This window comes from Heterocephalus glaber, unplaced genomic scaffold, assembly GCF_053883595.1.
Source record: "Heterocephalus glaber isolate CG9 unplaced genomic scaffold, H.glaber_assembly_v1.0 deba00001609, whole genome shotgun sequence".
Lineage (NCBI taxonomy): Eukaryota > Metazoa > Chordata > Mammalia > Rodentia > Bathyergidae > Heterocephalus > Heterocephalus glaber.
The window spans coordinates 1-107,945 of NW_028258380.1; the positions used below are offsets into that span (position 1 = coordinate 1).

At 36.9% G+C, this 107,945-nt stretch overlaps 2 protein-coding genes and 2 long non-coding RNA genes across 19 annotated transcripts; 3 read left to right on the forward strand and 1 right to left on the reverse strand.

Annotated features, from left to right (window-relative positions):
- Positions 1–12,945: 12,945 nt before the first annotated feature.
- Positions 12,946–79,760, forward strand: LOC101697390 (adenosine deaminase domain-containing protein 1-like). Of its 14 annotated transcripts, none has more exons than XM_087195716.1 (12): positions 12,946–13,098; positions 13,431–13,607; positions 14,344–14,532; positions 16,744–16,911; positions 24,751–24,819; positions 28,494–28,619; positions 33,059–33,182; positions 35,103–35,273; positions 36,332–36,561; positions 42,829–43,066; positions 45,692–45,824; positions 79,664–79,760. In XM_087195716.1, exons 1-12 carry the CDS (start codon positions 12,984–12,986, stop codon positions 79,721–79,723), a joined length of 1,800 nt encoding a protein of 599 aa, XP_087051842.1. In that variant the 5' UTR covers positions 12,946–12,983; the 3' UTR covers positions 79,724–79,760. The 14 variants fall into 14 exon arrangements, with proteins under 14 accessions (XP_087051842.1, XP_087051847.1, XP_087051843.1 ...); XM_087195719.1 differs by lacking the exon at positions 79,664–79,760 and adding an exon at positions 70,199–72,167 and having other exon boundaries at positions 12,947–13,098; XM_087195715.1 differs by lacking the exon at positions 79,664–79,760 and adding an exon at positions 55,516–55,786 and having other exon boundaries at positions 12,947–13,098.
- Positions 69,441–98,977, reverse strand: LOC147822724 (uncharacterized). Of its 3 annotated transcripts, XM_087195729.1 has the most exons (5): positions 98,670–98,855; positions 97,336–97,467; positions 96,774–97,250; positions 80,969–81,115; positions 69,441–79,024 (listed from the first exon to the last, which is right to left on the reverse strand). In XM_087195729.1, the coding sequence occupies exons 3-5, from the start codon at positions 97,242–97,244 to the stop codon at positions 78,914–78,916; spliced, it is 729 nt and encodes a 242-aa protein (XP_087051855.1). In that variant the 5' UTR covers positions 97,245–97,250; positions 97,336–97,467; positions 98,670–98,855; the 3' UTR covers positions 69,441–78,913. The 3 variants fall into 3 exon arrangements, with proteins under 3 accessions (XP_087051855.1, XP_087051856.1, XP_087051857.1); XM_087195730.1 differs by having other exon boundaries at positions 96,774–97,467; positions 98,845–98,977; XM_087195731.1 differs by lacking the exons at positions 69,441–79,024; positions 80,969–81,115 and adding an exon at positions 95,524–95,712 and having other exon boundaries at positions 96,774–97,467.
- On the forward strand, positions 82,961–88,337 carry LOC147822725 (uncharacterized). Its single transcript, XR_015445263.1, has 2 exons — positions 82,961–84,650; positions 88,007–88,337. It is a non-coding gene; the product is annotated as an uncharacterized LOC147822725 (long non-coding RNA).
- Positions 95,712–97,896, forward strand: LOC110347439 (uncharacterized). The gene is made up of 2 exons (XR_002392070.2): positions 95,712–96,028; positions 97,431–97,896. It is a non-coding gene; the product is annotated as an uncharacterized LOC110347439 (long non-coding RNA).
- Positions 98,978–107,945: the final 8,968 nt, after the last annotated feature.

A 107,945-nucleotide genomic window follows, 5' to 3' on the forward strand; every position in this document is an offset into this window, starting at 1 on the left:
TCAATAGTGTAAAACTGGAAATTATTTATTTTATTTATTTATTTATTTTAGTTCTTTTATTGGTACATTTTAGGTACACAATTCATTTACATTTATCATTGGGTGTTTGCACCTGTACATGAAGTATCTTGGTTCTTATTTTTTTCCCCATTACCTATGCGCCCTTCACCCTTCCGCCCTTCCCTATTTACATAGATTTCATTTCCATTTTTTTTCTTTTCTCAGGTTTTCCTTTCCCTCTTTTCCTTTCCCCTTCACCTCCCTTCACTCCTTCATCTTTGGACTTTTTTTCCTATTTCAAATTATCAATTAATCATTTTAATCATTTTAACCCTTGTTTACACTATCAGTTTCTCACACTAGAGAAACTGTTTGGTATTTATACACGTGTGTCCTATTTATTTCACTTAAGAGTATGGCCTCAATATGCATCCATTTAGCTATAAATGACTCTAGTTTTTTGTTCTTTATGGCTGAGTAGTACTCCATTTTTTTAAAAAAAACACATTTTCTTTATCCAGTTTCCAGTTGATGGACACTTGGGCTGCTTCCAAGCTTTAGCTATTACAAACTGTGCCGCTATGAACATGGATGCACATATATCACTGTGGTATGATTCTTTTAATTCTTTTGGGAAAATAACCAGCAGGGGAATAGCTGGGTCAAATGGGACCTCTAGTCCTAGTTCTTTGAGGTATCTCCATACTGACTTCCACAGTGGTTGCACCAGTCTGCACTCCCACCAACAATGGAGAAGGGTTCCTTTCTCCCCACAACCCTGCCAGCATTTGTTATTGGTTGATTTCTTGATAGCAGCCACTCTTTCTTGGGTGAGGTAAAATCTCAGTGTTGTTCTGATCTGCATCTCTCGAATGACAAGTGATGTTCAATATTTTTTCATATATTCGCTTGCTGCTTTTACTTCTTTGTCTGAGAAATGTCTGTTCATTTCAGATGCCCATTTTTGAATTGGTCTTTGAATCTGGGGAGGTCTGATTCTTTTCAATTCTTTATATATTCTAGATAGTAGTCCTTTGTCTGAAGTACAGCTGCTAAAAATTTTTTCCCATATTATAGGTTGTCTGTTAGCTCTGTTGGTGGTTTCTTTTGCAGTGCAGAAGCTTTTTAATAAGATGAGATCCCAGTTGTTGATTCTTTCTGCTAGTTCCCATGATGCTGAGGTTTTGTTCATGAAGTCTTTTCCTATGCCGATGTCTTCCAGAGTTCTACCTAACTTATCTTCCAGCAAGTTTAGTATTTCTGTCTTAATATTTATATCTTTAATCCACTTCGATCTTAGTTTAGTGGATGGTGATAGGTATGGGTCTAGTTTTAATCTTTGGCAGGTTGAAATCCAGTAAAACTGGAATTTAAACTGAAGTTTTCTTATTCCAAATTCTATGATTTAATCATTATGCACTCTACTGTAGACTTTAATACTATTAATACTTCTGCAAATACTATTATTACCATTTGGTAATAATAATAATACCAATATCAACAATAACAATAATTATTTGAATGACAGGTAGTGATCTTAGTGTCTTGTTTCATCTCACAAATCCTCCACTGTACAAATGAAAAAACATAGCTAGAGAGTCGTGCAGAACATGCTGAATCAGCCCGCTGCAGATAGGCAGGTGTGCGGATGCCTCACCAAAGTCGCCAGTGGAGCGGAACATGCCGAATCAGCCCGCACCCTGGCAGCAATCCACAGGATACCACCCCCTTTTAATATACATTGTAGTAAAATATTTTTTCAATGGGAACAGAGGTGGAATTACAATAAGAAAACGTTATTTGTGGGGATTTCAGTTATTTACAGTTATTTAAATAGCTATATTGTGTTATTACAAACTAGAAGGAGTTAATTTTAAGGCACAAATAAGATAAACATCCCTGAAAAAAATGCTTATCACCATGTAAGACTAAAGCGGCACAAAAATATTTCTGGAAAATCAAGATAAATTATAGCACTGTAACCACCACCGATAATAAAAGTACATCAACCATCTGTGTTCTTAAGTAGTGAGGTACTACAATTCATTCCTAAACTCATTCCTAATCAAGGTATAACTAGAGCTGCATAAGCATATCTTATTACCTAATACATTGTTTCATGTTCAATTTATGTCTTGAAAATTGTACTGTAAGAAATACTGGTATTTATTAAACAAGGTCATATAAATGCTACCTACGTCGCAGATTTGATTTTATACACAGATAGATTTGATAGACAGTTTAAGATTTGTCTTATAAAACATTTACTTGAGTATTGATTATAAATTACTTGAGCATTATGCAAAAAACTGCTCACATAAAAATCTCCTACGTGTGCCACTGTTCAAATACATATACACCCAGTTAACATGCAAAAGGTATTGAATTATATACTCTGCTGTTTTGTTGCTGTTGTTGAATTATATACTTTAAATCAATTGTGTGGCATGTGAGTAATATCTCAGTAAAGTTGTTAAGTCCTCCTCCCTGCAGCCATTCTTTTGGAAACCTACTACTATCAATTTCAGTGCCTATATCTACTATCAAATAAATCATCTCAGCATTCTTTTTTAATCTCAGCTTTCTTTACTATGAGTGTTGACATCATTTTTCTCCAAGAAATACTAACAACTGCCACTTATTTATCACTTATTTTTAAATATTACCTTTTAAGGATTGTAACTGAATGAAGCTTTGGCAAGGGCATAGATAAAATGAGAGATGGAGCCAGTTACTCTGTTCTTACGTGATTTTAAAAAATTTTATAAGATATATATTTATATAGTAATTTTTCATTGTTGTTATAGCCATTTTTCCACCACGAATTTTATCTACTCAACCAGGACAGAAAAGTCCAATTATTATACATGATGACAATTCTTCTGATAAAAACAGAGAAGATGGCATCACTTACACTACTGTGGACTGGAGAGATTTTATGTGCAACACATGGCATCTAGAACCCACTCTCAGGCAAGTTGAGTATACATATTTTACATATCCTAAGACAGTGATGGCAAACCTTTTAGAGCTTTTAATGATAACAAACAGATGTCTGCAGCACATGTGCCATAGGTTCACCACCATTGTCCTAAGGGAATATTATGAGCAAAGGGTTATGAATAACATAGGTTAAATATGATTACTAAAAAAATATATTTAAAAGGTAGTCATCTGTAACCCCTTCAGCTTCTGACTGCTATTTCTGCACCTGCTTCTTACTTTTGTAAGTTCACCTGGGAGAAGCAAAAGGGAGACAAACACTGAGAATAATAGTTCAGCATTGTCACATTCTCATCAGTTAACGTGAGGCTAACTCTCCTTTCACGATTGATATTATTTTTCTCACTTGTAACCAAGATGTTATTTTCAGGTGTTTCAGGTAGATTCACTGAAAAGATGCAGTACAAGTTAACAACAATGTCTTACTGGATCTACATTATAACAATGTAATAGAACATACAATGTCACAGTGCCCTTCTTTTTGTATAACCATGTAAAAAATGTTAATGCTGTCAGATACAGATACCTTTATTAAGTCATTTTCTACTACAGTCATGATCCCAAATATATCAGCTTACTTTCATGTCAAAATTTCAAGTCTTGAAGTGAGAGAGAGAGACAGAAAACCATTGACTCAGTTGTGATCATGTCATGTTTGGTGTCACATACTACTCATAATGCAAGCCATTGCTCATTTATCAAGTTAAAATTTATTAGAAATGTTTGCTCATCTTGCAAAAACTCACAGAACAAGTTACTCGAAATCCAAGGTTTTTATGTGTGTGTGTGTATTATATATATAATACCCTAGCACAGCATTCTGCACGATCATATAGATTTAGATAAAGTTATTCAGACATATTTATGCCACAATAATTCCAAGATAACAAAGTCTCCATTATACCATAGACTCTTACATGAGCAGAAAGTGGTGACTTTGTATCAAAACAACACTGAAATTCCACCTTATTCCAGTAACAATAGTTATCATCAAGGACTCAAAAAGCAACACATGCTGGTTGTGGGGAAAAAGGAACACTTTTGCATTGTTGCTGGGAATGTAAGCTAGTACAACCACTGTGGAAATCAGTATAGAGATTACCTCAAAAAAACTAAAATTAGACGTTCCATCTGACCCAGCTATACCTCTTCTGGGTATCTTCCTAAAAGAATTAAAGTCATCGTATTACAGTGATTTGTGCATACCTATGTTTATAGCACCACCACCCGTAATAGCTAAATCTTGAAAGCAGCCTGCATGTCCATCAGCAAATGAGTGCATAAAAAAATGTGGCATATACATACACAGTGGAATATTACTGCCATAAGGAAAGAGAAACGAGTCATTTGTGGGAAAATAGATGAATCTTGAGATCCTAATAGTATGGAAAGAAAATCAGACACAGAAGGGTAAACGTGATGTGATGTCTCTAATATGGAAGGCCCAAAATATCAGTAAAGAACAAAATAAAAGGGAGATGATAGGAGACAGCATGGTAGACTCTTTGGAGATGAGAAGTTCTGGGGAGGGGATGAGCAAGAGAGTACAAAGGACCAAGATGGGATACATGTATACTCACCGGTTCCCTGAGATGGATGCAGTTACTATATGTTGCAAACATACAATACTGACACAGTTTTCTAAAACAGTAAGTAATATGTACTCAAATTTATTGTAACCAATCAAGAGACCATTTGTCATTACCCAGGAACAATATTAAAATTTGTAGAGGTCCTAATGCAGAAAACTTTGGAAAATCTGTTTTGTATTTGTAAATCTAAATAATTATAATGGAACTGACTATGTATCTTTTACAGTATATTTAAGTTGCATACAAACTCAAATGAATAAAAAGTTACTATATTCATTTTTGGCAAACTAGTAACCAACTAAATAATATTATATAGTGGTAGAGAACATATTTAATAGCTCTAGTTCTAAGCTCAGGTTTCTTGCATACTAGTTGAAAATGATCTAGGCCAGAAGACCCAAACTCTCGCTGTGCATCATGTGAAACATTTTGAAAGTAGATTACCTACCTTGTGCTGGTTAAATGAGTTCATTAATGCAAAATGCTTACTACTACAGTTTGAATTTCAGGATATCAGTGCTTACTAACCCTCTACCTGATTTCCGGACCAATTGAGATAGAGGGGGAGAGGAAGCTGGAAATATAAAGCTCACTTACAGTGCTGGTGAAGCTGATAACAGAGAGTGTGGTTTGGATGTCTGGTAGCAATAGCTTTCTACTACACAGTCTGCATTTAGACTTAATCTGCAGGGCGTCAATGATGGAGAGCTCAAGGCAGTGATGGAGGGCTGAAGATGTACAATCAGCAGTGCTGTGACTCACCTAGCCACAGACCACACTGAATGCCTTGAAACCTGCATTTGAAAAACCTGTGGCATGAAGCAATAGACCAAGAGGAGTGGCTTCCAAGAGAAAGTGGGAAGACGGGAACTGAACTGTACTACTCAGTTAATCTGTTAACTTTGACAGTCATAGATCATCAGTACTAGAGCATAGGAAGACCAGGAGTGTTTCACTAGTACCTTCCCCTCCATATGGAAGGAAATAGCAAGAACGAGGAGAAAATATTCCCCTTGCAAACAAGTTTGGCGTGTAGAAGTCAGTAAATTTTAGCCCCCTCCCCCATAATGGCACATGCTTGTGAAATCTTTTCATCAGATATCCTTTTAAATGTTTAAGGTGACAGGCCTGAAAGTAGAATGGAATTGTATAAACACCATTGCTAAATACAAGCTGTCAAGGACACTTAACAATCATATAGATGAGTATATTGTTATTTTGAATATGATCATTATACCAGATCCAGGAATTAAAGCCTCAATTATTAAAAAGCCCCTGGTGAAATATTTTGTCGAGTATATTATGGAAGCTCAGTGATGTTTGTAGACCTACCTTCAAGACTGTGGAAGGGCATTAAACTCCTTAACAATTATCATTTATGATTTTAGATTAATTTCTTGGACTGGAAGAAAGATTGATCCAGTAGGTGTTGATTATATTCTTCAAAAATTGGGCTTTCACCATGCCAGGACTGCTATTCCTAAATGGCTTCAGAGAGGAGTGATGGACCCACTGGACAAGGTTCTGTCAGTTCTTATCAAAAAGCTTGGTACTGCACTACAGGACGAAAAGGAGAAGAAAGGAAAAGACAAAGAGGAACACTAAAAAAGTAACTTAACCTGTGAACAAATTACGATTGTGTCCATTAAGTTTTATTACACTGGAGTCTTTTTTAAGTACAATTTTAAATATGACTTTAAAATAATTCTAATTTCGTGGCCATTATATTAAAAGTTGGTGAGTTAACCTGTTTATTCTAGTTCCACCATTCTGTGTATAGTGAAGTATTGCACGATAATGTAAATGTTTGGAAAACTAGATTAAATATAACAATTTCATTAGGGTCTATAATTGTATTACATGCTGTATAATTCCTGCATCTTTAAAATATTTGTAGAATAACTGTGAATTTTTTGTTATGGGCCATAACTTTTAGAAAAAATATTGATAATGTGATGAGGGTTATTCCTCGCCTTTTCTTTTTTTAATGTAGCCTTGGAAAAAGACCCATCTGCGTATAGTTTGAGTAACTGTGATGCACCACTAAAATGTTGTTTGTAACTATTGTAATAAAGTCACGATAATGGTTTCAGTCCATAGTTGTTTTGGGCTCTTCTTATCCTTTGATAATTTGCTTTATAATTATCACATTAAACAGTTGTCACAGGTTCTCATAGATGATTATTATAAAATTTTAAACACATAAAAATGCTTGTAATACTTATGAAAACATAGCTCAGGAGTATATAATCAAGGAAAAGCATATCGGAGGCTTCGGAAATGTTCTAGTAGTAAATACACAGCTCTTTGTTTTTATTTCTACATTTTATTCTTTTGTGCATAGTCAGGTTATACATAATGTATAAATGTTATATGTTTGTTATATATATATATATATATATAATGTACATGTATACATATATTAAAAAGAATTTAAAGGAACAGGAAGATCTAAAATAATCATTAAATCCCTAGCACCAAAACAAATAAAATAATACTCATATATAGCTATAATGTTAATGGCAACTCAGTTGGAAACTTACACAAGTCAGTACACTTTAAAGAATGGGGAAACAGTAGAAATGAAGAATCTAGAGCTAGAAACACCTCAAGAAAGCTCTGGCACAAACCTTAGATCAATAAGGCACTGTTACCTCTGGCATATTAAACAACCAAAGCCCTCCAGAAAAGCCAAGATTCTTTGTCAAGGGGATAAGTCTAGTAAGTGTAAATAAGAGAAAGAAGATTTGCTGTTTTAATACCACATGGCTGTTTATTAACACAACTAAAACTCTAGATGGAGACCTAGTTTTGTTTTCTCCATCCCATAGTAATTTGTCATTTCCCTGAGCTCTGAATCCTCCCCTACTTATCCCTAAAATCAATTGGGTCATTTCCTGGGAAGATTGTTGCCGTGCCCAGAATACGTGTGCCTTCTGCACACTGAGAGCTACATCCCCTGAACCCATCTCCCTCCTGTCTGTTAGAGAGAACCTCTCTTGTTTTTACTTTTGGAACCTAATACATAGAGTATCCTTAGATAAAACTGATGGATGGCTACATCATCCTCAATTGGCCAATACTCAGTAAGGTTTTCTTGTACGTGTTTCATATGTTTTGCCTGTTTAGGTCAGAGTCTAGCAACTCAAGGGCAGAAAAGGCTTTCCACTCCAGTTCACAAAGCTGGCTCAGTGCCACGGCAGCAAACTAGTAGGAGAATTCTCACAAAAGCAGCCAATGCTAGAAAGCATTTTTGGTGCTGTTAAGAGCACTAAAATGAAAGTATTGTCAGTAGTAATTCCAGGTACACCCAGATTGTTAGATGTACCTCTGTGTCTACATTTGAGGAATGGCTTTACAAGTTACTCTAAGAATACATACAGATTGGCTGGTCAGATCGTCAGATCGCTCACCAAGGACAATGGTAAGCGTGATCAAAATGTACAGAGAATGCTCAAATTTTAAAAACGTACTTTTGCCAAAGAGGGGCCAAGGGACGGAGGCAGGAGTGGAAAGAAGGGAAAGGGGATCAATAGAAGAGTAAATATGCGTTCCGCGCATCTGCCAACCCGATGAGGAACGTAATGGTTAGGTCCGGCAGCACGTACCAAGAAGGATGCATCTCCAACTCGCTGCACTGAAAGACACCTTGCCACTAGTTCACCTCCAAACGCTCCTTGCTTCAAACACACCCCATCACTCTTGCCACCTTCTCAGGCAGTTCTAAAAGCCCTCTTTTGAATCTTTGCAAGGTGTGATAAAAAATGTGATGAATGCTGCTGTCCAGTCCCATCCAACAAGCTTGTAAAACATTCTGGATGCCCTCATTTGCCTTGTTCACCAGATCTGGCACTATGCGATTTCTGCCTCTTTGCCAAAGTCAAAACGACCATGAAAAGTAAAGGTACTAAGTCAATTCAGGACACTGAGGTAGCCATGACGGCGCAACTACAGACGCAAAAAAGAACTTCCAGAACTGCTTCAGAAAGTGACAAGGACGTTAGGATAAGTGTGTTCAAAGCAAGGGGGATTATTTTGAGGATTAACGGCAATGCTTTTTACTGAATTAATTTTAAAATTTAAACATTCACCATTTTCAATCCTGCCTTGTATTCTTTGTGTCCAATTCTGCAGTCTAGGACTCTCAGTATTCAGCCAGGGCTGTTTCCACCAGGGAAACAGTTGTCCCATTAAATTAGAATTTGAGCCTACCATACTCATTTGGGTTTGCAGATGTCAGCTGGTTACACTGTTAAAAAGTTGTTGGGTAGGCCAGGGATTTAGCTCAGTGGTTCTGCCGCCTGCCTCGCAAGCACCAGGTCCGGAGTTCGATCCCCGGTTCCAAAAAAAAAAAAAAAGTTGTTGGTTACAGTGACTGGTTCTATTCATTAGAGGGAAATAGGGTTGTGGCTTTACAGTGGAAGCAGGCAGAAGCATGGATGGCTCTCTCAGTCCCTCTAAATTAGCGGCAGAGTATGCAGATCAACAATATGCGTGCCCAATAATATTCATCTCTCTCAGAAACAAAGATTATGTTGGGGGATATTCTCCATGGGTCTAAATTTCTGCCAATCTTGCAAGCGAAACACTTAACTGCCCTTTTCTCAGGACTGTATTTTCAAGGATATTTGTATAGCTGACAATCTGAAAATACCATTGTATCTCCCCTCCAGAGGCAAATTTCCCTACTGGAACACACAGTGTCTCCCTCTATTGTAGAAGATCAGAGTTCCCTAACCTGTGTTCGGAAACACAATCCAGTGTGTGCACAGTATTCATGTGGAATCCGAGTGCTGCCTCCATGAGATTTGGGGGTATAAACATGCTGATGCTCATCTATGAATAAGAGATTCCTTTGTCTCTGACACAGAGATCTCATTCTTCTGCCAACATCCATGAATTTGGGGCGGGCTAACTTTAAAGCTTTCAAACAGACTAAAATCTCTTCACAGTTCTCCCCTTCACACTTCTTGATAGATTATCCCACTGAGGAAAAAGCCCCAATCATCTGAGACACTAAGAGAAAACTGATATGGAACGAGTGTCTCAAGAAGTACATCTTCTAGCAGCTTCCTTGTAATTACCTGCAGAAATGAAGATTCTACAACTATCCAAATTTTCTTCAACTTCTGTCATGGAAGTTTGTGATGTCAAATTCTGTGACAAACATTTAAAAGTTACTTTAACAACTTTAGTACCAGTGCTTATTTACATGTGAAAGAAAATAAGTTATCCAAGCATTTATTGAGTAAAATACTGTTTATACTACTGTTAGTACTACCGTTTATAACTGTCAATTAGTCTATTCCTCCCAGTGAACTATCAGCAGTGGATAACACGGTCACTTTGCTGATAAAGAAACTGAGACACTGAGGGCCAGGTAATTCAACTAAGTTTAGCTTTTTCCATGTCTTTAGCAGAAGCCTTCTCAGCTTTCAGAATCCTATCTGAAATATCAACCCTCTTAGCTATAAATATTATACATCCCCCCTTTTCTGCTGTTTTCTTTATAGCAGTTCTTCCTAAGGTACCACAAAATGTTACTTATTTTTTCATTGTCTATTTCTCACACTGCAATGTAAGTTCCGTGAAGGACAGGACTTTTTTTTTTTTTTTTTTTCCATGGTTGTAAATCCCTAAGGCCTAGAAGAGTGGCACATAATACTCAATAAATTATTGGGTGAATTAATGATTGGCTGAATAAATGCATAGCTGAGCCTGAATTAAAACACTACCCTAACCAAAAATCCAGGAAGATCTGTTACTGGACTATTGTACACAGAACTGTAATGGAAGTGACTTGGGAAAAGAGTGTTTTGACTCAATCTTATGACTAAAGACAAAAAACCATTAGTCAGTAAATCTTTTTCTTATATTGGTATAGATTAACAAATCTGCAGCTACTATATACTCTAACAAATAAATTTTTAGATATTGCCAGATTTCTCACTGTCAAAAAAACCACAAGCAGTTAAGAAAGCTAAATAAATGCTATGGCATTGGATTGCAATCAGAGGAATAAGTACAAACTGATTTTTATGTAGATAGGAAGATAAAGAGAAATAGAAATTAAACTGTATATATGAGTTAATATACACAAATAACATTTTCCTAGCTGTCCTTTGGACAGGGGTACCAAGAAGTAAAAACACCCAGTGTCCAGATCTTAGTATTTAAAACCTGTTCTTCAGTTAAGATAACCACAGCTTCTTGGCCAGTTTTAGGTCTAAGGAAGGGGAAATGCAAGTGTCTTATAGTATCAGAAAATAAAGAAATCCTTTTTTCAAAAAAGAAGAGAGCATTTCAAAAGGATAGAGCAGCTTCCTGATGGTGAAAGATCTCCCAGTGATGAAAGTTGGATATTTCAAACAGCAAAATGAATGATTGTATTGGATTATACCCCATAAAATAGGGTAGAAAAGTTTATTGACCGGTATCTCCTGAGAGACAGGAGGGGTTTCAGAAACGGGTTGCCACAGAGCCCCTTTATCAGGGGTAATTTATACAGCAAAGTCATAATGTGGGTACAATGTGGGTAAGAGTTCAGTGAGTCGAAAAATTTGAAAGCCTCAATAACAGATAAGATGAAGCAGAAGAATGAATATCTGAACCTGAAGACAGGTTTTTTGAAATAGCCAAAAAAAAAAAGGAATGAAGAGAGCCTTCAAGATCTTTGGGCCCCATCAGGCAGTACCAATGCCCATGCCACAGTTATTGTAGGCAGCTAAATTAGACAGACATTAATATATAGTCAGAGAGGGACTGGGCTCTCAAGGAAGTTAGCACAAAGAATAAAGACATCTGAAGTGCGGCTGGAAGCCCATCTGAAGAAGACCAGGCCTCAAGAGAAAGATGAATTACCAGGCCTACATTCCTCCTTGAGGGTTAAGCAATAACTTTAGATTATACTATAATTGGTATCAACAGGTCCAGGAAAGTCCAGCTAGGCATCAGTCACCCAGGTGGGTGGTGACCAGAGCATCTGTACCCATCCCTTTCCAAAATGCGTCTGTCTTTTCCATGTGTACCCTTGCTACCTTACCTACTTCCCTGTTGGATCAATATGACCCGGGGAGCTATGCTTGTGATCCCATAGGTCGATTATAGTTTGAAGCAAATTTTCCCTCACTCCTCTTAGTCCTTGAGCCTCTAGTTCCATTCGTTTTCTCCCTTTACATTTGATCCTAATGAAATTACATTTTGTACTCAAGTTTCACTCTTTATACACCTTCGCAACATTTAAATGTTTTAATTTCCTATAATCAAAAGGCTCTAAATGCTAAGAAAAAGATGTAGACTGAATTATCGTTACAATTATTAATGGGAACTTGATCGCAATGCAATCAACACATCTTGAAAATCACTAAAGAAAAATACTTATTAAAATGCGTTGCTTAATGAGAGGGATGGGTCTGTTTTTCTTGAAATTTCACGTATTTATGGATGGATTAACCTTTTGCCATTTTAACAATGAGCCATCAATTCTTGCCTGTTTCGTTCCTTCTTTTTTAAAAATAAGATTTAACTCTTAGGAAACTGTATCCATATAAAAAAGCAGATGGTCAATGAAATTTTGTTACAACATCACTCGATTCTCTGAATTCCTTCCTGGTTACACAGTAAAATTTGGCCAGTGATTTAGTATTTAAAATATTTTAAACAATCTTTTAAGTAACCTTTCGATTAGGTCGGTCCTCTTTCAATTTTCCTGAAAGCGAAGAATTAAAAACAGCCACATTGGATTTGTCACCCAGACATGAGGGTCATTTGCTCTCAGTGCCCAACTTGCGTTCTTGAATGATTCCTTTGGCTCCTGGAGCCAAGCTTCTGCAAATCTCTGGTGTTTTCACGGGAAGGTCACTGAGGACAGGTCCTGGCCGGGGGATTTTTCTCGGGTTGTAATGCGGGCATAAAGTGAAGGGGGTGCTTAGAACTGCTGTCACACAGGTACCTGAGGTAGCTCCAGACACCTGGGTAAGGATGCCCTACAGACAACTGTGGGGCAGGTAAGCGTCCTCGTGCTGCTCGTGAAGATGGCCCGAGGCCCGGGGAGCAGGGCAGAGGCCCAACTCGGTGCTTTCACCAGACTTCCGCAGCTAGCAAGACTGCCCATGTACGCAGAGCCGGGTGCGCAGCGAACGCCAATAATGTCACAGAGGCCGCGAATTTGCGTCCAATCGAGCGTCTCCGCCCTGGGCGGGGCACTGGGTGGGTGGTGACCACGCAGGCGCAGGCGCGGGGGGGGGGTGCGGGGGGGGGCGCGGGCCCTGGAGACGGTTGGTGATTGGACAGCGGGCGCCGGGGGCGGACCTCTCAGGGCCACCTTTAAAAGACGCGCCTGGGCCTCGGATTCCAGCCAGAGGAGAGCGGTTGGCGCCCGCGTGCGCGATGGCGGCGGCGGGCAGCGGCCGGCGAGCCCGGGGTCTGAGGCTGGGTCTGGCCCTGGCCGGCACCTACGCGCCCGCGGCGGCGTCCCCCGGACGCGGAGGCGAGGGGGTCCTCAGTGAGTGGGGCGGCGCTAGAATTGCAGAAGCCAACACGTGCTGCTGCCAAGTCTCCTTTTCCTTCCCCCCGCTGCTGTCTCCCGCAATCCCTGAGTGGATGCAAGGGTTTCCCCAGACTGCTGCCTTTTCTTGCCTCGTTGTAGTCGAGTTTGGGAGAGAAGAGTTCAATATTCATTAAAACTCATGCAGCAAGCATGAAATCAGAGGGATTTGGCCTCCAGTTATGTGTGTGTAAGAGCTATCGATGGGAAATCAGGGTTTAGGCTTCTTTTGTTTCTCCAGAGTGATCTTCGTATATGTTTTCATTTTCCACCCATCTTATGATTTGTAGGTGAGAAAACTGGCAGCAGTGATTGGTTTCAGAGGTCGAGGCTCCCCAGCTTTGCTCAGACGTTGAAAAAGAACTTGCCCACTCAGCCAGTGGTCCAGATGGAAACTCCACCTGCAAGACGTTCCTCTGAAAGTGGCAGCCTGTCAGCTATGGCATCCAAGGTCACACGAGTGACGGGTATGCTTGGGTATGCTTTCTGTGCACTGCAGTAGTGCCTTAGTGCTTCAAGGTTCTGGGAGGGGCAGTATGTCCTTTTGAGCCCCAGGTTTAAATGTTTTCCGGATGTACTGTGTATACGTTTCCCTGTGGCTACTTCACAGCTGGAGAGGATCTGACTTCCGACACTGGGGGGGCCTGTAGAACTCATGCTCACATAGTTTGTTACTACCTTCACTGCTGAAGGCTTCAAGTGTGTTTTGTCTTTTTGATGTGAGGCTTTAGAGAAAGGACTGGAGTTACGTGAATTTGTATTTCACACATCATTTAGCCTAGTATTAAGTACAGAGCAGGGACACATACTTGAAAATTCGATTGAACTTGAATCACACCAGTCGATTTGTGACCCCTGAGTATGATGGCAGTGTAAAATAGTGGATGAGAGCCGTAAACTAGATTTTAGTGCCAACAGTGTCTTTCTCAGTTCTAGACCTTAGTAACATCATCTGTAAAGACTTTGACATTGGTAAAATTCCATGGGTTTTTTTAATATCATTAATGATGTAATAATAGTATTGCTTCTTTGGAAAATAGCCTTAGTATGAGGAAAGACATACACAGTAATAGACTGTGCTTATCATGTGTGCCAAAATTATTCAATAGAAAAACACATATGACTAAGTTTATCTTCCATTTTCAAGGATTTAGTGCTTTTTGCTCAGTTTTGAAACTAAATTGACAATGTAAAAATTTTTAGGTAATTTTCCAGAACCATTGCTTTCCAAAAGTCTTTCACCCACTTCAAATCCTGCCCTTCCTCCAAAAGAAATATCCAAGAAATTTATAATGAAATACAAACGTGGAGAGATAAATCCTGTGTCGGCCTTACACCAATTTGCACAAATGCAGCGGGTTCAGCTTGACCTTAAGGAAACTGTTACAACAGGCAAGTACAAAGCTATGACAGTACTGGGAAATATTTTTCCTTTAGAAGCAGAACATTGAAGTGATGTTACCTTTGGTTATTGCATGGACTGGTAGGAATAGATAAATACCAGTTTGACACATGTATTTAAACTTTTATGTTTCTGCATTAGGCCTTCGGAGCCTCTGAAAATAAATATATAAAAGTTTTACTGTCATCAAATTGTAGCTTTTGTGTGTGGTTGGCCAAACTGAAGTCAGTCTCCTGGATTATTTGGGGGTATAAATACTTCTTGCACATAAAACATGCTTTTCTAGTGATATTAAGTATTTGGACTATGATGATCTTAAGAGGATTCTGTGATTATAATGCCTAAGGAAAAATACTGTTGAACATGGCCCTTGAAATTCAAGGGTTTGATGTGAAAAGAGCACCTGCGTAGTTGGTACTGTTTGTAGACTTGTCTGTTACGGTTTCTACCATTCTCCTTTCAACTTTGCAACCTTTTTCATGGACCTGTGGAAGCCTATTAAAATGTAGATCAGTAAAATGTCTGAAGCAGCTTCTGATCTCTTCGTGTTATGGCTGGTAATTAGGAAGAACTTTAGCCAAGTGGAATAAAAGAATGAGGGCTTTTAAGAGACATTGACAGGCTAAAGCTAGGGGTCAAAAAAGTCTTTAAAAAATCTTTGTGTGTATATGTACCTGCAAGTAGTTTGATTTCTTTAATTTTCCCAATAGTGTTTTGCCAGTATGGATCTTAAAGCTAGTATCTTGGCAGAGGAATTTAGACCGCTTGATTTTAGTAAAGATTGTCACAGTGATAGCAACTTTCAGTTTGTTGCTTTGAATAAAATACCAATAAATTTAACAGTTGACGAAAAATAGGGTCATTGTGTAAAAGGTGGCCTCTTTTTAATATAAAAGGTGGGCTTCATCTCTAAGTAATTTGTTAATTTTCCTGTATTAGTCTCAGAATGCCCCTGGAAAATGTAAGCTATTGGTCATTATAAGAAAGAAAAAAATTTACGAAAGAAAATTTTCACTACTCTGAGCAAAAACTACTCACAAATATGCCTCATTGATTATTAATGGCATTCATTTTAAATTCAAAGTGTGATTGTATAGGTAGGGTATTGAGCCTAGGATATGAATATTAACAAGTTCTGCATGTGATTTAGAATCATATTAATTCTTGAGAACCCTGATAAAAACTGATTGACACCGATACTTATCAAGAAATATGTGCAATATCTCCTACATAAGAATCAGCTGGGTCCTCTGTTAAGTATACAAAATGCCCTCTGGCTTAGTAAGTGTAGATTGGAACACAGATCATCACGAAGGAAGGAATCGAGGAAACTGATGTCTTAGATGATGGGAAGAAAGTAGTACCCAGATGCAGACAGGAATTTTTGATAAAACTTTGCTAAATGTTTTTAACCAAAGATTAGGTATGTGGAGAAATAAGATGGTAGGGTTTATGTGCCGTGACATTGTAGCTAGCTATCCATAACCAAAGTGTGGAGATTTAGACTGTTAAAGTCCACGTACCAACAAGCAAAACTGAAATGAGAATCTTTAACCCATAAATTGATGAGATTATCCTATTTCATTTTTTATCCAAAAAAATGTGAAAGTAATTTTGGAAGAATGGACTTTCAGTTTAATTCCTTTTCATTGTTGTTTATATTTTGGTTTTCTTTTTGGGTTCCCCCTCCACCTTCCCTAAGGTATAGTAGATTGTAGTTGTTTGCTGTGATTCCCTGATCAGTACATGGGTTTTTCAAAGGAATTTCTTACGTTTTGGAATTTGTAAGTGTTAGAGTCATCCAGAGATTGGAGGAATTCAACTTTATCCTAAAGTTTAAGGAAGAGAAATGTTACCAGAAGTCTCCTTATTTTATCTCTTTCTGGTTGTCCAGTAGATTGAGTGCCGAGCATTATATTAGAAACTCACTGTTACCCTATGTATGGCTTATGCAGTATTCTAAAGTTGTTTCTATTGCGCACCCTGAATCTGGAGCAAATGCAGCTATTTGAATCCTCAGAACTGGATCAGGGCCCCACCCAGCTTTGGTTTCAAACCCTGTTGGACCTACAGAAAAACTGGTGTTTTAGAGTAAATTGTTTTCCAGAATTTTTGTTCTGGAATGTTTTCCTATATACAGACATTGTTTTCAAGAATATACTGTGAATTATTGTCGCAGTCATTCTGAGTTCTTTTTCAAGGTAATGTGATGGGGCCATATTTTGCCTTCTGTGCTGTGGTGGATGGTATTCAATATAAGACTGGACTGGGACAAAATAAAAAGGAGTCTAGATCCAATGCAGCAAAATTAGCTCTTGATGAGCTTCTACAATTGGACGAACCTGAACCAAGAATTTTAGAACAATCAGGTAAATATTCTTGATTTAAAAGTATTGAAAAATGTATCGTTTTCCAAAAGGAATCATCTGATTTATATTAATGAAGTCACTTGGCAACTGTAAGATAGAAGTTACAGGAGCTGAATAATTTCCTTCAGTTTCTCTCTGTTGATGTATTTAGTAGAAGTTAGAATGCTCTTGCATATTACAGTATCAAAAGATGAAATCCTGTTGGTAAACTGCCTGATAATTTATCAGATTATTAACAAGTTCAAGTTTTGAAATGTGCTTTTTCGGGCATTTATTAAATTCTCATTAAGCACAGAACCCTATCCATTTAATACTAAGGATTAAATTTGTGGGCAATTTTGGTAAAATGTGCCTGTGTTAAATTCAGTAAATAGCAGTTACTTGAAAAAATGATGACCAAGGGTACCATAAAAATGTTAAGAATGTAAACCCCAGAATCCATTAGCTGTGGCTGAAATATTGACCCTGGCAGACACGGTATTTGTCCCTTCCACCTAAGTTTCACCTGTAAAGTGAGGACAGTGATAGTAACACCTGTGACCTCCGGCTGTCATTAGGATTAAATAAGTAATACATTCGAAGTTCTTCACCAAACCAAATGATGGCTGCTATTATTAAATATTAATTAATTCGAAGAATATGTCAACATATACATTACCAGTTTTGGCCATTATTCATTTCACGTTAGACCACATTTTGGTTTACCTGTAAATGAAGCAACTTTTTTTTAAACTGTACAATTCTTTTTCTTTTGTCTATGTTTGCAGTACATACAGTTTCCAATCATTGTGGGGAGGGGTACGTGTACATAATATAACCTGTTTTTTTGAATACCTTTCCCTCCCTGCTTCTGTCCTCATCCTTCAATTCCCATTTCCTTCCCCATTTTCATTCTTATAGAAATTAATCTTAGCATATATTTATGGCAAATAACGTTTACATTCTTTGAGGTTGTTAGGTCCCCAGACATGGTATATCTTTATTCTACTCATTTCCTTTTCCACTCCCACTCAGCACTTGTCCTTCATCTCTTGGACCCCTTCCCACTTGAAAGAGATCCACACACCCTTGTCTCCTTCCATTCATGTTTTATGTGGTTTGTTTGTTGCCTTGCTCAAATGAGGGATACCATATGGTATTTCAACTTGTGTGTCTAGTTTTTTTCACTCAATATTATATTTTCCAGGTACAGTGTCTCAAATCTGAGGCAGTCTTTTTTTAAAGGAAAATATTTAAATTTGATATTAAGCAGTGACTGTAAATTCATTCTTTTTAAGTACAGATCTTCACTTTATTCTACTCCTGAGTTGTTTGGTTTTTTTTAGTCCATTAACTTCATCTTTATTTTCATTTGTTTCCTAACACTTAAAGTCTGTATGTACTTTCTGTAGTTGAAATCATATTTCAAATATTTTTGTTTTGTTACTGTTTCAAGCAATTATTTAATAATCAAAAGTGACATTTTGCCACTACTCAAAATTTCTGAGATATAGTTTTTCTCATTGCTTTTCCAATGGTTTGTTGTATTTTGGATTTAATAGCTACTTAGTGTGTTTTACTAATTTTCATGTTATTTTCTACTCACTACTATTTTTACAGTATTATTAATATTTTAGGGCCAGGTATAATTTTGTCTCTTGGAAGTGTTGGGACTGTAATTTCCTTTTTATCTTTATCGTATTGTAATACTTTGATTTGTTGCTTCCATGGTATTTGACCTACAGAGAGTGTAGATGTGATAGGGAAAAGCTTTAGATAACTTAATAGATTGAATATTAAGGTAGTTGTAGAAGCAAAATAAGTAATGTGTTCTATTAAGATTTGCTTTTCCCCTAACTCCTTGTTTAAGGTGAGGGTTATCTGACTCTTTAACCAGTAACTTCTTTAACCTAACAAAGTTACCTGTGCCAGGGTGAATTTACAGTGTATATGTGCCTACCTTGTGTCTGTGACTTGTAAATAGGAACTGGAATTGTATTTACACATCAAAGACCACTAGGGATGAGATAATGGCTAAAAGGATATAACAAGGGAAACGCTGAACAAAGGAAAGGGGGCAGGGATAGGACCAGACTGGTTTCTGGCGTTCCCGCCCGCTCTCCAGAAGAAATTTTATTATTTTATCAGAATTCTGTGTCTCCGACTATTTCTTTCCGAGATTTCTGCAACAGATGGAGTGGTTTCACTCTGTTATAAAATATACCTTTTTAAATTCAATATAAAATTAGTTCTTTTCTCCTGTTTTACACATGTATATAAATAAATCTGTTGGTCTTTTTTTCTAATACTAATAGTGCTGTTTTAGGTCGTTTGTGTGTTTGTCCAATAACTCTAATTCTCTTGTTTTGATTAAAAATGTTTTCTATAAAGTATAATATTAGTTTATTTTATATAATCAAAGAATATTTTAATAGAGAAGTTTAACATTTGTATTTATTGCTTTAACGGTCTGATGTTACCTGGTTTCTTTGCTTTTTTCCTTTTTTATTATGTACACATTTTCTTTGACTTTTTTTTCTAAATATTTGAAGGCCCAGAAGCTCATCTTTCCAATAAAGTTAATTTTGAGTCCTAATTTTTATCATCTCATAATTTTGCTAACTCTGCTAACTTTTAGGTTTGTTCATGTTTTCAATTATTCATTTTTAGGGGCTGTATTATGCTCTGCGTGAACAGTTACTCCCCATGTGGAGCTTAATGACTAGTGACTTACTCAGATTTTTTATAGATATCTTTGCCTGTCTAGAGTATTTAACAAATTAATGTAAAATATGGAACATATGACAAATAATAATATTAAGACTTTCCTTCAGTTTGTTAATAGAAGTCTTTTCTGTATGATTATTTTATCAGCTATCAACTTACCTAGGTGTATTTTGTGCCCAGTGATATTTTCTTAGTTTCTATCCAGTCATAGAATTCAGTAGGATCAGTAAATCTGTCTTCTGGGAACTGTGATATGTACTGGATAACTAAAATTAAGTAAGGCCTGTCTTGTACCCTCTGTGAGCTAAAATACTTCGTTGAAATCAAGTTAAAATATACCTTGAACATGCATGCAATGTAATTATTAGAAGTGAATATTGGTGATTGGCTTTTTTAAAAAAAATGCTTTTCCTCTGAACGTTTTAAAAATGTTTGTCTATGTAGGGCTAGAAAATGTTTTCCCTGGAAAGCTACAAAATTTAATTTCTAAACATTTGTGTTTTCTCTTCTTTTTGAAAAGTAAGGTAGCATTTCTGTAGCTACCACTTTTATATTCCTTACTGTTTTCTCAAAAACTGCCAGTAGTACCTTAATTACAGTGACAAGTTTTTGACTAATGTGTTTTATTCTTGGTCTAGAGCCTGGAAATAAGATATCATCCTTTCCCCTGTAATGTGCAACAGTTTCTTCTATCTTTGTTCTAAACAGTTAAAGATGTATTATTCTTGAGAGGAGATACAGAAGGAAAATAAGAGTTGAGTATTTCTTCTCTTTGTTATCTGTTAGCCTTACATGGTTTGTTAGTCTCCTTATACTTCTTTACAGCATATTTAGAAAAATTTCCTTTAGTTTTTCCATACTTCACTTTCAAAATAGTTTAGATTAAGTATTTTTCATGTCTCTTCTTTCATATTTTGTATTTTAGGTATAATTTTTTATTAACTACATAAAATACTTTGCAAGGGTGATGTGATTTATAATGCTATGTTAAGTTGTGAAAATTTTTAACAAATGCTACAATGATGTAAGAATCTGGTTTTTAAGTTTATTTTACCTGACTGCCTCTTTTTTAATCATTTCAAAAATTTTCAATTGTGGTACAGTACACATAACAAAATTTACCATCTTAACCATTTTAAGTTACAAGTCAGTAATGTTAAGAACATTTACTTTGTTTTGCAGCTAATATCCACTGTTCATCTTACAAAACTAAAATTCTGTCATTAAATAATAACTGAGAAATGTTTGTACAACTTGTTTGCTCATTTTTCAATTGAGTTTGGTTGGGCTTTATTGTAAAGAATTCCTCTGTGTCCTGTCACACCCTTGTCAGATCCGTAGTTTGCAAATACTTTTCCCATTCTGTGAGGTGCCTTTTTATTCTGTTGTAGTGTCCTCTGATATACAGAGGTTTTCAATTTTTATGAAGTCCAATGTGTCTATTTTTCTTTTATTTCCCATGCCTTTTATTTAGTTTCTAAACATCTGTTTCCCCTTCTATGGCAAGAAATCATTGCCAAATCCAATGTCTTAGAGTTTTTCCTCTATGTTTTCTTCTAAGACTTTTATAGTTTTAATTCTTACTTTAGATCTTTATTCCATTTTGAGTTAATTTCTGTGTATGATGTTAGATAAGGGTCCAACTTCCTTCCGTAACACAGATATCCCAGCATTATTTATTGAAAAGAATTACCTCAGCACTCTTTTAAAAAATCATTTTACCATGTTTGTGAAGGTGTCTTTCTGGGCTGTCTGGGCTGTCTTTGTGCCAGTCATACTTTTTTTTTATTAGTATAGCTTTAGAATAAGTTTTGAAATCAGGATATGTGAACTCCCCAAAATTTTCTTCTTTTGAAGATTATTCTTGGCTATTTGTACATGGTGTTCTAAAATACAGACCACTTTGCACCGTATTTTTTTATTTTATTGAGATTATCTGTGCATAATATACAAGATTTAATATCGTTAATTTTCCTTCTACTTAAGTCATACTGACCTGAGTAAATGGAATTAAATTCATCTTTGTCTGAGTTTTTTCTCAATTCCAGGAAGTATGTATTTAACTATAGTTAGCTTTTCTTCTAATAATATGAGTCCTAAGGCTACATTATTACTCATACCTTGCTCATCAGGTACATCTAACTAGTTTCTCCAAATTAAGGCCAGAGTAGTTCTTTTTGCTTCCTTTATATGAATAACTCTTAAGAGAAATGCCTGTTTTAGTTGGGAGTCTTAGCTTCTGGAGCCTCTTCATTTAAGTTTTCCTGGTCTTTTCTGTCCCTCTGGTTTAGTGTCATATTCTTCTTTTTACTTTGGAGATTGAATTGCAAAGCATTTGCAAGGAATGAGACTTAAAAGTCATTTAAAACTTTGAATATAGCATTCCCTTGGAAAATAGTATTTAAAATAGTAAATTTTTATTCATTAATTTTAATAGCATATTACTTTTAATGTTTATATAGTATTATAAATATAGTAAGTCCCTGACTTACGAACATTCAAGTTGCAAACTTTCTCAGGTGTACTGTATAAGGCTCACTTTGTTGGCTTACAAATGAATTCAACTCATGAACAATTCTCGTGGAACAGATCTCGTTTGTAAGTCAGGGACTTATGATACAAAATTGTTCGTGTATATCTAAAAGAGGTCTTTATTTTAGCTGCTTTACAGAAGATTGCATCGTTTACAAAGCAAGCCGTATAGTCCTCTAAGATTAGGAAGACTGGGCCAGGGATTTAGCTCAGTGGTGCTGCTGTCTGCCCCACAAGCACAAGTCCAGAGTTTGATCCCTGGTACCAAAAAAAAAAAAAAAAAAAAAAAATTAGGAAGAATGTACTTGCATAAGTAATACCAAAATAGGGAAGACTTTATCAGGGCTGAAAGTTAAGATTTAGATCTAGAATATCCCTGAAAAGCCTCATGTGTTTAGAGGTGTTGGGTGCTGAATTCGTCCTCTGATGAGTTCATAGCTGAATGCATGGTTAAGAGAAGGGGCCTGGTGGGAAAAGGCAGGACGTTAGGGGCACGAACTAGAAGTGTGTAACACCCTTCTCCCTTCTCTGGGCGCTCCCTGGCTGCCGAGGCATTGGTAGCTGTCCTCCACCCAGGTCCTTGTGCCATGGTCTTTTTGCCTTGAAGCCATTTGAGCATGGGCTGAAAGCATGAGCTGAAATGTGGGATTGTTGCTGTGAGTATACCTGAACACATAGTTTAGATATCCTTGGAAGTGGTTCATGAGAGGAGCATAGAACAGTTTAGAGATGCCAGCCAGAGATAGGATGCTATAAACTGAGGTTGGTTGGAGATTCTGGTTTGAGCTTAGAAGAGGAGAATGCCAACAGAAATGCAAATGGTCAAGGTCAGTCTCAGGAAGTTTCAGCTGGAAACAGGACTCCATTGGCAGTTGGCCTACAAGCCCTGTGTATTACAGTCTGGCAGAAAATTGGTCTTCCTTTTGCTCATGTCCTGAGTTTTTGCAGGAGACTGAGATTAAGCATGGCAGTCTAATTAATCTGGGAGAGAAAATTTCAAAGCCGTCCAACATCCAGGCTGTGGCATGGATACTGCTGGGAGCTTTTAGCCAGGTCTGTAGTGAAAATCAGGGGCAAAAAGCTTATGTGAAAAGTTTACAGTTTCATCCCAAAGGAAGTACCTACAGGGTTGGGGCAGAGGACAACGTGGTTGGTAAAAGATGAGTAATAAAAAGAAGCCAAGTACTTTGTATCAGGACAGTAGGAAAGATTACTGACTTAAAGGCATCTCAGCAAGAACCCACCCATCACAGACTGAAGGATGCAAAAGTGTAAATATTTGCTTTGAGGGGTGAGCCCCAAGATGTCCAGCTTATTCACAGCTGACTAGGAAAGCTTTTTCCAGTGTTCAGCCATCCAGCCAATCAGAGACCACTTCAGGCCTGACCCAAAGTTGCCCAGCTGCTGCTCCCACTGGTGGCAGACTTTGGCATCATCCTTGTGGTTGGTGCTGGCTTTATGGGTGTACAAGAATGCAAGAGTTACGGGTTCAGGGAGGCTCCTACCTAGATTTCAGAAAAAGGCCTGGGAGGCCAGGCAGTGTTCCCCGGAGAATGCAGTGTGTGAAGATGTGAGAGTGCAGCTGAAAGTGTAGCAGGGAACCCAGTAAGTTAGAAATGCCAGGGCTATAGACGGTCTGCTGGGGAAAGCTGCAGAGTTTGGACAGAGCCAGCTCAAGAAAGAGGCCGTGAGGGCAGCAAGCAGCAGCGAGACAGGGCTGGGGCCTGTGGAGCTCACATCTCAGCAGAGCTTGCCTGGGTGCTGGACTGGGACTGCAGAATTTAATGTCTACCCTGCGGGGCTTTGCTCTTGGACTGGTCCTTTCTATCCTGCCATCCCTCCCTTTTGGAAAGGGAATGTGTACCCTACAAGGTTGATGTCGGGAGTATTTAACTTCCTTTTAGATTTCTGTCAGGCTGCGTAGCCAAGTGTTTGCTAGACTCACAGAGGAGCCTTTGGACTTAAACTTTTAGCAGTGCTTGAACTGGTTTTATACTCTGATGACCTTTAGAGACAGAGTACACATGTTTTGCATAATGAGATGGACATTGGTTTTAGGGGGGCCAAGGCCAGGAAATGTTATGGTTTCCATCTAAAATGTGCCCCCAAAGCTTCATGAGCTTTGAGGATGATTAGATTATGGGGGCATTATACTCATGGGTAGATTTATCCATTGTTGAGTTCAGCTATGATGCGATGGGTCCTGGTTTGAAGTGTGCCATTGGCAGTGTGCCTTTAGAAGGTATATCTACCTCCCTGGCAACCCCCTTTGCTCTCTGTTTCATGGCTGCCATTAATTGAGCTGTATTTCTTCTGCCCTGGCCTCCTACCATTCTGCCTTGGAGCCAGCTGACTCTGGACTAACTCCTCAAAAATCCCATGAGCCAAAATAAACCTCTCGTCCTCTAAGTTGTGGGTGCTGGGTATTTAGTCCCAGACCCTGACCAGAAAGCAACTGAAACACTGTGTTCGATGACCTGGAGTTGGCAAAAATACACAGAAAAATAATCATTCTTGGTTTATTGTTAATCATAGTAAAGTACCAGCTCTTTGGTATTATAAAGTGTCATGTGTCTTAATGTTTGTTGTTGTTGTTTACAGGTCCTCCTCCTATCTCTGCAGAACCTGTTGTTTCACCTGAACCAGCATATGTTTCAAAAGTACATTATGGTAGGAAAGTCCTTGCAATATTCTTTCTTAGATAATTAACCCAATTAAAAGTTGAATTAAATCATGCAGCTGAGTGTGGTGGTGCACGCCTATAATCCCAGCACTTGGGAGGCTGAGGCAGGAGGATTGCCATGAGTTTGAGGCCAGCCTGAGCTAAGTAGTGAGTTTGAGGCCAGCCTAACCTACGAAGCAAGACCCTGTCTTGAAAAAAATGCCTAACTATGACAATTTATGCTGACATTTTGTCATTCAAACTTTTCACAGTTGGAAAGAGAAAAATGTTTCCCTATTCTTTGCTAAAAGATGAGGGAAGTAAGGAGTGGAGAGGAAAGATTAAAGGAAGGGGCTTCTTCTTATAAGAAGGTAGTTCGTCAGTTTCACAAACTTTCATGAATTTCAACCGCTTTTATGAGAATTCTTTGTTTTGTGGTCTTGTTTCCTGGTGCATTGTGGTTATTGGGCATATTCATTTCAAATAATGTAGTCACATTCCTTTAAATGCCAGTTATTCATCGCTCAGGCCCAAGAAAGGTAAAATTTCAGTTCACATTACTAGTCACGAAATCTAGGACCACTTGCTTCCCTGTGCACCTTAACTGCCTCATTTGTAAAATGACCATTTCAGAAAGTCCCGTGTAGAGTATAGAGTTGTTGTGGGGAGTCAATGAATTCATACATGTAAACTGCTTATATCAGTGACTGTCACACAGTACATTCTCACCAAATAGCAACTTCCGTATTGTATTACAGCCTCATCACATTCAATATTGGATGGTAGTTATCATTTGCCTTTCCTGTCAAACTGTTAATTTCATGAAATGCAGAAAATTATTCTTAATTTCTACATTGACAATGTATTAGAAACGCTTCCGACTTTAAAGTTTAGGGTATTTGTAAAATAAAAAAGAGCCTTTCTTTCTTTCATTTTTCAGGCCTGCAGGTTAGGATTTGAAAAGTTTGTGCCTATTCAGCCGTGGTCTTCTGTTTTCTTTCTGAGACGAACAAAAAGGCCCTGTACGTTTCCATGGTTGCATTGGAGCTAATGGACCAGACCATGGAAAATAAGCACATTCGAATGGTAGAATCCAACAGAAAAGCCACAAGGGATCAATAGAACAGCAGTGATCTCTTAACATTCAGCCTCTGTGGACATTTTTGCTCACTAATAAGGTTGAATCCCGAGGATTAGCAAACAATATAGATTGCTGTTACCCTAAGACAACAGAGCATAATTGGTGAAGAAAGAGTATGTAGTTTTTTAAAAAGTGCAAGAATTGAGTCCAGTTTAGAAGAAGGAGAACAAACGTAATCCTTCAAACTTACGGGTCAAAATAGAGTTGGGTATTAAAAAGAGATTTGGGACCCACAGAAGTCTGTTGGGCAAGTTATAGAGGGAAACTTTTTGTTTCACAGACTGCCTGCTTTGCCATTTGCTGTGTCCACCTGGGCTGTATCTTCACTAAAAGCAATAGTTTGGCTCTGAATATAGGTCCAAGTTACTTGTAACCTGACTCACGTTACTGAGTATCATGAAAGTAGCAACTTGTAAAAAGAAATGGTGTTAATTGGCATCATATACATCTTATTTGTACCTCATCTTCATTCCCTATAGTTTGATGGTATTTTATTCCAGTAACAGTTAGTAGACACAAATAAGGAAAACAGTGTTGTACTTGCTTCTCAGTCCTTCACACACATTAAGAACAGATTTATTAACTATTTGATTTCATTACATGCACAATAGTCATTATTTATTTAAATATTACATTAAGAACAGGAGGTATATTAGTATGCTGGTTTTCTTTTTCTGTGTTTTTTGGGGGGATGCTGGGGGTTGAACTAGGGCTTTGCACATACAAGGCAAACTCTCTCCCACTCGTCTACAATCCCATGCCCCGTTTGTATATTAACGGATCCCAAATGTTCTTTGTGATGTTTCCAGTGTACAGTGAAACATTTTCTTGCAACATACAGAATTCTTGCAGATTAATTTTGTTCTATATTAAAACACAAACTATAGACCACGTGATTAAATATATAATGCATAATACATTTAATCTGTGGAGACTTTGAAAAGAATGAAACAGTGCTAATCTCTTTTTTTCATGTTCAAGACCAAATAAATGCAAACACTGGTGTATAGCATGCCCCAGTTTTGGTTTATTAAAATGATGCATTGTTTATAAATTGTTTCTCAAAATATCTATACGAAACTTATAATAGCAGTTTTGCATCTGGAGAGGGAAACTTGTGAATGTATTCTTCATTTTATTAAAACAGGAATAGTTAAATGTAAAAAAGGAAAACACTAATGGAAGCTCCAGTGCCTCTCCTATACCATGAATTCTGGTAATAAACAGAGCCATTAGTTTATTCTGCTTTCTCTCAGAGCTTCATCTTGTGATGACTTTTTGGTGACGGGATCGCACTCAAGGCCAGCGCTGTGCCACTGAGCTACATACCCTGACCCTTGGCCTTTTCCATGCTATTACTTTACCTGTTTTGCCACAAATAGAGCATTAATATTAAGAAAGTGCAGGTTTAATAGAAACATGAACACGTAAATGGGCTGAAATAAGTTACACCCAATTACAGGATGTTGCTTGAGACCGCTCATTTTGTATTTTTAGCATTCGTGTGACTTTGAGGTTGTGATTATTAAGCAAGTAAAAAGAATTTCTGTCCAAATCATCATTACACATCTCAAATATATGTACTACATGAGAGCGTGCTGCCAGTAACCCACCCAGACCCCATGATTCAGTGACATTCCAAAAGCCCCTACAAACCAAGCACATACTGTTCTCTGGTGATCCTAGTCATTTCCAACTATTTTAACGCTCTTTCATAGCTAAGGAGTTTTTAGCAGTGAACACGAGACTGTTTGAAGAGTCCAAATGCTTAGTACTTTGCAGAGGTTTTCGGAGGGTCAAATATTAAGGGACTGTATTTTGAGTGTGACAATGATTGGGGAAATTACTGCCACTCATTGGGATGTTGATCATCTTGCAATGTGTGGGACAATATATACAACAAAGAATTGTCTGTTGTCTCATGAGTTTTGCGTATCTCGTCGGACTAAACTCCACAAATGTAAATCAGTAGTCCTCTAGCAAAGCGTATAATATTGACCTACCTTTTAATATGTTATCAAAAAGCTCAATAGCTTGTATTCTTTTATGCAAATTCTTTAAAACTGAATACTTTAAAATTTCATTCATGGCATAATTTAGAAATTTTCTTAATTTCCCTATAAATCATTACTTTCATTGTAAGTTTTTAATAGTAAGACTCACTAGAAAAAAATCACAATGTTCTTCAAAGTCATATTACCCTTTAAATTTTTTTTTTTTTTAGTTCTTTTATTGGTACATTTTAGGTATACAATTTGTTTACATTTATCATTGGGTGTTTGTACCTGTACATGAAGTATCTTGGTTCTTATTTTTTTCCCCATTACCTGGGCGCCCTTCACCCCCTCCGCCCTTGCCTATTTACATAGATTTCATTTCCATTTTTTTTTTCTTTTCTCATAGTTTTTCCTTTCCCTCTTTTCCTTTCCCCTTCCCCTCCCTTCACTCCTTCATCTTTGGACCTTTTTTCCTATTTCAAATTATCAGTTACTCATTTTAATCATTTTAACCCTTGTTTATACTATAAATTTTTTTTTCTAGATGGGAGACATGCCCAATATTCTAAGATCTCACAGACTGTTAAAGAAACATTTAATCAACTAATTTCTAGTCACTCAGAATATCTGAAATGTACCAATTCATTGGCTGCTTTTATTGTTGAAAGAGGTAAGTCCAAATATTTGGGATGTGTTTATACAAAAACTAGTATCTTAATGATCTGAACTACAGTATAGTAATATTTTTGTTAACTATCTTTGCCTCTGTTAACAATTGTATACTAATTTGAAGTGATTTTTTTCTAGAAGATGATGAAAACAAAACACTTTTATTTAATGCAAAAATGCATAAAAATTCACAGATGTTAGAAAAATAATAGGGTTTAAATCTTCTGAAACAGATGAGACTTCAGCTGAAATTTTAAGTGTTGATAAAGCTTTGGTGCATAGAGGAAAGGAAAACATTTTTGGAGAGAAGAAGGCATAAGAAAAGAGAAGAGTGGAAAACTAATTTTGGGACAATGAAGACATGAATTTATTACTAGTACACAGTAGTATATTTGCAGGAGCAATAAAAATACAGTTAGATTGATAAGATGGTAGCAGATTATTAAGTGCCTCATCAGCCAGTCAAAAGTTAGGTTTAGTAAGATTGATAATAATCTATGAAAGGTTTCAGACAGGGAAGGCAACGCACTGTAATTATTGGAACATGAGCATCAGACAGCTCTGTAGCTTAAATTACTTTGGGCTATTTATAAACTCAGTTTGTCTGTGGTTCAATTTTCTTCTCCATTTTTAAAACTACAGATAATAGAAACAACCCTTATGTAATGGGATTTCTAGAATTCAGTGTGATAAAGTAATTAGCAAAGTACTTGGAGTTTAGTAAAAGTTTAATGAATTATGTTTGCAGTGATTCAGGTAAGTTAATTTTTCAGTAACAATTGAGAGAAAATAATTTTTTAACAGATTATAGGACTTGAAACCAAATTAAAAAATCATCATTTAGGTGGTTTTGATGGACTGTTTATAGACTTTCGATGAACATGAGCAGAAAGGAAATAAATTGTATTTTTAAAAAATTGATACGATAAAATGAAGGTGAGAATGAATGATAGATAACAGAGATGAGTAAAGTAATAGCATCATTTAAAGTTCATATTGAGTAGCATTTGTACACACATAGGGATTCTGCAAGTGGATTTGAAGTTAGGTGGAGAAGAACGTGACTAAGAATAATACATGCGGTTTTAGAAATTGGGAGCATGAATGTGGGTTGGGAACCCCTGAATGGAATCGTGAACATTCCTGGAGTAACGCACAATCAGTACATATTTAAAGACTGTCATTAGCTTTTATTGCCTTACCTCATCGTTTTTAGTTCCATCTGTAAGAAGCTGTGAAATCTGAGGGTCCTTCTCTCCCTCACCAACAAATCTATGTATTTTCCTGCATTTGTATCCTCCTGTACTGTAACAGTAGAGCAAGGATCTCCCTTCCTTAATTCCTTAAACTTTCACTTAAGTTCAAATTCAATTCCCTCTCACATCCTGATGAATTTCTTCTTTTGATTATCCCCTCGTTTCCCTGTATTATTAAGCTTAACTGTCCCACTGAAGCACTGCAGATCAAATAACAGTTGAGAACGCTGCATTCTTGCTGTAATATTTCCTCTTAAAACTCAGAGCTTACATCACTATTTCATTCCAGAATTTACAGTGACAGTGTATCGTTCCACATAAGAAGAGGTTATTGAGTTAGAGTCAGCGTTCTCAGCGTCATCCCTCTCATAGGGATGAAAGCAGAATCTGTGCTCAGGTGTCCTTGAATAATGTGTGTTTGCTGTCATCTTTCCAGTAGCCCCTAAAGCCTGGCTTCCTAAACTTCTGTCTCACAAATAAAAGCAAACTTCCTTTAAACCCTTGGCACCCTCCAGCATCAATCAGTAGTTGTTGTGTACTTGATTTAGTGATCAAACTTCACAAAATTGTTTACAGCATCTACGCTTTACTCCAATTTAGTTGTTCTTCTCTTCTACTTCTTGGAAACCGCTCTTCTCAGTACTACCCACTGGTCTGCATGGTATAAAATCCAGTGAGAGGATTTTGTTCTCTATTTACTCAACTTTCCAGGAAAGTAAAAGTTTTACTACACCTCTTTGTATCACACCAATGCTCTCCTGGTTTACTTGCCCTGCACCCTGCTCCTTCCACAATGTTGGTCATAAATTTGAAGATACAGTATATTATTTTTAACTTTAGTCACCATGCTATACATCAGGTCTCTAGGACTTACTCATATCATATAGCTGCGAGTTTAAACCCTTTAACCACCTCTCTCCATTTTTCCCACTTCCTAACCACTAGTAACCCCTCTTTTAATCTATATTTGATCTTTATAGATTCTGCATATAAGTAAGGTCATGCAATATTTGTCATTTTATGTTCGTCTTATTTCTTTAGCATATCATCATTCATGTTTATCCATGTTGTTGCAAATGGCAAGATTTCCTTTTTAAAGTCTGAGGAGTATACGAGTATATGAGTATATTTAAAGTGAGATATTTGGGAGTGCATATATAAATGGATATATATGTATATACTGATATATCAGTATATATAAGTATCAGTGTATATAATACATATGTGTGTGTGTGTGTGTGTATGTGTGTGTGTGTGTGTGTGTTTTGTGGTACTGGGCATTAAACCTAGGGCCTTCACAATGGGCTACATCCTCAGGCCTTACTTTATTTTTTATTTTGAGGTAGAGTCTTACTGCATCATTAATTTTCACAGGCTAGGCTCAAACTTGTAATCCTCGTGCCTCCACCTCTTGAGTAGCTGGGAATATAGATATGGCCCACCATGGCTATATCGCAGTTTCTTATCCATTCATCTATTGACAAACACAGGTTTCTGTTGTTTGGCTTTTGTGAATAATGCAGCAGTGAACATGATTTCAGGTATCTCTTCAGGATCTTAGTTTCATTTCCCTGTGTGTATACCCAGAAATGTGATTGCAGTTCCATTTTTATTTTCTTGAAAAATCTCCATACTGTTAATCCATAATGACTATCCCAATTTACTTTTTTCCCAAGAATCTATAAAGGTGCCTGTTGTACACAGCCTTGTGAAAACTTATCTTTTGACTTTTTGATGATAGCATCTTATGACAAATGTGAGAATACTGTAGTGTGGTTTTGATTTACAGTTGTCTAATGATGAGTGATGGTGAACATCTTTTTATACCCTTTGCCCATTTTTAATCTTTCTTACAGTAGTAAGTTGTTGGATATTAAACTCTTATTAGATATAGGGTTTGCAGATGAATTTCTCCCATTCTATTGGTTATTTTTTCATTTTGCAGTTATTTTTCTTTGCTATAAAGAAAGGACTGATTGTGAAATGTAATGCCAGGTGGTTACTCCCTTACCTACGGTGGTTTTCCAGTAGTGCTTGGTAAAAATCCACAAACTCCTCTCTTTCTCTTTCTCTCTCTCTCTCTCTCTCTCTCTCTATATATATATAGATAGATAGATAGATAGATAGATAGCTATCTATCTATCTATCTATATGTGTGTGTATGTATGTATGTGTGTGTAATATATAATCACATGTTATGTTATTATATATAATTATATATTAGAATATATATTAGAGCATAGTAGAATATACATATTCTTTAACCTTATCTAAAAGCATTTCTTTCATTCCACTCACTGCAGCAGTTATACTGGTTCCTCTGCTGTGCTTATGCTGTTTCTTTTTACTTGGAACACCTTTTCCCTTACTTCTCATGCTGCTCACTCTGCACACTGCAGCTAAATTCTTAATGCTGCTTATTCTTCACACTGAGACTTTCAGCTAATTCGGAAAAAATTCTGAAACTAATGTGCATGAAGTAACCTGTTTGCATTCTTCACATCTTCATAATTGTTTTTTTCAAAGCACTTAGAAGCATGTATGGTTTATTTAGTGTTTTTTCTTTGTTTTTGCTTTTTGAGACAGGTTCTCCCTATGTAGTTTAGGGTTCCGTTGAACTCGCTATGTATCCCTGTCTGGCCTCAAACTCACAGCAATCCTCCTGCCTCAGCTTCCCACATATTGGGATGAAAGGTGTGCACCACCACTCCCAGGTGTTTAGTCTTTTTTCTGTCTCTCCTGCTAGAAGCTTCATGAGGGCATGTCTTAATGAAATCTCTTAGAAGGTCAGATAAATCTAAATGTGTAAGAAATAGTTGTGTATTTAAAAGCCAAGGATATATGGTGATTCTATTGATTGTGCTAAAAATTAAATAAAACACCAGTGTAAAAGACAGCTTGCCTTTCTAATTGAGATACTACTTTTTTGTTTTTGGTACCGGGGATCGAACTCAGGTCCTTGCGCTTACGGGGCAGGTGGTGGAGCCACTGAGCTAAATCCCCAACCCGAGATACTGCTTTTTAAAAATTGGTTCTTGAAATAATCTTATTTGAAATTGTGGAATTATATATCCATCTCTTTGGTCAATACATGTTACCCAATTAAAAATGATGGGATAGTGGGATTAGAATATAAGAAAGAGGGTTACAATAGCTTGCTACTGCTTACCTCTTTTTTTTCCAGCTGGACATCATGAAGTTGTAGCTGTAGGCACAGGTGAATACAATTGCAGCCAGTGCATCCAGCCACATGGAAGAGTGTTACATGACACTCATGGTGTTGTTACAGCAAGAAGATCTCTCCTTAGGTAGGGTAACGAGTACATTTAATGCCATCAAAAAGTAGTGCTTCCAGTCCAAAGTCCACATATGAATGGTTTTATTTATAAATGGAATTTTACTGTTCCTTAAACCAAGGTTATGACAGTCTCTTACTTGTCCAGTTCATCCAATTATTTTCATGTTACCTTTGGAAACATAGTAGTAACTTAAGTGTCTAGTGTGTCAGTATTAACGCTTTCCATTATTAAGTGCTTATAAACTAAGTTCTAAGAGTCTTAGAGTTTTATTCAAGATAGAGATACCATCTTTTTTTTTTTTTTTTTTTTTTACTGGCTGAAGTTATTGGAAAATATAGCTTTAGATTTGCACCAAGTAAGCTTGATCATTTTTCACCTCTGAATTAGATATAATTATTCAAAGACAGCATTAGAAACTGATGTTTCCATTTGTGATGTCCATGGGTATGGTTTGTCATACAGCAGAGTGTCAGTAAGATATTCTTCAGTCTGACAGATATCGAAGAGAAAAAAAGAAAGGGCTGAGGTAAGCATGCCTAGTGACTTTCTCCAAACTCATCTATCACTCTGCTTTTTGCAAGAAGAATTAGTAGCAGTCAAGAGAAAAAAATAGGACTGTTCCTCTTTGGCAGTCTCTGGCAGTCCCTCCTTATGAAAATATAAACTGTGGGAAGTGAATGTTATCTCCTACAATATCCACTTGCTTTGAGCTTACTTTTTGCCATACTTCTTCTTATGGAAATTTTCAAATGCATCTGGGAATAGGATAATAGATTTCATCATCCAGCGTCAGTGGTTATCACCACCTATTCTTTTTGTTTAATCTCTGTATTGCCACTTTTTGTTGATGATGTTTTCTTTTTTTTTGGTACCAGGGATCGAACTTGGGTCCTTGCGCTTGCGCAGCAGGCGTTGAAACCACTGAGCTAAATCCCCGACCCCTGTTGTTAATGTTTTCTTTGTTGGCACATTTGAAAACAGATTTTTTTTTTTTTGATACTGGGGATCGAACTTGGGACTTTACCCTTGCGAGGCAGGCACCAGAACCACTGAGCTAAATCCCCAGCCCTAAAAACAGATTTTGACATTTTACCTGATCTCTAACAATAAGGAAAGAATCCTAAAATCTAAAAAAAAAGTTATTGGAGTAGTCTGTACGCATGCTACAATTCATTTTCTTCCCATCCTCTTTGGTACTAATAGAATTATTTGACCTCTTTAAAGGCTACCTCCTTTGTATTTATTTCTTCCACTGTTTGACACATTTATATATTGATATTTAATTTTTTATTACATATTTTTGTTGATGAGAGTGAATAGAATGAATCTTAAAGTCATGTTTTCTTTAAATGAGCAAAGCAGTATTTGTCCTTGAATTGATTAGTTGTAGTCTTTCAGCAGATCTGCTTCACTTCTTAATACAGTTTGTGTTTATTATATTGCTTCCATGCACTTTTTTTTTTTTTTCTTTAAAACCACTAAGAAACAGGAGCCACTGTTGATGACGATGGGATTATTGTTGATGTATTACTGGCAATTTGTTTGCTTGGATGGGGAGGAGGCATAAAATTAAGGGAAAAGCTGACTTTGCCCCTGGGAGGCTGGGAGTACAACTACCTGAGGAAGAAGGGATGAGCCAGTAGAGAAATGGGTCTTTTGTAGGGTATGATAGTCAGAGACTTAAATGCAAAATAAAAGTGGAGTAGTAGTCAAGCAGTGGTGTCTTAAGGCTGATCTTAAGGGGAGACTGGCCTCCAGTTGAGGTCTTCTTGAAAGATTTGATTATTCATTAAATAAGCCTATATTATTTTATAAGTTCTCATCAATATCAAAATTTTTTACATATACATAGACATTGCTCATGACACATGGATGTGTGTTGCCCATTAAGATGCATTTTAATGTGTTTTATTATAACATTTATTTTAGGTACTTTTATAGACAGCTTCTACTCTTCTATAGCAAAAATCCTATCATGATGGAAAAATCCATATTTTGTACAGAACCAGCTTCTGATCTTCTTACTCTGAAAGAAGATATCAACATTTACCTCTATATGAACCAGTTGCCTAAAGGATCAGCCCAGATTAAATCACAGCTGTAAGTATTATGGAAGCTATTTTTAAAGGCAACAGGTTGATCATTGCACATATTCTGAATCCCTATAGCAAATAGAACAAAAACTGTATGTGTATCCAATTTCCCCCTTCAGCTGTGAGTTGTTGTTCGTAGCACATAGGGCACCACAGACCCTTTCCCCTTGCACTCCACTCAGTGATCCGTGACTACTTCTTAAAAATCCCATGTACTATACCACTTTCTTTTCTACGCTATTGTAAATCTTCTTTCTGCTTTTAAGATTTCACAAACTTTATGGAAGTATTGCTGTATGCACTATTCATATTTATGACCAAAGCTTCATTGTTTAGAAGAATACATAGTATCATGTAGCATAAAATTTAAACAATAGAGACAAAGAAGTAAATGCACAAAGAAGAAAGTAAAATTCACTTCAAGTCTGACCTTTTAGAGAGAACCATGGGCTGGGGATTTAGCTCAGTGGTTTCGCTGCCTGCTGCGCAAGCACAAGGACCCGAGTTCAATCCCCAGTACCAAAAGAAAAAAAAATACTAGAAAAAAAATAGAGAGAACCATGGGTACTATTTTGATTAAAATTTTTCTAATACTTTCAAAAATAGACATATTTCCTAAAGAAGATTTTCAAGAAAAATAATTTTAGTTTTTATTATTTTAACATTTTTGGGGGGTGAACGTTAAATCAAAACTGCTAGTTTTTGTCTTTTTTCCATTCCATCATTTTGTAGTTTTAAAAATTTTCACACAAAGGAGGGAAATAATTTACAAGTTATGATAAGGACAAAAATGAGTTTTTCATTTTATTTTTAAGGGAAATAAACAGTGGTAACATAGTGAAATTATCTATGATGGAGATGTAAATATGACTACTTTCTGTTTTGTGTTAATGTTTGAAACAGTCAATCCATCCTATGTTGCTTTGTATTTGCATCTGTTTCTGTTAACTGAGATTAAATGTACACTGTACTATGAAATTAAACACGGTAGAGGACAATAGTGGGTACATGCGTGTTGTCGATTATAATTTTCAAAAGGAGAAATTCCTTTTCTTCTTTCCCTAGGCGTCTTAATCCAAATTCTGTATCTGCATTTGAAGCCAGTGAAGAACTGAGTCTGCATGTGGCTGTTGGAGGCAAAATTTATCTTCCTGTTTACTGTCCTGCCAGTGTTGTTGATAAAGTGAACAGTATGTCTGCAAGTGACAAGTTGACAGGGTGGGAAGTTCTCGGTGTACAGGGAGCACTGCTGAGTCACTTTATCCAGCCAGTTTATATCAGCAGTATACTTGTTGGTAAGTGGGACCTCAGTGCTTCTTGGCCCCTTTCAATAAATTCTCATATTTTCAGGTTAAAATTGGTTTTTGCACACATGGAACTTTGAGGATAAAATAGAAATCCGCTTCTTGGTTGAGCTTTTTGTTTCACACTTAGTATGATAAAACTTGCCATTTTACCAAGGGGTGAAGAAGTAATATTTCTACTGAATTAGGTGTATGCTGTCTTGAACTTCTGTTTGCATGGTATCTATTCCCCCGTTCCTTTCTTTGGGGTGAAGATGCTTCCTTCAACTTCTTAAATCTAAAAGTTTATACTGTATTGTATTTACTCCTCTTTGGAGCATGGAAAGTATTAAATGTCTATTTTGGTTCTTTTCTTAATTTTTTCCTTTTAAGTGGCCCAATGAGTAAGAAGTGACTAGAATGCAAAATAAATACATAAATTACTAATTTATGTCTTTTTTTGACAGAGGGGATATTTCAGAAAGCTGGATCTATATTTGGATGGTATTCTAGATGTTATCTCATTAACAGTTTTGGGCTCATTTCTATAATTTTCACATGGCCTTGTTGAAATAATTTACTACTGTCACTTGGCTCTTTTTGCTTATTGTTAATTTTGAAATGAATCCATTGACAAGCTTTAGATCCCTGTTTGGCTAATATTTTTGTTGGTAGTGCTGTTCTGGAGTTTTTTGTTTATTTTGCTTTGTTCTGAATATACCAATCTCAGGGATTTCTCTCATCGGTATTTCTCTTTATTGGTATTATTTCTCCTGTTCCATGGTACGTGCAAGGTATTATAAAAAGGAAAATAGTTATTATTTATTTTTCTAATGTTATGCTAATTTTATTTGTCTGGGAAATATATTACTTGAATCATAATTCAGAAGACTCAAAAGGGCATATTCAGTGAAGAATCTCCCTCCCATCTTAGTGCCCCATGCACACATTTGACTTGTGTAGAAACATACCTGATTAGTTTTTTTGTTTTTTATTTACAGTAATAGTTAGGTTTTGCTTATGGAAGTGTAAGTATTTGATGTATATGTTTTTCTGTATTCTTTTTTATTTTCAGTTTTTGTGTCTTTTAAAATATTTTATAATACACCCTCAAAAGTGACTGTTTCCTTCTCTCCTTTTTCCCAATGCTATTATTAATGAAGAACCACTGTTTAGCTCATTTTTTAAAAGACTTAATTTGGTTACCAAAGTTTTTGTTCACTATGTTTTCTGCTAGCCAGTTCGGATCGTCTCTAGATACTTTAAACTTTTCTGACTCTCTTTTTAAAGGCTTCTTTGTTCTTAATAAATGCCCGTATGCTTTCTATGCTTTCTCTAGAATCATAGCTTTGATAAGCAAGGCTTTCTTTGACTTTGTGAAAAGACGTTTTACTGTTTGTCATTTGTATGATGTAACTCCATCTATAGTTTGTTTTAACTTTTTATTGGTATATGTTTGCAAAACATAATTACATTCACCTTGGAGAGCTGGTACCTATACATATAGCGTCTTGGTAATTGTTGCTCCTCCTCTTTCCCAGCCTTGCCTCTCTCTCCTTCCCCAGACCCTGTTCCCATCTCTGCAGAATCTACTTCCTTTTTTCCCACCATTGCTCTTTTATTTTTCTCTTTAAATCATTTATATTTTGTGTGTCTTACATTACAGAAACCATGCAATATTTAACTTTTTCTGTCTGATTTATTTAACTTGGTATTACTGTCTCAAAATCTATAGCAATTTTCCTACAGATGACTCAGATTTATCCTGTGTGCCTGAATAGTTAGTATTCTATTGTGTATATATACCCCATTTTCTTTTTTCGTTCATCTGTTGATGGGCATGTAGACCACTTCCATGATTTAGCAAAGGTGAGGTTTGCTGCTATAAACATGGGAATGTGTCAGTGTAATGTGATACTTTTAACTCCTTCGGGGTGATACCCAAAAGAGATATACCTGAATCAAATACAGTTTCTACTTTTAGTGTTTTTTTACGGACTGCCCATAACGATTTCCATTGTGGTTGTACTAGTTCTGCAGCAATGTAGAAGGGTTCCCTTTTGCCCACAACCTCACCAGCATTTGTTGTTTTTTTGCATTCTTGATAGTATCCATGGTGACTGCAGTAAGATGGAATCTCAGTGTTGTTTTGATTTGTAATTCTCCAGTGGCCTCAGATCCTGAACATTTTTTCATGTGCTTATTGTTCACGTCTACTGCTGAGAAGTGTCTCTTCATTTCAGTTTGCCCAGTTTTGATCGGATCTTTTTTTTGAGTTCTTTATATATTCTAGATATTACACCTCTGTCTGAGGAGTCACTGGCAAAATTTTTTTCCCATTCTGTAGGTCATCCCTTCACTTTGTTGATTGTTTCTTTTGCTGTGCAGAAGCTTTTTAATTTAATATAATCCTGTTTGTTGATACTTGGTATTATATCTTGTGTTACTGGGTTTCTAAATTCGGGAAGTCCTTGCCTTATGTCTGTGTCTTCAGGAGTTTAATATTTGTGAAGAAAGACGTTTTACAGATTGTCATCTGTATGATGTGACTCCATACTATAGTACTTTTTTTAACAAGTTTTTTTTCCTTTAGTGGTTTGAAACAGGAGCTTAAAAATTAAATCTGGTCATTTTAATTGTCATCTTCCACTAGCAACGTAGAGCACCAAGTAGCAATAAAAGTAGTTTGGCTTTGGAAAAAATGCTTTTGCTCTCTTTCTTGGCATCTTTGTAGGACACACCTAACACTAATTATTGGTAATCTGTCTGGTATTAGCTAAGTACATTTTAATGTGTTTGAGTGTGAAAAATACGGATTTCTGCACATCTTACGATCTTTATTTGGAGGACAAGACTTACGAGGCCGAGGAATATACATTTTTAAAAGAACATCACCAGGTGATTCTGATACAAATAGGTGTATCATACGTTGAGCAATTCCCATTTAAAGTATCTGTACACTAAGAGTATTATTTTGGCAGGTAAAATAATCTTTAGAGTTAATTGAACTTTAGCAGTTATATGATAGAACTTCTTACCTAAATATGTTGACTTCTTATGCCACTCTGAATAGAAGATCATCTGGGCCCAATGCAAAAGCATCTACTAATGTGTCATGTACCAACTCCACACAAGTCATGTAAACATGATGTACTGCCAACAATACTAATAAAAATACATAAATATAACACAAAAAAGACAGCTGGTGAGTTCTACTAGTTAAATAGCTACAAATCTTTAGAAATGCCTTCTTTATGTAAAATTGAAATTTACTTCCCTTTAATTCTGTACTGACAATACAGATTAAATCTAATTCTTTGAAGATAACAATCCTGTCCCCTTTTCTTTTGGTTCCGGGGATCAAACTTGGGACCTTGTGCTTGTGAGGCAGGCGGCAGAACCACTGAGCTAAATCCCCAGCCCCCTTTTCTTTTAAGTCTTACAAAGTTTTTCCAGTTCTTATTTTGATTCTTCAAAACCTGTATAATATAATAGAATATTTATTAATGGGAAAAGTATTATATTTCATTTTTTGATGATGATAAAAAATGAATCCAAGCCCTCTTCCGTGGTAGGCGAGTCGTCCAACACTGAGCTACGTTCCCAGTCCATGTATTGTATTGTAAACTTTATTTTACTTTTTGAAAAGTTGGCTGAAGTAAATTTTATGATGTATATATTCTTAAAATGTTCATTTAATCATTTTTATAGTGGTCATCTTTTTCCTTTTAAAATTTAAAATAGCGGGGCTGGAGATGTAGCTCCATGTAGAGCTCTTGTCTACTGTGTGTTGGGCCCTTGTTATGGCTTGCGTTTAGATGCCCCCCCTCCCTCGCCAAAAGCAACGTGCAGTCAAAGGTGGGGCTTTTTCAGAGGTGGCTGAATCTAGTGTGTGATTGATTCACTGTGCCATGCTGGACTTAACAGTGCTAGGATTAAGGGTGGGTGATTACTCAATCAGTGCACTGATTGGTTTGGTACCACCTTAATCTCAGTAGCCTGGATATAATATAATGGACAGAAAGAGGCTTGTCTTGTCCCTTGCTTTCTTGCTTTGCTACCTTCTGCCCTCTGTGAACTGTTTCTCCTCCGTGATGCCTGTCTACTATGCCACCCTGCCTTGGAGTCAGCCAATTATGGATTCAAATCTCTACAAACTGTGAACCACATAAACCTTCCCTCTCTTAACTTTGAGTGTCAGATATTTTGTCTCAGCAATGAGAAAAGTAACTAACACAGCCCTGTATTCAATCCCTAGAACTGCAAAAAAATAATAATAGTAATAAAATATAATGAGATTTAGATTTACCTTAGAAAGGAACTTAGAATAGACAGTGATCAAGAATAATCTTCCAAAAAATTTTGCTTTACATGGATCTTGAAAATTATTGGATTTATATTTGCTTTCAAGCTTTTTAAGGTACATTTTTTAAAGTCAGTTCCTCTCTCTCAATACGTAATGCTGTTTGTCCAAAGACGGGTATTTCCATTCCAAAGTCCTTTTCTGTACTGATTTGAAAGTATAACTGTAGTGTAAGGAATGCTACATGCTAATTCTCTCATAGCAAAGGAGTCCATTTTAAACACAGTTCATGAGCTTTTATGAATCAGTTGATAACCTTAGAGATTCTGTTATTCAATTTTATCCTTTGTTTTCAAAACAGTAATATGAGGATCAGAATATTCATAAAATACTTGCCCAAAGTCATTCTGTTTGTTTATGGTCAGAGCTTGAAATCATATCCAATCAATAATTTTATACTGTTGTTTATGATACATCTTTCCCCTATAAACTGCTTTCAGGTATCTTATAGTCTTTGATTAGGTCAAACTTTTCAGCTTAAAGTTATTTCAAATCATTTTTAATAAATCAAATTAAAATTTCCCAATTGTATAAGTTTAGAGATGTATTTCTCCAGGGACAAGATTTAGCCTCAAGATATAATCAAAGTCATACTCCAGATATAGTAAATAATTAAAGCATTTATGCATAGTGAAAAAGTAACATTTTCAATATGAATAGATTTTATTTTTTCTATTAAGGTAGCTTTTATACTTCACATTAAGACATCTAAGTGAAACAATTGGATGTTTAAAGAATCTTATGAAGAGCTTGACTTTTAAAATGTTTTTCTTTCTCTTAGTATTTCTTAAGATTAACCGGTGTCATTATTTCAATGTAAAATGATTGCATTATTTGAATCCTTCTGTTCATTAGAGATACAATAACTATTCCTCCGATCTTTTTTTTCCAACTATTTTACTGTATCCAAGTATATCTTTAATTTGACTAGCCTTCCAGCCTGCATTTGTCAGTTTTTCTTGATTTGGAATAAAAGAATGCTTACAAAAATGTGTCAAAAGCAAGTGATTTACTTTTAGGATGATATTCTAATGCTTAGACCAGTCATAATGAGTGTAAGTTCTGATAACCATTGCAACAATTCGATTGACAGAGAAACAAAACTTTATCTGTAAAATGTGTATTTACAAACACATGATTTTATATATATATATATATATATTTATGTGTGAATGAATGAGTGAGTGAATGCCATGTACGCACACACGCTTTTGCAAGAATAAGAATTTCTGGTCTTCTTAGGAAGAAAGATGTGCTTCCAAAAAAAATTTTTTTTTAAGTAGAAAAGAGCACTCCCTGATTCTATTTTAAGTTCTGTGCAGTTCACTGTTTTGTATTAGTGATCTCTTTTTGCGATCTCTTCTTCAACAGTTGCAATTGAGAATTCAAAGCTTTTGGTGTCGGGCACAATTTTTAACCAGTCGTGGTCATACTTAGAATTGCTTTTTTTGTGTGTGTGAAAACAGAACACTGTGGTACCACAACACTTAGAATTTGTGGCCAGTAGATGTGAGGAAATAACACACTTTCACCAACGGTTTCCCAGTCATATTTCCATGCTGCCTTAGGTGCCTTATGTGGTCATCAGAAAATCAGACAGAACAAGCCAAGTCTGTCTGGTAGAGCCATGTAAAAGGTCCCAATTTCTTTCTGGGCCAACACTGACCTTTTGCTTTTACTTACTAAAATCACCCATTATTTTCTGGAATCTTTTTAAAATGAGCATTCTGTCATTACCTTGTCCTGGTTTTTGTGAAGAATATGGAAGTAGCAGCTAAGAGAATACAAGAAGGAAAGAGAAGGTTGAATAAAGGATAAAGGGAAATGGGATTTGGATGTTTCCAATTTTTATTTCTATCTATTTTTAGTATTATCTTTTGATAAGTGAGTTTGAGTGTTTATTTTGTGTTTTCTAGGTGATGGGAATTGCAGTGATACTAGAGGCTTAGAAATTGCGATAAAGCAACGTGTTGATGATGCACTCATGTCAAGTCTTCCAATGTTTTACTTAGTCAACAGGCCTCATATTAGCTTAGTGCCCTCTGTATACCCATTTCAAATGAATTTGGAATATAAATCTCTGAGTATGAACTGGGCACAAGGGGACCTTGCTCTGGAGATTGTGGATGGCCTAAATGGGAAAATCACTGAAAGGTAAGAATTACTGATTTATTTAAAAATTATATGTTAAGCAAAGGAAGGCATTTTAATCACAATTTTTATTCTTTTATGGATACTACTGAGTTTTAAACAATATGTAGTCTTAATTGATTTGGAAGTTATGTTGCAGGTATCACACACACTTGCTTTTTCTGATGAGAAAACAGGCCTGGAGAAGTTACTGAAGTCACATAGTGAGTGGTGAAACCAGTGTTCAAACCCAGAGAATCTGGCTCCAGAACCAGGTTTTTTCAGGGTGTCATTTTGTGACCAGTAGCATTAGGATTACATAATTTATTCTAAAAATTCAGTTTCTTCTACTGAAACTGAATCTCTAGGGATTTGGACTTGGGAATCTGCATTTTTTTTATGTGTATTCCCCAAGACTACTTAATGTAATGTAAGAACTACTTAAAGTAAGTATTATATTACGTTATACTGCCTTCTTATGCAATAAACCTGTTCTGTGGGTGGTTTTTTTCTTTTACAGGTAAACTGAGGCTCAAAGTAGATTAGATATATTCCCTAAGGTCACTCAAATAGTAAAGGACATAGCTCTGATTCTGATCTGGACATTTTGTATCCAAAGGCCTTGTTCCTAACATAATGCTCTATTCCTTCTAGACATTTTTCTAATATCTCTACAACTAATTATCAAATAAAAACTAAAACCTTTCTTTTAGTGTGAACACACATTTATAATGAGGTAATGAATAATGTTAAATGCTTTTAAATTGTTTTCTCAATGAAAGGACAGGAAGGATTAAATTAAGGCAACATACAGCTGCTTCTTAGTGAACCCAGTCAAGCATAATAATAACTATTTCAACTAGGATGACGATACTATTTGTGCTTTGGGATCATGTATCAGACTCAACAACACACATACAAAATATATTTGCTATAAATGACATTTAAAAGCTATTTGCTGAAGACATAAAATAATGGCATAACAAAGATGAAATTAATAAATGTGGAATAACTAATATTTTTATGACTAAATATTTTCTAAGAGAGTACAAACAGAAAAGAAAACAAGAGGTGTAATCTAAATATTAGACAAGATGTAATTCATCCTGAAGAGGATTACAATAAGGAAAAGAATATTTCACTAGTATAAAGGGTATAACTCAAAGAAGACACAGAACAGGTATGAAAACATATGCAGTAAGTTACATACTATCAACAGTTATAAAGCAGAAATTGAAGATGATGAGGGGGCATAGAAACTACTGGCAAGACAGTAATTCACCCTTTCAGTTGATGGTAATTCAAGTAGACAAAACAAGAAAGGGTATAACCACTTGGAAAAAATATATATTTGATCAATTTATTTTAAACTCTGTACCATAAAAATATAAAATATGGTTAGCTTTTCAAGAATGAACAGAAATTGAGAAAAATTGACTATTTGTTGGGCCACAAAGGAAATCCAAAAAGTAGGAGCAATGTAAGCAATATTCTTTGGTTATGATGAGATGAAACTATAGACAGTCAGAGTGCGAGAAGCTGTTTTCCCTGGAGTAAAAATGTTCTCTGAGTTCTACCTCAAAGGAGAAATGGAAACTTATAGAATATTTAGAAAACAAAGATGTTGAAAATATCACCTGTCAGAAAGCAAATGGGAAAGTCAGCCAGCCTTAAATTTTACATTAATAAATAATGGAAGTAAAGTAAACATCATGAAAGAATAAATAAAATACAAATGCAAGGGAAGGGAGCCAGGTCCAGTGATCTATACCTGTAATCCCAGCACCTGGGAGCTGAGGTAGAAGGGTCACAAGTTGGAGCCTAGCTTGGGTAACTTAGTGACTTAGCAAGACCCTCTCTCAAGAAAATGTTTAAAAGGACTGGAGATGTAACTCAGTGACAAGGTTCAATCTCCAGTACTGAAAGAAGGGAAGTCAGTCATACCTGTTTACAAGTAGATCTGAAATGTTCCATTGTAAATAGCTTTGAAGCTAGGAAGCATGAAGGATTTGGAAGTTTTTACAATCTGTGAAAACTAATGAAAAGATGTAGCAAAAATAGAAAAAAAAGAACTTCATGTTTTATGGACTCACTTTTATTAGCGACACAAATTGCATATACACCTATCTAATGTATATATATATACACATCTGCACGTACATAGAGATCTGTGTACACATCTATGTGTACATCTCTATGTACATTTATGTGGAGAGTTGTGAAGTAGATATGTATGTTATTTTCATATTAAATTAAAATTTGGTTGCAGAGAAAGTACTGTACCATTGCATGAGAAATTCATTTATGTATATACCCATGTAACCAGCACCCTTATCAACGTATATTGCATTGTTATCATCCCAGAAAGTATTTCCATTAATTGATATCACCGTAGATTAATTTTGCTTTAAAAAAGAGAAATGTACCAACTATCACCCTTTAATTTTTGATGTAATGTTATAATAACAAACTAGGATAAATTAGCTTCAGAAGGTAATTAATGCTGAGAATGATTTTTATGTAACAAGTTTCAGTATTGGTACATAATTGAGATGCATAAATATTTTAGTCTTTGATTTTAATCCTTACAGTTGCCAATATAAATCATTGAATAATGTTTGATGAATGTTTCATTCCTTTCTACTTCAGTTCCCCATTTAAAAGTGGTGTGTCAATGGCAAGTCGGCTTTGTAAGGCTGCAATGTTAAGTAGATTTAAGCTGCTTGCCAAGGAAGCAAAAAGAGACTATTTATTTAAACCGAGTACATATTATGCAGCTAAGGTAAGGTCCTTAAAGAACAAAGTTGATCATAGAATAAAAATAAAGACAATGTTGTGGTAATTTCCGTTGATTTTACATAGCAAAAGTTTATGGACTAGTTCCTGAAAATAAGATACTACCATGTAAATAGTTCAGTTGATTTTCAAATGAATATGCCAGAAATTGAATATATAAATAAGTGTTGCTGCTTAAAATAGCCATCTTGTGTGGTATATACTTATTCTGACAATATTGTCAAAAAGCTTTTATCTCATACATAGAGAAACAATATGGTTATAAATATTTTTATGTGTATAACATTGTGTAAACCATAGAGTATTCAGTACCCTAAAACAGTAGCCATGTAAGTTCTTTCCTATCTTAAAGTTGTTAAAAAGTTTAATTCCAGAATTTAATTTAGACCTAATTTAATAGGTAGTGTAGATAGCTTTTTTCCCTCTTTAAAGTATTTGTGTTTTCATACAAATAATTATGTTTCCAGTGGAAAATTTAGAAGATTTTTTAAAAATAGAAGGTAGACATAAAGACATAGGTTCAATCCCTAGCACCATAAAACAACAACAACAACCCAAAATATATAGTAATTTCACATAGTAATCAAAGGTAATAGTCTTTTAATGTGAGCATATTATTTCATCTTATGTGTATATAGACTTTTGAATGGATATATTTTAAAACATTAAGATCACACTGTATGTTTTCAATCTTTTTATTAAATAAGACATGCACAAACTTAATGTTGTTACTGAATATTAAATAGAAATTTTTTTATGAAGTAATTTTAATAATATAACATTTTATGAAAGTCATTTAGTTCTACTGGCATCTTAAAGTTCAAACCTTAATTCCAAGCAATAAAGCAGTTATATTGGCTATAGGTGTTTATACACACACACACACACACACACACACACACACACACACACACACACACATAAGTACATTTTTAAGTATTAAAAACTTTATTATAGAGATTTTCAACCCCTTTATGACACCAAAACCAAAAATGATCTAAGTAAACTTTTATACTTAATCATATGTGGATAAGTATATAACTGGACAGGATGCAGGGTATGGTGGCATCTGTAATTCCAGCACTCAGGATGGAGAGGCTGGAAGATCAACACTAGTTTGAGGAGAGCCTGAGCTAAGTAAATAGTGAGTGCAAACCCAGCCTGAGCTACAAAGCAAGACCTTTCCTCAAAACAATTTAAAAAAAAAAATCAATGAAGTAAATCAAAAGTTACCTCACTTCAAAAAGTCAACAAACTTGATTCCTAACAATCTAGACTAAGCAAGAAAAAAATGAGGTAAAAATGATCAAAATCTGGAATGAGAAAGAGTCCTCACTCCAGACCTTTAAGAAGCTAAAATAATTGTAGCACAACCTTTTGTCAATACATTAAACCAGTTAAATGGGTGTTTTGTAGAAAGACATAAATTACAAAACCTGACTCAAAAATAGACCATCCAAGTAGAACTTAATCAATCAGAGAGATTAAACTGTGAAAATTATTTCCCCAAAGAAAATCCCAGGCACCTGTATGGCTTCATGATTAATTCTATCAGACATAAACAAACATAGTACAAATAAGAAGCTCTTTCAACTCATTAGAAGGCCAACGTTACCCTGTTATCAAAACTAGACAAAATCATCACAAGAAATGAAGACTTCAGATCAGTACCTTCCACGAAAATGAATGTGAAAATTCTTAACAAGATTGGACAAACCGTATCCAGGAACACACAAATACAAAAAAAGATTATACGCCATTTCCAAAGAAGTTTAATCTGAGAACATAAGGTTGATTTGACCTTAGAAAATTGTTTGCTATAAGGAACTAGAGGGATAAATTCAAGTTCAGAACTCATATAATTATCTTAAAATATATACAAAATGCATCTGACAGAATCTGACCCCCATTCACGATATAAATGTTGAACAAATAAGAAATAGAAGTGAACTTCTTCAGTTTCATAAGCCCATCAGCAGAGAACCTACAATTGATATACTTCATAATAAAGGACTGAATATTCTTTTCCCCTCACCCGAGATTATGGAAGAAGTCAAGAATGTTGGCTCTCACCACTTGTATACGTTATTCTGTTCATTCTAGCAAGAAAAAGGGGCAAAAAAGTATCCATACCAGAAAGGGAGGAGAAATATTTTCCTTATTCCTAAATGATATAATTTTACAGGCAAAATATCCCTTGGAATCTACCCAAAACAGGCAACTAGATCATATTTGAATGTAGCGAAGTCACAGTAGAATAGGATAAAAAATAAATTGTGTACCTGTATCCTAGGAGTGGACACTCCAAAACTAAAATTGTTTCAGGCATACATTCTCAAATACACATACACGCAGAGAGGAATACATTAACAAAAGAACTGTAAAACCTGTACATAGGAAATGATAAAAACAGTGCTGAAAGAAATTAAAGAGAACCTCAATAAAGGGGGGGCTGTACCATATTATGGTTTGGAAAATACAGTATTATTAGGATACCAGTTCTTTCAAAATTATAGCTTCAATACAAAAGTCAAAATCTCTACAAGTTTTTGTGTAGAGATTAATGAAACAATTATAAAATTGATGTGATTATCTGAAATAACAAGAAAAAATTTTGAAAAAGAGCAAAAAGTTGGAATACTTAATTTAATTTCAAAACTGCATGTACACCTTGGCAGTATCACAGGTTTGTTTCCAGACTATTACAATAAAGTGAGTCTCACAAAATTTTTGGTTTCTCGGTGCATATAAAGGCTAGGTTTACACTAGTCTATTGTAAGTGTATAGCAGATCACCTCTTCAAAAACACCAAAGTACATAACTTAATGTTTTTTTGCTTATCCATAAGAGCAACTCGTCATCCAGTTTTATAAGATTCCAGCAATTCATTCACATTCTAAGGCTTCCCTTCTAATTCTACTACTTTTGCTATTTCTACCACATCTACAGTTACTTTGTTCAGGGAAGTCTTGAGTCCTCAAAATCATCCATGAGTATTAGTTTTATCATAAGATTGTATTTTTCTCAAAAGATTATGGGAATTTATCCACATTTTCAGGCTTTACTTGTAATTCTAGTTCTCTCGCTGTTTCTGCCACATCTGCAATTACTTTGAGGAAATCTAGAACCCTCAAAATCATCCATGTGTGTTAGAATCAACTTCTTCCAAACTCCTTTTTTAAAAGAAATTAATTTTATTGGTACTCTTTTGATATACATAATGATCACATTCATCATAGGGAATTTGTACCTCTACACAATATATCTCGATTCTTCTTTTTTTCCCATTCCCCTCCCTCTTAAATCCTGGTTCTCTCCTTATTTACAAAAGCTTTGTTTCCATTTTTTCCCCTTCCATTCTCTTTTTTTCCTTTTTCCTTCCTTCCTTTCTCATGTGAACATTTTCTTCCTACTTCCCAATATCTGTCATCCATTTTGGTCCTTATTTGCATTTTTGGTTTCTCACACAAGAGAAACAACGTGATATTTAAACATACGTGTACAATTTATTTCACTTTAAAGTATGGTCTCAACGTGTATTCGTTTGCCTAAAACTGCCTCAAGTTTATCCTTCTTTATGGCAGAGTGGTACTCCTTTGTATATAAGAACCACACTTTCTTTACCCATTCATCTGTTGATAGGCATCTTTCCAAGATTTAGCTGTTACAAATTGTGCTGTGTGTGGTGCTTTTAACTCTTTGGGGAAGATACCAAGAAGGGGAACAGCTGGGTCAAATGGAGCCTCTCGTTTTAGTTTTTTGAGGAATCTCCGTACTGCTTTCCATAGTGGTTTACCAGTTTATACTCCCACCAACAGGGGAGAAGTGTTCCTTTTTCCCCACAGCCCCACCAGCATTTGTTATTGGTTGATTTCTTGATAGCCATTCTTTCTGGAGTGAGATGGAATCTCAGTGTTGTTTTAATTTGGATTTCTTGAATAACCAGTGATGTTGAATATTCTTTTATATATTTCTTTGCTATTTGTACTTCGTTATCTGAGAAATGTCTGTTCATTTCAGATGCCCATTTTTGAATTGGGTTTTTAAATTGGGTGTCTGATTTTTTTGAGTTCTTTATATATTCTATTATATATTCTTTATGTATTCGTCCTTTGTCTAAGGAATAGCTGGTGAAATTTTTTCCCATTCTGTGGATTTCGCTTCACTCTTTTGGTTTGCAAAAGCTTTTTGATACGAGATCCTGGTTGTTGATTCTTTGTAATATTTCTTGTGCCATTGGAGTTTTGTTCATAAAGTCTTTGCCTATACCCATGTCTTCAAGAGTTGTACATAGTCTATCTTCCAGCAGATTAAGTGTTTCTGTTTTAATATTTAGATCTTTGATCTATTTCAATTTTAATTTAGTGCATGGTGAGAGATATGGGTTTGGGTTTAATTTTCGGTGTGTGGAAAGCCAGTTTTCTCGGCACCATTGATTAAAGAGGCTCTTTCTTCAGTGAAGGTGTTTTGCCCCTTTTCAAAGGTAAGGTGGCTAAGTGTGTTTGTTGTTTCTGCATCTTCTAATCTGTTGCATTGATCCTTGGATCTGTTTTTTTGTTTTGTTCCGTTCTGTTTGGTTTGGTTTTTTTCTGCCAGTAAAAGGGTGTTTTTATCACAGTAGCTCTGTAGTATAATTTCAAGTCAAGGATTGTGATGCCCCCTGCCTTTGTCTTTGTTGTCCAGAATTGCTTTTGTTCTTCTAGGTCTCCTCTGGTTGCTAATGAATTGTAGGATTGTTTTCTCTAGTTCTGTGAGGTATGCTTTTGATATTTTGATTGGAATTACATTAAATCTATATAACAGTTTGGGGAGTATGACCATTTTCACTATATTGGTTCTGCCTATCAAGAATAAGGGATTACCTTTCCATTTTCTGATATCCTCTGTGATCTTTTTCAGAGTATTATAGTTTTCAATGTAAAGGTCTTTTACTTCCTCCATCAGGTTGGTTGGTAAGTCTTTCATTATTCTTGATGCTGTTGTGAAAGGTGTTGTTTCCCTAATTTCCCTTTCAGTGAGTTTGTTATTAATATACAAGAATTCTGTTGATCTTTGAGTACTGACTTTGTATCCCACTATGCTACTGAATTTGATTATTAAATGAAGGTATTTTTGGTGTCTTTTATGTAGAGTATCATGTCATCTGAAATAATGATAATTTAACTTCTTTCTTTCCTATCGTTATTCTTTTCACTTCTTTCTCTTGTGTAATTGCTCTGGCTAGTGTTTCTAGAACTACATTGAACAGGAGTGGTGATAGTGGACATCTTAGTCTTGTTCCTGATTTTAGAGTGAAAGCTTTCAGTTCTTGACCATTTAGTACAATGTTGGATTGTCATAAATGGCTTTTATCAGAGTGTGATAAAGACTTTCTATTCCATTATCTGTAGGGTTTTTATTATGAATAGGTGTTGAGCTTTGTGAGATGCTTTTCCTTTGTCATTGAGATGATGACGTGGTTTTTGTCTTGTGTTACTTTTATTGATTTGCATATGCGAAATCCTTTTAATGTTGTTTTTTGACCTCCTCTCATGAATCACAAATGTTCTTAATGACGTATAGAACTGTTAATCCTTTTCAGAAGGTTTTAAATGTACTTTTCCCAGGTCTATCAGGAATCCCCATCTATGGAAGCCTCATTAACTGTTCCTTTTTTTTTTTTCATATATTTACTGGTACATTTTAGGTACACAGTACATTTACATTTATCATTGGGTGCTTGTACCTGAACATGATGTATCTTAGTTCTTATTTTTTCCCCCATTACCTGTTACCATTAACTGTTTCTTAAACAATAAGACTTAAAAGTTGAAATTACTCTTTTTTGCATGGACTGCAGAATAGATGTTATGTAGGCAGCATAAAAACAGCATTAATTTTGCGTCACCACCAGAATTCTTGGGTGATCAAGTACATTGAGAGTGAGCAGTAATATTTTAAAAGAAATCTTTTTTTATGAGTCAGAGATCTGAACGTGGCTTAAAATCTTCATTAAACCATGTTGTAAACAGATGTACTATAGTGCAGACTTTGTCGTTCTAGTTACAAATCACAAGCAGACTACATTTAGTATAATTCTTAAAGACCATTGGATTTTCAGATTGATAAATGAGCATTGGCTTCAACTTAAATAGTTGCATTCAGTCTCTAACAGAAGTCAGTCTGTCTTTGAATTCAGTCACTGACTTCCCTACTTACAGTTCTAGATGGCACCTTCTTACAGTATAAGATGATTTCATTTATATTGGCAATCTGTTGCTTAGTGTAGTCATATTGACCAGTTATCCTAGCTAGATTTTCTGGATAATTTGTTGCAGCTTCTATACCTGTACATGGTACTTCACCTTGTACTTCAGTGTTAAAGAGTAAATTTCATGAACCAAGTTCTAGTTTCAAGTTTTCTGCTGTAGCTTCCTCATTTCTCTTAAAGAGAAAAGGTCTTCACCCTTCATAGAGTTAGGGCCTTGCTCTGGAGTAAGCTTGGTTTAAGGAAATGGTGTGACTGGTTTGAGTTTTCATCCATACTACTGAAATTTTCTCTACTCCAGCAGTAAGATTGTTTTGCTTTCCTTTTCATTCATGTGTTCACTGGAGCAGTTCCTCAGGCACTTTTATTTTGCATATACAACATGACTGTCAGGCCTATCTGAGCTTTTCATGTTTTCCTCACTAAGCTTAATGATTTCTAGCTATTGACTTCATGAGAGATGTGTGACCCTTCCTTTCACTTGAAGACTTAGAGGCAGTCATAGGGTTATGTATTGGCCTGATTTCAGTATTGTTGTGTCTCAGGGAATAGTGAGGCCCAAGGAAAAGCAGAAAGATGTGGAAATAGCCAGTCATTGGAACAGTCAAAACACACAGCATTTATCAATTAAATTCACAATCTTTTATTGTATAGTTTTAGTGCCTCAAAACAACTACAATAGTAATATCAAAGAGCATAGATCAGTATTAACAGATATAATGAAAAAGTTTAAACTGTTGTAAAAGTTAACAAATGTGGTACAGAGACATGAAGTGAGCACATGCTGTTGGAAAAATGTGTGAACAGACTTGCTCGATAGAGGACTACTGCAGACCTTTGATTTGTAAAAACATATAATATGTGGGAAGCTCAATAAATTATAGCACAATAAAATGAGCTATGGCTGGCTAAAGCAACAGTAAGACAATGTATTGATATAATAATAAGCATGTAGATCCATAGAATGAAAATACAGCCACAAACACAAGGTCAATTGATTTTATACAAAGGTGTCAACATAATTTCATGGAAAAAAGAATACCCTTCTCAGCAAACAGTACTAAAACTGCTATATTAGTCCATTTTCCCTTACTGTAAGAAAATAACTGAGGCTCAGTATTTTATAGAGGTTTCTTGAGCTCACACTTTGAAAGCTGAATTTTAAAACAGCATAATGCTGGCTGTGATGAGGGCTCCATTACCTGTATCACACCAGACAGAGTGCATTTGAGAAAGGAGACAGAAACAGAGACAAGTATCAAATGGCAAGACAGGAAACCAAGCTTTATTTTTTCATGACAGCCTTCTCCTGAGAACTAACCAGAGTTCCATGAGAGTGATATAAGCTCTTTCTGCAAGCAGTGCCTTCTCAATAGGCTCCACCTCATAAAGATTCTACTATTTAACATTCCCACACTGACAATAAAGATTCCAGTACATGAGGCTTTGGGGGACAAACTGAAACTAGACCTACATCGTATCAGAGCCATATTCATGGGTAAATACAGCAACAACAACAAAGAAAACAAAGTTAGATCCTTGTGTCAATCACACCCAGAGGTTAAATTTAAATGGATCTTAGATTTAACTATAAGAAATAAAAGTTCCAAATAAATTGTTAGAAAATATTTACATTTTTAAGGAAAGATTTCTTAGATGTGAAATCAAAAGCATAATCCATAAAGGAAAGAAATGGACCATTTGGCACTAAAATGTAAAACTTGCTTTTCAAAAGTCATCATTAACAAAATGAAAATACAGACTACAGACTGGGAGAAGATTCTTGCAAACCACATATCTGACAAAGGACTTGGATCCAGAATATGTAGACCTTAAAATCTCAGTAATAGGACAAGGAAACAAATTTTTAGAAGAGGCAAAGAATATATACAACTGTCCAATGAACACATTAAAGATGCCCAGTCCTATTTAGTCTTTAGGAAGATGAGAAATTAAACCACAATGAGGTGGCAGTATACCTACTGAAATCCTAAGGGCTGACCATACCAGGTATTATTGAGGTTATAAAGAAACTGGATCCCTGTTGCATTTCCAGTGGAAAACAATTTGATGTGTTTATTTACAAAGGTAAACATAGAAATAGCATGTGGCCTAACACTACCACTGGGATTTGTGGGAAACAAAAACGTGCACACACAGACTCATATCTGAATGTTTGTGGCATCATTATCAAAAACTGGAAATATATGTATATGTTCATAACCTGGTAAATCCTTGAAGAAGCTGTGATATATACCCATAAATGAAATATCAATCAGTAATAAAAGGGAACAAACTACTGATCCATAAAGCAACGTGAGTAAGTTGGAAAACATTCATGGAGGTTTTTAAAAGACATTGCAGTAAAAGATACATTACGATTACCCCCCTCAGGTGCCCATTCACTTCAAAACACATTTATTTCATTGTTCTTGCCCCTCTCTGAAGTAGCTCTGGAATTGCTCTTTCATAACTACCTTTAGTTGCACTGTTGTGGCTACCCGAATGTCCTAAATCAGTTTAAAGCTTTACTTTTCATGGTTATTTTGACTTTGGTGAAGGAAGAACTAGAAATTGTACAGTGCCAGATCTGGTGGATGAAGTGGCTGAGGACACACTGTGATATTTTATTCAACAGAAAATGTCATAAACATTATGAATCAATTGAGAACATTGAGCAGCCACAAAAAAGACCCAGAAGAAGGCTTCCAGAACTGCTTCAGAATGTGCCAAGGACAATGGGATGTGTGTTCATAGCTTAATGACAGTGTGTCTTTTACTGTAAAAATGTTACTTCTATTTAAATAGTCATCATGTTTTCTATCATACTTTGTATACTAAGTGAAAGAAGCCTGACACAACAGAGTACGTATTGTATTAATCGGTTTATCCAAAACTTTAAAACTAGAGAGAGAAAGTAGATTTGTAGTTGTTGGAGCTAGGTTCAAGGCCATTGAAAACAGATTGACTCCAGGTGGGCATAATGGAGCTTGTTAGAAGTAATGGATTTGTTTTACAAACTATAGACTTACATTGGGTGAATTTTATGGTATGTTAATTATACATCAGTAAAGCTACCTTAAGCTATATGTTATTTTATAAAATCTATGTTAATTTATGAACATGAAACAATATCAATGATGGCTACCTAGGTTTTGGGATTATAGGTACTTTTTTTTTTGATTTTTCACATTTTTTGGGTAATAAATTATATATTTGCTCTTGTGGTTACAAATGTTAAATAAGCAAAATTGCCTTTTAGAGTGTAGGGAAGAAAATTTTTTAGCTTTAAATATTAAAAAAGTAGGAAATCCAAAATTTTTTCATTAATTTTTAAAATGTAAGGTTAAATAAACAATATTAGGGCTACTTACTATTCAGAGGTCAAATTCTACGGATTTGATATGATTTGATCTTTTTTCCTCTCTAGCATATGTCTGGCTCCTATCAAGAAGCTAAAACTTTATTGAAATCCTACTTACAGCAACATGGCTATGGCTCCTGGATTGTGAAATCTCCTGATATAGAGGACTTTAATATGTGAATTAGACAACTCCTTGTCATATTAGGGCCGGGGATTTAGCTCAGTGGTTTCGCTGCCTGCCTCGCAAGCGCAAGGATCTGAGTTTGATCCCCGGTACCAAAACAAAACAAAACAAAACAAAAAACCCTCCTTGTCATATTAAAAATCTTTTATTTTTTGTGTGTTTTGACTGGTAAAAATGTTTTTAAAATATTGGAAGTTTTCAACTTTCAAAATCAGAGTCTGGTACCAGCATTGTCTGAATATTGCTAAAAATTAGTACATCTTCATGTCAACTTACACTGAAACATTAGGGATTTTTAAACATTTTTTCATTTGTTTTTGAAAAAGAATTACCTGATTCAATGTGTACACATTTTTTTAAATTTTTACACAGACATAGAATCATTACTCTTTTGCAGTTTAAAAGAGATTTCATTTTGTCGAGATTTTGCTTTGAAATCTTGTAATACACATGGCTGTAATAGCCAACATTGTTTCTGATATCATTTAAATTTTCTTTTAATTAAACATAGAAACCAGGAATAAAAATAATTTGTATTCATTTATTCAACAGGCATTTAAATGCTTAGTTTGTTCCACTCACTATGCTAGATAATAGTAATATAGTAGCTGAAAGATTCTCAAATCAAGTTCATGAATGCAAACTGTACATACAAATACAGAAAAACGTTAAAACCATATTAGGTAAGAAGTCATTTGATATAATTAATAGGAGAAATTCATATATGTTTTAAATAAGATTGCCCACTGTCATCAGTCCTACATGATCTACTTGTACTAAATGCTGTGTAATTCTTCATAATTTAGATTAATGGGGATTTCTAATTTATAGGTAAATAAAACTTTAGCTTCATATTGATATTTGTTTATCCAGCAGTTACCTAAAAAGGAAAGTTTACTCTTCAGTTAAGATATATATCATTAATTAAATTATGAGTTTACCCCATACTTTAGCTACTTTAGCTTCTTTACCATATTCCTTGCCATTCTATCAGAGATATATTGAACCTTACTGGTTTCCAGGGTTTGCCCTCTTAGCGTGCATCTGTACCAAATTTATGAGTTTCACCCTATCCAATATAAACTATTATAATCTGATAAAATTGGTGTAGCTTGCTTTGCTGTCTGTTCTAAAAGTATACAGTAGTAGAGTTTAGTTAATGAACGGCAAAGTTTTTCTGGAAAGACATACTTATGTCTTTTAGTGGTCTAGACTCTATATAGTACTTAAAATATTAGGATGAACCATGTGAAGTGGCCACATTTTGTAAATTTAAAAGGATAAAATATGTGCAGTATCGTGAGCATCAACAAAAATATATTAATAAGTTTCATTTGTCTCTTGTATGTTTATTGCTTATTTATCCAACTAGTATTTTCATGTTAAATATTTTTTAATCTTTTTATTAGCCAATTTCGTTTTGTGGCAGATTTCCAGTTTTTATTATTGTTTTACTATTCCTGAATAGTAAATTTGCCTTTTAAAATACAAGATACTTATTTTCTAAGGTCTTAAGTTAGGCACTACCATGGAAATTAGTAAAATGCAATTTCTTAACAAACATAATGGGTTTTTTAAAGAAATTTATAATTTTGAGGAGAATATAAAACAAATATACTCAACTGTTTTACAGACAGAATCTGGTAAATAGCACTTACTCAACATGTATTCACAGAAGGTGCTTATCTGTATGCACTCAGTTGTGTCTGATGTTTTGGTTTAAAGAGGAGAAAGCTTCTAACTTGGCAGAAGTACCAAGAAAATAAAGGATAAAGGAGATGGCACCCACTAGAAAGAAGGCAGTCATTTAGTGGCAGGATCAAGAGTTGGACACGAAATGTCATTGACTGTAACTTGTAAATTATTTGAAAACTATCAGGTCTTTATCTTTGAAGGATGAAGTTTATATTAGTGATTTTTCATTCTTTCTTTAGAAGAGGGGCTTGTCTTAGTTACTTTCTCATTGCTGGGACAAAATACCTAACACCCACAATTTAAAGGAGGAAAGGTTTATTTTGCTTCACAGTTTGTAGAGGTTTCAGTCCAGTCGATTGGCTCAAAGGTAGAGTGGCCTGGCACATGGACATGGCTGAGGAGAAACAGTCCACAGCAGAGCAGGCAGGAAGCAGTGAAGCAAGCCTCCCCTTCCCTTTTATCTCATCCAGGCTATAAGCCTTTTGGGGGGATGCCACCCACACCCAGGGTGAACCTTTCCATTATCCACACCCAGAACTATGCTAAACCAATCAGTGGACTAATTTAGTATGAATCTAAACATACTGATATTTCTGTTCATTACAAATAGTATTCATATTGATAATTAAATTGTCCTTTTAGTTGGTAGGACCTTTTTAAAAACATTTTTCAGTATTTTTCTCATAGTTACTGTTTCTGATGTTTTAAATGGTATTTTGTGTATTTCTCTGTTGCTGATATATAGACATAATTAATTTTTATATTCATCTGATAGTGGTATTACTAAATCAATTCTATAGTTTATTGTAGAGGCTGTCAGATGTTTTTCTTTTCTTTTCTTTTCTTTTTCTTTTTTTTGGTACCTGGGATCGAACTTGGGTCCTTGCACTTGCGCAGCAGGCGACGAAACCACTGAGCCAAATCCCCGGCCCAATTTTTTTTAATTTTTTGATACTGGGGATCGAACTCGGACCTTGCGCTTGCAAGGCAAGCGCCAGAACCACTGAGCTAAATCCCCAGCTCCTTCAGATGTTTTTCAAAGTGCAATCCTGTGTGAATGATAGATTTAGTTCTTCTGTACCAATATTTACTTTGTAATTTATCTTCCTTTTTTGTACTGGCCGTGACATGTGAATAGAAGTAGTGAGTGGTCTCCTGATCTTATATGGAAACTTTATCTGTTGATGTCTGTCTTATGAACATGATACAAATAATTTTAGATAGATTATTTTTGTTACAGCAGAATTTTTCTGCCTCATGATGTGCAAGTGTTTCTCCAAAGACCCTTAGTTCCTTATAATAGAAAGTTGTGTTTAGAAACCAGTTTTGAGGCTAAGTGTACGTAGATAGTAGATTGGTAATTTTCCTCCTAAAGATTTTTTCCCAGAGCACAAATTTTAGATACATACATTTAAGATGCTTGTTTATATTTAAGTTCATATTTCAGATTCATGTATACAAGCCAAGTGCGATTGCACACACCGGTGGTCCCAGCATTCTGGGGAGTTGAGGCAGGGAGATCACAAATATGGATCTGAGCAACTTAGTGACTTAGAGCAAGACCACCTCTCAAGGGGCGGGGATGTAGCTCAGTGTGAAGGCATTAGATTCAGTCCTCACTACCAGAACCCCTCACCCCCCAAAAGAAAAAACGAGTTCAAGTTAATAATGTTTTTAATTAAACTTCTTCAATCTTCTTTTCTCCCATACCAAAATTTCAGTTCCTATTGATATAAACAAAATACTTAATTTTTCCATCACACACATACATACACAGACGTTTCAGAATAACAGTACTATTAGTACCATCAATAATATGATCATTGAAAAAATGTAAAATTATTTTTGTCCTCAGAATATATGCAGCCTCACATGTACGATCTAATGTAGTTTACAGTAACTTCTGTGTAATTGTGTCTCCAACTGAGGACAGTTAAGATTTTATTGAATTTGACTTTCAGTACTCTAAAATTGAAGTTCCGAAGTTATATGAAAATATGAACATGCTTAGCATCCACAAGGTCCTGGGTTCAATCCCCTGTACCAAAAACTAACAAATCTGGGAGTCATCTCAGTAAGGTGGAAGGCTAGAGTGCTTGGCATGCTTTCCTCCACAACAAAGGACCAAAACAAAGAAAAAACAATAGCTATTTCACTGAAATGAGCAAGGAAGAGTCCCGGAATGTAATGGGGGATGTGGTAGAGATGTTGCAAAGCATAGAGATACACAGTGGCATTATAAGGAAGAGAACTAAACGTGGCACTTAACTATCATCTGGAGATGAAGCCTAAATCAAGAGGACGTCACATAGGAAAAGCATAAGCAGACTTTCAACAGTCTACACTGAACAGCAACATCTAAGCTTTCCATTAAATTGAGTAACTCCCAAACTACTGTTTCCTATGGCTTTCATTGTAAATGACACCAGGCAGATTCTCTAGGAGAAATTTAAGACATTTAAACCTGAATCTCTGCTTTCTTTGACGTGAACAGCTGAAAATACTTGGAAAAGTATTTTCATACAACTCCTTTACTTCTTGTCACTTTCGAAAATAATGCATAAATCTAAGAGGACTTTTAACACGATCTTTCAGTCTTAATATAGTTCCCTAGTTCATCTTACTCCCATTTTCTGAGATATTTTGTAGTTTGTCCTCCGTCCCTGCACCTATAAATGACCTCCACTCTATCATTCTCAGTGGATGACTCTTCTTGCTATTTCTTTAAGAAGAATATTCTTATAAAAAAGGAGATCATATACTATAGTAAATCTGCATGTTTCCATAAATCTTATTTTCTGTTTGGTCCCTCTTGAAAATGAAATCCTCTTTTCATGGCCAATCTTTTCCTTCCTTCTTGTGACTATCTTCTTTCACTGACTTCTCTCCTGCAATTATGTTCCTTGTGCCTTCATTGTAAATTTCTCCTTCCCTACTGAATATTCACATTCGGCTTTAACTCTAATATCCATCATTAAAATCAATCTATTGACCACAAATATCCACATTATTATCTTCCTTTGTTTCAAAAGATTATATAGAGAATATATATAGAGAGAGAATATATATTTTCTCTCTCTCTCTCTCTCTCTCTCATTCCAAATCACAGCCACACGGTGAAATAAGCAGGAAAATTTAACATGAAGAATTATTATGTCACAATAAGAGTAAAGATCTAAGAAAAGTCCACATGGCTGAGACAGAGTATCCTACTTTGTTTATGCTGCAATAACAAAAATATCATAGACTAGATGACTTATAAACTAGTTCATTTTATGCAGATTCACTGTTTTGGGAGAGTCCAACTTTGTTCATTGATGCTATCTTCTTGCTGTTGTCTTCATGTGGTAGAGAGGCAAGAGGGCTCTCCCAGGGCTTATTTGTGAGGGCACTGGTCTCAATCCCAAGGGTAGTGCCCTCATGACCTAAATGCTTCCCAAAGGTGTCACCTAATACTATCAAACTGGGGCTTAGGATTTCAAAATATAAATTTGTAGAGTACACAAACATTTGTACAACAGCAGAGAATATCCAAGAAAGACAAACAGAAGGGCAGCACTACCTAAAGAACTCAGACTCAGCTGAAGAAGGTGAAGTTGCAGCTTCACTGGTTTTTTGGAGAGTGGACTCAAAATTGTACAGAAAAAGATGGGAGTGGTGGCACAGACCTGAATCCCAGTACTCTAGAAGGCTGAGGCAGGATGATCACAAGTTCAAGCTCAGCCTAGGCAATTTAACAATTTAGGCTCAAGGGGGGCGGGGCTGAGAATGTAAGTCAGTGTAAAACCCTGGGTTAAAACAGGAAAGAATAAGCAGGGGTTCAGGAGCACCAAGAGGCCAGGACCACATGTCAAGAGTGCTACCTAAAGGTTATTACTCCAAGACTCAAGGGACACAGTTAAGTGAACAAACACTCAAATTATGAGGAATCTAGAAGCTGAGGAGAAGTGAAAGAGCATAGAAAAGCTATTAAATAAAATAATTGCCTGAAAACTTCCCAAGTCTTGGATATGGACATCCAAGTAAAGCAAACCTGAAAAACCCCAGGTAGGTTTGATTTAAAAAAGAATGCTCTTGGGCTGGGGGTTTAGCTCAGTGCCCTCACACCTGCCTCCTAAGTGCAAAGTCCAGTTCAATCCCTGGTAAGAGAAAGGAGAAAGGAGGAGAGAGGAGAGAGGAGAGAGGGAGGAGAGAGAGGTGAGAGAAAGGAAAAGAAAAGCAAAGAAAGAAGGAAAGGGAAGAAAGAGAAAAAGATCTTGACACTGGCATAATAGTCAAATGGTCAAAAGTCCATGAATTTTATAAACAGCAAGTGAAAAACACCAAGTCACAAGTGCTGGGGGACTAACCTAACTACAGGCCATGAGAGAATGGGATAATATGTTCAGAGTTCTGAAAGAAAAACTATCAACCAAGAATACATACCCAGGAAAGCTGCTTTTCAGAAATGAAGGAGAAATACTTTCCAAGACAAGCAAAAACTGAAGGAATTCATTGCCACCAGATTAGCTGCACAAAAGATGCTTAAAAGATACTGCATCTAGAAACTAACTACCAAAATAAAAACATATGGAAGTATAAAACTCACTAGAAAAGCATATACACAAGAGAATTAGATGTTATCAATGAAAAGGAAAAAAAAGTTACCAATATAAAAAACTGCTGGATCACAATGATAAACATCAAGAGGAACAGAGGATATTCAAAACAACCAAAAGAAAATTAGCAAAATGGCAAGAATAAGTCATTGCATCTCAATAACAAATTTTGAATGTAAATGAATTAAATTCCCCAATTAAAAGATACAGACTGAATGGATGATTTTAGAAAGAAAACCTTATCCAGAAATATGCTGTCTACAATAAACTCTTCACCAGTAAAGATACACACAGACTGAAAGTGAAAAGATGAAAAAAGGTAGATGTAAATTGAAATCAAAAGAAAGCAGTAGATATACTTGTATAAGACAAAATGTATTTTAAAACAACTTTTTAAAAGACAGTGGAGATCACTATACAGTGATCAGGAGATCAATTCAACAAGAGGATATAATAATTGTAAGTGTGTACCAAATTATATAAAGCAAACATTATTATATCTAAAGGGAGATAAACTCCAATACAACAATAGTGGGGGGACTTCAACATCCTGAATGTCAGTGGACATACTACCCCCCAAAAAACTCAACCAAAAACAACATTATACTATACTGTAGATCAAGTGACCTAATAAGTATTTACAAGTTATTTCATTTAACAGCTGCAGAGCATATATTCTAATCAGCCCATGGAATATTCTCTAGGACAAACCATATGATTAGGACACAAAACAAGTCTCAATAAATAAAAAAAAAATATTATGATATATTCTTCCTGACCACAATGCAATAAGAGTAGAAATGGACAACAAAAAGAATGTTAAAAAGTATACAAATAAGTAGATGTGATATACAACATGATATTGAATAAACAGTGGGTCACTGAAGAAACAAGGGAAATTAAGAAGTTCTTGAGATAATTAAAAATGGAAACACAACATACCAAAACTCATACAGTAGAGGAAAAGCGGTACTAAGAAGTCTATAATAATAAGCACCTGTATTAAAAAGGAAAAATTTTACCTATTACAACTAATGAGACTAAATCAGTAATAAAAATCTTCCCATCGAAGAAAATTCCAGGACCAGATGAATTCACTCCTGAGTTTTACCACACATTTAAAGAAGACCTAATGCCAGTTATTCTTAAATTGTTTTTGTTTTTTTTTTTTAAAGTAGAAGGAATTCTTTCAAACTCATTCTACAAGGCCATTACCCCTGACACCAAACCAGAGGACACAACAAAAAGAAAGCTACAGATAAATATCCCTAATGAACATAGGTGCAAAATTCCTGAACAAAATACTAACAAAACCAAAACCAAATCTAGCAGCAAATTTTAAACTACTACTCACTATGATCAATTGGCATTTATCTCAAAGGTGCAAGAATGGTTCATTACGCACAAATGAATAAACATGACACACCCCTTCAAAAGAATGAAGTAAAAAAAAATCCCATATGATGATCTCAATAGACATACACAACATATTTGATAAAAGACAGTATCTCTTCATGATAAAACAAGTATTGAAGGAAGGTGCTTTGACAAGTATAGAAGGAATGTGCTTTGACCTAATGAAGGCTATTGTTATGATGTGGATCACAAATGTCCCCCCCAAAGCCTCATATACTCATAGGCAGGGCTTTTGGAAAGTGATTGAATCATGAGTTTGGAGTTGAATGTCATTTTCAGAGGTGGGTTTGTCAGAAGAGGTGGGACACTAGGGGCATGATCTGGAAGGGCACATCTGCCTCCCAGCTCCTCCCTTTGTTCTCTGCTTCCTGGCCACCATGATGTCAGCAGCTTTCCTCTGCCCAGACACTTCTGCTATGGTGTTTCTGTATTTGAGCCTGCCTAACACGGACTGAAACTTCTCAACCATGATCCTAAATAAACCTCTCCTCCTTCAGGTTTTGGTTGTCAGATATTGTGTCCGACAATATGTGTATAACAAACCCAGAGCCAGCATCATACTGATTGAATAAAAGCTGAAATTGATTCTTCAAAGTTCAGGAATAAGACAAGAATGCCCATTTCTGTCATTTTTTTATTCAGTATAGTATTAGAAGTCATAGCCAGGTGAATAAGTCAAGAAAAAGAAAGGGCAGCCAAATAGAAGAGGAAGTGGCCAAATACCCCTGTTTGCAGACCTAAAGACTCCACCGAAGTGGTTAAAACTGATAGGTGAATTCAGTAACATTCTAGGATATAAAATCAATATATATAAAAATAAGTGGCGTTTTTTATACATCAAAAAAATTACTGAGCAAAAAATCAAGAAAGCAATCTCATCATAATATCTACAAAAGTTAAATACTTACAATAAATTTAAGGAAGTGACCTCTACAATGAAAATTATAAAACACTAATGAAAGAAATCGAAGAGGACATTAGAAAATTGAAAGATATCCCATGTTCATACAATTCCTATAAAAGTACTGAGGATACTTTTCACAGAAATAGAAAAGTCACTCCTAAAATTTGTATGGAACAAAAAAAGGCCCCACAAGCAATTCTGAAAGAAAAGAACAATGTATCATTGAAGAAATAAAAAAAAGAAGTATTACAATGCCTGACTTCAAAGAATAGTACAAAGCTGTAGTACCCCAAACAGCATGGTACTGGCATAAAAAAAGACACAAACCAGTTGAATAGAATAGAGAATCCAGAAATGAACCCATGTATTCTGTCCTACTAATTTTTAATAAGAGCAATAAAAGCAATAAGAAGAGGTCAGAGAAAATCACTTCAACAAGTGGTGCTGGTGTATCAATATGCAGAAGGAAGAATCTAGATGCCTGTCTTTTGCTATACAAAAGTCAGTTCAGGATAGAGCAAAGACTTAAATGAATGATCTGAAACAGTGAGATTACTAGAAGAAAACATATGGGCAACACTTCAGGACATTGGTCTAGGCAAAGATTTTTTTGGATATAATTCCTATAGCATAGGCAACAAAAGCAAAAATTAACAAATGGAATTACATTAAACTAAAAGCTTCTTTATAGTAAAGGAAACAATCAGAGTGAAAAGTCTACCTACAGTTTGGGGAAAATATTTGCCAACTATTCACCTGAGAAGGGATTAATTTCAAGACAATTTGAGGAGCTCAACAACAACAAATAGTAATAATAATAATAATAATAATATTGATAGCCTGAGTAGATATTTCTCAAAAAGGACATATGAGTAGCTAATAAGTGTATGAAAAATGCTGAACATCATTAATAATCAAGGTATTCCCACAGTGAGATATAATCTACCCAGTTAGAACAACTATCATCAAAAAGAAAACAGATGCTGGCAAGGATTTGGAGAAAGGAAGTTCCTCAAAACCTAGAAATAGAACTAACATATAATCCAACAATCCCACTACTGGATATATATCCAGAGGAAATGAAATCAATATGTTGAAGAAACATTTGCACTTGCATGTTTGTTATAGCACTATTCACAGTAACCAATAGATGAAATCAACCTAAGGGTCCATCAACATATGAACAGATGAGAAAGTGTGGTGTGTGTACACGATGAAAGCCATAGAAAGAATGGTATTTTTATCATTTTCAGGAGCATGAATGGAACTAGAGAACATTATTTAAGACAAGCAAATCAGCCAGAGAATGTAATAGCAGTTACCAATGAGAACTTGGGAAATGTGTGTGAAGGGGTGGGGTAGGCATAGGATAGTTCATAGGTCCAGGGTGCAGTTGTATAAGAGGAATATATTCTAATGTTCTGTAGCACAGGAGGATAACTATGGTTTACAACCATTAGTTGGATATTTCAAAATATTTAGTATAGAGGACTTTGAATGCTCCCAACACAAAGCAATGATAAATTTGTGAGATAGATATTCCAATTACACTGATCTGATCCTTACATGATATATATGTCACAAATTTGCATCGACTAAAATTGAAATATCATAAACTCTATATGTTTTTATAAATTGTATAATGGCTATTATACAGCAAATCTGTAATACATGGTACATGCAGAGAAATCTAGTTTTATCTCTATTCCTTCCATCACAAGAGTGCACAGTTACTCTCTTCATCTTTCTGTATAAGTGTATACACACTTTTGTATGTATGTACGTGAAGTTTTCATATATATAAACTATTTAAGTTCCTTATCTTATTTTTCATATGAGCACATATATGTGTGTGTGAACACAAATTCATGTGAATGCATATTTGGGGGCTTTCTTGTTTCTTTTTCCTATTACAGTGTTCTCACGATAGTTTTCAAAGTTTAAAAGATTAAAAAGCTTGGAGGCTGTGCGAATAGCCTGAGTATACGTAAGGTAGTGATGACCTAGAGTAAAGGTTGTGACCAATTACGAAGGACAAGATAAACTCAAGCAGTGGTTACTGTAACAAAATAGTGGAGATAATGAATTTTAAAAACAGGAAATGTTTATGTTGACACAGTTTTGGGTTTTTTGAGACAGACAAAAATTGCTTGGTTCTTATCTTTTTTTGTGCTGGCCCGAAGGAGAAGTTGTTTGATAACTGTCCCCCTCATTTCCCTTTGCTACCCTTTCTGCCTATAATGGACTGGGACAACTTGCCTCAGTGTCCTCCCTGATTATTTAGCAGCCACTCTCCTCCAGTCTGCTCAAACAGGAGTGCAGCTTGCCTGTCAGCCTTGATGCCCTTCCCCCACTCCAGTCACTTCAGGCACTGTCGCTGTCTCTTTGAAGATGTGGGGGAGGGCACCCTAATGTGGCTAAGCTCAGGGAGGGGTCTGGACCCATTATTAACACCTCCACCCTCCTCAAACCTCAATAGGCTGTGATGAACATATCATAGCACTCCTATGTATTCCTGGGTTTCAGCTCTGCCATTGTTCCCAGAGACATGACACCTGTCAATCAAATAGCTTGCATCAGACCACTCCTCACTGAATTGTGGCCATGAGAGCTGCAACTGTGCTGGAGCCCCCCCCCCCCCACTTGAACCAATCACAAGCTTGCCCTTGCACCAATCACCAAGCTTGAATTAGAACCATTCACAGTCTATATTTGGACCAATCACAGGCCTGCAGCTGCTATATAAGTAGCACTCCCTGTACATTTCTCAAGTTAGTCTGGGGAGACTCCTTCTGGTGTAGTGACCATGCCCCTATCCAGTGCTCCTGCACTCCTGTTAATGACTCATTTTTATGATAATTAACTTGATAAAGACTTTTTTTAATTTACAAAAAATTATAAATAAAGACTCACTCCAATGGTTCTATAAATCTGCTCATGATTTCTTAGGTAGTGTGAGGTCAGAAGGTCCTGACCCAGAATTTTTATCCTGAGTAGTGTGAGTGGTCATTTCAAAAGAAAAAGTGATAAACACTATGGGCTGTTAGCCCTGAAGAGATCCAGGGACCAGCAGCCAGCTAACATCCAGGACAGAGACCAACATCTGGCAGACTCTCCTGATGGCATCCAACACAAGCTGGCACTGAACAGTGGTGGCCAGTTGCAGCAGAAAGCAGCAGCCATTTGTGGTATCATTATCTGGTGCCCTCCAGTGACATCCGAGCCACTAGCAGAGCTGCGCTTTGCTGATTCGTGATTTCTATCAGAATTGAGCAAAAGAATCCTCAACTGAATGGCAACCGTTTCAGCCCAGGGTTGCTTGACCCCATTGTCTTTGGCCTTGTAGTAGGCAGTACATCTTAATGGGAGAGTGTGGAAGGAAGCTGCTCTCCTCGTCACAGATAGGAAGCAAGACAAAGAAATGGAGGGGTGAGAGGTGTCAATATCCCATTTGAGGGCATTCCCCTAATTACCTAAATTTCTTCTACTAACCCTTGCTTCCTAAAGGTTCTGCCATTGCCTATTAGTGCCGTGAGCTGTAGACCAAGTGTTCAACACATGGGCCTTTGAGGGACACTCAAGATCCAAACCACAGGAACCACCCTTTGAAAAACATCACCCAACAGAATAACAAAAAGTTGGTAGTACCAGAGTGGAGATCGGCCACTGTTGAGGAAAGAGTGGGAGATGAGTACTTGAAGACAATGACTGCATCCTGTTCTTTCTAGCAGCTCGGTGATGAGAATGATACAGTTGCAGTCAGGCATTCTTTAATGTTCATTTATAATATTGGGGAGATTTTATGAGCATGCACAAATATATAATGGAGTCACCTAACATTAATTTGTGACTTGTTTTGGAGCATAGTTTATGTTAGGCAGGTCCAAGAATTGGGTCAGATGTGGTTAGGGAATGTATGATGATGTGAAGGCGTTACTGAAAAGGCTGAAGCCAAAATAGGAGAAATAAACTAAGTAAAGGATTAAGTAGAAGTTTAGTAGATTCATTGAATAAGGAACATGTTGTGTTCAGGGTATTTTAAAGTTTGAGTTCTTCGTAATTTATCCTGTATTTTGTCGTGCTCCCCTCCCTCACCTCCAGCTATTAGCAAAATACTGTTAGAGCTAAAATCATCATGTGTAGTGGAATATGAATGAAGACTGGTAGTATTCAATCCATTCAGCCTTTGTGAGGCCTGTGAGAAGCATGTGACAGCTAGAGCCTGAGCCAGTCAACTTTGGCCTCAAGCAGCCCATTATTTACTCCACTGTGTAGAAATGCTATTTTCTTATCTTGCCATGGCACAAGAAACATTAAAAAATACTGCTCTAAATTTTATCATAAAAATTTAGTGTTGATTATCATGTATATAGGAAGTTCCTACAGCACAGTTATATCTGTTAAAGAAACTTACAATTTGGGGGGAGGAGGGTCTGGAAGTATAGCTCAGTGGTAGAGCACTTCTGTGGCATTCATGAGCCCTGTGTTCAGTCCCCAGCACCGCAAACTAAAGTAAGAAGTGTACTTGGGAGACGCATTTTACTTATTACATGAGATGAAGTGACATGACTGAGAATTATTTTAAGGAAGATTTAGGTTAAACTTGTGAAAAATAATGAGTAGAATATGTACATGAAATATATACAGATGCTTTGAAAATATTGATGGGGACTGGACATAAATATAGTCAAGCTTTGTACGAGAGTTAATGAAGGAACACTATGACTTTTGAATACGTTTATTTTCTTTGAGAATGAGGTGAAATTGATGGCTCCTAGATAAGGGTAATTGTTCTTTGATGGGAGAAAGAGCAAAGAATATTGTTAAGTAAACAGGAAGCATGTGAATTTCCTCTTCAGAAAACTTTTGGTCCTGATACCGTCCTATAAATTAAATTGACTTAAAATGCAACTTACTGTTTTTTTCACTTCTTGTGTTATAACTGTGAAAATATTTAGTTTTATTTATCTTAACAGTTGTAACATATAAAAGGATCATCTTTACTACCGAAACATTATTTGTTCCTGAAAATAATATACATATTTGTACAGTCCCCCACAATCAATCTTTTAACTTATTTATTGCTTCTTACCTCATAATAGTATCCTGTTCTTACATATATTTTGTCTTTCCTGTTGTACCGTCCTTGCTTATGTTTTGTGTTTTAGGTATTTGTGTTTTCTTTCTTTCATTCTTCTTCTTCTTTTTTTTTTTTTTTTTCAGTGAGAATTAAACCTAGGGCTTCTGCACAGAGCTACATCACCAGCCTCCTCCCTACTTTCTAAAAGTTTTGTGACAGAATCCGGTTGAAGTTGCCTAGGCTAAACTCAAACTCAGATTCTACTGCCTCAGCCTCCCAGAGTGCTAGAATTACAGGCCTGCCCCACCATGCCTGCCTACTTCTGCTACCTTGCTCATGGTTTTTTTCCTCAGCTTGGCATGACCAACATCTCCATACCACACCTGTTTATCTAAAATTCTTCCCACTGTATGGATAGATCAAATATAATTTCCATGAAATTGTCTCTGAAACCTCCAAGTTTTAAATATGTGATCTCTCTTTACAATCTCATATGCTATATCAGTTTCTTCTCTCATATTTTTACATGCCTTAATACTGCTACAAAATTATAAATTTACTCATTTTGCTTATTTATCTCCAAGGTAATGATTTTCTAGGAACAATGAGTTGATGAATATTTACTTATTGAAAAATATATATCTATATATATCTTCCCCAAGAATGAAAGTAGAGGTATCCTTCATGTTTAGAAACATTTAAATTTCCTACTACAGAAGCATGAAGCATTTATGAGAACTTTAGATATAAATTCTTATAAATGAGCTGTCTTCTCTGATAATTTACTATTAAAATTTTAATGGCTGTACCTCTTGTATAACCCTACTCTCATTAAGATGAACTTATTTTATTAGTCTTTTCTTCTGTTACAGCAAAATACCTGAGATTGGACAACTTTATAAGAAAACGGATGTATTTAGTTCATAGTTTGGAGGTTCAAGCTCACAGCACCAGGATCAGCTCAACTCTGGAGAACATCTCTGGGTGGATGCTGTCCTAGTAGTGACCTCATGTGTAGGAGGAAGAAATTGCATAACCAGACAGGAAGTATAGCACCAATCCAGGGGTCAATCTCAGGCTTCTGTAACAACTTGTTCTCATAAGAACTAACTCTGGGGTCCTTTCCTCTTAAGGACATTAAGAGAATGTCCTTAATCCCCCTCCCATGGCATGAACTGAATGTCCTTAATCCTTCCCATGGCATGATCTCCCACTAGGCTGCACTTCTTAATAACTCTGCACAGAGGACAACATTCCAAAACATGAGCCCTTGGAGGTCAAACTCAAACTATATCCAAAACATAGCAGTTGTATTTTCCAAAGCTGAAAACTTCCTGGAATATTAAGGAAGTATTATGATGCCAAGTTTAATATGTCCTTCTGCTTTTGAGAGCAACTGTATTTTAAGAAACTTGTTATTTTGAAATAATTATTGACTCATAAGATGTTCCAAAAATAACACAAATAGATCCTATGTATATATCACCCAGTTCCTTCAATGATACATTTACTTAAAGCATTTATGTTACATTAGCAAAACCAGGAAATTGACAAAGGCACAACACAATTAACTCAACCTCAGGCTTAACTCAGATTTCACAAGTTTTGCCATCATTCCTTTTTTAAGTATATAGTTTTATGAAATATTTTTGTACATGTAAATTTATGCAATCACCACCACAAACTGAAAAAAAAAAATGCTCTACTACCACTGAATAACTCCATCATGTTGCTCTGTAGGCATACCCTCTCTCGTCACCTCTGGAAACCATTGAAATGTTCTCTCTATATATACTTTTGTCATTTTGAGAATGTTATATAGATTTATAACCTTTGGAAACTGGTAGTTTTTATTCAATATAATAACCTTCAAATCAATCCAAGTTGTTTCATATATCAGTGATTTGTTTTTTTATTGCTGAGTAGTGTTCCATTTTATATATATAAATTTCCTAATTTCTCTCATCAACTTTATATATTTTCTGACATATATGTGGTATTTGCTGTGATATATGACATCCTCTAGGGTCCCCCATATGTAGGTAACACCATCTGTTAAAACAAATCATACTATTTTTTTTTCCTGAAGTGTGTATACATGTTTTTGGCAGACTCTATATGTGTGTGTGTGTGTGTGTGTGTGTGTGTGTGTGTGTGTGCGCTTAGGGACATTTGAGTTCTTTCCATTTTTGGCTCTTATGAATAAAACCTGTAAGGCACATTCATATATTTTTATTGTGGTAAAATCAACATAAAACTCTTTATTTTTAGGCATACAGTTCCATACTATGAAATATACTCACTGTTGTGCAACCATCACCGTTATCCATTTCCAGAAGTTTTTGTGATCTCAAAGAAAAACTGTATCTTCATTAAACAATAACTTCCCATTCTCTACCTCTCCAGTCCCCTCGTAAGCTCTGTCTGTTGTCTGTCTCTATTCATGTGCTTATTCTACATAATCCTTGAAAGTATAACATACAATATTTGCTCTCGTGTGTATGAATTACTTGGTGTCTTAGCATATATTTAAGGTTTATTTATGTTATAGCATGTGTCAAAGTTTCCTTCCTCTTTTAATTCCAAATAATGTCCCACTGCATGCATATAGTGCATTTTCGTTATTGTTTATCAATTCATCTGATGATAGACATTTGAATTGCTGCTCTCTTTGGGATTATATATATTCATATGTTCTGTTGCATTGACCTGAAGTATTTATTGAAAAGCTGCCTTCCCTCTGCTGAATTAAATATATGTATCTGATGTAAACGTATATACATCTTAATTATTATGTCTTAATTATTATGTAGCTTTACAATAAATCGTAATGTTTAATAATATGAGCTCTCTGGTTTTATTTTTCTTCATCTGTCTTTGAATTTTAAAATTTGTGTGTGTATGCGTCTGGTGATCAACCCCAAGGCTTTGCATGGTAGGCTAGCCCTCTGCTACTGTGCTACATCCCCAGCCCTATCTTGGATATTTTACCATATTTGTAATTCTGTGCAAATTTAACACTCATTTTGTTGGGTTCATACCTTCCCTTACCCCCACACACACCCCTATATAAAATCTACTGAAATTTGGAATGATATTTTATTAATTCTGTAGATCAGTTCAGGAAGAATTACCATCTTAAAGAGTATTAAGTCTCATAATTTAGGAATGTGCTATATCCCTTCATTTGCTTAGCTCTTAATTTCTCTTCACGATGTTTTGTTACTTTAGTTGAAAGGCATTATTTATTATTATATTGTATATTTTATATTCTATTTTATATCATTTATTATATTAAATTATATTTATTTATTATACTTATCCCATTATTTGATGGATGGTTTTTGGTGCTATTGCAAATGGTATTGTTTGTAAATATCATTCTTTGGCACATAAAAATACAGTTGAGCCAGGCCTGATGTTGCATGCCTGTGATCTCAGTGCTCTGGGAGTCCAGGGCAGAAAGATTGCAAATTTGAGCCTTGCTTGGGCAACTTAGAGACTTAGGGATACCTTGTCTCAAAAATTTAAAGACAGGGTGGAGGGGGGCTAGATTCAATCACCAGTCCCCAAAAACAAAACAGCAAATATGCAGTTGACTTTTATGTATGCTAATGTTATTACTAGTAATCTTACTAAGTTTTGTAGATACAGATTCTCTGCATATTACATAAACTATTAATGATGATAAATTTATTTCTTCCTTTCCAATCTTTTCCTTGTTTCTTCGTACATTCATGTAAACATATACTATACCATTGCATAATATGATAATGAACTTTCTTCTCAGTGTTCATTTTAAACTGGGAAAAGCATTCCATATATCATCATTGTAGTATTACTAATATTTTGTAGAACTTTTTGTCCAAGTAAAGAAAATCCCTTCTAGATTTTTCTGAGTTCTAATTTTTTATTTCAGTTTCTTAATTGACTTAATTGAGTTGATTCAGAGAGTATATTAATTTCTTTTTTTGTTAATGTGGTGAATCACATTTTAAAAAATTAAACCCATCTTAAATATCTGGAATAATTCCAGTTGATCATATATAGTACCTTTTATAGGCAGCACTAATTTTTACTTTGCCAATATATTGTTATAACTTTGCGTGTGTGTGTTTATCAAATATTGGCCTATAGTTCCTCTTTTATGTTGGAACCAAGGTTATGCTAATCTAGTAGATTAATTTTGGAACTGTCCTATCTTTTCTAGACCTTGATTTTTTGTGTAAGATTGCTACTATTTATTTCTTCAGTATCTAATTCCCTATTAAGACCATCTAGTAAATTTTCCATTTTATATACTTTTCAGTGCTACAATTTCCATTCTAGAACTTTGGTTGGTTTTTATAGTTTTTTTTATAGTTTCAATTTTTATAGTTTCTGTTTCTCTTTTGGAAACCATATTTGTTTCCTCATTGTGTTCACATTGTGCGTTGAGTTGTGAACATATTTAATTAGCTAACTATATCATTTCTGTCATTCTTAAATCTGCTTCTTAGGTGAGTTTTTTCCAGGTCATAGTTCACATTGTCCAGCTTTTTCCCATGCCTTTCATTTTGGGTTGCACTTTAGATATAATTAATATTTTGTTGTTGAGTGTCTGCAGTTTTCTGCCTTAATTTAGAGATGCTGGATTTTGTTCTGCAAAGGAATTAACTTACCGCTGGATCATCTTGAGTCTTTCAATGCTTGCTTTTAAGCTTTTTAGGGCAGGTTATGCATAGCCTTCACTCTAGGAATAGGTTAGCCCCACTTCTAAAGAGTGGTCTTTCAAATTCCCAAGGTAATCACCATGGTTTCCCTAGCTCAGGGAAATGTGAACATCTTCTATCCAGTTACAAGCTTCAGTGATTATTTAGGTTACAATTTTTCGGTGCATATTCTTTCTGTTGGTTCCTGTTTGTCTGGGATTGTAGTCTCACACCTATGTCAGTTCTGGAGTCTCACATCTATATACACACATTTCTTTCTTTTCCAGGAAAAAAATCAGATGTTTTCTACATATATTTCTGTAGCTTCTTCTCTAGATAGCTCTCTTCTTTCAGGTATTGTGTTCCACAGATTTCTACAAGGTTGCTTTGCTAAATGTATTCCAATCCCTCTCTCCTATCCTTTTTATACTAGTCAAGATTGCTTTTCTTTTTTTGTGGGGACTGCCTTTGTGTCTGTTTCTTTAGGTATCCCAATCTTTTGGCTGCCTGTTGTTCAGTACCCCACTTTTGTGATTATATGCAGGAGGAGGGCTAGACTGTTACCAGTTGCTCTGTCAAGGCTGGAAGCAGAAGTCTGAGTCTGTATATTTGGAAGGCATATTACTATTAGATGAATCAAATTTAGAATTAGTATTCTTATTATTCTTATTGATAAGTTCATCATTATAAAATTGTTCTCTTTATAAATTTCTTGCTTTAATGGTGTGTGTGTGTGTGTGTGTGTGTGTGTGTGTGTGTGAACCTAGGTTCCTCTGTATTTTATTTTTATTTTTTATTAGAATTTGCATAGCATATCTTTTTCTTTTTAAGTCTTTGTCCTTTTATTTAAAGTACATTTTAAAAACAAAAATGGGTTTGGGCCAGGGATCTAGCTCAGTGGTACCGCCGCCTGCCTCGCAAGCGCAAGGTCCCGAGTTCGATCCCCGGTACCAAAAAAAACCACACACACAAAATAAAAATGGGTTTTATATATAGTTAGGTTTGGGTTTTAGTTTCATCTTACAATCTTTTTAGTTGGAGTTTTAGTTTATTTATATTTAATAGCATAACTAATGGAATTTGGTGTAAGTCTTCATTCTTAGCTATTTGGGTTTTTTGTCTCATATGTTCGTTTCATTTATTAATTCTTTCTTGACTTATTTTAGGTTCATTTTCTCCTTTACTTTTTAGTTGTACTATCCTTTTACAAGTTATCTTAGATTGTAATATTCAACTTTGACTCATAATAGATTACCTTAAATGCATTCATTTATCACGTCCCAAACAGTGCAAGGGTCCTGCAACATTTTAATGCCATTTATCATTTTTTACCCTATTAGTTTATTGTCAATGTTTTATTTGTGCATGTATTAAAATACAGTGGTACCTCAGTTCACAAATTTAATTTGTTCCGTGATTCTGGAAAAGATGCCCACATTTGTGTTCATGCAAGAAAGACGGCTGTAGTCATATTCATTACCCAGTGCAGAGTTCACACACAAAATCCCCCACAAAATTTTGCCAAATGCTTCTGTTTGTGAGCCATATTGCTCTCAAACAAATGTGTTTGTGAACCGAGGTACCACTGTATTACAAGATATATTCTTGTTAGTTACTTGTGTTCCTTCTAAGATTTTCTTCATTTCTTTTCTTTTTTGCTGTTTTGTGTTTTCATCTGGGATTCTTTTTTCTTTTGACCAGTAGTTACTTTTTTATTATTTCTTATAGTTTAGGTCTACTTCAGTTCAGGTCTTTCTTAGCTTCTTCAGTCAACTGTGTCCCATGCAGCATGTTCTCTTGAAGGGAGGAAACCTGAACAGTACAAATGCTTGGCCACTTTAAGAATGTACAATAAGAGTGTCTGCTAACCCTCTGTACCCTATTGGGGTGGACTCATGCTAATAAGTCACTTCTCACTTGACCTCCATAACCCTCTTCTTCATGGCTCACAGTAGAATTTTAGGATCAGTTCACAAACATATCTAACACCCACTCCCAGAATATCTAGATATTTTCCATCCCTTAGTCCATGATCTTCTTGGTAAATATCCATTCCAAAATGGCTTGGGGGAAATGTTACAGCAGAAATCTGTATCAGTACCTTCCTCTAAGTTATCCAGCCATCTCCCTTAAAGCAGGGGTACCAGGTCTATGAAATGGCTCAATTCTGGGAGCTGGGAACAAAAAATAGATGCCAGCTATGGCACCTTGGATTCATTTCTACCCAGCAGGTAAACCAGCAGGAAAACCTGCTGATTATTTTATACAGATTTTGCAATCAGCCCTCATTGCAGACCTCTTCTGTGTCAAAATGTTGATTAGTGCTCTGTCTAGTAGTTTATAGTGGCAATTGCCTTCACCTAGTTTCTGAGGTCTAACTGCTACCACCTGAGTTTTTTCACTTCAGGATTCCATTATTCTCAGTGCGGTCAGGGGGACCAGTTTCATTACATCACCATCTACTAGTACTTTTGATGGAGAGGCCACCACAGAATTCTGTTAGATATCTTATAGGGTTCCTGTTACATATCATATAATGTTTTCCTAAGTGGTAGCAGAAGATTGCACATAATATATTCACTTCAACATTGTCATTTCCACAGTCCTATGAACTTTTTCTTTTATAGGGAAGCTCTGCATTTTAACATCAGTACAGAGGCTATTGTAGAATCCAAGCCTCTACTCAGCCAACTATTAATACCATTTTCACCAAATTCTGAATTACGGGTAGCCACACCTATCTCAATTAAATAAATGACCGATCATGACTTTTCACATCTCTTGCTCTAAACACCTTCATTGTACCAGTGGTGTTGAGACCTTAACTCCTATTTGAGGTCTAGAGGTGATGAGAGATGGTAGAGATGAGTTTGGAGGAAAATTATCTTCAATTTTTGAGTCATTGGAAGGTTTTAAAGCAGGGATTTTTTTCTTTAAAAGGATACTATTGAATAAAAGGGATTGCCTTTCTCAACAGGAAACAGATGCTCAGAGGTCTGTTTCCTCTATGTCTGGCAAAATGTCATCATGTCACATCTCAGACTCCTCCTACACCATCTCTATTCTTAATGTAAGACACTTGAAAGGCTTAAACTTTTAATTCACACCACACCTTTGTAGACCTCACATCAGATCTCAGCTTTGCCCTCTGTCATAGCTGCCTTGTGACTCCAAGAGAGGAAGGACTCCTTTGAAACTGGCAAGGAAGACTTCTGACTACCCAAATATGTTCTTAATTGTCCAGTCATAATTTATGATTTTCTCCCTTTTCTCTCTGTCTGGAGTCTCAGAGGAATATAGATGACAATTATAATTCTTATAACTATTGTTGTTTTGCAACTTAATATCACAGCCATGTGCTCTCTTAACACCTTGTCTTTGTCTGAATTTCATCCCATGCTACCACTGATAATAGGTTAAGTAACGAGGATGCCATTTTATCCAATAGATTTTGTGTCCTATTATTGCTGTTTCTTGAATATATGAACAATCCAGGTTCCACATCTTATATTGAAAGTCTATTTCTTTGGGCTACTTCTGCTACAATTACTATATCTGAGACCCAGCAGCAGAAAGATATCATACTTAGTTGGAAGGAGAAGTTAATAAAGAAATTATTTACAAAGCTTTGGTCAAGGCACAAGCAATTTGTGATGGCTGGTTAGTACTAGTACCCTAGAGGTTGTAACAGCAGAATAGCATTCCTTAGCTTAAAAAGCAAAATAAAAGGAAAGATTATCAGAGCCCAGAAGGAAAAGTATCCTAAGTGTCATCTTGAGAAAATATGGGTTCTTTGGTCAGGAGGCATAGCCATCCACAGACTACCCCATAAAGACAGGAAATTCTTCTGTCCCTTAAACCTATTAGGGCTCGCAAGTGGCAGGGCCCAACCAGAAGAGAGGAAAGCACTTTGATATAGGCCATACTACTAAGCCTCTTGATACACCGGTTCTATTTTTGTTAATATGATTTGTCCCCCAAATTTTCATCTCCTAGAATTTTGGTCCCCAGGGTGATGGGTGGTGTTGAGGTGATGGAATGTTTAAGAGGCAGGGAGTAGTGAAAGGTAATTAGGTCATGGGCGCTCCACTCCATGATTGCATTAATGCTGTGAGTGGGTCAGATGTGAGACTAGGTTTGTTGCTGCAAGAATGCACTGCTGTAAGGGAGGCTGGCAACACCCCTAAAATTTCTTTTACACATGCTCCCACCATTGTGATGTCATCTGCCATGAGGCCCCCAGCAGATGCTGGCAGCATGCTCTTAAATTTCCAGAACCATGAACTAAATAAACCTATTTTTCAGTGTCAAGTACCCACCCTCAGGCATTTAGTTATAGTAACACAAAATTGAGACAAAAAATTTTAAGCACGTTTGTGTTTGGAATTTTGTTTGAATGTAAAGAGAAGGAAAATATTGTCTAGTAAGTATTTCTCAAACCAGAACTAAGTTTCTAATCAGCTCTGAAAAGTCTATAATCTTTAGTCTACACTTTCTCTAGGAGAAAAGTGATTTTTGTAAGCACTTTGGCCATCATACAGCTCATATGAATAATTCAGAAATATTTTACTGCTTATTCTATGCTGTTCCCAAAATAACAAATATCCAGGCTTGTTTATGATCATGAATTTTATTAAATATTTTATTACTGATCTACATAGACATATTTAAAATTCGATATGATAATAAATACTTTCTAATAAATAATTTATATGAAACCTTTTTAAAGCCCTTAGGGCTTACAAAAAGAATCTCAAAAGATCCATGTTTATAACCTGAAGACTAAGAATAATAGTCACCAAAGGCAGCAAACCATACATTCAAAAATAAATATAAACTTTAAATATTTAAATAAATAGAAAGCCTTATATGTTTTCAATGGAAGGCATGTGATTATCAAGTCATTGTTGAGATGATTTTCTGACAAAAGGCAATCCATCCTTTCAGAAATTGTACAATGTTTGCTTCTTCATCATTCAGATCACACTTGAGTGTTGTTTTGGATCCCTATAAAATAAAATTTTGAATTTTAAAGTTTTGAGTAATTTGCCACATATATTTATTCTCAACCCAAGTCTCATAGGATTCTTATAGGATTCTGATTTTTATTTTTAAGCTTGCTAAATATATTAATCATTTACATTTTCTTGAAATCATCAAACTGATATGCCAAAATTATATATTTATTGTGATATCAACTGATAGTAACATACAAGCTGAGATTTTCTCATTTGTCAATGAATACAAGATCTTTTCCTGAATTAGATACAAATGAACATCTGAGTGAAAACAGTTCTAGACAAATATTTTATGAAATTCTGCATGCAGAAAAGTTGTTTCACCTCTTTTTCCTGGGTATGAATTTATATTTATACCTGTGTCAATATAGCTTATATATATGGAGTGATATGCAGTATTACTTTTTTCTAAACCCTGATTAAGAAACTCAATTATGTGAACCTCTTAATGTTTTCCCCAAATTAAGATAGAATCAGCCCAGAGTAAATAAGGACAAGTTTCTGTTTGTGGGACATTTATATGAAGGACATCTTCATAAATATACATATTACTCCACTCCTCCCTAGTATCAATGCAGATGGGTTTCCCATCTTTAAAAGACTAAACATTAGAAATTTTGTTCTCCAGGTTAATCTCATAGAAATTAACCTCTTCTGCCGAAAGGAGCCATGTCAAGTCTGCCTCTAGCTGACAAGCTGAAAAGGAAATATTTGGATATTGTGAGTGAGATATATGGGATGGCTTTTTCAAATCTGAAGCAATTCCTTGAAAGTTACATGACATAAACTATTCCTTTTACAAGGATTTCCTTTATGATACACCTCATATACATATTTAAACACTGTAATATATTTGGGGTATTTAAATTTTTAAAAGTATGGGGCTTTTGAAACACATTTTCTAATTTTCACCTAATTTATCTTAAGTTTGTATTATTAAGTTAGAATTGGTTTTCTGATGTTAATTAATGATGTTTTAGAGCAAACTATTTGACATAGATAAGTAACCTAATCTGTCAATGTCTAGGTGACACTGATCTCACTGTACTTTTTAAAAACTTTAAGCTGAAACAGCCCACTAATAAACTGATTCATATTTGGAAACAAGTAGAGTTATATACTTTTAGAAACTTATCTCTATTACTATAGTGAAAATTATGCTGCTTATTTATAGGCCTATTAACTCATGAATTTTGTACTTGACAGGTCGATAAAAGAGAGCTATTTATGCCTTTCACATCACAGGAGTTCTTTGTTTATTTCATGCTTCCTGTGCCATTAAAAATACAGTACTTGGGCTGGGGATTTAGCTCAGTGGTTCCAGCGCCTGCCACGCAAGCGCAAGGTCCCAAGTTCGATCCCCGGTACCAAAAACAAACAAACAAACAAAATACAGCACTTAAGGTCCTAAAAGTGGACCTTTAAATAAGGAGCTAAGTATGTAGTCCTTTGACCATCTTAAGGCTGCCATTTTTTGGAACAAATAGCTTATGGTCAATCCTGCCACCAATGACAGGGAAACTCCAATTGAAAATACTTTTGGGTAATCAGTATTGATGATTCTGATAAATGATCTGAAGGAATTACAAAATGTAATGAAATCTGTCTATTCTCTGGGAAATCCAGTGCCTTCTTTGACTTCCAATTTTGTGTTCATATGACAGATGAAAAAGTGTAGGTGTGGGAATACGTCCCTGAGATTGATGGTAGGTAGAACTCTCTAGCCTACATTTCTCAACTCTATGATGTATCGTTGTGCCATCTAACATTGCAAATGATTCAGACTCATGATGGACTTTAAATGTTGGCTAATTAAATCCGTAAGTACTTCAACAAATACCCAAAATGATATACCACTTTAAAATGCAGTACTTTCTCCCTACACTGTACTTTCCTCGCACCTCTGGGGCAGCAAATAAGAGTAATGTTGTACCTTTAGTTTCCAAACTGTTACGTTGATATTACTGATGAAATCCTTGGTATTTATCAAGGGAAAGTGTTTGTGTTCAGCTAGATTTAGCACTTGCTCCAGGACTTTGAGTTCTTCTTCTAGGCACTGAAGATGTGGCAATTCTGAGGGCTAGTATAATAATAAAAATAATTATCAGCTCAGTTACCCTATATTAAACATCAGAATCAGAAGTTAATCTACAATTTATTTTATTAACAGTAGGAGTACATATTAATCCCATTCCCTTCTATCCTTTCCCCTAGCCCTCCCACTTCCTTCCCCTTTGCCCCTTTTCTTCCTATTTCACATTACCTATTATACATTTTAGTCCTTATTTACACTTTCAGTTTCTCACACCAGAGAAACTATTCGGAATTTATTCATGTGTGTCCTATTTATTTCACTTAAGAGTATTGCCTCAATGTGCATCCACTTAGCTATAAATGTCTCTAATTTCTCATTTTTTATGGCTGAGTAGTACTCCATTTTATAAAAAAAAAAAACCCATATTTTCTTGATCCATTCTCCAGTTGATGGGCATTTGGGCTGTTTCCAAGTTTTAGCTATTACAAACTGCACTGCTATGAACATGGGCGCACATATATCACTGTGGTATGATTCTTTTAATTCTTTGGGGAAGATCCCCAGCAGTGGAATAGTGGGGTCAAATGGGACTTCCAGTCCTAGTTCTTTGAGGTATCTCCATACTGATTTCCACAGTGGTTGCACCAGTCTACACTCCCAACAGCAGTAGAGCAGGGTTCCTCTTTCCCCACAGCCCCACCAGCATTTGTTATTGGTTGATTTGTAAATAGGGAGGGATGGAGGGGTTGAAGGGAGGGCTGGGCAAGGGAGAAAAATAAGAACCAAGAGAGACTATGTAAAGGTGCAAACTTCCAATGATGAATGTCATTATATTGTATACCTAAAATGTGCCAATGATTAGGATGAATAATCGACAATGCAAAATAGGAATAAAAGGTCCAAAGGGGTAGCGGTAGTGGGAGGGGCAGGGGAAAGGAAAGAAGGGAAAGGAAAAATGCTGAGAAATGGAAAAAATGGAAATGAAGTCTTTGTAAATAGGGAAGGGTGGAGGGGGTGAAGGGAGGGCTAGGAATGGGGAAAAATAAGAACCAAGATGCATCATGTAAAGGTTCAATTCCCAATGAGAAATGTAATTGTGTTGTATACCTAAAATGTACCAATAAAAGAATTCAACAACAACAAAAAAAGAGTAGGAGTATATAGATTTTAGCATTATCTCTGTTCCTAGTATTGCTGTAAAAATGGACCAACACAATTTATGTTACAAAACTGTAAAAACAAGGGCTCAAAAATGTAGGATTAACTGTTAATAACGAGTCATTTGTTTCAGTTTAGTTAGGCTTTGTAAAAACTCAGCATTTCTGCATCCAAATGCAAATCACACTCTTTAGGTTTCATAACTCTGTCATCAGACCTCTAAACAGGGTTTCTTGAGGACCAACCTCCTCCAGATCAATTAAAGTGCCTGTTAAAATGTAGGTTTCTGGGTCTCATTCCACATGAACTAAATTGGAATCTTTCAGGGGTGGGGCCTGGGAATACATACTTTAAGTGAGCATCCTTTACAGATTTTATGTATGCTACAATTTGGGAACCTCTAGCATAAAGCAATGGAGGTACCCTGAATCAATTACCCCAGGTTATGAGGCCTTTAAGCAATTGTCACATTGGCACAGCCAAAAAGTGAAGTCAAAAGTGACATATTTGAGTAGCAAAAGCTAAAAGACACATAATCTTACATTCATTCTGCAGCTCTAAGCTCTGTTACTATTTAAAATTTGACCTCCCAGAAGCTGCTTACCACAGTAAATATGCAGCCTACACAAATGCCTGAACCGGTGACCACTTAATGCCATGCCCTTGCTTGGATCAAGAAATGATATTTTTAAAAAATCACTATTTTCTCAGAAACTTCGATTAAAGAGTTAAAGAGATTGTTTATTATAGTGCTCATTGTACTTTTATAAGAATTCATATGCTAAAGTCAACCTGGAATTCTGTTTTAAGAAGCCTCTCCAGATGAGTTTTTGTCTTTTAATCTAATATATAAACTCTATAATTCTTTTTATTTCTTGCCTTTTCTTTTTTTGTTCTTTTGGCCTAAGGTCTCTAGGAATTTTGCTTAAGACTAAAAGTCATCACCATTACTATTTGATCCTGACTTCCGGCAGTCTTTTTTCCTCCTGCCTATTTCTTACATAGACTTTATAGATGAATTATTCTATGCTCCATGTATTTTATTTCCTTTTTAGAAAAAGAGTATGAATAAATACTCCTCATTTGTGGCACACTGCACACATTCCTGGACAGTGAAATCATGTTTTATTTAGCATTATGCACAGAGTTCATCTCAGTGCCCAGGGGGGAGCAGTACTCAATAAACATCTGTTCAATTCAATTCCTTTGTCTTCTCTCCTGGACTTAGGACCCACAGGTACAATAGATATCCTCTGGCCACTCGAAAACACCCCAAATCATCTTCTCCTTTAAACCAGCTTCTCACCTAATGTTTGTTTCTCAGGTTAGTTAATCAGGCTTGGAAACTTCAAGGACACCTCTGACTCACTATCCTGATCCCGCCAGTCACAGAACTCTGGAGCTTCCCCTTGGGAACGTTCCTTGTACTAAACCCTTCCTTCCCATGTGCACTACCTGCACCATCCTCCAGGGCTTTATCCACCTCAGGATCACTATGACAACTTTCCAGCAGAGAGGGCCTCAGGAAAGGCAAGTAAACTTTACTGAGTGCCTGATACAGATGTAGTGTTTCGTATTTAATTTCCAGAATAAAGCTGTGATGCAGGTATGATTTACTCTGCTTCATAAATAAGAAAGTTGGCCTCAAAGCAAGCTTCCCCAGGTCACACAGAGGGTAAAATGCTGAACAACCTAGAATCAGTCCGACTCTTACTCATTTTAGTGTTTCCTGTGGCTGCTGATTCTTCTCTTTATGGACCATAACCATCTTCAACATCCTACTTTTCTTAAACTCTGCTTTTACCCAGCCATACTTCTCTTTAAAAAAAAAAAATAGCAGCCCCTACTGCACATGTTGTAGAGTCTAAACTCCTCTGGCCGACTCTCAGGGATGTGCACAACCCGCTCCACCCTGCCTACCCAATCTCTGTCCCTTGTTCCTCAGGTTCATTCTTCACTGTCTTGTAAACATATTATTCTGCTTATTTCTGCACTATCAAGGGTATTCCTGTACCAGCAAGGATATTTTTTGAAAATGTGTTAAAATACTCTTCTCTTTTGCCTTTCCAAGTATAAGATCTTCACCCTTGTTGACTCAGGACACTGTATATCTGGAGGGAGGGGTACAGTGTAGAGCTGGGTGGGTGTATTCAGGGGAAGGTGGGGAACAGTTTTATTCATTCATTCATTGTGGTACTTGGGACTGAACCCAAGGAGCACTGAGTTATACCCCTACCACTACTTTTTTTTTTTTTTTTAACACATTTTATTTTGAGACAGGGTCCTGCTAAGTTGCCAGGCCTAGTCTTGAACTTGTGAACTTCCAGCTTCAGCCTCTTGAGTTGTGGGGATAACAGTCATGTGCCACCATGCCAAGTGAGAAGATAAATTTTAGAGGAGGATTACAAAGAAAACGATTAAGGTAATGTTCTCATTTTTGCAAGAAAAATCAGATTTTGCAAGCAGAATTTGAGAAAAGGAAAATTGTATCATGGAAGCATCTTCTCATTTCCCTTACTTCTCTAATTCATTCTGGAGGAACCTGATCACAGAGAGCTCTCATCATGCAGATAGGATAGCTCTCCCCCTTTGACAGCAAAGCTCTGATGCTTACTGTCCTGGGTGATGAAAGAAATAACAGAAGGAAAGAAGTCAAGGTGTGGATTCAATAAAGTAAGGAAGTACTGAGGGCTGAGGGTACTTGCCAGGCCCGTTGATTGGGAGATCTGGAATAGCCCATCTGGTTAAGTAGTGGAATGGTGTGAGCTGAGAGCTTTCTCCATCACTCTCGGGGTCCCTTTAAGTGCACACTCTGAGATGAGCACATAGGGGTCTTCACCAAAGCGAGGGATACAGTGCTGGAGCTATGAACTGGAGGATGCTGCAGGCACCTGGCACTGTACCCCTTGGGCCCCAGCTAAAACCACATATGTCAGGGAGGACACCTGGAGCTCTAACAAAGGCAAGTCAGCAAAGATCAAGTTATTTCCACTGACAAGCAGCACTAAGTAGGTAAGGAAGATGGCCAGGAGATGAGAAGATACAGGGGACACCAACTCTTTCCCCTCCTTGCCCTTGGGGGAACAAATAACCCCTCCTCCCTAAATGCCCATGGGAGAACATGGGAAGAGGTGGCTTCCTGGGAGCCTGAGCAGTTTATCCAGTTGAGAGAGTATTTCTTTAAAATAACATTTACTTTATAACATCAAACCATGACAAATGAGGCCATCCTCCCATCGTCTTTCTAGAGTAGGCTCAGCGATTTGGTCCAGGGAGACCATAGAGATTCTGACCTGTTTTGGAGATGGTGAGAAGGGAGAATCAGCAAGCAAAAGCCCTGCACGCTCTGGCTCCAGACACAGGGAGACACTGTCCTCGCTGACCAAATTCCTGCAGTAATATAGGACATGCCTTCCCTCCTTGTCACCTGACATAGCTGCTTAATTGCTTAATTGACTTAACTGCTTAATTTACTGATTGCTTAATTCACTTGTTGAATAAGAATGTTTTTGTAGCAAGCAAACAAAACAAAAATTTAAAAACTCATTTAAACCACAGTTTGGCTCTTTGGTTCATGTCTTCCTTCGGCTGGTGGGAGGCCCAGAAAAAAGGCTTACTATGGACAGGTGACAGGAGCTGTGTTGCTGATCATCCAGTTGTGATTTCTTGACTCTGCTCCACTTACATATGGGATGTTCCTCTTGTTTGCATCCCTGAACATACTCCTATTTCTACCCTCCCCCAGTTCAAGTCCTTCTTACCTTCCATGGTCCAGCTTACATTATAGTCTGTAACAGAGAATCAAGTTTCACAAGGTAATGCCTAGAAGACCAGCAAGATTCTGCTCATTCTGAAAAGTAGTCTTTTGATCCTTTCTGAAACCAATCCTCACTTCAGGAGCCTAAGCTTTTGTAATATTACTAGTCTGCTCATAAATCTAGATACCTAAATTTATTTAATGTTCTTGATTTTTCTCTCCTGGATTAGTGTCTCCTGTGCTGCTCATATCCTTAAGTTTGATTGAGGATTAATGTTACATGCTTATTTTATCTTATATGCTTCTTATGTAGTCTCTGCCAGGCCTAACATAGTGCATTAAATGTGGATGAATACGTATTGTTTGAAATTATTCCTGTTAATAAAAAGACTTCATCAGAATGCTAAGTAACTTCATTAAGGTAACTGAGGGATAGAGAATTAGAAGATTAGAACTCAGAGGTCTTCTCCCAGGCGAGTTCTACTTTATCATGCTGTCTCCAGGGAATAAGAAAAATGAACAACTGATTAAAAATCAAAATATTATTATTAAGTTATATGCTGAGCTTATGTGCTGGAACATTTTGATTCTATAAAGAACAGCTTTTAAAATGGCTCTTTGGACTGAATCCTAAGGTCCTTAGAACTCAGCAACAAATGAGCATTATTAAAGCAATCACCTCAAATTCTTATTAAAATGAGGCAAAGCATTAACCAACTACTCATTCCATGCAGCAAGAAAGCAAACAAAGTAACAACACTATCAATGTGAGCCAAAGCAATGATACTAACAGCCAAAATGTTTGGATGGGTCAGTTCACCACACTGAAGGAAGGGCAGTGCCAACTGGCTAGTATCCAGCCTAGCATCTTGTGAAGGGTAGGAAGAGCAGAAAGAGTTATAGAAGACTAGTAATGAAAATGTGTCGAAGACCAAGAACCATATTAGTTACAGTCCTAGAGATGATGATAATTGGAAGTGGTAGTGAGAGTGGAAGCAGCAGGTACTAATCAAGACAACAAAGTCAACGCAATGATAAGCAATGAAATTCAAAAAATAGAAAATCTCATAGTCTCCTTGGCATGCAGTACCTGCCTGTCAATGTAGCTGCCTCTAGAGACATATGACATCCACACAGTGCCTACATGTGTGTGGCTAGAAAGAGAAGGAATCTGCCAAACAGTTCAGCAATGCCATCAAAAACACACTTCTGAAATTCTCTTAAGATTGATAATTGTGGAGGGGAAGAAGTGACATGGAAGTCACTCTAAGCTTGTTAGCCCGTAAGTACACCAGGATGCTAGACTAGAGGATGGCATCCATCTGCTCAACTGTCTGTGCAGAGGGTCCAGAGCCACATGTCCCACATCCCACACCACCTACTGCTGAGCCTGCATCTATCTACACACTGTACAGCTTCACAACACATTCTCACTGTAACAACCAAACCAGAAAGAGAAGGTGCTCCACTTAAGAAAGAAGAAAGCAAAGGACAAATTTAATTTCTAAAGATTCTCATCCAACCCAAAAGTTAAAGTGTAGAGATGCCAGCACTTACAAGCCTAGAGAGATGTTTGGGTCTCTACAGTAAAGAATTCTCCAAGAGTTTCTGTTGGCCTGTGTTATATTTGGAATTCTTGACGTGTAATTTTAATAAGTTTATTAGCTATATGTTAATTTTGGTATTTTCCCTAATGACTGCCAAGAAGCTCCCGTATGTTGAAGGAGGGAAGCTTAGATTTCCTGTCTTCTTCACTCTCCCTTCATCCTTCTTATGAAAGCATGAGTGCCTCAGCAACTAGAACCAGAAAAGTAAGACATCGAACAGTGTGTTGGTCCCTCTAAAACTGCACGGAGGCAGAAGTGAAGACCATTAACTATTGCTCTCATGACCCAAGAAAGTACTTGAGCAAATGCTTTCTAGAACTTAGCTATCTGTGCTTCCAGGAATGGCATTTACATTTTATTTCTCACACCATTAAATCAACTATCATACTTTGTATTTGTCTGTTTTCATACCAGTCTCTTCAACAACACAGGAATATCCACAGGCACAGAGACTGCCTCTTTTTATTCTTATGTGCCCGGCTTCAATACATGGCTCATGAACATCTGTTGGAAGGATGAATGCACAGATGTGCCTATACTTAATCTATAAGACTAACGACCGGAGTAACTGACAATTTTCCCCTCTAGATCGAAGAATACTCTTAATTACAAATGTTAACTTGTGGAAACAGTGGTGGAAGGGAATTAAAATAATTCTTCTGTAAAAAGGAATGGCATGAATACAATAATAAAAATTAATAATCAGAAATTAATAATCATTCTTTCAATAAAATATTCAAATATATATTTCTGCTTAATCATATTCAACTCTTAGTTATACAATAGAAGTGTCTGATGAATTCTATATCACTTGATTTTGATTTTACACAAAGTTATGTTTTGTCAGGCTAATATGAGGACAGGTAGGGGATAAATCTTATTTTTTTCAGGAAGATTCGGGACAACAAAATTAAAAGTCATGAGTTCAGTCCATAATTGAGTAAGAACCAAGACAAAACGAACTCAGATAAGAAGATAAAAGACTTCTACTGACTCGAGAGAAGTTCATATTTGGCTATTTAAATATATTAGTCACTGTCAATTATATATATATATATATATATATATATATATATATTTAACCTCTAATGTTATTAAAACCCAAGGGATCTGGTTTTCTATCATTCTCATCCATGTCTGAAGTCAAAGCTTGAGGTTTTAAATGTTTCCTCCAACCTTACCATCCTGCAACCTTTATTTCGGCAGAGAATTCATATACAACCATTTATTTTGACAAAATATATTTAGAGATGCAAAAGTGGTGTAGAATATCGGCACTGTCAAGCTCTTTCCTTAACAGGTCACAAATATGAGGACATTTAAATCTCATTTTTTAAAAAAGATCTAGGACCAAATACATGTTATCATCTACTATTTGAATAATGCAAACAAAATTGGAGAGATTTTTAAAAATAAGACTTTTTGGAGTAATCATGGGCAAATAGCCCTTAATTAAAGATAGAATGCTATAAATACTCTCATACAGTCACTGCTGAGCCCCTTATGCACAAGTGTGAAGTCAGCCCCTCCATGGTCCACAACTCAGACCCTCTATCTCAGGGCAGATTCCTGTGTGTTCACCCTGTTCAGGCCACTAGTCTGGCTCCCTGGTCACAGCAGTGTTGTCATATGTTGAGGGCAGTTTGAGGAGAGGGTTGAGAAGAGAGACTGCTGGCCAGGTAAAGAGGCTTTCCTCTTCAGAAGAGTGCCCAGCAGCCATTCCTTGTTACTTAAGCATGCTCCCTAGAATTGGCCATCTTTATTCCCCAACAGGAAGTTGAATTATTCCTTCCTATCAAGGGCACAGTGGCTCAGGAAACAATGCTCTTCCTCCCATTGCATCTCCCGTAGTGTTTTATTGCCAGTTGCAATCTTAAGGTGAGATTTTATGAGATATTGTAGGCAAAAGAAAAGCTTAATGATTAACAACAACTTTAATAGAGACAGAGACTGAGACAGGAAGACTTTTCCTATTCCAGCACAGTAATGAGAGAAACCCAAAATGTGATTCAGTCCTCTGAGAGCGGTCCAGTGCTGGACTTGGATTCTTTCACCTTTTTGATATTAAGACAATGGTTAATCATGAATGACATCCAGCAGGAAATCACTTGTGCTTTGAGACATCCTTTTGGCCTCTTCTCCCTCTGCTTACTGCTCCTTCTTATCTTGCAAACTTTCTTCAATTGATCTAACATCAGCAGCTAAATTGGAATGACAACTTAATTGGAGCTCATAAATTACTTAATGCTAGTTAATAGTTTCCTGTGCTCTTCTTCCCAGGAGTGAATCCATTTTAAAATTCTTTGGGAAGAGAGAAATGCTTAACCCAAAGGAGGCCACAGTGTAAACAGCAGAGCTCTGGGAACTTGGGGAGTTCACATGAACTGGGACTGCTGTAAATTAGATACCAACCTGTGATTTAGTTTCTTAATTTGTAAAATAAGGCACTGGACTTAACAAATCCTTTCCAACTCAAATATGCCATTATTCTTGAAAATATCTTATATCAGTTAAATTTAGAGGTGTAGTGCTTAGATATTTATTTGTGAGGACTTCAGATGACTTTCTTATCATAACTCATAGATTATTTTCTACTCCATTTACTTAATAAGATCAGTCATGAGTGAGGATACTCTTCCTTCTGTGTTCTCAGTTGTTAAAAAATACTGTCACTATTAGGACTTAAATAAAACACAATTGTAGGGATGTTTGGTTTCAAGATGATGGGATAAAGGCCTGTTTTGCCCTCTTTCCTTTCCAAAATTACCCCCTGAATAACAAGAGAACTAAAAACAGAAACAAAATTTCCATGAAGCCAAGAGACATGTGTAACCACAAGCCAAGATATATGACAATAGAAACGGGATAAGGTAAAAGAATACTAAATCATTTTTCGGAGAAAAGGAAGTTCCATCCAAAGTGCAGGAAGCAGATGATCCACACTGCTCTGTGCTAAAGAAGGCCCAGAAATCAAAGGCAAAAGAAATTCCAGACTGCAGAGAGGAAACTTGAGCCTGAAATGAGGGAATTGCTGAAAGTCTGTATGAGGAATAGGAAGAAACCTTTCCTTACCCATAGATCCCTAACCCGTAATTTATGTGGTCAGTTGACAACCCTCCCAACCCCTAAAAGAGACAGGATTTGGAATTTCTGGAGATATAGAAATAAAGATGCTCTAGATGTGAAGATACCAGGCCCAGGGGAGAGCAGGAACTAGGAACCATGGGGGAGCCCTGCCCATTTCCACAAGACCAAAAGCGAGTTTTATTATTTCCTAATCCTGCTTACCCTAAGAGATGGTTTTTTAAAAAATCACATCTCTGAAGTAAGAAAGAATGCTACAAAAAAAGAATAGCCATAAGAAAGAGCTCTTAAGAAATTCAAAATGTAATGGCTAGGGGCTGAGGTTGTAGCTCAGTGCAAGAGTGTGTGGCATACACGAAGCTGGGGTTTCAGTCTCCAGCACCTCCGCCTATGGCTAGAATGCAAAGAATCCACTCAAAAAGTTGGGAGATGGGGAGAAAGAAATGTCTCAAACGACAAAGCAAAACCACATCACAAAAGGTAAGATCAATTCAGGAAGTCCAACATCCACATAACAGGAATTCTAGAAAGCGAGGAGTGAAATACGGGTAGAAGTTGGGAAATGATGTAAGAAACAATACAAGAAAACTTCCCGGGACAAAAGGACATAATCTCCATATTGACAGGGTTCACCAAGTCTCCAGCTCAAATAATGAAAAGAAATCCATACCAAGGCACATCTTTAAAATAGCACTCATGTATGCACAATTCTAAAAGATTTCTGGGAAAAAAACCCCCTTTAAAACCACATACAAAATAAGCCAGAACTCTAGAAGAGGTGTCGTCATGAAAACACGATGGAGAGAATGTAGAAAATTTAGCTAAACAAGCAAAGACAAAATAAGACAAATGTTTATTTCTCACATAAAAATGAGTAATTATATATTACCTTATACTCTATACTCTATATGATATATTATACTATTTTACTTGGTTTAGCAGTGAAAAATTATTACATGGTCATAATAATGAAGACCTTAAATAAGATATTAACCAGAAATTGTAACAAACCATGTTGTGGAGGATAAGGGAAGAACAAGAAGTATACCTGAGAAAAAATTCTCACCTGAGCTTATTGAATAACATGAAGGCAGTGTATGAAGAAGCTGAAAGTGGAGTGAAATGGAGTGGACAGGAAGGAAACTAGGGAGCAGCTGGCACTTCCTGTTGTTCTTCAAAGCCTTTTAGCACTATCTTTTAAGACTACAGTCATGTATTACTTCGATATTATACAAAAATAATTTGAAGCAAACCAACAGAAATGACACTTCTACACTGTACTTAGTGAAACTTACTGTAGTGCACAAATCTGATCATATACTGAAAAGTTTTAGGTTACTAAAGGCCTCAAGTCCAATGCCAGGTTGTGCTGTTCTTGAAAATTAATTTGTAATGTACAGTAATGATCTACCTTTTCCTAAATAACACCAGTCGGACTTTAGTCTTCAAAGTCTACATCCCTGTCCTTAGAGATTCATCCGGGACCTGCAGAGTCTCCAGTCTCTACTCTAGGGATGAGAAGGTGTTACTTCCATTCTGATGCCAACCAATGGACACAACACTATTCTTAATCCCGCAGCCAAACCAGGCCAAGATTGGAACATTCATAAAAATTCACTCTCATGGAAACTGACACCCAACTAGTTAATCTGCATTACAAAGTAAAGGGTCCTCATCTTCACCTCCCCTTTCTTATAGCTAAGCATCAGAAGCTGTTTATGACTTGCCAAATCACTTTTAGAAAATTCCTTCTCTGTGTACCAGTTTCCTCTGTCAAAGGCCAATGATAAAAACCTGTTCTAAGAAGGTGTGATTCAAGTTAATGAGCATATATAAACACAGATTACTGCTTTTATTATGCCTAATTTTTGGTCGCACTAATAAAAATCTCCAAGTTCTCTTTACTGGAAGTCTCTCTCTGTTAAAGGTAACACTACAGAGAAATCCGATGACTTTGTGCATACATAGATTTTTTTTTTTCTTTTTTGGTACTGGGGACTGAACTCAGGACCTTGTGCTTTCGAGGCAGGTGCTGTGCCACTGAGCTAATTCCCTGGCTGTGCATATATGTTAATGTGTGCAAGGACTAACTCTTCTTTCTAAATGTAGACTCATAAATTCTTGCTTTCTTGAGCTTTTGCCACCTGTGTGTCAATTTTTCCCTTTTCTCAAAGTCTTGTCCTTTTCTAGACATCCCTGCGTTAGTGCCACCCCACATTCTTTTCTTTTATGTTTTGTTTGCTATTTTTCTCTTTGCCCTCTGAATTTCTTACCTCCGAAAACTAGTTTAGGCTCTTTTTGTTTCTCTCTTCACTCACCTTTGAGTAATCTCATATGAACCAGCAATTCTTTCACGGTTTCCACCAGACAGCAAACTCACAAATTCTTGTAACCTCTATAAACTTGGATTTCTATCTTCCTTGCTTGACACCCCTATTAGAATTATCTGAAAAATCAGATCCTTCCCATTGCTCTTCTCAACAATGACATCAACATCTCTAGTTATCTAGCCAAAATAATCAAATCATTTCTCTTCCTGCTTCTCTTTAAGCCTGTCATGGGAGTAATGTGAAGAATCCCCTAGATTCCACTTGTGTGCTCTCTTCCAACCTCTCATTTTCATCCCACCAACACTACACTGTAACAGATCCTAACCTGAGCTGGGGCAGCTACAACAACCTCCGAATTTGTTCCTTTACATTCTGTCAACTGCCACTTCAATCCTTCTCGCTCCCAGAGTGAGTGGCTTTGACCAAATTCTTGCTGCTTTAAAACAAGCAATGGCTGCCTGTTGCTACACCCTGAGCATGTACGATTTTTCATATTAATACCCCAAATCACAATATCTAGCCAAATCTCACTGCTCCCCTACACATACTCTATGTTCCAGTCAAACTCTACTAATATTCCTGAGACATGTCTGGTGGGTTTTGTTTTGCTTTGTTTTGGCAGAAAAGAGAGAAGGGATTTGAATTAATTACCTGTTTCTTACCCCATCAATCCTTCAAGGCCCATAAAAGTTTCCTTAATTTCTCAAAGTATTCATATTATCCTCACCCAGTGTCTCCAAAATTTTCTTTTTTTATTTCTTTGTTTTCCCTCTCTCCTTCCCTCCCCCTCCCTCCCCCTGTTCCTCCCTTCCTTTCTTGTTCTCTTCCTTCCTTCCCTCCTCTTGCTGGAGATTGAATCCATGGCCAGGAACATGCTAGGCAAGCTTTGTGTCACTGAGCTCCATCCCTAGCCCAAGGCTTCCTTAGTTTCTCTACAACCCAAGTCCCTCTCTCCTGCATTTGATTTCTCATAGTTCTCTGTTGTTTAAATCTGTACTTATTTTACTCTAATTTATAGCAGAATTGCTCATGCTCAGACTTCCCCCTCCCATGAAATTTTAAACTCCTGAGCACAGGAATGTGCTGTTATCACCTTTGTGAGTTGCTATGTCTAACCTGCGCTTAGCACTCGTATGCACTAAAGAAATGTCTTTGAACTTGAACTCACAAGAACATTTTGGCATTCATCAGGTACATTTAACAACCAAATATCTTTAAGAACGAGGTAAACTCTGATGACAAATTACTTGTTCCTAGGTTTGCAGACAATTGGGATGGAGCAAGTCTTGGTTTGGCTAAATGGTAGAATCAAGATTTGTATCAAAGATTTTTAAAAAAAAAATCTTGCTAGTGATAGAACAGATAACATTCTCCCTCCTATATCAGCTGTTTACACTTTCCCACTGGAATACTGGAACGTGGAGCAATGAAATGAGCTCGGGATTACTCTGAGGAAATTGGGGGTGGAGTAAAAGTGGAATTCTCTCCTCAGGACCCTGCTGAATTTTAAGTTCAGCTCTGCCTCTCTGCTTACTGAAAATACCCCTGTGACCTTGCTAGACTTGGCATCTTTCTCAGAGTCCACCCTGGCCTTCCTGCTCACGTTTCCACAGTGATGTGAACCCTGTTCGGTAGGAATATGCTATTCAGCACACATGAGGATTATTCTGAGCTCTTCCTATCTCTGCCAGATACCGAGCTAGTCTCGGAGGTTACCAAGTGACAGGGCCTGCTGCCCTACCCCCAAGAGAAACATTCACTAATGTGTATCTCCTTCCAAAGACTGGGTCTTCTTCCCCTACAGAATAAGTACACCACAACACTTCCTCGCTGAAGCAGGTGAAGTCGGTAGGTAGACAGGAAAGGTGTTGTATGAGCAGTTAGACGGGGAGCCCACCACTGAATCGCCCCAGGGCACTGTGTAATGGTCCTGGAGCCTCAAATGTGAATACAATAACCTCTGCTCAGCCCTACTTTCTCAGACAAGAGTGTACAGGTATCCCATTTAGTCCTGATTGAAGGAAAAAGATGATTCTTTTAAAAGAAAATGAGCGAGTTTATAAAAAAGCAATTTGGCAAGAAGCAAAATGGGCAATATTTATAAACCTTAGGGAGGTGCTGAAGCGAGCTGACAGCGCTTTAATCCCAAAGGATCGGGTCTTTTCCTCCATTTTCTGGGCCATTTACACTCCGTGTGCTAACTTCAGCAATAATGAAACCGCCTCAGGATGCGTCGCTTATTTTAAATCCAAGCCCTTTCCTGTAGGATCTACTCCCAGCCTTAGATTTCTGTTTATCCAAGTGCAGCTCGGCCAGGCGGCGGCGGCGGCTCTGAGGCAGCCAAGCAGCAAGCAGGGGACTGGTGGGGTCCCTCCTGGGTCGCCCCACAGGCCTCGGACCGGCAGTGGACAGTTTTAGGGCGGCAGGGGGCGCTGCAGAATCTCGGTCCCTCCCGGAGAGAACCATCTCCCCTTCAAGGCCAAGTTTAGACCCCAAGTTTTCTACGGACGTCTGTGGCTCTTCCTTAGAGAAAGACATTAAACCCTTCAGGACGCCCACGGTGCGCGGCAGGAGAAACAGAGTCCCTCTGTAAGACCCAGATGAGACTTAGCACAAGTAACGCCATCTTGTTACAGGCCCTCCATCTTGTCCCTGTGGGTTTCGGGTTCACTACAGGACACAGAGTTCCCGGAATGTACTTATTATCTGTTAAGACACCATGGAATGTATCATTGTTTCTGTGTAAGGAACATCCTGTTTGCTAAGTAAAGAACAGCTACAACACCCACCCCCGCCACCGTCCCCTAACTGCAAAAATTCTGCTTCTGTAGTTCTGCTTGCTAAGCACCCCTGCAGCCCCTATAAAACCTTCCAACCCCCTGAGCTCGGGGCCCCTCTCTAAGCTTGTTTGCTTGGGCGGGGCGTCTGGCCAGACTAAGAAAGGTCTGTTTTACTTTTCCAACTTGTCTGGTGTGTTCCCTCCCGGGTGTTCTTCGCTGCAGTCAGCTCCTCGGAGCATTTGGTAAGGCCCTCGGTCTTACACCTCACTCTGTAACATTGATAACTCTCGCTTTATCTTCTTTGCATCTCGCAGTCTTCAAGACTGGAAATTAGGAAAAGTTGCTCTTGCGCACACATTTGAGCGCCAACCACTCATTCGTTACCAAGAACAGAACCCAAGCTGCCCGGGAAAGGCAGCCTACGTTACCACTCCCTCCTCGGGTGCCCGCGGGGGCTGCGCATCTAGTTTTACCTCGACTGCGGAAGGACTTCGGGAGATGCGCCCGTGGAGACTTCCGCCAGCCCCGGCCTCGCAGTGTCCCCTCCCGACTTCCCGCGGCCCTGCCCCTGCCCCTGCCCCCGACTGCCGAAAGCATCGGAGGGGACCCGCGTTCCCAGCTGGGTCAGAGCTGAGCCCCCAGGGAGGAGTTCGGGGCTCGAGGGGGCGCCCGCGTCTGTGCCCCTGTTCCCCTTTCTCAGCCTCCTGCACCCGGTCCGTTTGTGAGGGGTCCCCAGCCCGGGTGGCAGTCGTGCGCGCGCTCGGCTCTAGGCCAGGCAGTGCCCACTCGCTGGGACGCGCGTGGCGTCCGCGTGGCCACCTGCGGGCTGCTCCGCGAGGCGGTGTTCGCACAGCGCCCCCAAGTCCCTCCGAACAGTGGACGCAGGGGCCGGCCCTGCAGCGCAGTGAGAGGCTCTGGGGTCCCGCCTCGGCGGGCGCTGCCCGGGGTGCATCCCCCAGCTCCCAAGTGGGACCCCTGGGTACTCACTCGTCTGGGCCCGCGGAGCGGGGCAGCGGGCAGGAGCGGGGTGGCTCGAGCGCCCCGTTGACGCCCCTCCAGCCCTGGCGGCGGCGCTGCGGCTCCTCGCTCTCGTCCTCCCTGTTCTCCTCCTCCTGCTCCTCCGGCGCGGGGAAGGTCACCCTCGCCTGCTCCTTGCTCTTCCTGACCTTGGTGGACATCGCGCGGGCGGCGGTCCGCGCTCCGGGCTGCCGGCCCCAGGGCTCCTCGGCCGACGCTCCCGCAGCCCCGCAGCCCCGCAGCCCGCGGCGGGAAGGCGGGCGGAGCGCTCAGCGGGGCCCTCATGCGAGCGGTCAGGGGTGGCCGCGGCTGCGGGGAGCAAGCCTGGGGCAGCGCGGGTCGCGGGCGCTGGGAAGGGAGCTCGGGCCCTGAGGCAGCGGCTGCGATGCCTGCTCCGTGCTGGCCTCGAGGCTGGGACAGCATCACTTGCTGGGACAGCATCACTTGCTAGGACAGCATCGTTACTCAGGGAGGAGAGGGAGGAAGGCAGGAGGGCGAGGGCGGGAGAGGAGGGGGAGAGTCAATTCCTTACCAGACAGAGCTGGACAGGAAATCAGACAGACCAGCAGGTGGGAAGTAAAGAAATTGGAGAAACTTCCTCTCCTCGCTCTCCTTTTTGCTTTCCAGAGAATCTAGAGCTCGTTTGCATCGGGACACAAGTTTCCTAAGGGAGAGAAAAGGGAATGGACTGGCTCGTGAATTTTCCTGCAGTCAAATTTACCCCTCGCAACTCCCCATATTTCAAAAGCACCGCTCTTTCGTCGTATTCAAGATTTGCTTGAACTTACAGAGGTGTAAATGCCTTTCCCATCAGTGCCTTTGTACCCCAGGATGGTATTGTTTTAAACGTGCAAGATGCATGTTCGTTTGATGGATCTCAAAGGCATCTAACAAGACTTACATACTATCTAAGAAATACTTTTCAGCAAAAATTTGAAGTCTTTTTAAAAAAAAACTTTAAGAAAAGTGGTCATAAAATGCAAGAACATTTATTCTGGGAGAAAAGAGTTACAGAACTTTAAGGACGCTTTTGTACGTAGGAGGGGAAGGGATGGGAGAGATGGAATAAAATAAAATTTATTTAAAAGAGTTACCCAGAATTTTGGTCAACAGGAGTGTCAGGGATCAAGTAATCTCTTCCCTTTTATTTTCATGTCATTTATTTATTTTGCAGAGCTGGGATGGGACACAGAGCCTGGAGTGTGCTCTACCACAGCTACACACCCAGCCCGGCTCCTTTTAGAAATGAGAAGGCTGAGTCCTAGAGAGGCTGAGTGAACTACTTAAGGTAGATGGATCATGAGGAACATTCAGATCAGACCCAGGAGGCCGCATTCTCAAGACTTTCTGTTGCCCAGCTAATCCAAATGGGAAGAAACATGGTGGGATAAAATGCGATTTGTTCTTTTTAAACTGTAGTCAATATACCATACTTCTTGGAGGAAGAGTTCTTCCCAAATTTAAACAAAACACAAGTAAGGAAGTTAGCTCCATTGAATTTAATTCTTCAAAAGTAAATAAAATACTCTGCCTTTCTCCAGCTGACAGTAAGTCTGCATGTCTCAGGCAGACCCCTTCCAGCACCGTGGACCTCCCTGCCTGCCAGTCTTTCTGCAGCACACCTCTAGGAGAGACCCAGAGACCGTGCTCAAAGCAAGTCTCATCGTGACTTTTCTATATAAAAATCTCTGGTGTTTTCCCACTGCTTTCAGGTTAAAATCCAAATTTGGCATACCCAGCCAGCCTTCTGTGGTCTGATGCTAATTCTTCAGTCCCTCCTCCCATCCTTCCTCATACGCAGTCTAAAACCCTCAGTGTCCCATTCTTCACCGGGTGGGCACACAGGTCACTTCCCCACCTCCCTACCTTTTTCAACTTCCCGATGCTGCAGTGTCTGAGCTCCGTCATCCACCTGGCACACTTGTATTTTTTCCTAAAGACCTGCTTATGATGGGCCTCCAATCTGACCGTCCTCCTGCATCCCAGGGAAGTCTGCATGGCCACGGTGTGGTCCTCACCCACTCTGCATACCACATCTCACCTCAGACTGCATCATAGTGAAGTTAATTCTGTGTGCCTGTGTCTTCCTTAAACTGTTGTGGCTTCGGGTCTTATTTATTTTGAGCTACTTGGGAGCTTATTTTTTTGCCCTTGTCATTTGTGCCTGGATGAAGTCAATAAATGTTTGTGGAATGAATCATTGAGGTCCATGGTTCTTTGTAGTCACATTAACAAGTTTAGGAACTGCCCTTGTGAGGCTCTGGAGAGAAACTCTGTGGGAACACTGGAGGCACCAGGGTTTACTCTTCCACACTCCATCGGTTTCCTAGGGTTACCATAACAACATATCAAAGACTCAGGGGCTTGGACAGCAGAAATTTATTTTCTCACAATTCTGGAGACTAGAGTCTGAGTGCAAAGTGTCAGCAGGCTTGGTTTCATCAGAGGCCTCTCATCTTGCCTTCTCCCTGTGTCCTTACATGACCTCTCCTCTGTGCCTGTCCCAATGTCCTCTTTTTATAAGGACACCACTGAAATTGGATTAAGGCCCAACTAATAAGCACATTTTACTTTCTCAACCTATTTAAAAACACTATCGCTGACTATGGCATATTGTGAAATACTGGGGACTTGGCTTAACATGTGAGTTGGGGGGGCACAGTTCAATTCATAACACACACTGGTTCTCCTCGAGCGAGGGAACTGCTTCATCCAGAGTCTAACATTTTGATTCTGAAAAAGTGTAGCTTTAAGATTAAGGGAAACCCAGAGGAGAGGAAATCTAAAAGAAAATAGATTTTTAGACAAGAAGAAGTGTGTAGCTTTTTGGCATAGGCCAGCTTTGTCTTTTTAGGCATTGTTAGCTGCTTGCATCCTCATTAATTGCTTGTCTAAGACACATTCAAAATCTGTGACCACTACCACTAAGTTACATCCCCAGCCCCAAAATATCCAACTCTTTTCAACTGGAGGTAGCCACTGAGGGATGAGTGGAGAATAACTTTCATGATAAATCCAAATATAATTAGTGATTTTTAAAAACCCGGTGGCAGAGGATGGTCTCCAAATTTCTCTTCAATTTCTAAAAAACTTCGATACCGTCTTTGAAATCAATTTCACACACAGTCAAAGGCTCCTGTTCTCCCTCTTCGCACTGTCCCTGCCCATTTGCTCTTTTTCCAGGGTCTATAGCATATATAGCAAGAAGACACTGTTGACAGTTAATGCTTTTACCACATCGTGTAGTTTAGGCTCAGCAGTTTCCTCAAGGGAAAGAGTATGGGAACAGGTACAATGTTCCAAACCAGTGCACATTCTTTTCCTCTTTAAGAATAGAAGTTTTCTCATAAATGGATTTTTTTAAGAGGAACCTTGTGTCAGCCAGGCCTGGTGGTGCATGCCTGCAATCCCAGCACTCTGGCAGGCTGAGGAAGGAGGGACACAAGTTCCATCCCAGGCTGGGCAGCTTCGTGAGATCCTGTATTGAAATAAAAAATTTAAAAAAGGCCAGACAGTGTAGCTCAGCTCAATCACCAGTACAGAAAAGGAAAAAAAAAAAAAAAGTAACCTTGTGTCTTTAGTTTTGTTAGCAGTATATACTAAAATAGGAAATGCTATGTGTTAGAAAATTTGAACTCCCCAAAGCAGGATCCCTGAACTCATTGTGTGGCAATTAACATTACAGTGCTTTTTATACAGAATTTAGTGTTTTGTAAACTGTTTGCCACTAATACTTACAGTTTCTAAAAGCCAAGGAAGTCCCAGGCAGTTTCCAAACTTAAATATGTGTTTGGAAATTTTTTCATGAGTCACAAGTTTGGAATTCAAAATTAACTTTTTCATAGAAATAAGTTGTAGAGGATAGTTATATTTCCAGGACAGTTTGCTTAAACAGTATAATGAGGTATGTAGGGACATACACTTTAAACCAGAGGCCTGGAATCAAATCCCTTCTCTTCCACTCACAGAGTGTGTAACTGTTCTCCAACTTGTCTGTCTTCCCCTCTGGGCTGTAAATTCTTACAGTTCTTATAGGCCAAGGGAGTTCCCAGCAGTTCCTAAGTGTCTTATTTGACCTTGAACACCAGTGTAATCATAAACCTGATTATGAAAAGCGAGTGTTCAATAAATGGTGACAAGTAATAAGAGTGCAGATATTCAATACATACTTGTGAAACGAAGAGACCGAAAAGGGAGGAGAAGGAGAAAAAGCCTGCTCTGGTCTCCCGCTGTGGCTGTGCTGCCAACTCGAGGTGAAATCTGAGAAAAGCGAAACTTCTTTAGGTCTCTTCCCTACTCACTTGCTCCACTGCTTTCTACCTTATCATACTAATCTGCCTTGGCACCTGTGAGCTCAGCGATATCATATTGTTTTAATTCTTCTGCAATGTTATCTCTCAGGTCTGCTGTGCCCCAAAGTACTCTGTGCTTCACAATTACCTTTTCACGTCCTGTCAGTCAAAATTGCTATTCCCTCAGGGCAGCCAATCCAGCTCGCTGTTAAAGGGAAAATATTTCATACAAATGACACTCATGTGTGTGTGTGCATACCCGAGTCTTAATGCTCCAAGGGATTTACATTGCAAAAATTGCAATAACTCTTCATTTAGTGGAATTAGAAGCTGTATCTGAAAATGAGGTGAAAGAAAGATTTTTTTTTTTTTTTTTGAAGAACAGGAGTAGCTGCAAAGTATGAAGTCAGACATGCAGTAACGTCCCTGTAGGGTTTCTGACTTTGGTTTCTCCAGATAGTTAAGTTTTCAGTTCTTAACTGATGTAAATCTCCTCTCACTTCCTACCTGATCAATATCTGCCAATAGTACCACCACAAAAGCCTCCTAATTCAGGGAGAGAATGGAGTGGGCTGAAGGCCAGGCTAGGGTTTTAGAGTCTGTCTTGAGCAGAGACAGAAATTTATTATTAGGATACAGTTCTCCAGGTGTGCCTCACATTTCTATACATTTTGCAAACAGAGGAATGGCTGCCTGTGTTCTGGAACCTCTTTTCAAAGATATTTGTATGATGACCAGCCTTAGATGATAGAGTGTGTCCTTTTCTGGCACAAAGAGCAAATGTGTTTATTGCCCAGTACAATAAAGATAATGCTCTCCCTGGGGCCCAAACCAGGCAAGCTTCCCGGTTACCTATGCTCACAGTTCCTCTCTTCCAATGCAACCCACTGCATTGCAGATGGCATCTGGCCCTCTTCACGTCACTCTGTGGGAATCAGCATTCAGGGAATTGGCACGAATGCTGACATTCTGGCTACTGTTGTTGCTACAAGTAATAAACTGTCCTTCATCTCTAGTCTGGGAGTTTTGTGCCTTGTGCCAGCATCCATGAAACTGTGGCTCACCAACTCATTAGCTTACAGGTAGGGTAAAATCCCAGGTCCTTCATAGTTCTTGATAATTATTAAATTTTACAGAAGCAAAAATTCACAACTCTCCCAGAGCAGAAATATCTGAGAGTAAAGTTGTTCTTAAAGGGATTGTAATAACTCTCCCATGGGACCAAGTGGATTATTAATGAATTTTTCTATGCACAAGTACTCTTTTACATACCTGCTCAGACATTTTAAAATGTGAAATAAATATTAAAAGGAATAACTTCTCTTTCCCTAGGAAGAAATAGACTGGATGAATGCCTACAGTTTCTTTTTTAACTTTTAATTTTTTATCTATAATCTAAAGAATGCTGACTCCAGGACTGCTACTCAAGGCTTCAAAGTCTATTGTATTTGGAGCTCTGAGGAAAAGTGGAGTGAACGCTTTAGCATTCATTTCTTGACCCTTCTCTATGTGAACATACAGAAATCAAATCTGCTCAGCCTTTATCTTTGGCAAAGTTAAGAACAGCTCTACTTCATCTTAATCTCTATGATCCCAGTCGACCTTCTTCCACAAACTATTTTAAGATCTGTTCCTCAAAGTTATAGTTGTCCTTCCTTGAGAGAAGAAAGGTTTACCGTTACGGTTTGAATAAAAAATGTCCCCCAAAAGGCTCACGTGTTCAGAGATGTGGACTTTGGAAGGTGATTAGATCATAGAGGCACAGTGGGTTAATCCAATGATGGGTTGGTTCATGGTTGAATGGGATGTTAGGAGGTGGACTTGGTTGGAGGAAGTCAGTCACCGGAAGGGTAATCTGAATGGATATATGTTGTCCCTGGCCTCTTCCCTCTCCCGCCCGCCTCCTCCCCGGGCTGCCATGAGGTGAGCAGCTTCCCTCCACCACACCATTCTGCCAGTGATGTTCTGCCTCACCAGAGCCTCAGAACCCATGGAGTCAAGTTTCTGTGGGACTGAAATTTCTGAAACTGTTAAGTCAAAACAAATCTCTCCTCCTTTGTTACTCTCAGGTGTTTTGTCACAACTACAGAAAGCTGACTAACATCCTTACTGATAACTTATAAATGGGAAACTGGCCGAGACAGGACATATAAGTCACTTTTCAGAAAGGGAGGTAGGGAAAATAGATTAGCTCAATCTTTCCAGGCAGGCCACTTTTACCATCATTGAAATGAGCTAAATAGTTTCTTATTTTATTAATCCTACTCAGGCAAAATCCTTAGGACTTATTTAAAATGCTGATTGAAACTTTAAGTGTAACTCTTTATTTCTTCCAGCACACATTGCCTTTTTGTGTCAAATTCATTATGTGTTATCTCTACAGGTTCCAAACAGTCTCATTCCAAGGTCTGAATTGTTTAATCACAGAATTAGGATGTGGTTGTTAGTCTCCATATTACTATGTTACCACTTTATTTTCATTTGTTGTATTTAATAGCACAAGTATCTACTCACCACTCACAGATCCAGTGACATCTGACTTCCTGACACCCCAAGTCTAATCAGATATGATTTTAGAGAAGGGAAAGTGGGGTTCACTCTAGGTATATAAAGGACAGTATTTTGTTGTTGCTGTGTTCTTTCTACTCCTCAGTAGTTATCTCTAATCTTTAAACATAACTCTTTTATCCTGTAATGATTTTTTTTTTTTTTTTTTTTTTTAACCAGGGATCAAACTCAGAACCTTGCAGTTTCGAGGCAGGAGCTGTGCCACTGAGCTAAATCCCCAGCCCTGTGACTCTTATCTATAGGCAAAAGTGTTAAGGAAAAAAGAGTAATCAGACGGGACACCAAAAATGTTCTCTGATTCTTCCTACACTTGATCTTAGCCAAAAGGCCGAGAAGCGATCTCTCTGATTCTTCCTGCATTTACTTAAAATAAATTACCTTAAAAACGTATGACATACACAGAATGTACAATGTTTCCCTTTCATGCTAATTTTGATTAAAAATTAAAATTACATGTTATTCACACAGCAACATAGAAATATGTTGCTATTGTTAATACTTTAGATATGACATTATAATCATTATGTTCTTTAAGGATTTCAGGGATAAAAAGAAAGGGAAGAGATTACACTGTCCAGAAAACTACAAGAGGTTAAAACATATTTTAAAGGACATCTGGTCTCATCTGGTCTTATTGTAAGTCACCTTACAATATTTGAGAGTTCCTCTGCACTGTCCCAGCTAAATGTTCATATGTACATATTAATATCTTCATTATGTACACAGTTTTCACCTAAAAATGTGATTCATTTGCTGCTATAGACTTCTTTTAAAATGCATTGAATTCTTAGAAGATGTTTAGATACTGGGGAAAATTTTTCATAGTGTAGCTTACAGCTTAATGAGTCAAGTCTATTAGTAAGTGCCCGTATAAAGTAGGTGATTATATTTCTACATGATGAGATTAGTGCTCTCAGGGGATGCTAAATGATGTCTGTGGGGATGTTCATCAGCTCCTACATCTAAAAGGACTGAAAAAGTCCAGCTGGATGTGTAAAGATCAAATTCAGTAAACAACTGAGTCCTAATTGAAAATTTGTACTTTTATAATTGAAGCCTAGGATATAGGCCAGTTAGAATTCCCATTATAATTATAAGTTGAAGATGAAGTCAGAAGCAATTAATAATGACCTATGTTATTGTGAACCCAAAAGGAGACAGGTTGTGTATACTTTTGCATGGAATAGATTTGACCTTCACTACCAAACACAAGAATGGTCTAAAATTATAATTGGAAAGTGGAAGCTTTGAATCTTGGATTAAATGTGATCTATCCTGGAAAAAAAAGCTTTGTCCAGTGGACTTTGTTGGAATTTGTAAAGGTAATGCTTTTTCAGAGCCCAGGAGCAGTAATAAAAGAATGTGGTATCTGTATCAAACAAGCAAGTCTGGCACACCAAAGAATTTAAAAGTCTTGGCTCCTGAACAACAAGAAGAATCATTTCTTTAGGATGTTTTGTTTGTCTTATGAGGACTTTTTTTCCCCCACTCAACTGTTCATCTAGCAGCTTTCAATTCTGAAATCCCAGAGGAAAGAGTGGCTTTGCACACATAGCAAGGAGGTGACAGGCTCCCAAACCATAAATGGCTCCAATTTTCATGTAAAATCAGCTTAGTGAATCACAGGTGGATTTTTACCAAAAATTCATTAAAGGGCTTCTGCCACCAATAATACCTTATTTAAAAAATAATCAGCTCATTTTTGGCTAGAAATATTATGCATACTATAGCCAAATATATTACAATATCAGCAAAGACAGCTCTGGAGATAATGCATGAAAGCTCAGTATCGAGAAATGAATTGATTTTTGGAGAGATAATAAGAGCTCATCATGAGCGTCAAGACTGCATGAAGGATTTATGTAATAGGACTGTTAAGAAGAAAAACTGGAATAGGTTATTTAGAATAACTTTTTGGGAGAACATATAAAAAGATTTTATTCATGACTTTAGAGTTGCTTTCAGAACTCAGTTTTAGATAAATGCAAACTATAAAGTTGAATTAAAAGCAAGGGAAAAATACCAGTACCTAAAGGAATTAAAAATCCCAGTACAGGAATGTGGCTATGAATGAAATAATCTTAAATATAGAAAATATAAGTCTGGCCTATCATTTGAGACAGACCCTGATCAGAGTCTATATACTTTTATCTCCCAAAATCTCAAATCATCCATATCATCACCACCATTAGAGCTGCAGCTACACTTTCCCAGTATGTCTTATGGTTTAATGAATGATACACTGGAAATCTAAAGTTAGTCCAAACACATAAAGGAGTGTACCATCCCATTAAAAACCTTCCAGTTTCCTCTAGACTGGATCTTTTACTTACGTATAAGGAACAGAAACAATTAGTCTATGAACAGGCTCCTTTAAATGGCACACTCTGAAATATTTTTGAGATTTTTCATCATTTGTGTTGGTAATAGAATTATTGAAAAGCTGATACTGACATGTGATGGATAATATCCGTCTCATACTTTTTAAATAAGTATATAATCATTATCTTGACTTTCAGAGTTTTTAAAACTCTGTATAAATTTCTGCACATGATACAAGATTGAAATTGATCACTGATCATGTGTTGAACATTTACACAATTTATCTAGAATGCACTTGCCTTCAAACTTTCCTGAATTACAAAAAAACCTTCTTATTTTTATTTTGAGTACTACTGAGGCATGGCAGGCTATAGAGAAAATAAATGCTAAGCTTCTTGTTTTCTCCATTGTTAAGTGATTTAAGGCTTTGATTTTCTATAACCATTTTATATTCTAAGAAAACAGATTAGTCAGTTCATTAAGGCAGGCATTTCTTTCCTGCAAAATCTCCATATCTTATTTCTTAATCACATTTCAGAACTCATGAGATCAGCAATTTTTCCTTGTGAAAATGTACAATATGCAATCCACGATTGCATAAATTTATTCAATACCATTCTTTGTCTTTTGTTAATCACACATCTTTTATCAGAGGTCAATTACTTATTACTTGCTATGTATTCTGATACACTATGAATATGTATATCCAGAGTAGAATACTTTATAATACAAGAAATTTGAATTTTAATAAGGATCATGGTGTTCTCATGCAATGGAATACTGAAGTGGCATAAAAGCCATGTCATAGAATTTTTATCAATGTAGGGAAAAGTGCATGATATCCATTGAGTAAAAATTGTGGTCACTGAACTTTATATATTGCTTATGCATTTTCCATTTACAACTAAGCATAGCAAAAAAAAAAAAAAACCACACAGAAACATAAGCTTATGAGTATTTCTGGTGGCAGGAAGGGGGAGAAGGTGTGTGGGATTTTGATGACTTGCAATTTTCTTTTAGCTTTTTTTTTTTGAGATTCTCAAAATTTCCATATCAATCATGTTCAGACATACTCAGCCACCTCATGTTTGACAAAGGAGCCAACCACCCTCACTGGAGGAAAGATAGCCTATTTAATAAATGCTGTTGGAAAAACTGGATTTCAACCTGTCAGAGATTAAAACTAGACCCATATCTATCACCATGCACTAAACTGAGATCTAAGTGGATTAAAGAGCTAAATATTAAGACAGAAACACTAAACTTGCTGGAAGATAAGTTAGGTAGAACTCTTGAAGACATTGGCATAGGAAAAGACTTTATGAACAAAACCTCAGTAGCATGGGAACTTACAGAAAGAATCAACAACTGGGATCTCATCTTATTGAAAAGCTTTTGCACTGCAAGAGAAACCACCAACAGAGCTAACAGACAACCTACAACATGGGAAAAAAATTTTAGCAGCTGTAACTCAGACAAAGGGCTACTATCTAGAATATATAAAGAACCGAAAAAAGTCAGACCCCCCAAATTCAAAGACCAATTCAAAAATGGGCATCTGAAATGAACAGACATTTCTCAGGCAAAGAAGTAAAAGCAGCAAATAAACATATGAAAAAATGTTCAACATCACTGGTCATTCGAGAGATGCAGAAGAAGAATACTTTTTTAAAAACCCAGTTGCATGAATTAAAATCAACTGTTGTTTAATTTCATTATCCAAATCAACTAATATTTATTGAACATATCCTAGTGCAAGATCTTGTCGGAAGATATTTTAAAAGATCATTTTCCTGTTGTACATCATATTACAATGATATGTGCATATCCATTTCAATTCAGAATAGCTAAAGCTTGGAAGCTGCCTATATGTTCTTCAACAGACTAATGGATAAAGAAAATATGGATTTTACACACAATGAGGTTGTACTCTGCCATAAAGAAAAACTTGAGTCATTTT

Excerpts from the sequence above, each read along its gene's own strand:
- LOC101697390 (XM_087195715.1), top strand. The coding sequence starts at position 12,984 with ATGGCGGCGGCGGGCAGCGGCCGGCGAGCCCGGGGTCTGAGGCTGGGT. Across the intron at positions 13,608-14,343 it reads CAAGGTCACACGAGTGACGG|GTAATTTTCCAGAACCATTG; the intron begins GTATGCTTGGGT and ends AAAAATTTTTAG. Across the intron at positions 24,820-28,493 it reads TGTTTCAAAAGTACATTATG|ATGGGAGACATGCCCAATAT; the intron begins GTAGGAAAGTCC and ends TTTTTTTTCTAG.
- LOC147822724 (XM_087195730.1), bottom strand. The coding sequence starts at position 97,244 with ATGCTGTCCCAGCAAGTGATGCTGTCCCAGCCTCGAGGCCAGCACGGA. Across the intron at positions 81,116-96,773 it reads CGCTCCGCGGGCCCAGACGA|CCCTCAGAATTGCCACATCT; the intron begins GTGAGTACCCAG and ends TTATTATACTAG. Across the intron at positions 79,025-80,968 it reads TAACAGTTTGGAAACTAAAG|GGATCCAAAACAACACTCAA; the intron begins GTACAACATTAC and ends TTTATTTTATAG.